At 42.8% G+C, this 144,179-nt stretch overlaps 1 protein-coding gene across 2 annotated transcripts; it reads right to left on the reverse strand.

Moving 5' to 3' along the window:
- Positions 1-22,809: 22,809 nt before the first annotated feature.
- On the reverse strand, positions 22,810-106,115 carry PRKG2 (protein kinase cGMP-dependent 2; the record flags this gene model as incomplete). 2 transcript variants are annotated; one of them, XM_080796999.1, is made up of 18 exons in its annotated part: positions 22,810-22,905; positions 25,018-25,084; positions 32,806-32,868; positions 33,811-33,933; positions 37,610-37,773; positions 51,541-51,682; positions 53,712-53,801; positions 56,105-56,241; positions 58,208-58,274; positions 59,775-59,873; positions 63,799-63,867; positions 66,921-67,015; positions 68,738-68,815; positions 76,018-76,081; positions 79,334-79,439; positions 80,855-80,968; positions 85,091-85,257; positions 105,655-106,115. In XM_080796999.1, the coding sequence occupies 18 exons, from the start codon at positions 106,113-106,115 to the stop codon at positions 22,810-22,812; spliced, it is 2,202 nt and encodes a 733-aa protein (XP_080653125.1). The 2 variants fall into 2 exon arrangements, with proteins under 2 accessions (XP_080653125.1, XP_080653124.1); XM_080796998.1 differs by having other exon boundaries at positions 58,121-58,274.
- Positions 106,116-144,179: the final 38,064 nt, after the last annotated feature.

Genomic DNA, 144,179 nt, shown 5'->3' on the forward strand with positions numbered 1-144,179 from the left:
TTTCCCCCTCTAAACGGTTCCAGTCCGTAGCAATTATGACAGAGGTCCCCGCATCGACCTTTGTATGATTGAGCTTGAGAATGATGGAGACATTTAAAAGACAAACTTGAGAAAATAATCAACTATTTAACTGGACAGTAGAGGGGTGCCGTATGTGTGAACTCCAAGACAGAAGAAACTTTCTGGTTATAACAAAAGACCCCTTGTATATTTTCAATGCTTTAGAAAACATATGTTATCACCTATTCCTGTAGGTGTGCTTCTCAGGTATACAGGTCAGGCTGAAAAAGAGTCTAACACCTTTATTCTTCCGTCTAGTTCTCGGATAAATACTAAGAGTCTCAGGCAAAAATGTACAATGACAGGTTGCAGCTTGATGTGAAAGTCAGATTGTTGCATAATATCGATGGTTTTGTATAAAAATGTAAAGTTGTCATCCACTGAATTTGCTGCAAATCATGACATTTCTAGAGAATTTATCTCCATCCCATTGTATTCATAAAAAATAGCATTTTGTGTATCTAAACACGACTTGATCTGACATGGTCTTCTATTTAACATGCTAATTTGAACATTCTAGGGTCTTTGTCAGGGTATAGCTCTGATTTAAAAGAAAAAACAGTCAAATTCTAAAAAGATAGTATTTGAGAATTGAAGAAATGCAAGCTATACTCTGAATTCTGTGGTTCTTGTGTTAGGAAAAAAAATTTATTCATTTGAAAATACTTAAAAGTAACAGGCGACCAAAATAAATGCAAATTCAAACTTACGATATGGATATTGTCGGGACAAAAGAGTGTGCTGGAAAAATACAGTGAATTAGACAATCTGGAGATGGAGGTCCCGATGAAGTCTTGCTAGCACAGGGCAGGTTATTTAACTATTTTGGGATCAGTTACTCCATCTGTAAATCATGCATTCATCCAAGAAATTCTTGTCAAGAGCTCACATCTGCTTAGCACTGTTCTAGACACTGGGCACCGAACATCCTGTCTTCCTCAAGGTTACAATGCGCTGGAGAAAGAAGGAAAGCGATGTATGTAAGTCAAAGGTATAAAATGTGTATTGTATTAGGGAGCAGAAAAGGCTATGGAATCAAGTAACAAGGGGAAGAGGGATAAAGAGAACCAAGGCACTTGCCATTCTAAGTAGGGTCATCAAGAAAAACCACACTGAAAAGGTGAAGTTTGAGTCAAAGTCTAAAGAAGGTAAATGTATTAGGAAAAGCATGCATCAGGAGTCAGTGCAAAGACCCTGAGGTGGGAATACAACCCTCCTATGTGAGGAAGGGTCAGGAAGCTAACGTGGTTGGAGGAGAGCGAGAGAAATAAGTGGGACAGGAAGTGAGAGAGGGAACGGAGGTGGAGGTGGGGTGGGGTGGGTATAGGGAAGGAATGATTTCAGCTTTTTCTCTGAAAGAGATGGGAAGTTATCCTAGGGTTTTGTAGAGAGACATAATATTTCCTAGCTTGTATTTAAGAGATCATGTGGGCTGCGGTATTGAGAAGAGATGAATGGGGCCAGAAACAGAAGCTGTGAGGCCAGCAAGGTAGGGATTTCAATACTTGAGGTGAAAAGATCAGGTGACTTGATCTAGAAAACAGCGTGTGGGTCCTATATACATTTCAAATCAAATTTAATAATTCACATGAGAATGACTTGAAAGTTGTACGTTCTTCACAAATATGAGATGGACATAATGTTCTTATTTATAAAATTTTTGACTTTTCTTCTGCATATGCTATTCCAGAGCAACTCTAGAAATAATTTGTGAGTTTCATTTGAAAAAATAAAAAGCTGTCAAATTCTAAAAAGAAGTTACTTGAGAAATGAACAGATTCAAGCTATACTCTAAATTCTGTGGTTCCTATTTTAGGAAACAAAAATTTCTATAAGGAGACTTTTCCCAAATGGATCTTAAATCTTATCTCTTAAAGATTACCTGTCAATATGATTATATATTTTTCCATTAATCCATTTATTTTATAGATTACATTAATATATTTCCAAATAGTTTAGAACTAAACTCTACCTGGTACAGTGAGTCTTGTAATGCTGTTTTTGGATCTGATTTGTGATATCTCATTTAAGACTTCACATTTATTTTTACAGATAAGATTGGTGCATATTTTTGTTGCTAAAAAAAACACAGCTGGATAGGTGGATGTCATGGTTATAGTAGCTATAGAGAATGAATTGGGAGGTACTTTTCTTTCTTTGTACAGAGTTTAACTACATAGGAATTTTCTATTGAACACTATAAAATTATCTGAGCTGATTGCCTTGTGGAGAGAAGTGGTTATCATTTCATTTTGGACTATACAGATACTCTACCTCTACATAAATTGACTTCTAGTGATTTACATGCTCTTGGAAATTACTTTTTTATCTACCTTTGTAATTTATTTTCTCATTTCCATTAACTCAGATCTGTTGTTCTTCCTTTTCTTAGTCCTGGCATCATTATTTATGCTTTCTCTCCTGGGTCAAACGTACATATTTTCTTCTCTGTTATGATGATCTTTTTTAAAATATCAGCTTTTGTCTGTAATAAAGATCTAAGGGTTTTTTTCTTTTGTCAAGTAATGCTTTAATCTATAAAATAGTTTCTTATAATTCCCTAGGATTAATTTTTTTTTTAATTTTTCTACTCTCTTGAGGCAACTACGGAGTTCCCTTATTTTCAATTCTTATAGTGTTTTAATAAGTTCATGGAAGAATAACCATTTTCCTCTGGGTACTATTTCACTATATCCCACAGGTGTTTGAAATGTATTGCTCATGTTCTTATTAATTTCTACCATGAAATCTTATATTTTAAAGTCATCTTTAAAACTCAGAGTCATTTTGAAAAACAAAATATCTCATTTCCTACTAAATAGTTGTTTGGGGGTTACCTGGCTTTTGGTTCCAGCTTTATTGCGTTGAGTGCTGGATTTTTTTTTTCTAATCTCTTTATGAACACAATCAGCACTACTTTGAAGAATCTCAAGACCCTTTACCCAGAATTTAATTTAACATAAAAGTTAGTTTTAATTTGGATGAAGTGCTTTTCTTTTTTTTTTTTAAGATTTTTATTATTTATTCACTTGATAGACAGAGATCATGAGTAGGCAGAGAGAGAGAGGAGGAAGCAGGCTCCCCGCAGAGCAGAGAGCCCGATGTGGGGCTCGATCCCAGGACCCCGAGATCACGACCTGAGCTGAAGGCAGAGGCTTAACCCACTGAGTCACCCAGGTGCCCCTTGGATGAAGTGCTTTTAAGCAAAATGAAATTAGACAAATTTAGACAAAACAGAAATGCACATGCTAACTTAGAGGAATCTAGGCTGAATGCAAGGAGAGAAATCCTAAAGAGTTCAAAGAATCCTGGCAAGAGATGGTGTTAGCCTGAACAGAAATGGAGATGCAGAGGGCAAGTTCAGTTTTGAACTGAGTTGGTAGTTTCTAGAAAATTTAGGTGAATACGATCAGGGGACTGCTGGTCGGCAGCTCGGCAGTCAGGTCGGTCTGAGGGTAGGGACTTGAAGTCCCAGTTACACAGGTGATATGAAAAATCGAGTAGGAGGCATGGCCGTCGGTAAGGAGTGGTGGGTCAAAGGCACGAGGAGAGTGGTGAGGGTCTGATCATACAGCAGCTGGGAAGGCGAAGAGAGGGAACACCGGAGTCCCGAGCAGAGTATTAACTTGGAAGTGTTGAATCTATAGTTGAATCTTTGCATCAGCTGGTTGGCCTGTGTTGCGTGGAGGTAGAATTTAACAGCTCTTCAGCTCCCTCCACCGAGAAATGACAAGAGAAGCAAGATCTGGAAGATGAGAGATGAGGACTGGTGTTGTAGACATGTTTAGCACAAGGTACCAGACCTTCTAATACAGGAGAAGCTGAAAATCTGAGTGCCCAGGAGTGCCTGGGTGGCTCAGCCAGTTCAGTGTCCGACATGACGCTTGATTCTGGCTCGGGTCATGATCTCAGGGTCCTGAAACTGAGCCCCTCTCCCCGCCTCAGACTTGACACTCAGCGGGGGGGGGGGGGGGGGGTCTGCTGGATACTCTTCCTTTCCCTCTGCTCTCCCCGCTACTCCCCTGTGCTTTTGGTCTCTCTCAATCTCTCCAAAATAAATAAGTAAATCTTAAAAAAATAAAAAAGAAAATATGAATGCCCAGAGTTTGATTCAAGAGTCGTGGTAGTACTGAGCTTTAATCAGGCAGTAAAAAAACAATAGATAAATAAAATCTGGCAAATAGAAGAAGATGGTGTGAGGGTAGTAGGAACCCATATCTAGCGAGCATACTAGAATTTACTCTCCTCTGTGCTGCCCTCAGTGCCTGAAGCAATTTCTGTGGGAGAATGTACACTTATTCTAAAATTTCTGGCATCCTACTCCCCTCCTCATTTATGAAAAAGTAAATTTCTTTTCTTGATAGCAGCACATTATTTTGGACAAAATGGTATTGCTTATCATTCCTTCTGGTCTGTATTTTCAGGATTGGCTTGTGCCTATTTCCAAGTTGTTTCCATACATCTGTAGGTTGCCCTTTCCATCAGGAGAGAGGTGGAGTAAAGGATGCACTGATTCGTTACTTGATTCTGTAGGCAACTTCCCTGAATGGTCAACAGTCTTCCAACTATAGCTTTGTATCATTTGAAAGTAACCTTGCTCGTTTATTTTCTTACTTGCACGCCGTGAATGCAAGGCATAGAAGCAAAGCAACAACAAACACAAGAACAAAAAAACACACAAAACCAAAAAAGAGCCAAAAAGTTCTACATGAAAATAAGAGATAAATTTGATGACCTAATCCTGCTGGGGATAATCAGAAGTAGGTTTAAGTTGGAAAAAAATGCAGTAAAGCGAACGGAGGAGCGCTATGGAAACTGCGTTGGCGTCAGTGGGTTGGGTCTACCCCATGGAAGGGAGGTGCTGTGGACTCCTGCAGAAGAAGGACATGACATACAAGCAACTGCCCAGGATTATTAGAGCAGCTGGATGGAAACCAGTGTCCCCACTGCTGTTTTGATATGGGGAAAACTACTAAGGTAGCAGAAGTTGAACCTGGCATGAAAAAAGATAAAAACAAACAAACAAACAAAAACAAGCAAAAAAACAACACAACTAAGTTTAAACACTCCCACCCTGGTCACACTCCACCACCTAAAACATAACAATATTGTTTTGTACAAGACATTATATATTTCAGCTGACACTCTGGTACGGTGCATGCTTAAGAATAGTTTGACCACAGGTGCTCTGTCTGGTTCAAGTTAGTGAGTGGAAGGCAAAGTCTTTTGTTTTAACTAATTTGGCCCAGAAAACACACCACCCAACAAGGATGATTTCAAACTTCTTTTCCCAGTGAATGGTCAGCGTGCCATCTATACGGTAATGAAGGCACCCATTCTTAGCCTCAACCATGAATAAAACACACACAGTAGGTCCTTTAAAAAGGTGGGTTGAATACATGTTTCAAGTCTGTTAGTCTGTTCTTTTCCCTCCAGGATAACGTTTCCTCGCCTATAAAATAGTAGAAAAAGTGATTTCATAAAGCTGAGGCATACATTTCAAGTGAGATGACATGTGTAAAGTACTTAGCAAATACCTTACCTTTCATGTAAGTGATTAAAATGTTAATCATTTTTTTTTCTACCTTGGACAGTGTGATCAGCAACATGTAGCAACCCTACTTAAAAAATAACTGAGACCACAGTCTGCAAACTGGTTTTAAAAGAAAGCATTTTTTTAAAAATGACGTTATGTATCTAGACACATACACAACCTTGCATTTACACGTACACACACGCACACGCACGTATACCTGCGTCCGTACACTTACTCACCTAGAACCGGGGAAACCCCGAGAATCATCCTGGCTTGCTTCCTCTCTTCCTCTTGTTCCTCTCTCCAGACACTGTCCCACCCCTGGCTCCTTGTACATGACCCATTCGACATTCTTGTCTGAGCTGGCTTCCATTAGTTTCCCCAAATTAAATAATTCAGCTGCCTGCTGTCTGGGTCTGCCTGCTTTCTTTATTCCCCAATCTACGCTTCATCATGGCGCGGCCACCATACTGATCTTTTGAAGACGTAAATCAGATCAAGTCACTCCCCTGCTCCAAAAGGAAGGAAAAAAAAATCAAATGGCTTCATATTTCTTTTGGGAGAAAAATCAAGCTCTTTCCTGTGGCCTTTGAGGCTCTCGCAGCCTGGTCCTGCCTACCTCCCTGAGTGCTCGCGCTACAGGAAACTTACAAGACCTCTTTCTTTTCTCCAACATGCCAAATTCATGAATAGCCCCACGGCTTTTGCGTTTGATTTTTCTGCCCGGAACACTTTTTCCTAGACGGTCTCAAGCCTGTTTCCATTCACCGTTCGAGTCTCAGCTCAAATATCACCGACTCAGGAAAGCATTTCCTTACCACTTACTCAAATCACTCTCTCCTCTTCTCAGACCCACTCTGTCACAGTAGCCTGTTTAATTATATTAATAGAGTTTATCACTGTGATGAAAGTTTACTGTTTACTTTCACAAAGTGAAAAGAATTCTCCTTTTAAATTATTAATGCGATTTTGTTTTGCCTTCCTGAGAATAAATCTTGTTTTTTTTTTCTAGAATCGTTTGCCTGCTGATTAAGATTAATTCCAGGAGGGTTGTACTGAGAAAGTCTTAGGTAACATCAAGCTGTTGAAATTCAAAAGCCATGCTTTGGTCCTGAAAAAGGATGATCTAAATTCCTCTATCTCCTTTAGCTTATAAAAGATCTTATAAAAGATGTGGAAGAGATCAGAGAATTTTATGTATATAAGGGAAATCCAGACAGAAAAGAAAGACCAGGAAGCCTGTTTCCTTTCTAACCCCAGGAACTGTGGAAGGAAGAGGGAGGAGAGGAAGCCCCTCCTTCCCACACTTGAGTCTCATCACAAGCTGCCCTTAAGCAAAGCACAGATAGTTAGCTTGGGGGCACGGCATAGCCCGCAGTATGAGGCCCGGAGCTAGAGTTACCCTGAGTTCCCTTGCCTTCTACAATGTAAAAACAGGACCTCGAACTCTGAAGGTACGGCTAGGGAAGCTTATCAGAGGGAGTTAGCTTCATAAGAAGCAGGTAGCTTCTTAATGAATTCTGAAAAGCAGGTCTCAGCTAGAACTAGAAGGAACCACAGTCAAAACCCCAAAGCCTTTAGGGCCAGCAGTAACCGAGAGGAACGCAAGACATCGAGGGACGCCTTGGGCCCTGTCTCAGCCCAGAGAAGACAGATGATGATCGTTCCCCACCATAAACTTCTGCTGCAAACATCAGACAGTTAGCAAGGAATTCCCTGGCCTAGAGCTTTGACTCATCCTCCGTTTTGGTCAGGGAAATTACTGGAAGAGAGGCCAGATGAGCACCTGGGCGCGTTGTCGAAGAGAAACTGGGCATTGTCCAGATAACGGCTCTCACAGTTCATGGCCGGGTTATCAGAACCACCTGGGGAGCTCGGAAAGCCCCTGGAGGCCTGGCTTCTAGAAGTGGGGTGGGCCTAGGCCTTGATACCCATTTCATTCCCAATCACAATTTGATACCCACCGAAATTTGAGAACCACTGCCTTGGAGGGACTGTTTCTCTTGATGTGTTTGGATTAACTTTAAACTGGAGGAGACTCGTCTCTCCCACTGACCAGTAGGTGCAAGCTCAAAGGAGATACGATGAACTACAGATGTTTTTAATTTACATTTTATAATATGAATAAGTTAAAATAATATTTATACACAAATATATATTTATATTTATACAAAAATAACAAAACTTTATAAAATATAAAATATATTTTATAATATTTACAGTTAATTTACAAAAAATGTTTAATTTCCATTTTTTCTCTGTACATCCAACTTTTACGTGGGGCTCAGTTACGTAATGCACTCCATTTTTTTTCTGATTTACCATTATCCTCTTGCAATTAGAGTAGATGCTTGATGATGGGAGGGATCCTGTCTCTGCTGTTTACTGCTGGCCGCCGGTGTCTGGCACAGAGGAGTCCTCAAATATTTGTGGAGGGAATCAATCAGTCAGTTGATTAACTAAATCATTCACACATAGGCACTTAGCACAGAGAATCTGGTGCCGGGAGACACTCTATCTACAGGTAAGGAAGAAGTAGAGAAACAAGGCGTTGAAATTCTGGCAGAAGTAGAGCCGACTATTTTTTTCAAAACAGCTAAGAAACCTTTAAAGAAGTAAATCACCTGTCCCTATCAAGTGAGAGGGTTGCTTTGCATTTCTGTATGTGGAAATACATCAGAATTGAGAGGTAAGGAATATAGTCTGTAAAAATTTGACTCAAAGGTTTAAGTAAGTTGGGGCTGAATACTGGAGAGGCAGCTGCTCTGGTCTGTCAGCTGCCTGGGGAGCGGTGTGACTGGATGACGTGTGTCGTTGGCTTTCGACAGTCCTTCGTGCATTGACCTTTCTGATACCCAGCTTATCTGATTCAACTTTTTTTTAAAGATTTTATTTATTTACTTGACAGATCACAAGTAGGCAGAGAGGCAGGCAGAGAGAGAGAGGAGGAAGCAGGCTGCCCGCTGAGCAGAGAGCCCGATGTGGGGCTTGATCCCAGGACCCTGAGATCATGACCTGAGCTGAAGGCAGAGGCTTTAACCCACTGAGCCACCCAGGTGCCCCCAATTTATTTTTTTTAAGTCTTGTTCCTTATTACGAGATATAAGTCTAATGTATAAATCTTATAAATATAGAAGAAAAATACCCACGATCATATTACCCAGCTATTATCATCACCGTTAACCAAGTGATCTCATAAAAAGGAGGGTTCATTAGGACTGTGATTTTTGTCCCTCTGCTGTGTCCTCAGACCTACACGTGCCCGGAGCAGTGCGTTCATTAAGACACGCATTAACTAGTTCTTTGCACCGTCGTTACCCACTAGAATAAGAGGATCCCCCCCTTTGATCTTTACGGGTCCTCAGAAAGAAAAATGTGTGTTTGTACGTTTTTATTAGCCCTTCTTCACTTCTTTGGCTTTGACTCATGGACTGAGTTTTTCAATATTTCTAGGCACACTTTAAAATCTTTGACTCTCCTTCCTAAATGCAAAGCTGAGCACAGACTTTACAAGAGACAGGCCAAGCAGAATATAGAAGAGGGCAACTTTCCAGATCTTGCATTTTATGATCCATTTAGCAATCTGAGCATCTTCCTGAATTTTAAATAGCAGGGTTGGACAGTTGACTCATAGTCAGCTTGTGTTCTGGTGTGACACCTGGCTTTCTCCCACCCCCCACCCCCCCGAGAGAAGTCCCATTCGCTCTACTCGGTTTCCGGGACTGATGCATTGCTGGTGTTTTTCCTTTATCACATCAGGTTTTCTTCTGCCTTTTTTTCCCCTTTCTCAAGGCACATCTCCTTCCTCATGAGAAAGTTTGTATGTATTGAAACAAATTTCATGTTACTTTTTATTATACCATTTTTAACGTAGTAACCGACAATTAAATAAACAAAAATATCTTGGTTTTGTATCTTTCAAAGTTGAAAAAGCTCCAGCTCTTACTCAGTTTATTATTATTATTATTATTATTATTTTTAAAGATTTTATTTATTTATTTGACAGACGGAGATCACAGAGAAGCAGACAGAGAGAGAAGGAAGCAGGCTCCCCCGCTGAGCAGAGAGCCTGATGTGGGGCTCGATCCTAGGACCCTGGGATCATGACCTGAGCCGAAGGCAGAGGCTTTAACCCACTGAGCCACCCAGGCACCCCCAGCTCTTACTCAGTTTAGAACTTGCCTATAAATCACCAGAGAAAAATCGTTATTGCTGGTTTTACCTGAGTTCTGTGGCTTGTCTCTATGTCCACTTTGATAACTACTGGGTAGAAAGAGAGGAAGAAAATCTCATTACTTAAAAATCCAAACTAAATAAATCATATAAAAATAATTATATATTACATTTATATATTTTACTAGTTTTGAGATTGAGTGACTTTACACTTTTGCGATTTAACTAAGCCAGAAATAGAATGTTTCCCAGGATTCCCTTCCCTGTATGGATCTGAGTTAGGCTTTGGACACAGAAGAAATCCGCATCTGATCTGAAATGCAGAAATGCGTAGCCGTCGTATTTCTACTCGGGAGGTCATGCAAGACCAAGCCACTGTGGCGGCTCACACGGTCTTTCCAGTCGCTGGTCACTCAGCAGCCGGGTCTGTGGTTCCTCCAGCTCCAGCCAGACTGGCCCATCAGCATCTGCAAATCCCAAGTGAGATGGACTCGAGGGGTACCAGCTTATCCCACAGGCCCCCCCATACGACCAAGCTGGCGACCGTGAAAGACAGAGGCCGGTTCCAGTTTGTCCTCCCACGTCCTGGGAGTCGTTTCTGTGGCTACTCTGGCTCATGCGCGGTCACTAGATACAATCAAAGTGTAGGCCACGGTTTCAGTCTCATCTGGAGGCTTATCTGGAGGAGCACCTGCTTCCAATCTCATCTCCGTGGTCACTGGCAGGACTCAGCTCATCACGGGTGTGGGACCGAGGGCCTCACTTTGCCCCCGGATGCTGGCCAGCGGCTCCTTCAGTTACTCTCCACATGGGCCTTTCCACAGAGATGCTCATATCACGGAGGCTGGTTTCCATCAGCGCAAGCAAACGAGAGGGCAAGGGGGTGACAGGGGAGAAGCAGAGTCACTTTGTAACCTACTCTTAGAACTGACATCCCATCATCTGGATTACAATGTTTGTTAGAAGGAAGTCACTAGGCTCAGTCCACACTCGGAGGAGAGGATTATAAAAGGGCATGAATGCCGTAAACAGGGATCACTGAAAGCCATCCTTGGAGCTATCATACCTTTTCAGATCAAAAGCCCTTCTGAGCATGTTAAGTATGTGTTGTGCACACCCACTCTTTAAAAAAAAAAAAAAACAGCTTAAAAAAAAAGATTTATTTGTTTATTTATTTGACAGACAGAGATCACAAGTCGGCAGAGAGGCAGGCAGAGAGAGAGGGGGAAGCAGTCTCCCTGCCGAGCAGAGAGCCCAATGTGGGGCTCAATCCCAGGACCCTGGGATCATGACCTGAGCTGAAGGCAGAGGCTTTAACCCACTGAGCCACCCAGCTGCCCCAAAACAACAACTCTTAAGAATCACTTTCTCTATAGCATCTTCACAGGAAGATGTGGGGTACAGCCTTTGTCTAATGGAGTGATCACAGATTTAAACATCAGAAACTCACAAAGTCTTTAAAGGAAACATGGCAGCTTAGAATGAAGAGCTAAAAACAGACAAATGGAAGAAGTTGTTTCAACCACCGAACAGCAGGAAACAGACTAGGAAGACTGTGCAGCTGCAAACAGCAGCCACATCTCACAGAAAGGGAAGGATGACTCGAAAGGCAGAACCAGGACTCTACACAATGAGGTCGAGTCATGGAGAACAACTTGTGGGGAGTGTGACTGAGCCCAAAGCAGAGGAAAGGTACTATGCGTCAGACCAGATTTCAGAATTCAATGGACTCATGACTGCTTCCTGCCTCCCATCTTTTCCCTCTCTGAATGCAAGTATCCGTTGTGGTTATCCTCTTTTTGTTTTTTTAATTTTTTTTAATTTTTTTAAATTTTTTAAAATTTCTTTGCAGCGTAACAGTATTCATTATTTTTGCACCACACCCAGTGCTCCATGCAATACGTGCCCTCCCTAATACCCACCACCTGGCTCCCCCAACCTCCCACTCCCCACCCCTTCAAAACCCTCAGGTTGTTTTTCAGAGTCCATAGTCTCTCATGGTTCATCTCCCCCACCAATTTCCCTCAACTCCCTTCTCCTCTCCATCTCCCCATGTCCTCCATGTTATTTGTTATGCTCCACAAATAAGTGAAACTATATGATAATTGACTCTCTCTGCTTGACTTATTTCACTCAGCATAATCTCCTCCAGTCCCGTCCATGTTGATACAAAAGTTGGGTGTTCATCCTTTCTGATGGAGGCATCATACTCCATAGTGTGTATGGACCACATCTTCCTTATCCATTCATCCATTGAAGGGCATCTTGGTTCTTTCCACAGTTTGGCGACTGTGGCCATTGGTGCTATAAACATTGGGATACAGATGGCCGTTATTTTTACTACATCTGTATCTTTGGGGTAAATACCCAGTCGTGCAATTGCAGGGTCATAGGGAAGCTCTATTTTTAATTTCTTGAGGAATCTCCACACTGTTCTCCAAAGTGGCTGCACAAACTTGCATTCCCACCAGCAGTGTAAGAGGGTTCCCCTTTCTCCACATCCTCTCCAACACATGTTGTTTCCTGTCTTGCTAATTTTGGCCATTTTAACTGGTGTAAGGTGGTATCTCAGTGTGGTTTTAATTTGAATCTCCCTGATGGCTAGTGATGATGAACATTTTTTCATGTGTCTGGTAGCCATTTGTATGTCTTCAGTGGAGAAGTGTCTGTTCATGTCTTTTGCCCATTTTTTGATATGATTATCTGTTTTGTGTGTGTTGAGTTTGAGAAGTTCTTTATAGATCCTGAATATAAAATTTTTGTCTGTACTGTCATTTGCAAATATCTTCTCCCATTCCGTGGGTTGCCTCTTTGTTTTGTTGACTGTTTCCTTTGCTGTGCAGAAGCTTTTGATCTTGATGAAGTCCCAAAAGTTCATTCTCGCTTTTGTTTCCTTTGCCTTTGGGGACATATCTTGAAAGAAGTTGCTGTGGCTGATATCAAAGAGGTTACTGCCTATGTTCTCCTCGAGGATTTTGATGGATTCCTGTCTCATGTTGAGGTCTTTTATCCATTTCAAGTTTATTTTTGTGTATGGTGTAAGAGAATGGTCGAGCTTCATTCTTCTACATATAGCTGTCCAATTTTCCCAGCACCATTTATTGAAGAGACTGTCTTTTTTCCACTGTATATTTTTAACTGCTTTGTCGAAGATTATTTGACCATAGAGTTGAGGGTCCATACCTGGGCTCTCTACTCTGTTCCACTGGTCTATGTGTCTGTTTTTGTGCCAGTACCACGCTGTCTTGGTGATCACAGCTTTGTAGTAAAGCTTGAAATCAGGTAACATGATGTCCCCAGCTTTGTTTTTCTTTTTCAACATTTCCTTAGCAATTTGGGGTCTCTTCTGATTCCATACAAATTTTAGGATTATTTGCTCCAGCTCTTTGAAAAATACTGGTGGAATTTTGATCAGAATGGCATTAAAAGTATAGATTGCTCTAGGCAGTATGGACATTTTAACAATGTTTATTCTACCGATCCAAGAGCATGGAATGGTCTTCCATCTTTTTGTGTCTTCTTCAATTTCATTCATGAGTGTTCGGTAGTTCCTCAAGTACAGATCCTTTACCTCTTTGGTTAGGTTTATTCCCAGGTATCTTATGGTTCTTGGTGCTATAGTAAATGGGATCGATTCTCTAATTTCCCTTTCTGTATTTTCATTGTTAGTGTATAAGAAAGCCACTGATTTCTGTACATTGACTTTGTATCCTGCCACGTTACTGAATTGCTGTATGAGTTCTAGTAGTTTGGAGGTGGAGTCTTTTGGGTTTTTCATATAAAATGTCACGTCATCTGCGAAGAGAGAGAGTTTGACTTCTTCATTGCCAATTTGGGTACCTTTTATTTCTCTTTGTTTTCTGATTGCTGTTGCTAGGACTTCTAATACTATGTTGAACAAGAGTGGTGAGAGTGGGCATCCTTGTCATGTTCCTGATCTTAGCGGGAAGGCTGTGAGCTTTTTCCCATTGAGGATGATATTTGCTGTGGGTTTTTCATAGATAGATTTTATGAAGTTTAGGAATGTTCTCTCCTCCCTATACTTTGAAGCGTTTTAATCAGGAACAGATGCTGAATTTTGTCAAATGCTTTTTCTGCATCAATTTAGAGGACCATGTGGTTCTTCTCTCTTCTTTTATTGATTTGTTCTATCACATTGATTGATTTGTGAATGTCGAATCATCCTTGTAACCCAGGGATGAATCCCACCTGGTCATGGTGGATAATCTTTTTAATGTGCTTTTGGATCATATTTGCTAAGATCTTGTTGAGAATCTTAGCATCCATATTCATCAGTGATATCGGTCTGAAATTCTCCTTTTTGGTGGGGTCTTTGCCTGGTTTGGAGATCAGGGTAATGCTGGCTTCATAAAAAGAGTCTGGAAGTTCTTCTATTTCAATTTTTGGAAACAGCTTCAGGAGAATAGGTGTTATTTCTTCTTTGAAAGTTTGGTAGAATTCCCCAGGGAATCCATCAGGTCCTAGGCTCTTGTGTTTTGGGAGGTTTTTGATCACTGCTTCAATCTCGTTACTAGATATCAGTCTATTCAGGTTGTCAGTTTCTTCCTGGTTCAATTTTGGGAGTTTATAGCTTTCCAGGAATGCATCCATTTCATCTAGGTTACTTAACTTATTGGCATATAAGTGTTGATAATAACTTCTGATAATTGTTTCTATTTCCTTGGTGTTAGTTGTGATCTCTCCCTTTTCATTCATAATTTCATTAATTTGAGCTCTCTCTCTTTTCTTTTGGATTATTGTGGCCAATGGTTTATCAATCTTATTGATTATTTCAAAAAACCAGCTTCTAGTTTCATTGATACATTCTACTGTATCTCTAGTTTCTATCTCATTGATCTCTGCTTTAATCTTGATTATTTCCCTTCTTGTGTGTGGAGTTGGCTTAATTTGTTGTTTATTCTCCAGTTCTTTAAGGTGTAGAGAAAGCTGGTGTATTCTGGATTTTTCAATTTTTTTGAGGGAGGCTTGGATGGCTATGTATTTCCCCCTTAGGACCACCTTAGCTGTATCCCATAGGTTTTGGGCCAAAGTGTCTTCATTCTCATTGGTTTCCATGAATTGTTTAAGTTCTTCTTTGATCTCCTGGTGGATCCAAGCATTCTTAAGCAAGGTGGTCTTTAGCTTCCAGGTGTTTGAGTTCCTTCCAAACTTTTCCTTGTGATTGAGCTTCAGTTTCAAAGCATTGTGATCTGAGAATATGCAGGGAATAATCTCAATCTTTTGGTATCAGTGGAGCCCTAATTTGTGACCCAGTATGTGGTCTATTCTGGAGAAGGTTCCATGTGTGCTCGAAGAATGAGTATTCTGTTGTTTTAGGGTGGAATGTTCTGTATATATCTATGAGGTCCATCTGGTCCAATGTGTCATTCATTTCTCTTGTTTCTTTATTGATTTTCTGCTTGGATGATCTATTACTGAGAGAGGCATGTTGAGATCTCCTACTACAAATGTATTCATATCGGTATACTCTTTATCTTGATTAATAGTTTTCTTATGTAATTGGCTGCTCCCATATTGGGGGCATAGATATTTGCAATTGTTAGATCACCTTGGTGGATAGTCCCTTTAAGAATTATGTAGTGTCCTTCTGTATCTCTGACTACAGTCTTTAGTTTAAAATCTAATTAATCTGATATGAGAATCGCTACCTCAGCCTTCTTTTGAGGCCCATTGGCATGAAAGATGTTTCTCCATCCCTTTACTTGCAGTCTGGGTGTATCCTTAGGTTCAAAATGGGTCTCTTGTAGACAACATATGGATGGGTCCTGTCGTTTTATCCAATCTGCAACCCTGTGTTGTTTTATGGGTGCATTTAGGCCATTCACATTGGGAGTGATTATTGATAGATATTTTTTTTTGACGTCGTGTTACCTTTGAAGTCTTTCTTTCTGTAGATTGTCTCTATATTTCTGTTCAATGATATTCTTAGGATTTTTCCTCTTTTATAGAACCCCCCCTTAATATTTCCCACAGTGTTGGCTTGGTGGTCGCATACTCTTTTAAGCCTTGCTAGTCTTGGAAACTCTCTATCTCTCCATCCATTTTGAATGTCAGTCTTGCTGGATAAAGTATTCTTGGCTGCATGTTCTTCTCATTTAGTGCCCTGAATATATCTTGCCAGCCCTTTCTGGCTTGCCAGGTCTCTGTGGACAGGTCTGATGTTATTCTGATGGGCTTTCCTCTGTACGTAGGGAGCTTCTTTGTCCTAGCTGCCTTCAAGAGGGCCTGCCTACAATTATAATTCTTCATTCTTACTATTAGGTGTCTCAAGGACTTTCGAGAATCTATAATCTTGGGGGGAGACCATTCTGCCTCTAGTACATGAACATTGGTTCCATTCGCGAGATTGGGAAAATTTTCATGGAGAACTTGTTCCACTATATCTTCTAGACTTCTTTCTTTCTCCTCCCCTTCAGGGATTCCATTAATTCTGACGTTGGAATGTTTCACGGCATCATTTATTTCCCTGATTCTGTTTTCATGGCTTCTAAGCTGTTTGTTCCAGGCTTCCTCCTGATCCTTTCACTCTATCTGCTTGTCCTCCAGATCACTAATTCTATCTTCTGTCTCAGTTACCCTAGCTTCTAGAGAATTTAGATTAAATTGGAACTCATTGAGAGCATTGTGAACATCATCCCTGGTGGCTTTCAGTTCTGCCCTAACATTATGAACATCATCCCTGGTGGCTTTCAGTTCTGCCCTAATCAATTCCGTTTGGTCATCCATGGCTTTCTCCAACCTAGCTATTGCCTGCATAATTGTTAGCCTGAATTCCCTTTCCGACATATTGTCTATGTCAATAGCTATTAGCTCTGTTGCAGAAGGCCCAGCCTCTGAATTTTTCTTCTGTTGGGCATTCCTCCTCCTAGTCATTTTGGTGAGAGATGACTGAACGGATGTAGCTGGATGTATCGACTGTGGTGCAGTCAAGGTGCACCCTGGAACGCTTCTGAACAATCTGGAGTCCCCACCCAAATGAGAGAAAAAAGAAAAGAAAAAGAAAAAAGAAAGAGAGAGACAGGAAAAAAGGGGAAGATAAAAGAGAAGGCTCAGCCCAAATGGGCCCCAAGGTAAGATTTATGAAGTATACAAACAAAAACAGACAAATAAAGAGACTGATAAAAGTACATGACAAGAGGAAAAAAAAAGTATATATATATACATATATATATATACATATATATATGTATATATATATACTTTTCCATATATATATATGGAAAAAAAAAAAGAACCTCGTCAAAAAGAACCCCAAGTATAAGATTTATATACTATCAGGACAAACACAAATACACAGAAACACTGGTGGAAGAAAAAGATGGGAGAGTGGTTATAAATTCTCAGTGTGGGCGAGGAAGGTTATTTTGATTCTTCCTGGATGTAGGAAGGACTCAACTTTCCTAAGATAAAGGGGGATTAAAAATTGGTTTACCTATAGGGGTAGCATTGATTGGGGAAAGGAGATTACCTTGAAGTTTAACTCTATATGAGGTTTAACTCTATATGAATATTAAAAATAAAAAATAAAAATAAAAAATATAAAAAATAAAAATACAAAAGAATAAACTAAACTAAACTAAAATTTAAAAAAAATTAAAAAATAGAAAAGCAAAAGAATAACAAGGGTATGTGTATCAAAAAGTTCAGGTTAAAAGGTTATTATGGAATTTGATGTACTGGACATCTCACTGTGATGGTAAATAGGTTAAAAAATTATCTATATAAAAAAAATGAACCAGAATAATGGGAACGAATTAAAAATAAAAGTTGTATCTATGAAGTAGTGGTGGTTGTTCTCCTGTCGTCTTCTTTTTTTTTCTTCCCTTTTCCCCCCCAGTTGGCTTTCTGGGGGAGGGGCCTGCCACATGGGTTTTCAAGCAATGTTCCCTGAGTTAAGTCCTCCCGCCCCCCTCAAGGGGGTGGGCTCTGAGGAAACCGTTTTTTCAGGCTTTTGTTCTCTGGAGGTTTTTATGTTTGTTTGTTCTTTTTTTTTTTTTTTTTTCTCTCGCCTTGACAGCTTTTGATGGTTTTTGGATGTTTAGAGGAAAGCAAACTGCACCCGACCTCCCTCTCAGAGAGAAGCCTCAGTCTGTTCCCCTCTGGGTGCTGCAAAGCACATAAGTTCCCCTTCGGCTGCTGGCAGAGTGGGTTCCGATTCGCGGTCCCTGGGGACACAGGAACTCCTGCTTGTACCCAAAACCAGGACAGCGGCTGCTGTCTGGGCAGCTCCGGACCGCCAGAGAGGTTCCAAATGGTGATCGCACACTGAGATTTTCCCGCTGGCCCGGGCTGGGAGTGCCTGGTCTTTCCGGGTCCGAGAGCGCTGGGCTGGCTCCAGCGCACACCTCTCTCAGGGGAGGGTGTGGGGTGCGCGCAGCTCAGGCTCTGATAGCGCGGCACGGCGCCTGTGTGGGGACTGCAAAAAGGCTGTGCTTCTGCCGGCTGGCGAGGCTCCCAGCCCCTCACAGGATCCGGATCCCACATGCTCTCAGGTGCGCTGGCAGCTCAGGGACCAAGACCTGGTTTCTCCACCACACTCCCTCTGGCTCAGTGCCAGGGGTGGCTGTCCTGGGTCCAGGGGCTTAAGCCCCTGTCCCTAACCGCCCCGATTCCCACAATTTCCCCCCAAGATCCTTTGCCCTTTTTGAGTGCTTTCAACCAGACTCCAAGTTAGTGCTGGTTCCCAGACGCAGGGCACTCTCGTACTGGGGTATTACTTTCCAATGGTTTGCCTCTGGTAGCTCCCTCCCCCTTTTGTTTCTCTTCCAATGTCAGTCCGATGTTCCCACTCCGCTTTACCTGCCCACTGGCGTCTTCTGCCCCCGTAGAGATCCAGACGTGTATAATTCTGATCTCAGCCTGATTTCATGGGTGATCGGAATTCCTTGGTAGGTAATCAGCTCTCTTTAGGGTACAGGTTGAAACAGCGCATCCTCCTACTTCCCCGCCATCTTGTCTCCTCCCCCGTTGTGGTTATCCTTTGATGATTTCACCACTTAAGATTGGAAGAGTGCTAATAGATAACTTAGTTACTCAGTTCACAGGCTTCCAGGACTAAAAGAATATATCTACAGTTATAACTGAGGATTCTTTTTTTTTTAAAGATTTTATTTTTATTTATTTGACAGATAGAGATCACAAGGAGGCAGAGAGGCAGGCAGAGAGAGGAGGAAGCAGGCTCCCCGCTGAACAGAGAGCCCGATGTGGGGCTCATTCCCAGGACCCTGAGATCATGACCTGAGCCGAAGGCAGAGGCTTAACCCACTGAGCCACCCAGGCACCCTTATAACTGAGGATTCTTATCCACACTCGAATGGATTTGGATGGACAAAATCTTAGGTCTTAAGCTTGAGCCTGATACTGTAATTAAATTGTATTTTTAGGGAGGCTCTTGGGAGGGAATGTTTTTGTTGCCTATGCAGTACTATGATTCATCTGTGACCAGAAAGTGGACTGTGGCAGTTTTAAAATTGCTTGCAAGCTCTATGAAACTCTCTTCATTAAGTCTATGTTCCCGTTCCTCAAAGCTGGGTGGGCTTCGCTTCCATCAGTGGAATATGGCGGAAGTGACGTCATGTGATTCAAGGCTGGTTTGTAAAGGATTAAAAGCTTCTCCCTTGTTTCCTAGAATACCTGTTCTTGGAATCCTAAGCTTCTATGAAAGGAGTCTGACTCGTTTAAGAACACCAGCATGTGAGGATTCCAAGCTGTGGCAGGCACCCTGGTCAGGCATCCTTGTCTTCGAGTGGTCTCAGCCTGGGCTGCAGAGAGTGGGTGACAAGGCTTTAGGTGACTCTAGCTCCCAGCTATGGATTCACCCCAGGCTCTGAGTCTTTTCACATGATATCCCCGATATTGTGGTATAGAGACCAGCCATCTTCACCACGTGTCTGAATTCCTGACCCATAGAATTTATGGTAATCCTAAAATGGTTTTTCAAAGCAACAAAGTTTCAGTTGCTTAGAGTTGGGACTAAGCCATGAAAAAACCACAATGGCAAAATCATGAAAGAAATGCATATTCGAAGCCAATGTTTAGCTTTGAGGGCAATTGACAGTGAGAATGTTTATAATTATTTTACAATCTTGTGTGAATGACATGATGGACATAAATACTCCTAGCACAATGCCTAGCAATAAAGAACAAGAGTTTATTATCATGCCGAAAGAAATATATGTATGTATTTATTTCCAAATGGTTATTGTCAATGGCTTACAAGTAATAATACTCTGGCCCAATGCCCCAAAGCTTTACATGTACATCTCCAGTTTACAGATGGATGAAGATGTGGTTTATCATTCACACAAATCTGGGCAGAGCTAGAATTCAAACCCAGGTCTCTTTAACTCCAAATCTCTTACTTTTCTTTTATATTCCTCTCCTTCCATTTTCATATTTAGAGAAAAGATTAAGAAACTAGAATTACAAAAAGTTGCCCCCACAGAGAAGAGACTCAAGACTGAAAACTTAACTTTGTACTTGGAAAAGAGAACAGAAATATTTGATGATTAGGAATATGATGTGTTTGTATATTGGGGGATTAGGAATATGATAGGTCCTGTATTTTTGAAAGATATATTTACATATATATCCTTATTTCATAAAAAAATTAGAATTTAGAAAAGTAGGTGAGCTCTTAATAAAGCACTTCATTTTGGTAAGTATTAACCCTTCATCATACATACTAAAGTTTAATCTTCATGATTTAAAAGAAAAAGATAAATACTAGATTTAAATGGAATAACTATACATATAGGTTCAGGGCTAAATGGTTATTAAGTCCCCTTTAATTCTAATAGAGACAGTAACAGTAGCTCCCCCCTTTGCAGCACTGATTATCTCACAGATGTCCACAAAGGACCAGGTATCTCTCTGAATCCCTGAAACAGGCCTCTAAAGCAGGTACTACCTTTACTACATCTTCTTCTGCAAGTGAGAAAGCAAGTTAATAGTCTACTCAAAGAAGTGAACTCAGTTTCCCAAGCTCACTCAGCTAGGAAAGAGTGGAATTGGAATTATAGGATGGTTCAATCTCTCAGTTCTTCATCTTTATGAAGTACTCTAAAGGAAACAAGATAAAATCACAAGTGGAGATGACATACTGATATGGCCAATCACAGGCAAAACAAAACTGTAGTACTCTAGGTTGGTTTTTATTTGTATATCTGTAAGTCTTTTTTGAATTACAATTCTTGATCTCCTTTGAGAATATCATTGCTGTTATAACTGTATAGTTCTAATATCCATCCAATGCATAAATTTTCTACATTTATATGTGGGTAATTTAAAAATATATACATGGAAAAACATACAATGCTTACAAACCAAATGCAAATAAAAATCTTTAAAAATCTTAGAAATTCATTAAGCAGGTTATGTTGATCCTATTAAAAATGGTTCATCTATGTACAGTACATAATCTTTTAAAAATACTACTCCAGGAAACAAAAATTCTTTGGTTCAGCAAAAGGATTCTCTAAATGTGGAAATTCAATTTGTTAAGGATGCACCCTCTTGGGTTGGGCCTCACTTAACTGCTTTGACTCTTCGGGAAGCATACAGCTGACTGTTTTGGAATGCTGAAAATATGGGTGGAGAGTGGGCAGAAGTTGCTTTTCCCATAGAACATTCGTATGTGAAAATATAACCAGAAGCTTGAATAATGCAGGAACTTCGATGTTATTTTTACTCTGCCAGATCAAAAAGATACAGAGAAAGTCTCCTTCCCATCCATTTGGTGGGTTCATGGTCAATGCCTGACAACATTCTCTAGTAAAGTTCTTTGGCGCTGGTATCCAGTGCCACTGAAACTAGTCTATTCATTATCTGGAAGATTGTGAGGAGACAGGAGGGCATGTGCTGGATGTCCCTTTTACCGAAGTCCCATCACTTCCCCGAAGCTTGCTTACCTTACATATCTAAAATTATAGACACATTTGTGACTCAAATCTCTTTAAAAATAGTTATTGATGCAACAGTGATTACAGGGCATCAACATGAGCCAATGAAATTTTCATTAAAAATTAACTGTGGTTATTCTGTATTCTTGATTTATTAATGGCAACAAACACAGAACTGGCCAAAATATCTCAGTTTTGAAGAGTCAGCAACCTTACCTATGAGAACTTATTCTCCTCCATATTTAATGGGAAAGACAAGCCTTCACAATTTTGTGCCTGCTTGTTTTCTACTTTGATTGTGAAAATGTTTAATATATAAGACAAAACCCTACCAAAGGCCCATCACTTGACCCCGCATTATAATTACCTTTAGCAAGGCTTTCAGAAAGTCTCTGATGTATCACAGCTGATCACAGGAGAACAAAAAATATTTTTGCTTTATTTTTTCAAAGTTCCCCATTGGAATATGATCACTGGCTGGGTGAGATAACTCATTTATTCTCAGAAGTGGCACCATTGACTAATACTTAAACTTACCTTTCCCCAGACTAGTATTAGATGCATGTTAATATGTTTCTAGGCTGAATGCAGGGGAAAATCAAGAGCTTATATAGACTACGCAAGTTTCTGCAGACCACGGCTTTAGATGCCATAATGCTTACATGGAATTGTTGAGAGCAGGAGAAGTCTTCCAAAGTTCACCCTTTTTCTTCCTTCCATTTGCGTGACTTAGTTGCTCAAAGGCAAGACACTTTTTAAACCTTATTAGGACTCAAAGGAGACAAGTATGATTGGGATGGAGCAATGGAACGCAGAGAAAATGATGCCCCATCAACAAAAATGGTTCTGACTGTTGAGAGGGGAAGAGAATGGCCTCCAACGTTTGAGAAGAGAAAAGAATAGAATACATGAATAATTCAGAGCATCAAAATGAGACATTATAGCTCGGAACCACCTTCATATCCACACTGTCCACCCAGCTCAGCGGCAGGGAATTCTCTTCCCTAATGGTCTCCCCAAAGACATCATAATACTCCAAGGAGAGAAGCGATCACTGCTGGATTATTGGTCCTTAGAGTCCTCTTCTGGATGTAGAGACAATAATCACCTTTTCTTCTGTCAAAAATCTTTATCCCAGCCTGACAGCTCATCCGGAGGCACTCCTTTTTCAGGGGGATACTTGTCGAAGTAGCTGTGGTCTGTGGGTCCACTGAGCTAACAGAGGAGGAATTAAGCCAAAGGTGAGGATAATGTTGTTATATACGGGTCATGATTTTTATATCTGAACACTGTTTTTATACAGTAACCACTGGTAAGTCACAGGTAAGGAGAAAAGATGACCACCTATCATTTTGAGTCACACTCTCAGCCTGAGGCTCCCCCTTTAGACCACATGGATCCAGTCACTGCATTACATTCCACAGAAGTTACCTGGCTTGAGGAGGTAAATCCAAAAGAAAAGGAGACAGAAATGGTATCTAGTTTTTGTTTTTGTTTTTCTCCCAGATTGAAAAACACTTTAAAAGCAAGTATTTTTTAAAAATTAAAATTTAGAGCACCTGGGTGGTTCAGTCAGTCAAGCATCTGCCTCCAGCTCAGGTCATGATCTCAGGATCCTGGGACCAAGCCCCCCACTGAGCTCTCTGCTCAGCGAGGAGTTTGCTTTTCCCTCTCTTTCTGCTCCTGTGCAAGCTCTGTGCTCTCTCTTTCTCAGATAAATAAAATCTTTGAAAAAAATCGGAATCTGCCACTTTCAAATCCTTTTTCCACTTTATAAAAGTTTCTCAATGACCTTGAATTTCTATATGGTTAATTGACCCATGTAAATTTTCCAGGATGCCCAAGGGTCAGTTCAAAATATTACTGACCCTGTTCAAAGAGTGAAATGATTCTGGAATTAAACTATTTTGCATATCAGGTGGTTTTCAATTCTTTGCTTTCAAACAAATTTTAAAAGTACCTGATTCAATTTTCATCCGATAGATCAGTGAAAATACTACTTAAGACAAATCATAATGTGTTTTTTGGGAGAGTGGGGAGATCACTCAGAAGGCATTCAAAGTGGCATTGCTTTTATAAAACCCTCCACTCCCAGTTACTTATTTATGTGAACACAACTTTTAGCACTAAATGGCCATATAACTTTAAGAAGGAATAGAATTGATGTGGAAGCTGATTACTTTTTTAAATAAGTAACATTTCTCTCCTGGTACACAAGTAATTTCTTTTCAAGAAATATTTGTTAAATACTTGCTTTAAAACTTTGCAACATATTTCTGTTGTTTGATATTCCGTGTTATAAAAATGTAATTACAACTGAATCCAGAAGAAATATGTGTGTTGTCACAGAAATTCCTGTTGTCAGAGGAATTTTAAAATTTAGAAAACAATAATTGAAACCCATTTAAAGAATAATCAAATACTAGCATCCATAAAAATATTTTTACATAAGATGAAGCTCTTTTGGGAAAATGGGATGGAAATACAAAAATATAAATTCAGAGAGGAAAAGGACTTATGTAATTTTACTGTCTGTAGATTTTAAGTGGCTAATAGGCCTCTGGTTTCACCAGTATTTAGATTACATTACATGGATTTAAAGGAGTAACGTTTTACTTTAAAATGTCAATACTTACAACGTACTAGAAATCACATCCTTCACAACAATTAAAACATACGACGTAAAATTGAGATGTCAACCTAAAAATGGTTTTTAAATTCCTCTAAGAGTCTGTAGGGTTCTGACTGAGATCACTGCTGAGTCATTCGTCGCCCGCCACCCCAAGTTAGCAGAGGTTCTGTTTTCTCTCGAGCTGTCCAACCAGCAACAGGTGGCGAGCACCCCGAAAGTGGCCACCCCAAATTGAGACTGCTGTGAAATGCACTTGGGATTTAGAAAACAGTATGGAAAAATGAATGTGACATCTCATTAATATTTTATGTTGATTGTATAACAAAATGACAATTTTTTGATATATTGTAATAATTAAAATTAATTTCACCTTTCAATTCACCTGTGGCTAACTAGAAAATTTCAAATCATGGCACGATTCATATTCTATTTCTAGATCCCTCTGTGAACCTGAACAACACGGACTACCTGCAGACTTAGATTTTCGTGTAATTGGTTCCTGAGAACTGAACTGATCTCCGTCAAATAAGAGATACTGTTTAGTCCCTATAATCACAATTGCTATGACATTTTCACTTAATTTTTAAAAAAAATTTTTTTAAATCTAAAATGTGGTACATAAAAACACACCCCTATTCTGTTTATGAAAATAAAAGCTAGAAAAAGTTAACAAAGTAATATAGCGGATACCATACCTCTCTCTGCAAAGGTGATGGAAGGTTCCGTGCTTTCAGCCCCTCCCAATTAAAACCATTTAACCACCTGAGAAGTAAAAACAGTACAGAAGAATATTACTTGCCTGATACACTGTTAGTGTGTCAACTTATCTGTTAGTCTGTTTTGTTGCCCTCTCCCTGACCTCAACAGTGCAGGTGCAATGGTGGGGGAGGGGAGGAGGGAGAGGGGAAATGCATAACGGTGCTAGCTGTCCGGTCTCACATTAAATCCATACCCACTAACCTCAAGGGGATAGTTCACGCTGCCCAGCAATAGGTCTAGATTTCCCTGTTGTCCCACTCACTGTCACACTCCCCTAGACTCCTATTCATACTTTGTCCTCTCTCCTTAGACTTCCAGAAACTTCCCCACATCCTCACTCCCAAATGATGACCTGACTTCTTATTTCACTGAGAAAACTGAGCTTGCACAATCTTCTACCAGCCTGTCCATCGGCCTGTCCACATCTGTGTGCTCCCTTCTCGGGGAGCAAAGAAGTCTTTGCTTCTAGGGAAGGTCGGCTCAGCTCTGCGCACTTGATCCCGTGGACTCCTCTGCTCAAGGGCACGCTCCTGCCATCCCCCTCTCTCTCGACTCCTCAATGTCTACCCGCTAGATCCTTCCCATCAGTATGAAGACATTTTATTTCTTCCAACCACAAAATCACCTCCCTTGACCTGAGCTCCCCTCCAACTTTCACTTTGTTTCTCTCCTCCCACAGGAGGAAAACTCCTTGGAGGTTATGCAATCACTCTACTTACCCGTTTCTCTAACCACACTACAATCAGCATCCACCCTCCACTCCCGTGAAGCTCCTCAATTCTCAGTTTTTGTCTTACTTCACCTAGGAGCATTGGCCACCGTTCATTATTCACAGTTCCTGAAACACTCTTCTCACTTGGCTTCCAGCCATGTTATTCTGCCTTCTTGGGTGCTTTCCCTCTATTTCCCACTGCCTTTTCCACGGGAAGCTGGTGTGCTCCAAGGCTCGGTCCTTGGATCTTCTTTTCTCAACTACTCTCACTTCCTGCATCATCTCAGTTTCGTGACTTTAGACAGCATTTATATATCTACTGGTTACTCTTTCTATTTCCAATAAAGACTTCCCCATTGCTTCCCAAGCTAATAGCTACCGCTGTTATCCCTCACCCCTGCATCTAGCACGTACCCGGCCCACACTGGAGTCCCAAGTGCTCCCCAAGGCACTGGCCTTCACTCTTGCAGTTTTTCAAACCAAGGACCTTGAAGTTAAACTTTCCCTCACTCCCCAACTCAGTCCATACCCAAATCTTGTCAATGTTACCTTCAAAATCTGAATTCAGGATCTGGAAAATTCTCATCACCCTCACTCTACCAGCACGGGCCAAGCCACTACTATTCCTCCCTCGAGTTATTGTAATAACCTCCTAATGGGTCCTCCTGCTTTTGTCCATGAGAAATAACCAAGCAGCAAGTGTGAACATTTAAAACACAAGTCAGGTCATATCAAGCCTTTGTTCGAAAACTCCCCAGTGCATTTTGCTCAGTATGAAAGGCAAAACCTTTACTAGAAACCCTAAGGCCTTGTACATCACCCTTCCACCACCAGAGCACCCTCAGCTCACCACTGTCCTACTTTCGTTCCTCCCTCCCTCCTCACCATTCCTCCAACAAGCTAGAGATGCTCTCACACTCCGAACTTGCACTCAAAGTTAGATGGCTCTTTCCCCAGATTGTCACAGGGTTTGTTCCCCCAACACCTTCAGGTCTTTTCTCAAAGGTCATTTTCTTAGTGAGACCTTGACCATCCAAAGTAATAGTTTACCCCTCACCACTTCCTAACCCCCTCCCTGTTCTAGTTTTCTCTTTAGCTTTTACTGCTCTCAGATGTGTTTTCCATATTCTGTACTTAGTTATCCTGTTGATTCTGTCTTCCCCACTAGAATGTTAGCTCCACGAGGGCAAGGGTCTTCATCTGTTTCCTTTCCTTCTGTGTCCCTCACACGTAGAGCAGGACTCATCATCAAACCAGGCTCTATCGACGTCTGCTGACTACCTGAATGACCCTGCAGGAATGACCCTGCAGGAGAACACCCTTGCGCAGAACCTCTCACTATCACATCCTAGGACATCACACTGCCTTGATGGTGATGTTCCTGGTGATCCATACGCAAAAAGCCCCAAGACAAAAAGGAGTCTTACAATACTCTGTAAGGAGGTTAAGCTGATAGTCAGATGAGGTTTCTTTCATTTATTTGCTTCTGCATCATTAAGCTAAAAGAAATGATCTGGTCTTTAGGACACACTTCAAAGTTGGTGGGCTGGAAGTCTAACAGCAGACGTGGACATAAAAAACGTATTCTGTCTCTCAGGATCTTATAAGGAATATAAGGAACTGATATTTTCTACTGGGACACTGAGGTCAAGTCTGCTAGCTAACAAAATTTACAGAAAGTCAGTTCGGTCCCAGGCACTGGAAAAAACAAAATCCTACTTTTAAGATATTCTTATTTTAGCAGAAGGTGGCAAACAAACAAAAACTAATGAACAAAATTAATTTCAGATACTAGTAAGTACTAGAAAGATAAGGGAGAATAAAGTGGTGGCTGATGACTGGGATGGGACAGGCTGAGAGTGGTTAGAATGAAAACAAAGGGATAGCCATGGGAAGACTTGTGAGATATCTATCTATCTATCTATCACCCTTAAGGCTAGATACAGGTGCAGATATATCTTACATATTCTTTATCCCGGGGCCTTTTAAATGGAAGGAAGTGATAGAAATGAGCTGAAGTGTGGTGAATGGGGCGGAAACTAGAAAAAAAAAATAATGATAAGGTATCTGAGAACTGGCCAGAGGCCAGTCCATGCAGTCCTTGTAGAACACAGTATGGAATTAGGATTTTACACTTAATGGGAAGCCATTAGAAAGTTCTAAGGAAATGGTGGGATCTAAGCACATTTCCAAAAGATGATTCTGGCTGCGATGTGGGGCATGACCTCAGGGGGCTGTGAGGGGCAGGGTAGTGGCAGAGGTGTGAGGCTGAGGTCCGGGGGACGTGGGTGGCTCTCCCACTCCTGTCTGTCAGCCATGCTGAAAACGTTGCCATCTTTTCTAATCTCTTCTCACCCCTGGAGCTGATTTTCATTCAGTCCTTAACTGGCTTCCCCGTTCCAGGTCAGAGCTTAGCAAGAGAAAAAGTACTATCAACAGAGGGAAGGCTCTAGTACAGTCCATCTCAGACGCCGTTCTTAACCCAAGGTGCCATTTTAGTATGAGCTGCTGAAACACTGATCAAAGACAGAAAGTCAGAAGCAGCTCTAGCTGTAAGGCCTCCCCTGTCCTCGCTACAAAACCACAGACTCCTCTCCTTGATCCACCCATCAGCTCCTTTGCATAGACTGAATCTCCATTTTTAGGGATTTCGAGGTGCACAGTCATGTGGATTCTTTTCTTTTGTCGCCAAATACTGCCGCAATTTCTTTTGACATATTTTACAGTGCTCTCTGCCCAGAAGTGACTCCATAAATATTAATAAAAATCATTACTGTTACCCTACTGAATCAAAGACCTTATACATTTCTTGCTGAGTACTTGTTACAATTTGACTTATGGCAATATTTACTTAACATGAGTGGCCATTCACTTAACACTTGGCCTTTTGACACTAACCACATTTTAAGTAACACAAGTGCCAGCACGCATTCATGTGTAAAAAATATTCACCAAAGAAATATTAGCAGCAATGGCACATAAATTGCTTCTTCATTTTTAGAAGACTGGTAGAAGCTATTCTTGAAAGTAATTCTAGGGCACCTGGGTGGCTCAAGTGGGTGAAGCCTCTGCCTTTGACTCAGGTCATGATCTCAGGGTCTTGGGATCGAGCCCCGCGTCGGGCTCTCTGCTCCTCCGGCAGCCTGCTTCCCCCCTCTTTCTGCCTGCCTCTCCACCTACTTGTGATCTCTCCCTCTCCCTCTGTCAAATAAATAAATAAAAACTTTTTAAAAAAAGGAAAGTAAATGCAGCGGCTAGAAATATTGAAGGTAACACTAAGGCACTTGAAACAACTTATCCCTCTACCTAGCAGGAAAGATTTAGTTGCACCCTACAAATATATTAACCCTCTGTTCAGACAGGTGTTGGGAGACATGACTGGTGCCTAGTTTATCCATCAGCTCAGAAATAGGGGAGGGGGGAGCTCTGCCTGATTACGTTTAGTTAGAATGATTTAACTCAGAATGTACAAACATAACAATATGCCATGTTAAATTGCATTGTTTTTAAATACAAAGTTCAAATGAATTGTTCTCTGAGAAAAAAGCATACATTTTACTTTAGAGAAGAGTGGGAAAATCTGATGGCAAATTTCAGAAAGATTTTCTTTTTACTTCCAACAGTATACAGAGTAGAGAAGCTGTAAGCCTTGAAGACTTACGGAAGGTTTTAGAGAACTCCTACTTAAAGACAGGGAGAAATCTATTTTTCAGGTCCCTCCCTGCCCACACACCCCCAACCCCCCTACCTCAGCTTTATATCTTAAGAAACACTAGGAAAATCAGATGAAATAATGTCTGAGCTCCCTGAGCTCGCTGAAAGGCACTGTGTAAATTCGGTCCACCCTACTACTGAACTCTACCCCATGCGCCGCACTCTGAATCTTCCCTCACTGTTAAGAAGAGTGGGCAACATGGGCAGTAACCTCTTTGACATCAGCCACAGCAACTTCTTTCAAGATATGTTTCCAAAGGCAGAGGAAACAAAAGTGAAAATGAACTTTTGGGACTTCATCAAGATCAAAAGCTTCTGCACAGCAAAGGAAACAGTCAACAAAACAAAGAGGCAACCCACGGAATGGGTTGTAGTGTCGCAAATGACACTACAGACAAAGGGCTGATATCCAAGATCTATAAAGAACTCCTCAAACTCAACACCCACAAAACTGATAATCACATCAAAAAATGGGCAGAAGACATGAACAGACACTTCTCCAATGAAGACATACAAATGGCTATCAGACACATGAAAAAATGGTCATCTTCACTAGCCATCAGGGAGATTCAAATCAAAGCCACAAAGAGATACCACCTTACACCAGTTAGAATGGCCAAAATTAGCAAGACAGGAAACAACGTGTGTTGGAGAGGACGTGGAGAAAGGGGAACCCTCTTACACTGCTGGTGGGAATGCAAGTTTGTGCAGCCACTTTGGAGAACAGTGTGGAGATTCCTTAAGAAATTAAAAATGGAGCTTCCCTATGACCCTGCAATTGCACGACTGGGTATTTACCCCAAAGATACAGAGGGAGTGAAAAGAGGGGACATCTGTATCCCAATGTTCATAGCAGCAATGTCCAAAGTCCCAAAACTGTGGAAAGAACCAAGATGCCTTTCAATGGACGAATGGATAAGGAAGATGTGGTCCATACACACTATGGAGTATGATGCCTCCATCAGAAAGGATGAATACCCAACTTTTATATCAACATGGACGAGACTGGAGCAGATTATGCTGAGTGAAATAAGTCAGGCAGAGAGACTCAATTATCATATGGCTTCACTTACTTGTGGAGCATAAGGAATAACACGGAGGACATGGGGAGATGGAGAGGAGAAGGGAGTTGGGGGAAATCGGAGGGGGAGACGAAGCATGAGAGACTGTGGACTCTGAGAAACAAACTGAGGGTTTTGGCAGGGAGGCGGGTGGGGGGTTGGATGAGCCTGGTGGTGGGTATCAAGGAGGGCACGGATTGCATGGAGCATTGAGTGTGGTGCATAAACAATGAATTCTGGAACACTGAAAAAAAAATAAAAGAAAATGGAGAGAAAAAAAGAAGAGTGGGCAAATTAATCCCTGCAGGGAAGGAAATTCAAAATTCTTCATTACCATGCTGAGGTGAGAAAATCCTTTAGCATCAATTCGCAGCACACCCAATCACAATTTGACAGCTACATTTAAATGAGTCTCAGGTAAATAAGAAAGAAAAGATAAAACCAGAGCGTGTTAATCCAACCACCGCAGAGCAAAATGTGCAGATGCTTCCTTAATGAGCGAGAGGAGGAAAATGCATTGGAGGAAGGACTTTAACAGACGGGACACTTGTTTGCTCAGTATCATTGTGAATAGTGTGTTTATGTGTCATTTTTATTAGAAGAAAAGAAATTGTGGTAACAACACGGAGAAAGAGAGATAAATTGGAATCGAAGACAAGTAATGAGCTTCACAGTGAAGGGGAACAGAAATACTCCCAGCATTTCGACGTCTACAAAATGCAGATGCGTCTGTCTCTGTCGTCCTCCCTCTCTCCTAACACACCCTAAGGCAAAGCCCAATATGAATTTACAATGTTGAATTCATGGTTTTATTTCAAGGAAGTTCATGAATAGATAGAGCAGGGCTGGCAGCCTGGGGATTTTTTTTTTTTTTTTTGAAGCTGTACCACTATGTGAAGCAAAATGAATAGCGTTTCTATTCAGAAGCTTCTCTCCCTTTATGTCCACACTGTGTCTCAGATTCTTCTGTAGAAAATATCCAGATAGGAGTGAAATACTGAAAGGTGTTTTCATTTCTGAACATAAATAATTCAGTGTGTTCACGGGTTGTCAAGGATGAAATTCTCCAATTTAGTTTTTCTATTACCAATAGTACTATCAGTCAGTGATATTTTTTGTATATCCTGAACAAAATTAAAACATTTTGAGGACTGCCGGATTTAGCTAGGCATCAGTCGTTTTAAAAATCTGAAAGGCTTGGGGGCGCCTGGGTGGTTCAGTCCATTAAGTGTCTGCCTCAGCTCAGGTCATGATCCCAGGGTCCTGGGATCCAGCCCCGCATCAAGCTCCTGCTCACTGGGGACCCTGCTTCCCCCTCTCCCTCTGCCTGCTGCTCCCTCCCCCTGCTTCTGCTCTTTCTGTTTCTCCCTCTCTCCATCTCTCCCTGAGTTAGATAAATAAATAAATAAATAGAAAATCTGAAAGGCTTGAAGTCCATGTATGTAAACCGAATCAAAGAGGATAATTCATGGAAGTTATCACTGGCTCTAAAGGCCAGCTTTAGAACCTCACAGAACTGCAAAGATGCATGTTAGATTATTGTATAAACCTAAACTTCATTTGAGGCTTTGTGGAAATCAATGTACTTTACCCCAAACATAAAATACAACACTAGGCTTTAAAATTGAGAAAGCTAGTCAAAAGAATATTACACTTAAAATAAATATGTATTATTAGCTAGAACTGAAACAGAATACTATGTAACAGTTAATTTCTCTTTAGCATTGACAACAGCAACTATATTGTACTTTAATCACCAAAAAAACGTCAAAATTAGAACTTAATTCCTCAAAGAATCCAAGTTGATATTTTTAAACAGAATAAGGAGTTCCTGGGTGGCTCAGTTGGTTGAACCTCCAACCCTTGATCTCAGTCAGGTCTTAATCTCAGGGTTGTGGATCTGAGCCCTGTGTTGAGCTCCACACCCAGTGTGGAAACTACTTAAAAAATAAACATAAAAATAAAAAATAAAAATAGCAAAATATAAAAAGCTAAGTCTCTATAACTTAAAAATGTGATTTTGTCACTTGTTTTAGAATTTCATCCATTCTTGATGGAATTTTCAGCATTAGAGAAATCACCTTGAGACTGATTATTGTAACCACACCCAGTAAAAACAAATTTAAAATAACACCAAAAAGGAAAAACTGAATATCTGTAAAGGGGCCCTTGTGACTTACAAGGTAAGTGTCAAGTACGTTTTTCTATAAATTTCTATTTTTTTCTGGGCTACGTACCTGTGTTTCTTAATGTCATTGATTCCATTCTTCAGATTTCCAAGTCTTTCTGTTGGATTTTGCCTAAAATAAAAATTTTTTGACAGGCAATTCATAATAATTATGCTTCAGTAAATTTTAAATTAAAATTTAACATTTTTTCTTTATGTATTCATTTATTCAACAATATTCATAGACTTAGAGGCTGAGGATAGAGAAATGAAAATCACATGGCTCTCTCCAGTGTGTGTGTGTGTGTGTGTGTGTACATACACACACACACACACACACACACACACCGGTGTTTTAAATGAGCTATGAAGAAGGATGCTATCTTATCAACTTTGCTGAGGAAAACAGAGAAAGCTTTAGAAAATCATTTACATCTAAGCTGGAATCTTAGAAACATGCAGAGATTTCTGCTGGCAACCCACAACTAGGTTTCATGTTCTAAATTTACTAAATGCTAATGCTTTCTTTAAAAAAAAAAAAAGTTCAAATGTGCAAAAAAAAAAAAAAGAAAGAAAGAAAGAAAACAGTGACAAAGTAAAGTTTAAACACAAATTTCAAAAGTCTTCCGTTCTCTAATATATTATTTTGAAGGGTAAATAGAAATTGGGAATAATTTAAAATAAGGCCAGAGATGTACTGTTTTTTAAAATGAAGACTGACAGAAGGCAGGTAGTGACACTTTATCACCACCATTGGTTTTCTCTCAAAATAACAAGGTTGTAAATTAATTACTCCTTTATTAAACTAATGTTCTTTTTGCCCTAATACACATAAAGATGATTCCCAAAGAGAAGTTGATAACTGTAGATCTCTTTTAAACTGTAAGTAGGTATTGTGGCTCTGTAACATCAAGTAAACTCAAACTCCTAATGAAGAAATGATTTTCTTTGAATATAATTTATTCGTATGAAAAGTACAAAAAGTAAATGCATGCCTAATTTTAAATTGTGTGGACAGAAATGAGAAGACTTCACACATTCCCCAAGAACTAGGGATTTTAATGGTCATTCTCACCTGCACAGCCTCCGAATCAAATCCTCAGGTCTTCTTGTGATCTTTCTGGGAAAATCCATTTTTTCTATTCCTTTGAGAATCAAATTGTAGGTCATCATCTGGTCGATCCCAGAAAAGGGAGGGCTGGAGGAAAGCCAAAACAAGACACTAGGACCGACGTGTCAGACACATTTACAAGTGACTTTCTTACCTTTCTTTCCCTTCCTCCCTCCTCCTTTCTCATTAGTCGTTGTATTAAAAAATCTGGATATACACTAGAAAATAGTGGCATTGATTTCATATCACCTAACAAATGACACACATACACATACAAGTAAGTTGTCAGTTGGTGATAATCACTAAAAAGAAAAACAAAGGAGCGGACGGAGTGACAGAGGGAGGTGTGGTTTTCTCAAACCCGGACGAGGGGAAAGGCCTCTGTCATAAGCTGATAACTGAGCAGTGACATCAATGAAGAGACGCGGAGAATGAGCCACGCGGTCGTCTACCAGCAAAAGACGCAAGGATAGCAAGGACCAAGGCCATGAGTCGGGAGTGACGCCGGCATTCTGGAAAAAGTGTGGAGGTCTGGGTTGCTGGGGGGAAAGGAAGGAAGGGGGAGAGGGTAGAAGCAATGAGGGCCATATCGTGTGAAGCTAGAGGTGATGCTCAGGGCCTAGGAACGTGCTCCGAGTCAGATGATGGCGTTGACAGCAGTCAGAGTAGGCGTTTTTTAAGAACGTGTCAAAAGTGACCCGTGACGGTGCTAGCAGCGGGGTAGGAAGTCCTGGTGGCCTGAACGAGGATGGTAGAAGGGAAGGTGGTGAATGGGGTTGGCTCCTGGGTCTGTTTAGGTGGTAAAGCTGATAGGACTTGTCAGTGGGGTGAAGGTGGTCTGTAGGAGAAAGAAAGGATTTGAGGACAATGCGCAAGTGTTTTGACTTCTGGAATGGAGCTACAGCTTTCCAAGAGAAGAAGGCTGGCGTGGGGCTGAACGTGGGAGTCCTGAGGGACAGAGCAGGTTATGACATGTCCACATAGAGTTGGGTTTTACGTGTCCGCGCAGACAGCTGAATTTGTGAATCTGGCATTCAGGAAAGACGTCAGAGCTGGAGGTATGATTGTGGGGCATCGTCAGACGGGATTTCTGACAAGGGACTTGATGATATCAGCCAAGGAGAGAGTAGAGGGAAAAGAGATCAAGGACTGAAGTGGCCCAATGTGGAGACGTCAGGAGGATAAGGAGGATCTGGCAATGAAAACAGACATGGAGCCGTTAGTGTGGGAAAAGAACTGAGACAAAGGGAGGTCCTAGAAGGCATGTGAAGAGAGGACTTCAGGGGAAGCGTTGCTAAGGTGAGTCAGAAAGCGTTGGGAGTCGACCACGGAATTTGGATAATGTTCTAACCCACACGCTTTGCTATTAAAAACACTTTATTCTATTGTGTCATTTAATTTTCCAAAGCTGAACATGACTTTCACGAACTACTCGGCCGTATCCTGGCCGTGCATGAGACGCTTTGCTACTGAGTTCCCACTCGGGAATAAACTTGAAATAAGGTCGGTGTGACAACTTTGCAATAATCTCTGCCTAGCTTGTAAAGAAAATAAGATACGGGGGAAAATAAGAAAATGAGGAATGAAACAAAAAACACTGCTATATTTTCCATACATCTATATTTACAGTTACGTTGTGTTGTGTTTTAGTTCTTTTTTCTCATTTGACTTTACCTCATGACTCTCTAGAGTTCAGGGCATTTAAAATGAACTTTTCTCATGCCCTACCCTGAAAACCTTTACAAAAACAATTCCTTAACTTCTTGACAGTTCAAAGCCACTTTAACAGACCCCAAGTTATTGGGGATCCCTCCTTCCTATTCCCTCACTTTATTTCCTTATTCCTTGTAGAAACTTATCCCAGCTGATAAGGACTGAGTTGTATATTCCCTAGCAACCTACATGAACCACCATATATTTCTTAGAAATGCAGCTGACAAATTTCGCAGGGATGAAGGAACAAGTTCTCGAAATAGAACTCCTTGTGTCCCAAGACTATAAGCAATTTTCTCTCTGAATGACACTCTGGAAAATTTTCTCTTCTTTCCTTCAAAATCTTAAGCAATGACTATTTGAAAATGAATACAGACAATATAAAATAATCTTTCATATCTGTTTGCTGAATGCATATGGACAAGGAAGTCCAATACAGCCACACGAAATCTCACATTAGAAATGTGTAGTGTAGGGGCGCCTGGGTGGCTCAGTGGGTTAAGCCTCTGCCTTCAGCTCAGGTCATGATCCCAGAGTCCTGGGATCGAGCCCCACATCGGGATCCCTGCTCAGTAGGGAGCCTGCTTCCCCCTCGCTCTCTCTCTCTGTGCTGCCCTGCCTACTTGTGATCCCTCTCTCTGTGTCAAATTAAAAAAAAAAAAAAAAGAAATTTGTAGTGTAGTGGTGGCTGGGTGGCCCAGTGGGTTAAGCCTCTGCCTTCGGCTCAGGTCATGATCTCAGGGTCCCGGGATCGAGCCCTGCATCGGGCTCTCTGCTCAGCGGGGAGCCTGCTTCCCCCTCTCTCTCTGCCTGCTGCTCTGCCTGCTTGTGATCTCTGTCTGTCAAATAAATAAATAAAGTCTTAAAAGAAAAGGAATTTGTACTGTAAGAGTTCAAGATTTTATGAAATTCTTTCTAAGTATGTGTTGAGACTTGAAGCCCATCGAAGGGCTCCTTCCAGTATTTGATATGCCATTCTATATGCAAATCCTCTCAAAATCTGAGAATATCTGCTTATAAAGGTTTGCGAGGATGATCAAATCAGCTGATGAGAAACGGAGGAGAAAACTGAACTGTATCCCACGGGGGTGTCCACGCATTATATTAAAAACGCACATCGTAAGGCATAAGCATACAATGGAAAGTGTGTCATATTTAGGGTTAGAAGATCTGGGATCAAATCCCTGATCTTAAGCAGGTAGCTCTCTGTCCTGACTGTCTAATCCATAACACTGAAGTCATAAAATAATAAAAATTCTTCTTTAACTTCCACACAGATCCGTGAAAACACAACTAGAGAATACACATGTGAGAGCTTTATAATGTGTAAAGCGCTTCACCGTCCGAGGTAAGATCACATAGGGCCTGTGTATGTGTGTGTGCATGTGTGGGTGTAAATGCTTGTGCGTGTGTGTGTAGGAGTGCACGCATGTTGAATATTTGGGGTCCTGGATTCATTAATACAGCCCTTTAATCCCTCCAGGAGCGACAATTCAATTTGGATCGCTAAGCCTCCTGCCATGTCTGGTCTCTGTTCATTAGCACCTCTGGAAAACAGCTGACAAGGAGATTAAAATTTAGACCCAGCAATGTTCCTTTTCTTAGCTTTTCTGGTTAATGATTTATTGGGAAGATGGAAGAACGGGGCTAAATTTAGTTTCATTGTTTAATGGATTTAATTGAAACATGATTACAATTTTCTCGATTACCAAAAATATATATGAGAGGAAATAAAAACAGCTTACAGCCTCAATTCCTCTCCTAATTCTCACAACAGAATTACCAAACCTTCACACAGTTAACAGGTCATCTATAGCAACAGGCCCTGACATTTTAGGTAAACCAGAGCAATTCTGTATGTCTTTCTTATACATTCCCAAATGTTTTTTCCATGTTACAAACCAGCAAGCGTGTTATATGCAGAATAGACAAAGGGGAAAAGGCATCACATGTAATCAAAAACATTCTAAAATGTTAAACTCTTAAATTATATATATTTTTATCATCAGTAAATGATTTTGGCACTTCTGTGAACTTGAAGGTGACTTACTTGCCAGTTAGGAGCTCGTACACTAGAATCCCCAGAGACCAAAAATCCACACTGAAGTCATGTCCTTTGTTGAGAATGACTTCGGGAGCTACATACTCTGGAGTCCCGCAGAATGTCCATGTCTTCTGTCCAGATCCTATTTTCTTAGCAAATCCAAAGTCAACCTGGAAGAGGATGTCAAAGACATTTTCAGAGACCATAAACTCACGTTCTTCTGTATGTCTCCCTGTAACTTCGACCTGCTGTCTACACCTCCGCCCTCCCCTGCACACACATGTACACACACACCACTGACCCTCTCATTTATTCTTTTGCAGGACCAGGTACAAATCTAGTTATACTGGAGCAAGTTCCACGTACACACTTCTGTGCCCATGAGCCCTAAAAGAGGAGAGGAACGGCGCGCAGGCGGAGGCCGTTACAACATAGGTAATGCTCAGGGCAAGCGGACAATTTTCTGATCAATGGTGGCACTCATGGCGAGAGGAGAGGAGGGGGAGAAGATCGACCCCGGTGCACTTTAAGCTCCGTCATAAAAGAAAAGCAACAGCAAACTTGAGAGTCTGGGAAAGAGGCCATTGTTGAGGAAAAAGGAGTCTTAAAAGTCGGATCCATCTTCAAAAACCACGATGCAGCACGTCTGCACCCTTGACATTCTGGCTTTCCAAAGCAGCAGCCAGGATCCCCTCTTCTCAACTTGGGCCAGACTGTGGACACTTGGAGTCCTTCTAGGGCAAGTCAGAGGCGAATAGCCCCTGCATGAACTTACTTGTCCCGAAAAGACAGTCAGCCTCCACCACCGGCCAGGCTCTGTGCTAGGCTTAGAGACAGAGCTGTCTGGGAGAAACCCAGAGTGCTGGGAATACTTACACATATGCGATTAATACCGCTTCAAGTGATACATGATAGAGTGGAAGACGATGCAGAGGGCCAAAAAACATACCCTTCTGGAACATGGGGGAGAAGACCACGGCAGAAGATGTCATTAGGAGGCGATACCTGAGCTCGGCCCTGACTCAGGATGAGGAACTCTCCCGGGGTACTGAATCGGCGCTACCCTCCCCCGTCTCTGCAGAGTAGGTCCCTCCGCTTCTCTGAGACTCTATTCAATGAACCAGCCTCCTGCGCAGAGTAGAACTGGGCAAGAAGACTGGAGCCAGGAAGACCGGCTCACTGGGTGGAGGCGGTGTGCGCGACCGACGTTCGCCCGCAAGACAGACAGCTGGATTCTGTCCGCTGACGGTGTTCAGCAGGTACTTTTCATCTCCAGCACATGCAGGAATCCTCACAGGACCACACTCGCTTCCCGGGATAAACACGCACAAATTATACCTGAGCCTCAACATGCACGTGTTAATGGTTTCATCACACACATGGACTGTCGCAGTAAAATGGCAATAATATTGAGCGAAAAAACAACAAATAAGGTTAACGTATCAGAATAGGCCCTCATCTGAAAGAGTATGTCAATGAACTATAAAATCCAGCCCTCCTTTATTTATTCAAACACTAATATTTAAAGTCTTTGTGTTACCTTAAACAAATCTCTTAGAAATTTAGCTTTTCACTAATACTTTTTAGTATTTATCATGTAACAGCAAGGATTTCCTTATTAGAAAAAGGAAATTTAAACAGCCTAATTTGAAGTGGGATTTTACCATTTTCTTTTATCTATACAAAATGACTCACAGAGATTTTATCTAAGGGATGGCTGGGGATACTATGAAATTAAAATTTGTAACCAGCTGAGATTAGCTTATCTACTTATTCCTCAGAGAAGGAACCAATATGAAAATCCTAGCTAATTTTATAAAGACTGAAATTTAAGAGACAAGAAAGCAATGTTTATAATTGCGTTTGTGTGTATGCACATATGGAGATATTATATTTTGTTGTTTTATAATGGCCTTTCAATACATTTTTTTCATAACATTTAAGTTTTCCTTTTAAAAATGACTGTGTGTTCATTAGATGTTTAAGAGTTTTTCTAGCTCTGAAAATGATGAATTTTAATTTGAATAGCTGGTTTTGCTTTTGTAGTATTTGAATACTGACCCACAGAGATGGCCATAATTATATTAAGATTTGAAGATTTATGGGAACTTACCACTTTTCTTTGATCTTTTCAACTTTAGTCTAACCCATCTGGTTGGAGGAAATTGACACTCAGACGGGTTTAAAGTCACATGCTTAATCGAGAAGGCCTCAGATCTTCGGATGTCAAGTTCTGTGTATTTTCTATAACCATTCCCACCACCTCCGTCTTATACCACCATGGATTCCACCACAAAGCTCAAGTCTTTTTAAACCTCTCTCTCTAGGCAACAGAGATGTAAGTTCCTTCCTTCCTTCCTTCCCTCGCCGAGTATCTACAGAAGACCAGTATGTACCGAGCACCAGGATACAGACAGAGCCCCCGTCCTCTAGAGATGGCATTTGAGAGAAAGAGGAGAACAAGCATGAAAACAGAAGATCATATATAGTAATGCCAGATAGTGACATACGTTACGAAGAAACATACGGAGGGGTGAGGTATGGAGATCAATAGGAATTTTACTTTAAATAGGGTGACCAGGAAAAGGCTCTCTGAGGAGGTAGCATTTGAGAAGATTTCAGCAGGAATCTGCCTGAAATGAGAAAAAGGCTCATAAAAGTCCGAGCAAGAATGATTCTGACAAAGAGCAGCGCAAAGGCCCTCGCCTTCGGGAACGTGTGTGGTAAGTTCAAGGACGGGCGCGAAGGCCAGTGTGGCTGGGCCGCTGCGTGTGCAGGGAGGACAGACAGGAAGTGGGGGCAGAGTTTGTAGTGGCCTGGTAAACCCCAGAAAGAACTGTAGGATTTTTTTTTTTTTTTTTTTTTTTTTGGTCTAAGAGGCCACTAGAGGATTGAGAGAAGGTTACACATGTCCTGACTAGTTTTAAAGGATCTTTCTGGAAGGCAAGAAAACTGACCCACCCTTTTTTTTTAAATTCTACTCACAAAACGGATCTTTCAAGAATATCCAGAGAAGCTATACACAGGCTTTCTCTTGCCTCTATCAAATTTCCATTATGAAAGTCAGCTTACATGATGCTGAGGGCTTAAAAACATTAAATCTCCAAAAATCTTAAAGAACTAGAAGGTTGTAAGATGCTTCTAAATCTGCAGTGGTGGTCGCATCATTCAGAAATAGAGAAATGGGCATTGTGGCTTGCTGGAGCCTGTGTCCGGTCAGTATTAGCTTTTTCCCAGAAGTTTCTCTCTGGGCCAGGAAATTTGTCAGCTATTGGTTCTCTTGGTCACATAAAAAATGGATACAAAATGACCAGTCTAATTAAGCCAAATGATTCATGGGGACATAACTTTCCAAAAAAATATTTATGTGGGATTTTCAGGGCACCTACTGTACCCAAGTCTAGACAAGGGTACAACGGGATCCGTGTATCCTGTCTGTAGCAACCAAAGGCGATTTCATGTCCTTGGGATACTGAAGTCCGTCCACCGAAACAGGCAGCGGTGGGTGGTTTCCACGGGGTGGGGGCGGAGGGAGGGAGGCCGAGGCACGCGTCTCTCACGGCAACAACCCACTCCGCATGGGGGAGTGGTGACTCACCGCGAACTCTCAGTGCGTTTACTAGAGAGGGAGAGGGAGCAGGCTGAAGAGGAGCTCGGACCCAAGAATCTCCGGAGGCTCATCTCCTAGGCCACCTCCTCTTTGAAGCCTTCCTTGAATTTACAGGACCAGTTCCTTTCTCCTCTGAGGTGCTTTAACACTGTTTCTATTCCACAGTTACGTCCTTGGGGCAAAATCCTGCAGTCGTGTGTGAGGAACTCTAGCTCCTTGAGGAGAAGCCGCAGTATATCCTACTCACTTTGTAACCCCGAGAGCACCTGTGACACAGCAGATGTTCAACACCTGTCTGGTGAAAAAATCTGAATGAAGAAATAACTGTTCACACCAGTTTCGATAAGATACGTAAATGCACATGTACATGTATATGTATGATCTTCACAACAGCTTGGGGAGCGAGGGACGGTTATCCCGATGTTAAAAAGCAGAAAATGAAACTCTAGGAAGGCCGTGGATACTTGAGGTGAGGCTCGAACCAGGCTCCGAAGGGAACCTTCCCGTTATAAATTGACGAGGAAGTAGAAGATTTTTAAGAGGAAAGAAGCAACGTATATTCAGCACATTGGTGGGAAAAGCTTAATCGCTACTTAATAAGTACAACTAATAAGGGTCTGGAAGAAAGGATATAGTGGGAGCTGATAATTTCATTGGTCAAGTGAGAAAAAGCTTGAAACGTATGTGACCCCTATGTAGGTTATAAAGCCTGAGCAGAAAAGCAGAACCCGTAGCCACCATCAGGCTAACGAGCAGTCGGTGCAGAAGCCCTGTGTGTTCCTACCCTGCGTCCCACTGCCCATTGCCAAGAGGTCATCACTACCCTGACGTTGGTGTTCGTTGGGTACTCGCATTCCTTTCTAATTTTACCACACACTTCAGATCCTTAAGTAAAATAAGTTCTTGTTTTTAAAAACTTTAGATACATCTTACATCTATTCTTGGGCAAACTGCCTATTTTTGTTTAAAGTTATCTTTGTGAATTTAATTGATATTGGAGCACATTTATTTTCACTGCTATATCATACAGCACTGAATTAACATGCAATGATTTTTTGGTCCATTCTGCTATTGATGGACATTCGCCTTGTATCTGATAGTGTGCTACCACAAAAATGCTTCTATTAATATTGTTTTCCATGTTACCTAGCAGAGGTCCATGTAAGATGGTAGAATTACAAGATCAAAGATGTGATGTCTTCAATTTTACTACACGTCGTCAAATTACTTTCATTAGGGATCATACTGCCTTACCGCCCACCCCACCCTTCCCCAGCAACAATGCAGTGTTCCGGTTGGTGGCCCTACGTCCTTACAATCCCCTAGGGAGAGCAACTTTTATTTTTGACATCTGTAAGCATTAAATCACTGCGGTTTTAATTTGCATTCCCTCTGCATTAGTCATTAGTTTGAACGGCAGCATTATAATTCCGATATCTAAGAGAAGTTCCTCCCACCCTCCTCTTGTTTGCCTTCAGAAACGTCTTGGCTATTCTTGGTCCTTGGTTAGTCTATACAAACTTTAGAATCGGTTTGCCAAACTTCATGAAAAGCTTTGCTGGAATTCCACTGAAGTGTATCTAATTGGTATGTGATTTTGGAGACTATTCATATCTTTGTGATGTTGTCTTGCTATTTTGAAATCTCGTACATCTTTCTGATTTAGGGTTATGCTAGAGCTACTGTTGAACAAACATATCTAAGAAAGTATAAATGCTTAAGTCCTACATTAATTTACTTCTCAAAATGAATTTTCTTGAGCAGTAGGGAGATCTCTAAGCAGTGGGTCAGGGACACAGGATCCTTCCATTTTCTTTTCTTAAAGATTTCAGAGATTGAGAGAGAGAAGGAGAAAGTGCATGAGTAGGGGGAGGGGAAGAGGAATAATGAGAACTAGAGATGAATCCCAAGCAGAGCGAGCTGGAAGTTGCCGCTCTGACCTTTGATTCATTCTTATGTGCAAAGCAAAGTTCCAAGTCAGGCAGTAAACACCATAGCATGGTTTCTGCCCTCATAGGGCTATTAGCAAAGAGGGGAAGGTAGGTCATAAAGAAGCAGGCAACAATATCAACTCTTAATATGTCCTACATTGTATTTTATTATATAATACCCACTATAGGGGTAAGTTCCTCTAGGACCACATGAGAAGATTACTCACGTGAGTTCATAGCACAACCATACAGAACATTTATTGATGAGTGATAAGTTAAGAGCATCACCATATAGAATGTTTATTGATTTCTTGGATTGCTACCAAGTTTTCTGCTGAGCAAATCCAAGATGGGAAACTACAACACAAATTCTGCTCTGGCTGAGAACAAGACGGATTTTTCTTTAAACTCCTTACTGTCTTACACCTTATTACCGTCCTTGATTCATTCATGATAGCCAACAGAAAGACTTTTAATCATCATTGCCTACATCAGCTTTTCTTGGCCTTGAAAGCAGAGAAAGATTCAGGAAATTATTGGATGGGCAGATGAGAGATGGCGATGTGACGTTCTTTTAGTAATATCTGCTAATCCTTGAACCCCTCTCAGTGATTTTACTGATAGAGACAGCTTGGACCAGCGAGGACTCACCTGGAAACAAATCTGGCTGGCCATCTCAGCTGTGAATTGGGGAAGAAGAGTTAGAATGAGGTCTTTGCTGCACACTACAAACTCATCCTGTCATTATCACAGAAAGGCACACCCTTACAGCCCCTAGAGGGACACTTCCAAAACCCAGACCTTTCTCTAACTTGGGTCTTCTCCCCCAAGCTTTCACCGGCCACGCTTTGCTGGTAAACAAACAAACAAACACTGTTCCTTTCTTTCTGTCCTTAGATATCTGATCCCTCACAGATACTCCAAGAAGTGATGTAGGAAGATGAAAAACACCATTTAATCAAAACTGGGGAAGGCGGCCAAGTTCAGCCTTACATGGAGCCTTTCATCCTTGAAGACTTAACGTCCGGGGCTGGACACCTGGACACCCAGGTGTGCATTCTCACTGTGCTGTCACCAGGCACGTCCGACACCCCCATGCTTACGCAGTCCCCTCAGGGACCGTGGGGGCCGCTCCGCCGGGCGCCAGCCTGCGGCCCGACCCGTTTCTCGCATTTGCTGAAACTTGCTTCATGGCCCTAATGGATGATCACACTTCGTTAATTTGTATTCTTCAACTCCTGGGAACAATATTCTATAAGCTCATTAGATCAAGTTTACTAATTGCGTTGTGCACATCTTCGAAAGCTGTTGTGCTTCTCAGTCGGAATGCGCCATCGGTTTCTGAGAGCGGAGTATTAAAATTCCCTATAGCGGTTCATTTCTCCTTATCACTTCTTTCAAATTCTGCTTATTTTTGAAACATTTTAGTAGGTAAATAAAAGATCAGGATTTTTACATCATCTTGGCAAAATGAATCTTTCGCCATCCAAGGATGGCCCTTGTTGATATCCAGCAACCCCCCTTCCCTCATAATGAAACCTGCATTTCAACTGGTTAACGATTTCCAGGCGTATTTTCTTCTGTCCTTTCCACTTCCACCTTTCTGCAGCCTCGTGCCTCAGGTCCGTCTCTTATAAACACCGTACAGCTGACTTCATTTTCTAAATCTGCTTGATAGTCTTTGGTTATGATCTGGAGAGTCTACGCACGTTCGATGTCTTTCTTTCTTTCTTTCTTTCTTTTTTAAGAGTTCATTTACTTATTTGACAGACAGAGATCACAAGTAGGCAGAGAGACAGGCGGGGGGTGGGGAAGCAGGCTCCCCGCCGAGCAGAGAGCCCGATGCGGGGCTCGATCCCAGGACCCTGAGATCATGACCTGAGCGGAAGGCAGAGGCTTGAACCCACGGAGCCCCCCAGGCGCCCCGTGTTAGACTGCTTTCTGCTCCTGGTGCGCGCTCTCTCTTGCACTGTTTCCTGGGTTATCTGTTTCTCTCTCGCGGCCTCCTCGGAGGATGACTGGCATTTTCTCCTACTTTAATTCCAATTGCACCAACTCCTGGTTTCCGTGCTGCTGTTACTTAGCGCTCCCTCGTTTTCCCTGCCTGACAGCAGACGGAGCTCGACTCCTCCACGCCGTCGTGCGAACACATCTGACCGGTTTTCCACCTTCCTAAGGTTGCGTCTCGCATCCGTCATCAGGGATCACTTTTCAACTCCCTGAAGCACGTCCTCCCTGTGAAGGTGGTAAACACCCTTCATCCTGGTTGGAAAACGCCCTTATTTCCACTCTGTTGAAAGACAGTTTCCCTGGACGTACAATTCAAGTTTGGTCGTTATTTTCTGTCAGAATTTTAAAAATCCTCTGCTGCGTTCTGGATTCTCCGGTTGCTACTGTGACACCAACCGAAAGCCTAAGTTTTCCTCCTTTCCACATAAACTGTCTTTTGTCCTTGATAGCTTTTAATACTCTCTTTTTGTGGTCCCCTCCCACCATAAATCTCACACTAAATCAGGACTGGCCCTACGGGACCAACAGAACATGGCGGAAGCCCTGAGACGCGACTCTGCGAGTAGGTCTCTCACGGCACCGTAGCGTCTTCTTGGATGACGCCTCCCGGGGGAAGCCAGCTGCCACGACACGACGACGTTCGACCTCTAAAGAGGCCCCCGGTGCCCCCAGATAACGCCAGCATCAACTTCCCAGCCTTACGAGTAAGGGACTTTGGATGTGGATGCCCTGGTTAAACCCCAGAGAAGCCCCAGCCGACCCCTGACCGAAAATTCGTGGGACACCTCAGGTCAGAACCACCCAGCTGAACCACTCCCCAAATTCTGACCCACAGAAACTGTGAGAGAGCACGAATGATTCTTGTTGTTTTAGATGTTACATTTCAGAGTGATTTGTTACCCAAAGATAGGAGCCACAGCGAATACAATTTGTCCCACATGGGATTTGTTTGGGTACCTTTACCTGATGGTTGCTGTTTCTTGTAATTCCCCCCAAAATTTCAGCCGCTGTTTCTTTAAATACTGCTTTTCCCTGATTTTCTGTTATTATTTTTATCTTGGACTCCAATGTATCATTTTAAGAACTTCTCACTCTGTTCTCTTATTTTTTCATCTTTTTTGTGTGTGTCTCTATGCGACATTCTGTGTAAATTAAATTTATCGCTCGGTGAACTGATTTTACTTGTGACTCCTCTGACATCAAACCTGTTACATTTTTCAGATCGATGTGCCATTTATACACAATGATATGCATCGATTTTGGCACAGACCTCACTGGGTTTTGATGCAGATTACACACGTGACCAAATTACCACAGAGTCAAGACAGAGACACACTCATTCTCTCAGCAAGTCCCCTCGTGCCCCTTTCCGGTGGAACGGCTCTCCACAAGCAACCGCTGTTTGGATTCTACCGTGGCTTCTAGAACGGCGACAAACATGACCATACAGCAGACACTCTTGTGTCTGGCTGCTTCTGCTCGACACAGTTTTTAAAGTTCATGCACACTTGCTCGGAGCGATCCATGCCTTCCTGCCGCGGAGCAGCGACCCGTTGCTGACGCACTGCTGCCGCGCTCAGACATTTGATGCTGACGGATATTTTGGCTGTTTCTGATTTGGGGACTTTTAGCAATAAAGCTGTGAGGAACATTCTTTTTTTTTTTTTTTTAAGATTTTTATTTGACAGGGAGAGAGCGAGAGAGCGCAAGCAGAGGAGGCAGCAGAGGCAGAGAGAGAAGCAGGCTCCCCGCTGAGCCCGGAGCCTGGTGCGGGACTCGATCCCAGGACTCTGGGATCATGACCCGAGCCGAAGGCAGACACTTAACTGACTGCCACCCAGGCATCCCCGTAATGAACATTCTTGCCCGAGATTTTGGAAGACAAGATTTCATTTTTCCTAAACAAATACTAAGGAGTGAAGTTTCTCCCTGGAAGTTGAATTTTTGTCACAGATTAGCCGTATGTTTGGCTCAATATAAAACGGACAGACTGTTCTTTAAACAGTTTTCTTTCTCCCCTAGGAATTTAGGAGAAAGTCCTCACCAATCCTGGATATTGCCAGTCTTTTAAATTGTTGTCATTTCAGTGGCTATAAAATGGTTCCCCTTTGTGGTTTTACTCTGCCTTTCCTTGATGATGTCTGGTATGACTTAATAATCATTCCTATGCCTTCTCTTGGGAAGTGATTTTTGAAGACCTTTGACCATTTTTTAAAATTGGGTTTTCTTTTTACTGAACTCTAGGAGTTATTTATGTATTTCCCAATACAGTCAAGTCTTTGGTCATATAAATGTGTATTGCAAATATTTTCTCCCAGTCTATGGCATGACAATTCATTTCCCTAATGTATTTTAATTACCAGAAGTTTTTAATTTTGATGAAGTCCAATTATTATGGACTGCATGTTTGTGTCTCCCCAAAATTTGTATGCTGAAGCCCTAACCCCCGATGTGATGGGATATGGAGGCGGGGCCTGTAGGAGGCAACCAAGCCATGAGGTCAAGCCCTCATAATGTGATTAGGAACTCGTAGAAGAAGAAAGCTCCCTCCAGGCTCTGCGTGCCCGTGCGTGTGTGTGTGTGTGTGTGTGTCTCTTTCTCTCTCACATGAAGGCATGAGAAGGCAGCCCTCTGCCAGCCCAGCAGCGGGTCCTGACCAGACAGGCACCAGATCTGCCAGGACCTTGACCTTGGACTTCCTCGGCTTGAAAATTGTGAGAAATAAGTGTTTATTGTTTAAGTCACCCGGTCTATGATATTTTTATTATAGTAACTGAAATTTTTATAACTAATATAATTACTACAAATTAATACTATTTGTATTCTAAGAAATCGCTGCCTATCCCATGTTGTGAAAATATTACCATATTACCTTCTTGAATTAATTTTTCTATCTTGTGTGAGGTGGGAGCAGGTTCATGTTTCCCACATATGCATGCCCAGCTGTTTCAGCATCGTCTATTCGGAAGACTGGCTTTTCGCTTTTTGCTAAAAATCGTTGATTCTATGTCTATCTCTGGACTTTATTCCATTAGATGAAGCTATTTTTCTACCCTGTGTTACGACACTGCCTGGATTACTATAGTTTACAGTATCAGATATTGTAAATTCCTCAATTCTGTTTTTCGTTTTTCAAAGTGGTTATTAACTCTTCTAAACTGTGTTTCTGTGTAAATCTTAGAGTAAATGTCTCAGTTTCTAAAAATGCACCTGCTCTAGTTTATATTACAATGACCTTAAATCTGTAATTAATCTGAGGAGAATGGACACTATCAAATATTGAGTTATACAATACATGACCATAGAATACCTTACCATTTAGTTGTATATTTTTTCTCAGTAATATTTTGTAGTTTTCAGTATGGAGGTCTTAAATATTTTACACATTAAACATATTCAAATTTATTTTATAATTTTTGATGTTATTATAAAGAGTATTTTTATTTCATTTATAAATGTTTCCTGCTAGTATAGAAAAATAGTTCTTATCTATATACTGACTTAATTTATATGTTGACTTAAGTGACCTATAATTTTATTTATACATTGACATTGTACTGATTATCATGCTCGTTCCTTCTAGTACTTCTTTGATAGGTGCTTTAGGCTCTTCTACGTAAACAATCATGTTGTCTGAAAATAAAGACACATAACTTCTCCCCTTCTCATCTCTGAACTTTCATTTCTTTTTCTTGGTTTATTTCATTGGCTAAGACCTCTATTAAAAGGTTGAAAAAAAGTGGAAAGAAAATATTCTTACCTTGTTCACAATCTAATGGAAAAATGTTTAATATTTCACTGCTAGGTATGATGTTAACTAAAGATTTATCCCAATGCCTCATACAGTAAGGTGTGTCCTGAAATGAATGGTTTAAACAGCTGTATCGATGTGGATTTGTCACAGCATGATTTCCTTTTTTCAAGGTTTAAATATCCACTTTTTGTTGCTCTCCACATATTTTCACATACATATTATAATTAATCTCATCAAGAATATTAGTCCAATGGAACCTGCTCCCACATTAATGAAATTTCCTTAAATCTGTAATTCTAATTATTATATTCTAAATTCCTTAATAGAAGTTTTATTTATTAGCTTTTTCTAAACCTATTAGATTTTTTCCTCTGTTCCCTACTCATTTGTCATTTCCTCTCTTATTTTTAAAAGGCATGTTATGTAGATTTATTTTACATTTTGTATCTGATTACTCCAACAATGAAGCACTTATTTGCCTGCCAAATAATGCTCATGGTACCTTTTCTCCCCCTCATATATATTTTTTGTCTTATGTTTCTAAATGTGAGCTCACGTTCTCTGGAACTTCATCCCTGGGAGTTCTTCGTATCCTGAGTTAAGAGTACATTCATCCAGAGAGATATACATTGATTCTTGAAAAGCTGGGCATCCTACCAACACGAACCCATTCTCAAATCCTTGCATGGGGTTTTCCATCGTGGAAGACTGAGCACTCAACCTCCATGAAGTCGAGCCTATGGCCAAGAATTCTTAAAGGAGACTCTTTTGTTTCCCTACCAAGAGCCCAATAATAAGAAAAGCATGTTTTCTTGCATGTACTCTGTCTTTATAAATTAGATCTTTTTTCTTGCTTTCCATTTTTCTGACAGTATAATCTGTATGATTCCTGGCTTTGGGAAATGTTCTCTGATTCAACTTTCCACATTGCCCAGGTCCAAAATTTGGTCTCCTGTTCTTACAAGGTGCAGCTACTAAAATGAGACCTCTGGGCCATCTCAGATCGCTGGGTGCCCACAAGACCGCAGCTTTGTGTTTGAGTTCTAGGCTATACTCCTGTCCAAGCGTGGTTCCCAACCTCGGGGGAACCCCAGTGCTGTCTTACAAAGTCAGCCACGTGTGTAATACTGCTTTTCATGTTTCATTCAGTATTTTTAGACACTTGGTAGTGAGAGGATTTCAGCCTATCTAGTTTGACATATAGCTAGAAATGGAAATATTCAACATTTACGTCTTAATCTCTAAAGGCTTTAGTTGTCATTCTTCGTTTAGCTAGTTGGCAAAGGAGTCAGCTGGATGGATAACACTGGCTGACGGGAGAGATATTTATGGACCCCCATGGCTATGTGTAATAAATATGCTATCCAATTTTTAAAAAACAGCTCTGAAAAAAAAAAGAAGAAATGAATCTAATGGCTAGTCTGCCTCCCTCGTGATGGTTTTGGTTCTAGAATATTCCAAAGCTACCCGTAAATAGCTGCAAGAAGCACAGCCAATGAAGGGATTGTGAAGACGAGGAACGGCTGAGGCCTTGTTAGTACCTCCCCAGTTCTCAAAGCTGCCTTTCACAGATAAAATAAAGCTTGAATGGATCAAAATGTTTCTTGGAAGTTCACCAGATTACACATGAAAGGACTCATTTTACTCCTTTCGGTGGAGAGAAATCGCTTAGCAATTATACATAATGAGTTTAATTCCTAAAGCTACATTACCCAGTGTAACATGTGGATGATAAAGTCTATCTCTACTGTTAACTGCATTACTTGCAAAATGCTTAGCCCAGGTCTTGACACATAACATACTACACGACTTACGAAGTGATAGCTAGTGTTATTTCCATGTGTGAAAGTCCTGATGTGAGGAACTTTTAGTATCTTTGTAAATGTTACATTCAGAGATGGTTTCATGTCCTTGACATACGACAAGACAAACTCAGGAAAACTCAGCTTGAGCTCCCTGTCTGCATGGGTTCCCTCTTGACATCCAAAGTGCCTGGGCTTCTCCCCCTTATGACTGCCCAGTTTCTCCTAGATTCACACTGAAAGCAGTTTGTGTGATGGGTAGTGTGACTGCCAGGGGATGCATGTTGGGCTTCAGAGGATTACAAAGACGGGTAACAAGGAAAGTGTCTGTCCTCAAGGAGCCTCTGGTCTAGTGTTGTGATTCTCAGCCCTGGATTCTCACCTAGAAAGATTAAAAAAAAAAAAAAAAAAGCATACTAACATTCATAAGTGTATCTTTCCTCCCTATACAGCCAGTGGCTATCTTGGGAGGCAGACTGTCATCTTCTTTCCTTATTCCTTAGATCCAGTCCCTATATGTAGTGAAAATGTATTAAAACCTATTTAAATATATTTTACAAAAATATTAACCAAATCCAATGTTAAAGGCATTCTGTTACATGCATCCTACAAGCAGTCACAAATATGGCTGAAATATTAAATTCCTAGGCCAAAAAGAATGTGCTTGTAACACTTCCCCCCGGATTAAGGTGCCAATGTCCCAGGCCATGTACCTTCCCCATGATGAAAATAACAGGTGTCCCAAAATTAAAAGTAACTTGCAACCGTGACACAACTTCACTACTTAGAAATGTCTCTTATGACACTGTAAGTGACAGAATTTGGCTTACCAACTTAAGATAACCCTCCGCATCTAGAATTAAGTTTTCTGGCTTCAGGTCTCTGTAGATGATACCTAGTCGGTGTAGGTAGTCAAATGCTTCAGTCACGCAAGCGACGCAGAACTTGGAGGTGGCTTCATCGAAGCTGCCCCTGCAATGAAATCATTTTCCCTCTTAACACTCGAGAGACACACATACTCATTGTCTACTCCAGGTGTCAGTTATCGCATTGGTAACTTTACACCACGTAAGTGTTTTGTAGGGCACCAACACTAAGAAGGATTCCGTGCCACCCATGAATGAGTCTGATGATGGTAAAGAGATTTAGGGGGATGCTTGAGGCAAACGAGAAGTACTTCATGACAATTAAAGCCTCCCCATCCCAACAATTGTTTCTCGTCATCATGTATGGATACGTAAAATAGAAACATAAGAAAACAAGACTTTTTAAGATATTTGTGGCAAACTCTAGAGAAAACGCAGCTATTTTAATGGCGAGCTTAAAGCAGATTTCTGTAATTTATCGCTTGACTCAACAATGACTCAAGTGATCGTTTTCATTTCCTGTTGGTATAGCATGTAACAAGAGCCCATGCAGAAATGGGGTCATAACTCTTTCCTGTTTGGTGCACCTTGATATTAGACTGGCCCTGTGTCAGCCCTGCATGTGGGTTTCCATACTGCAGCATGAAAACGTGGTGGTGATTTGTGGCAGGGAGTTGTGGAAGTGTATGGCTTTGGGGTGAGTTTCTACCGGCTCTGACTCCTGCTTCTTCCATCGCTGCGTCCTCAGCCAAGTGGTGTGGCTGTTCTGAGCCTCAGATCCCTATCTGTAAAATGGGTTTACTACTTCCTGAACAGTGTTGTTTCAAGAGTGAGACACAGTGCCCAACACACAGTACCGACTCCCGTTTCTACACAGACCTGCCTGTTGAAGCAAAGGTGGAGGAAGCAAATGTTTCTGTAGGTACCACGCAAGTCTCCGCACCCTGCCTGGTCTTCCCCACTGGGTCCACCCAGCAGCACATTACTAGCATGACACATCAATCTCTTCTCAGATGCTCAAAGGTCTCCCCTTCCCTGGGTCTGGGATTCTCCACCATGAATGCACATTACAACTGTTGGGGAGGTCATTCACTAGACCCCATCCAAGGTGAACCAAATCATAATTCTGGCATCAGGGCTCGGCACTGTTACTTTGCAGAGCTCTCCACATGATTGCGAGGAGAAGCCAAGGTTAAGAGACCCAGACCCAGGTAACACTCTCCAAATATTTGGCGTCGCATTCACCTCCATAACCTTGTGCAAACCCACCTTCCCACCCCCTCTTTTGCTGACCTTGTCTTCTACTCAAATTCTGCTGTGAAACACCCCCAAAGACACATAATCCTAATCTCAACTTTCCTGTTGCATATTACATCCGTCTCCCTTCCTCTCTGCCTTTCCAAAGTACTGGTCATCTCTAGAAGTTAGGTCCAGTCTTCCCTCTTTCATCACATTTTTATATGTCTCCTCTCCTCCGAACTTACCACCTGCAACACTCACTTGGCATTTAATTACAAATCGGCAACTTCTCTGTCATATTTAGCTCACACACCTAATAACACAATGTTTTAAAACTGCACATCGTCTTATCTCCCCAAATAAGATCTAAACTCACTGGAGGAAAATTTATACCTTTTACCCTTTTGCTTAGGAAAGTTCAGCCCGTCTGGAAAGCCCCCACACTGTCTACGAGGGAGCCGTGCACGCCGCTGGCGCTCAGTAAACACATGAGGCCGCGATTCGGCAGAAACCAGCCCTTCTGTAAACCTCAACCTTTGCGGGACGCTCCCTGCCTCGCCACGCCCCGCCCCTTCTTCATCTCCCCCGCAGAGATTCCGGGTTTCCGGCAACCCTGCCTCACACTAACCACAGGACTGTGGAGCGTTCACCATCTTTTGAGAGCTGCGATTCTTTGATCCCTAATATGGAAATGACCGACGACCTTTTACGGTGTCTCTTGCATAGGTACAATGTTAGAGAAGAAATACCACCATTGCTCTGTTATCAGATGATAATATTTTCTTAGGACAACTTCTTAATGACTTTCGTTATGTCTCTTTAAATGATCGTGAATAAAGCATCCTTGAGACCAAACGTGAGAACACGGCCTGATGTTTATAATGCTTTTCCGTTACCTGTCCCTTAATATACTCCACAGCTCCCCACCTAAGCAGGCCTCCAGAAGCATGTACACATACTTAGTGTCCTTGAAAGTGCGATACAATCTGCGAAGACACATAAAAACATGGTTGTTATTAAAAATCTCGTTTCAAAAGCTTTTTGAAGTTGCTTAAGAACATTATCGGTATCACTTGGAATACTCGTGCTCCTCTCGTTCCAGACACCCTCCAGCCACATGGGACCCCTCACCGAGCGCTCGTCCTGCCTGGCTTCTGCACACGGGAACCCCTTCCCTTACTGGCCTCCCTCTACACACAGACTGACCTTCTTTGTCTCAGTTTCACTGCAACAGTGTTATCCATTCCTCAACACCAAGCCCAGGAGCCTGCTACGGCGGCGCATCTGCTCCCTTGCCCAATATGGCTTCTCTTCCCACCACAAGCCCGGAGACCCCTGCCTGTGTCTCCTTTATGATGCGTCTCCTTTATGAGCTCCCTTCACACCCATGTCTTATATCCTCTGGTTGGTCTCAAAAATAAGACTATGAGACAGAGACCTAGAAGCAGTAAGTTCAGTAGGGAGTATATCTGGGAACAACCCCCGGCCCCTAGAGGAGGAGTAAGACGCAGACACACACGGGTGGCAGGAGAGTTCTTCTCTGATGGAGTTTCTAGTTTCAATGAAAGCCTCAGCCTCAAGGAGCTCCGCCCTCATGGGATGTGGGCTGTACTTGGAAGCAGAGTATGATCTTGGGCAAGGGGACTCGGATCCCCCGACGGCAACGACCAGGAAAGGACCCAGCTAGAGTCCTCAGCTGACAACACTCCCAGAAGCTACAGGAACCACAGCTTCAGTCCCGAGGTGGACCTGGGCCGGGTACCATATTGCACCACTGGGTGCCCGCCGAGCACCCGGATCGTGTGCCGACAGCAGAAGCAATCTAGCAGAGCAGCTCAGAGTGGGCTCTGAGTCCAGACTACTCACGCCTGAATCTCTGCCCGGCCGTTCGAGAGCTGGCAGCCTGGTTGTTACTACTGTTGTCGAGCTCAATCATAACATTCACCTCACTGTTATCTCATAAAGGTCAGATGCCTACATGCATTCACTCGGTTCTGTGTTAGTTACATGTTAATGCAATATATGTTACATATCTGCATATACAGTAGGTAGAATAAATATAAATATAATATAAATATTTTAAATATTTAAAATAAATATAAATATTTTAAATATATATTAAACATATATGATATATCACATATATTTTGCTTACAACAGTATCTGGCACTAATTTCTCAATAAATGTTGTCATTAATATTTATTATTATATTATTACATAATAATATTGTATATTATATATTATGTATAAGTATATAATATAAATAAATGTATTTATATATAATATACACATAACATAAATATATATTATATTTATTTATATATAATATGTAATATGCTATTATATAATATATAATATAATATTATATAATAATATTATTATTATATTATCATTTCCTTCCATGCCAGGCACTTTGCAGAGAGCTGGAAATGAGAATAGGAATAAAAGCTAAGCCATGTCCTGAAGCTGCTTATGACAGTTTGTTAAGGAATTATTGATGAAAGGGGAGGCATTCTGGGAACACGTTAATATAAAAATAATTAGATAACTCTATCGCCAGCATTGCCTGGGTTCAACTCCTTTAATGTTGAAAAAAAATGGGTGTGGGGCTATGGATAGGCAGGAAGGTTCTCAAGGCATTTGATCCAAAACACAAATTCCATCCGCCATAAGGACACTCTGCCTCGCCTGGAAACCACCGAAACTGTACTCTAGGGCTAAGACCTGCATGAAAATATACGTCTCCACTGGCCTACACCACAGACTCACGAATTCACAAGTGAGGAGGACTGGGGCCTCGAACAACTGAATTCTCCTCCCGACCCTGGGGAAGGAGGAGTAGTGACCACGGGGAGCCGGACCTCCCAGCATCTCGGCTCCGCTCGGACCATGCCCTGGGGCCCCCGGAAGACTACATGAACCCAAAGGCCTCTTCTTGCAGAAGCTTTACAGCCGTGTGTCCCTTGACAGTTTCAAATGAATTCTTTTCTTCCCAAATTCCACGGTAGGTATGGATTAAATAATCAGTTCGTTATTCCACAACAATTTCATATTCTCTCCCCCACACACACCTACACACACACACAGAGTCTCCTGAGATATACTCAAGGATAAAAAACCTGGACTTTTGACTCCAGACTTCAAACTTCTCATATTTTATGTACAGTTGCTGTGACAGGGGTGGGGGGGGGACTCAGAGTGGGGCCTCCTCTTAGTCTTCTGTGCTCTTGCATGGAAACATTCGAAAGGGTCTATAGTCCTAAACTGTGGAGCCAGATGCTCACTTACTTCACGATGAAGGGAGAACACAATTCTTCTAGAATCCTCTTTTCTGAGTAGACGTGCTCCTGCTGCTTCGTGTCCACGATGTGCTTCTTCCTTATACACTTCATAGCAAAAGCCACATTCTCGTTTTTCACCTTAACCTACGCAAGAAGAGAAAATCCCTCAAAATTAACTTGTTAAAAAGATTCACAATATCTATATAAAACATGTTAACCAACGAGGAGTTGAATTTCTTTCACATTAAACAGTATGTACCCTTTTAACAACGTATCCCTCTGGGAACTAACTTTTATTCAAGTGTACATCCTTCCCTTGCATTGTAATTTCCAAAAAAGTTCACATATCTGGAACATGGTCTTAAAACGTTTGCATTAGAACAAGAAAAACAAACTCGAGTTAGGTTTAATGTTTAGAAATCTATTCACTTTTGAGTGTATGATATGAAGAACTTCGACCAGAATTGCCAAAAATGGTTCTTTCCTAATATGTACTTCTTTGATTTTTAAAACAAAACATATTAAATCAAAATCCATAGCTGCACTATCCAATATAACAGCAACTAGTCACATGAGGTTATTTAATTTTAAGTTAATTAAAATAAGAAATTCAGCTGCATTAGTCACATTTCAAAAGCTCGCCAGTCATATCTAGCCTAGCTACCCTTCTGGATAGCAGACAGATAGGAGGTTTCCCGAAGTACAGAAAGTTCTTTCGGAACCTGCTGCTTTAGATGGACAAATAAAATTTTCCCTTGAAAAGAAATAAAACATTTTAATAGATACGTACTCGGATAGGCTTACAACTCCATAAGCACACGATATATGGCAAATAATGAACCTGTAGATTTGGCTGCACCCCACATTTTCTCACATTTGCCATTAGTACTATGCAGGATTTTTAAATTAATGGTGCAATTATTGTTTCAATTATTATCTAAGTATACAAAAAAACCCCACATCTCAGCATTGCTAACTCAATCATTTTGCCAGGATCTTTGGTGAAAAAAACCACTGCAGATAGGTATTGCCCTTGTCTCTCTATATGGCATAAAAAAGGTGACAAATACTCTTTGGCTTATGAAGAAATTGTTTCTTCCCCTCCCCCCTCCCCCATCAGAGAGGGAGTATTGACTGGGGTGAAGTGTGTTATCCAGAGTCTCCTGGCAGCACTTCCGACCTGCTCATGTCCGAGGCCATCCAGCAGACGAAGGTGTCAGCGTGCTTCCCCGAGGTTAATGTACGGTGAGTCATTAAAAATCTGCTGGGTGGAGGAGGGCTCGGGAACAGCCAAAGGTTCAGAGTCACCTGTTCCCAGTAAGGTCACAGATCTCCACCCCCCGTTTTCCCGGAGCACTGGATCTGACAGGACCGCTCTGTTACTCCCTGGAAGCTGGTGGTAAAGCTCAGAGAGGTGGTGATGTGGAAAAGACAGCCAAAATCAGGCCGTAAGTTCCCAGCTGTCCTGATCCACACTACAGAAGGCTGCTCTTCAAATATTCCCTTATAGTCATCTTCTCTTTTTTTCCAGATAGAAAATCTTGAGCAACTCAAGACAGGATAATGGCAGCCAAATACAGACATGGCAGTGGAGTTGTGTCAACTATAATAAGATTTTATTTCCAGGACACTTCCACTGGACACACTCTTTTCTTTAGTAATAGTTCACGTGCCATGAGTGTATGTGTACACACATTGTCCTATTAAAAAATACAGTTTTAGTGAGTTAGAGTCTCTGGGAACGCTTACTTGGTACGTCTCTGATAATTATAACCAAGACGAGAATTCACAAAAGGATGTGACACAGAAGCTGAAATAGCAGCTCCGTTACTACGAGTGACTTATTATCACAGACCTGCTACCATACAACACGCACAGTGAAAAACGTGCTTTCTTAACTTCAGCTCAAAGCAACACTTAAGATAGCAAGAACAATTCACATGTTCGTCCAAGATACACTGGAATATAAAACAAGAAAAAGTCAAAAGGCTTCTCTCAGATGCTTGAAACGTAAACCCCTTACAAGCTCAACTCTTCCGAACCCACCAACGCCCAGTGTTGCAATAATCTCAAGGTTCTGGAATGGGGATGAGGAGGAGAATCTGGCCACCTTCTCCTTCAGCTGAATCATCTCCAGCGAGAGCACTTTGGACAGCTTCCAGGTAGACATGGATCTCCTGTGGGAGAAAAGCGAAACTTGGCACACACCCCCTTAGTCAAGCCAGGGTCGTGGCACACGAAAATTCCACTCACGCCACAGTCTTATTTCCGCCAGGGCTGCTGCCCGTAGGGGCTACGAAGGCCGCCTCAACGGCTAGAGGATCAGCTTCACTTACATCTGGGAGGGAGGACGGTAGAATACACAAAGAAACTGACACACACAATAATGAATAAATATCAAACTGAATCAATGCGAGGTAAAAAGAGCTGAACTGTGTAGTGTTTAAAGCACACTCCAATAAATATGTGCGTGGTTTTTTTTTTAAGAGTCAATGAGAGGAAGTAAAACCGGTGAGTCATTCCCTTGGCTGTACATACAGGGAATGCCACACTGAGAATCTTTGCTGTGTTTTGCTATTTTTGTCAGATTTTGAAGTTTTCCATGGCTGAACCGGAATGACTGCTTAGTGAAACATGAAAGAGACATTTCTTACTTTATGTCTAAGTATCATTGTTTGGAAATACTCATTTTTCTCTTTTAATTAAGGTTCACTGCTCTGACTTCCATATTATACATATATTCATGAATTGTTCTTACTACAAAAGGCCTTTAAAGACATAAAAACTGCAAATATATTCCTTGCATAAAAAGACAAAAGCAAAAAACTTAGGAGGTCCTCACTGAATGTTCTAGTTTAACTCAAATGTCAGTTTTCTAGAACTTTTGACTCCAGCTTCATTAGTCCTACCTGGTGAATATATGCTGAAGTATTTACTCCACAAACTGTAGAGGATTTTCAAATATTTTTAATTTTACAATGTAGCTTTTCTTTTTTTTTTCCCTTTCCTCCTTTATCTTTCTAAAAATATTTTAAATTTTTTTATAAACATATAATGTATTTTTATCCCCAGGGGTACAGGTCTGTGAATCGCCAGGTTTACACACTTCACAGCACAATGTAGTTTTTCTATTAAGCACAAAATTATTCATAAATATCACTATATTTAGCCCAACCCAACTCCTTCCTACACACACGCATGCGTGCGCGCACGCACGCACGCACGCGCACACACACACACACACAGAGCCCTGGGTAAGAGCTCCCTTATATCCTGAAATACTTCTGCCTCTCCCCATAGCTCTTTACCTAGAATCAGGATGAATGGGTTACTCTACTGCCTCAGCATTCTTGCTTGATTTCCATGGGCAAGATAGGCTTCATTTCTGAATAACGTCCTTTTGACATTGAAAGACAATGTCAAGCATCCCCTTCCCAAGGCCCCCTCTCAGGAAATGTCTCCCTCACATTACTACTTGTCAACCCAAAATAAGAAGCTGACCACTTACGGGCTAAAATAGCATCCATACTACCGGTAAGTGGCGTCTCTTTGTGGAAGAACAATTTAAAAGAACTGCCCCCGGTTTTCTAGAGGCGGCACAGCAGCAGTCACCACCGAGCGAACCACACACCCTTGCCAGAAGGCATGCGCCGCTGAGAAGATCCCCCCGCACTTACTTCGCATGTCTTTTCTCATCATCCCGGGTCAGGTTGGCCACATACCCTTCAAGGTATTTCTGGAGTTCTTCAAAAGTCCCGACCGTCTGGTTGAATGTCCTAAGTGAACAAAATACATAGGTGCCTTTGTAATTTGACGTTTCCTCAAGCTCTCAGAAAACTTAGTTATGATTATTGATGGCTATGTAAACGGGTTTTCAATAATTTAGGTGACAGTAAAGTTGTCACAAAATGTAGAATAGCTATTAGAAGTTATAGAATGAATTCTTCACGTTCATGAAAACAAAGAAGAGAAAACCTTTCAGTAGTTTTCTGCCTTGCGGTTCAGGTTTACTAACAATTTTTTTCAAGAAGCTATTGGAAAGAAAATAGTCTATATAATCTGTTTACTGAATCAACAGGTTAGACGGGTTGCAGATTTTCCTAACTTTGCTTCATCAAGTTAAGCTATTTATTTTAAAAATCAAGGATAAAGTGTTTCTTTTCTTTTCCCTTGATAATGCCCCTCATTCTACATGGCTTCATGATTAAATCCAACTTTTTTTTTCACTTTATCGCAGTAGTTCCCAGAGGCTCAGCCAACGTCTTCCCTTGACCACGCTCACCCTCCACAAATCGGACGTGGGTGGTGACATGGTTCGCGGGAATTCTTATACACGGCCTTGCCCACAAGAAATAAGGTATCCCCTTCCTCACCAAGTGAAATACATTTTCTGGATTTCTTTTCAATGCTCCCCCACCCTACACGGGACAATCTACCTCAACTGGTGATTTTTAGAGTGGTTCTCTTCCCTACCGCAAACAGCATCCTTCTAGAAACGGTGCTTTAATCTTCCTGCTGAAACTGAAGCACCTGAGCAGCGCAAAATGAAAGGAATGAAAACTGACCTCCAGACACCTCCGGCTGATAAACCAGACCCGTCTCATTACTGTACAGTGGCCATCTGCGGCCTGCCTAGCCCGGAAGACCTCTACCCACACTGAACCGGCCACCAATCTACATCCCCATTATTAAGCAGATCTTACATACTCTGCTGGGTATCTTCCGTTCTCCCTTCAAACCGACCCTCCCCTCTTTTGCACCCTCCTCTGTCGACTCCTTCGTCGACTACAGAACAGGGAGGAACAGGAGGACTGCCGTGAAATTTCAAATCTCCCGTGGTTGGACTTTCCAAGTGAAAGGGGGACACTTGCACTTCATTCTACTCTTCCGTATTCTACGTGTCACCAGACCGGCCTGCTGTTAAACCAATTAAAGCGTTGTAAACAGATCTCACGTTTAGGATGTAGGCTCACGCTGCCGTCCCCGTTCCCTAGAAAGTCTTCGCAAACTCGAGTTAGTGCAGATTTAAACAGCTACAACCTTCTCGCTGTCGGAAACGGCCTGTAACCACCCTGGTGGTGTAACATGAGGCGGAATCACTTCCTCTGAGATCTAGCCCAACAACCAGTGACGGAGATGTCACAAATCCCACTTCCCACGCACGTAGAGCTACTGCCATTTTGCACATTTTATTACGTTCTAAAAATAGGGAAACTTTAACTCTCCTCCTTGCAGTGGATTCATTCTACGCATTTTGAAAACAATGCGTTAGGAAGGAGGAAACGAATTCGTCCCGCTTCTCTGCAAGGACGGTGTCCTTTATTCAGCCAGCACGTGGAGCCCTTCCCTTCGGCCGAGAACTAGGACGTTTGCTGGCCTTGCCACAGCAGAGAACAAGAAAATGTTTCTGCCCCCATGAAGCTTACAGAAGAGAGGGAAGACAGATGTTACACGAAGCAATTAAGTAAAATGTAAATAATGATATAAGGGAATATAGGGTAAAGTGGGAGAATTATCACGGGATCTTAACCTAGTCTATTAGTCATTACTATGATGACAATGTAATTTATCACCCAAACTGAATACTTTTCAGAGTGAAAGGTGGTGCCAATAACAAACATGCTGGGACAACCAGAACTATCCAGAAATCCAGGATGTAGGTCAGTCTGGTCACACCAGATATCCAGCTCCTCTCATCCACAGAATAAATTCATGTAATGTTTTGAGTCTCATTGAGCCTAACACAATACTCCGTACACTACAGAATCTCGTCTGTACACATGTAAATGTAACATTTTAAAATTATAAACTTCCAAATAATATATAAACTCTACAAAATCCTTGCATCCTTTTCAGGGATTATGAGTGCATGAGATATTGTATAAATTCTTGCCTGTGTGATTACAATGAAGAAAAAGGAAAGGAGTTCTTCCTTTGTGTCATATTTTTAGTCCCAGCATTTCAGAGCAATTTATAAGATTCTACCGAACAGCTAATGCTATTCAGGCATGCATTTATTTTTAATGAACTCATACACAAAACAAGGCACTATCAGGACAACACTGTACCAATACATTTTCCCTTTGTGAGCTGAGATTACCTTTATCTGAACGTATTTTGCACTTTCTAGCCCCCATGCCTTTGTTTTTAAGTTCTACTTCACCTCGAGTGACTTCTACATTTCCTATCGGCCTGAAAAATTCCTATTAATTTTTAAGCCCCATTTCCACACCTAAAAAAAAATAAAACCTTGCCCACTTTATTGCATTGTAATTGCTCCCCTTTCTGAACACACGCTATGGGAGCCAAATGGCACAGCGGAAAGAACTCTGAAAGAAATCTGGGCTCCAACACAGATGGCTTTGCTGGGACAACTCGACTGATCTGGGAGTTCCATTTCTTATCAAGAGAGAGACTGAAATAATTTGAAGTGATATGAAAAATTATTGTTCTCTGTGTGGTGATGGATGATAACTAGACTGATTGCCATGGTCCTTCTGTGATATGTACGTATTTCAAATCGTTATGTTGTATACCTGAAAGTAATTTAAAGTTATGTGTCAATCATCTCTTAATCACAAATAATAAATAAAAAAGAATTCGTGCTGTTTGTGTATGTTAATGTTATTGTGGTCATGTATTTTAAGTAACATTTATCTTCTAGAGATGCTACTAAAATTTATAGATGAAATAATTTTATGTTTGGAATTTGCTTGAAAGTAGTATGGAGAAGATGGGGAGGGGGTGGCAAAGTGATAGAGATAAGGCATTAATTGATCATTTTTGAACTCGCATTATGGGGTCCATAATAGTATCCTGTCTGCCTTTTACTATGTGTGAAATTTTCCAAAATAAAAAGACTTTTGAATGTTCTACAGTTCTTTCCAGTTCTAAATCTCTATAATTTGATGTTCAGTATGAATGTTATGTTCAGCTGCAACCCACTACATACTCCCCTGAGATACTTCTTGCCATTTTACTGTTTTTTGCTAATATTTCATGTGTGTATGCCCTATGTTTTTGACTACACTAAGACATTTCCTAGGCAATGGCCTAGATTTGTATATTTGAATTTCCTTTATTATAGAAAATCAGTAAACAAACCACTCACTAATGAGAGACCCAAGGGGCCAGATTCAATACAATTTGAAATGAGTGAAGGGCACAAGGTAAGACTTTTTCCTGAGATACTTGGAGATTAATATTAACACACATCACTTGCAAATTATTATGAATGTTAAATCAAACCTTCTCTGGAAATACATATAACTAAGGGGTATTGTATATTACGTCCAAGAGAGATAGGATTTATTCAAAATTTTTTGACTGCTTAGAGGATTTTAGAAATAAATTATGGAATTGTTCACTTTATTATGCAGGGGAGAAAAATCCAAAAGGGCACGAATAAGCTTATTTCTCTGGAAGATGAAGAATTTAAATCAGTCTATCGCTGATGTTTATGTACAAACTTTGCACACACAGTATCTAGCCCGCCGGCGTCTGCCGCTGCCACAGGCCAATTCAGACCCGAAGGCCCAGTTCCTCCCCATGAATTTTAATGGAATGTACTCGCAGCTGAGGGTTGCCCAGCATTTCTGAGTGGTGATGAATGAGAAGACAGATGGGCCCTTGGAGTAACAGAAGGCCAAGTCTTCAAAGGTGGCCGCAGCCCGCCTTCTCCGACAACATCGGCATACTCACTCTCGATCTATAACCAGGCACGCCACATCATTTTCTTCAGCAATAATGTTAGCTGATCTGACGTCCTCACTGCAGACAAAAACAGGGAAGAAATGAAACATCCATTTTTATTAAAGAATCTGCTTTTTTATGAAACACCATCACTTAAACCTTCCAAAGGCTGCTGTTTTTAAAATACCATAACTTACACTCCACCCCTTTCCAAAAAGGAATTTGAAATGCGCCCCAATGAAGGTCATGTACGTAAGGAATTCGGACAAGAAGACAACTGCGCCAGGAGCAGAGAGAGATCAGTGACTGTGACTTTCTATAGAATCACCTTCTGGGCTTTGTGTCAGCCAGAATAAAATACCTCTCCGGTGACCAAGTGGGAATTGCTCCTTAATAAGCAGCCCAAACTGAAATTAATGGATCAAAAAAAAAAAATCACTGGGAAAACATTCAAGTAGTTAACATAGAATAAAAAAACAATCAAGAATAAAGCCCAAAGAAAGTGTTTTGAGTACTATTTCACCCAACGATTTAAATAAACACTAAAATACTTTAATTTCATTAAGTCTAAGATGTGTGTTTTCCACTAAAATCTCTGAAATCAGAACATGTCCTACAATTGGTGATGAATCATAGTGTAATTAATAGCACTGTCTTTCTTTCTCAAGGGCTCATAATGTAATCGGTGCATCTCACCGCTGAGAACCTAGATACAATGAATTACGGCATACGATCTAATGATGGCAAATTTAATGACCAAAGAGTACCAATGGGCCAAGCATTGGGTGAAGTATTTATTTGTACTAGTTTCCTCCCTCCATTAGTTACAAACTAAAGACACTGAAAAATGGTACACCCAGATGGTACCCAGTGCTGTGAGATTCATTTAAGGTAACCGGGAGAACCAAGTATGTCGAGACAGCTCTAAGCAACTTCATCCAAAATGGTATCACACAAAGTATATATAGTTCCTTCTTCTTCCCTCAGTGTTGAGATAGGAAAAACTTGGTGACCCATTTCTTATTCCAAAGAAGTCCCTTATCCGCGCAGCTAACATTCAGAGTCCTTCTGATATAACCCATAGTTCCTCCCAAACTTACAGGGTCCCTGCTGGAAGACAACGAAACCATTACAGCTTGATGAGCTTTTGAGCTGGGAGCTGGGTAGTCTGTACTCAACATGTATGTGTGTAGACATCAATATATATATATATGTCCGGATGGATGTCCGTACACACACGCATGCGCACAGACATATAATCTTAGATGGGAGCCAATCTGATTTGCGAGTTCAGAAAAACAAAGGTATGGCATCCCTTGCACTTGTCAATGTCAAGACTGACTAGGAATATTCTCCGCAAACACTTCATAAATATTAGGGTTTATAAGTACACGTACACTTCTTTTATAATAACTGTGTAAGTGCCGTGAGTCAATCTTTGCACATAAAATGTTGTAAGAACTGGGACTAATTAATGTCAAGTCCCAGAAATACACAGACTGTAAGGAATACCGAGTCCCCATCAGTGGCCCTAAAACGCAACAGCAAAGAAGTGCACAAAAATCTACAAGTATTTGTATCCAGGGCTCCTTTTCCTTCATTTTAGCTTTGTGCTTCCAAATGCCTGGGGAGTTGGGTATATATATTAAATATAAACTTCCATGTTTCTCATGGGAAAACACTGTGATTGGCTAGCTATGACACAGAGCATAAATTATTTCAGATCCAGCAAAATCAGACAGCGTATTTCCTTTCAAGAGCTATTTTGACTCTCCGGTGCATTTATAAAGTTCTCTGCACGTTCAAACTATAGTTGTTTTGTTTGCAGGTATGAGAAAAATAACCTAGTAATGTTAAGAACAAATACACTGAAGTTTTGAATAACAATATTACATAATTACACTACATGAATCTATTCACACTGCCACAACCAAAAAAATTAAAAAGGACAATTTCCCTGTTATTGAAACAAGTTAATTACGAGCTAGAAAATGAGAAAGAACAGTTTAGCTTGTTTTTATATAACATTTTTAAACTGTTTACAAAATAACCACAATCTAACTTCCTAAGTTTAGTTTTTCCTTTAAAAATAAGAACTTTCTAATTTTTAAGTAATCAGATTTGTCTCCAGTAATTTATGAACACCCTTTCTTTGCTCTACACTTAATATTATCATCACATACAAATCAGCAGAACTGGAACTTCACGACAAAAATTAAAAAGGAAGAAAATGAACAGAAATAATACTCGTTTCTATAAGCACAGATTTGAAATAAAAACCATTTAGTAATAACTATAAAACTTTAAGTGATGTCTTAACTAATTTCAAAATTTAAAAACATATGTAACTCCAAAAAAAGTATTGCTCGAAACTCCTACACTTGATCTGACCCAAAAGGCTGAGAGGCGATTCAAAACTCTAATTTCATCTTTTATAAAGTTATTTATAGTTAAGAAAATGTGGTTTTTTTTAGACTTGAGGTTGTTTTCTGAGTCCCAGGAAGTACACAGTGTCTCCTGAGACATTTGATTGATCTTTATAAACATTTCTTCCATAAGTTGGATCAAGAGTAGATAAATTCATCCCTCAAAAGACCTAAGGTTCAGGGATCTTAGCTTCTACCTAAGGTTCAGGTAGAAGTTTCATACACACTGTTTTGAGTTGTTTCTTAAAACTTGCAAAATGAAGCAATAAAAATTCTTAATATTGCTTTTGGCATAATGATTTTAAAGCACATGAAATATGTAAAGTCATTATTTGATCGTTTTTTAAGAAGGGGAAAAAGACAATATTTCAAACTTTGGAAATATAAAAACTTGTTCTCAAAGGGAAATTGTAATTCCCACGTCTTTCATCTCCTTCTCTCACACTCTTTTCAACTAAAGAGTCTAATAGAACACCGATTTTATTTTCACTAGCAAATTTAAGCCTTCCCCATTTCTTTTCTGTCCAAAATTAGTCCACTTATTTTGTGCATAACAATGAAATTTCTAGCATCCAGTTTAAACTTTTGGTTTAATCCCTGAATATTTGCTGACATTAATCTGGTAGCTCAATTTGACATCTCTAACGGAGTAGCTGCACATGTAAAGTGACCAAAGAATTGTTTAAGTGCAGTTCATGGATTTACCTGATAAGAGCTTTTTCCCCAAAGTATTCTCCTTTCTGCAGTGTTTTTATCAGTTGTGGCTGATCATGGCCCTCTGTGCTCTGGGTGACTTTCACCTAAATGATGTAAAACAATTAAAAAGAGAGAAAAAGAAAAAAAATGAGAATCTGGACACATATCCATTCAATCAGACCCTTTGGATCTATGAACCTTTGACTGAAATAAGGAACTAGACAAGCCTTTGCTTTGACTTCGCAGTAGTTAGAACCGTCTTGCTACAGGCAACTCGTCTGGAGGGACCAAGAGAACCTGTGACTGACGACCAAATGACTCCCAGCCCGTAAGAGGAAGACCCTCCACTCAAACCCCACCTCTCAAAGCTGGAATCTTTTATGTGAATCCGGCGCTTCCTTCTGAGGGATACTCAAGGAAAGGAATTTCAAACCCTAAGAGTCTCTTAATCTCAGGAAACAAACGGAGGGTTGCAGGTGCTGGGGAGGGGATGGGCTACGGGGAGTGCTGTGAATTGTGTAAGACTGATGAATCACAGACCTGTACCCCTGAAACAAATAACACATTATATGTTAGGAAAAAAATAATAAAAATTTCAAAAATCCGAAGAGAGTGGACAAAGTAATCAAGAATAAGGCTAAGTATCAGAAGTTTTGAACCTCGTGGCCATGACTGACTTACTGAATCCTGCGTACCCTCTAAAACCGGTTGCAAAATGTGGATCTGGAGAAGGGTCGTAACGCTCATGGGTGTCTTAGTGTGATCCAGTCCCACGGCAGAACCAAACAAAAACTTCAATATTCCTTGTTTGTGGCTAGAATTATGCCAAATCGACAGGATAACAAGGGTTGCTTCATGTTGACTAGAGATTCTGATTAGCATTTATGAAAGTCACAATGAATTTTTAATTCATTTTTAAAAAACAATAAATTTAGAAATTTTTAAAAAAACAATAGATGTTATTTGTTTATTAGTCAGAATGCTTTCAAAGCATGGGGTCCAGGTTTGGGAGAAATGATAAAAATTGTTTCTGAGTGTTGAAGAGCTCCTGAGGTTTGAAATTATTTTGTTAATCTTGTTTCCTTCACTGGGTGCCCAGGTTAAGTTCAACCACAAGTCGGTTTGCAAAGGGCAGCGGCTGACTCTGATGACAAACCCTTCCGTGGAAGAAAGGACGTCTGTATACACATGGGTGCTCAAGCTTCTCTCTACCATTCAGTACTTCGCTAACACCCTGTATCTCAGGAACATTGTCGAGAGTCAGCATGGGAACAATTGGTAACATGCTATCACTCAATATCTAAGGAAAGGAAAAGGAAAAGGCCTCCTGCCTTCTGCCTTGGAGCATAAATTTCCATCGGCATCTGAACCAATGGTCTATGAACTGAAGTCTGGAGCCATATCCATCTACAGCTTCATGGCTGGCCACTGATGTCCTCAACTGCCGAGTTCATTTTCCTCACACCTGCCACTTGTCACATCCGTTGGATGAAAAAATTTCCAGCCCTAATCTTGGACTCTTGGGCAGATTGAGAAGGAGAGATAAAAGGGATCTTAGGAAGAAACCAGTTATTTATGCACTATGAAAAGTGGTCCGAAGAAAATCAAGGGACGCGCCCAGGATCACTAAGAAGTGACCACTCAGCTAGAACCATCACAGGTCTCCTGCACCCCCCAGCCCAGTGCTCAGACCAAACCTCACGGAACTCTCCCGAACAGAAGCTCCTTCACCTGTGCGGTGCGGAGGCTTTCCACAGCAGTAGCTCCCAGACTGCCGGGAACCGACTTTTTAAATTTGCTTTAAGTAAGCTTTAATTAATATTTACCTTTCCTTTTGCTAAGATGAAGAAGGTACTTCCTTCCTCGCCCTCTCTGATAATGTAATCTCCTTTGTCATAGTATTCCTATTGGAACGAGAGAGAAAGAAAATGTTCAATCCAGTGGAGATACAGAGATGATGGCATAAATGAAACCGAACTCCTCGTGTCTGGCAACGAGCATTCCACGCCCGTTTCTTTTATTTGTTGTTTACTGTCACTGCAATCTTCTTGAACATTGCAGTCATAAGCTGTAGAAAAAGTAAGGAGACTTTTCCTTTATTATGTGCATTTATGATTATCTTTTCCAGAGAAAATTCACCTAAAAGACCGACTTTCAGGCATGAAGACTAAAGAGCATGAAGAGAAATGAGAGAAAAGCAATGATCACTGGTATACAGGGGGGCATCCACCAAAGTAATCTAAATGCAAGTGGTCCGGTGATCAGCCCCAGTCCGAGACGGGGACTGGAGCTTAGAAAAAGATGACGGAAAACGTTGAAAGTATTAGCCTCAGTGGACTGTAGGACTATCAGCCTCACTTTCTAATTCCTTGAAGAGCAAAGGCTGCGAAGATTCGACCTACAGAATAAGTAGCCCTTTAATATGGATTCGCCAAAAAATTATCATCATAGAAGATCAACATGAGAACTTTTCACACGTAAATTCTGTTCTTCTGTGTAGGTTTATCCTCATGAAATCTCAATTTGTCACTTATTTCTTTGTTTCCCTCGTACATGTGTCTGTAAGCAGAGAATTCTTGGGAAGGGAAAAGTAATTAATCCATTTGTCATGAAAGAGCAACTCAGTCTCAGTAAACAAAAGATTTTGGGGCGCCTGGGGGTGCTCAGTGGGTTAAGCCTCTGCCTTTGGCTCGGGTCATGATCTCAGGGTCCTGGGATCCAGCCCTGCCTTGGGCTCTCTGCTCAGCAGGGGGCCTGCTTCCCTTCCTCCTCTCTCTCTGCGGGCCTCTCTGCCTACTGTGATCTTTGTCTGTCCAATAAATAAATAAATCTTAAAAAAAAAAAAAAGATGGTTAAAACCGTCTACCTCTACTTCATTTTAACATTGTCTCAAAGTCAGAGAACCAAAATGGATCTCTTAATTATTAATACAAATAAAAATGAGCCTGTTTAATTTCTTTAAAAAGACGTAATTAACAACAAAATAGCTCTCTCTTATTTTTCTTTTAGATTTGAAAATAAAATCCAAACATAACTACTTCTGTGTCTGCTGTATTTCAATATTCTTTTTGGTCATTTACGCTTAAAACCTACTTACATTTTTGAAATAAATATGACTCCTAATACGAATAAATATACCCTTTATTTACAGGCACTATGTACATTTTATAAGACACTTCAACATCTCATGGAAAGGAGCATAGCATCTCGGGGAGGAAGTACTTTGAAGCCAAACACATGTAGAGTCGAATCCTAGTTCTGCTTTGAATTTCACATCCATCAACCCATAAAGTTCAAATAAGAATATTTACCTTCAAAGATTTAGAGAAGCACATTAGATCTCTACTGCTGCTGTACCAAATAACCACACACTTCTTAGTGGCTTTGAACAACCCCCATTTACTATCTCACAGTTTCTGGGTGTCAAAGAGTCCAGGGTGACCTGGATATTTCTGTCAAGGTCTCCCAAGACGGAACTCAAAACGTCAAGCAGACTGTTTCCTTCTGGAGGTTCTGGGGGAAAAGCCACTTTCAAGCTTCATCAGATTCTGGCAGAATTCAGTTTCTAGGACAAGGCCTCATTTCCATGCTGGCTGTCAGCCCCTTAGTCCTTAGAGGCCGCTCTGAGGTCCTTGCCCAGAGCCCCTGTGCTTTATGACCAACAATGGCTCATCAACTTCTGCTCAGACTTGAAAGATCCCTGACTTCCACTCCCGCTACCTCTCTCTGACTCCAGCCAGAGAAAATTCTCAGCTTTTAAGGGATCATGAAATTATATTCATCCCACCTAGATAATCCAGAATTACCTCCTTATTTTAAGGTCCTGAATCTTAATTACATCTGCTCATTCTCTTTGGCCATGTAACATAACATATTCACACCTCCCGGGGATTAGGGTCTGGGACATCTTGGGGGGAGGTCCGTTCTGCCTACCACAATAAACCAATTAAAGACCATGTTTTGGTGCATTAAAAGCATCTGAAACATAGTAAATAATTAATGATTGTCATACTGAGGAGGAAGATGTTTATGGTTTGCTTAACTGTTCCTTAAATTTTCTAGGCCTCAGTTTGCTTTTCTGTAGAATTAAAATTAAAATGGCATGACCTGCCACACCTAGCGTTGAGATATTACATCTAAAGCATCTGATAGCGCATTCGATAAACACTAGGAACCGGGTGACTGAATTCCTAGGAAAGAGCCTGTGAGCTGGTCGTCAAAGCCTTCCTCTATATATGTGGCTGCCCAGACTGACTGTCCTCCCCAAGCCCCCTGTTAGCTGTAGCGTGTGATTAAATTCTAGATAAAAGAACCTGAGCTGGGGTGATGGGAGCCACTCTGGGCGAGGTCCGTGAGCTGTTCCAGGCATGTGTCTTCACTGAGAGATCTTGGGAGAGGGGTCCTCTAGCCCTCAGCTCGAGTGCCTGAATGACTCCTTGTATCCTCCCTGGGCTGTTACGCAAGCAAGAGACAAACCTCCACTTTATTTGGAAAATGATATTGGGGTCTCTTATATCCCAGTTTACTTACTCCAACTCTCTATTCTCTCTTATTCTAGCTTTATCACAAACCTTCGCCACATATAAGCTCAACTGTACAGCTGAGAGGACTATGAGCCTCGGTGTTTAATGAGTGACCCCACTACACAGTTCAGCATTTTCATTATGCAGCTACTGTTCAATTCTCTTTCACCGGACTGCTGGCGTCCTGTTAGATGTCCCTGTTACAGACAGTCTGCTCTCTAGTCTCTCCAATGCCCACCCCACTCTCAGGTTCCACTACCCACATGGGACAGAAAGAACATGGAGAATTTCCAAAGCGCTGGTAGGCCGTCCTTCGGCTATTATAAAGCCTTTGGTGTGTGCAGATGTGCACCTTTGATTCCTGTCAGTCAGGGAGGCTAAAAGGAAGCTTGAAAGGGAACACTGAGAAAGAGCTTTATTGTTTCTTAAGGGGCAAACTTCCTAGCGGTATTTTTCCTAGGGATGGTTCTTTGTCACCCAAAACCATGGGAGGAAGATAAATAATACCTCCCAGTGTGTTGACAGTAACTTCACAGATCAGAAAAGGCTGTGGATGTAGGTCAGACCAAAAATATATAGTGGTAAGTACAGGCTATGATGCTAGACTGGCCGGTGTTTGTCTACCGGGGAGTGCAGCCAGTCCAGCCAGGGTGGTCACCAAGACCAAAAAGAGAAATGCAAACAGTGTGGTTATTGTCCTGTGGTTACATTGCAAAGGGGTCCCTTATAGGACCAAAAAGCCATGGACCCCCTCCTCTGAAGCAATGATTTTCAAGCATTTTCACTCTGACTCAGAGCAAAAAATACATTTTACATGTACACCCAAATACACCTATGCAAGCATACACACATACAGACATTTTATAAAATTGAAGTATATTTTAAAAATACTTATACTTACTACTCTGATATTTTTAAAAATGTTCCTCCAAATTAATTTCCTGATCTACTAATGACTTGTGATCCTGAGTCTGAAAAAGATATTTTAAAAGAAGTTGTAATGGAAACCCTGAGAGTAGTTACTTGGTGTACAACAAGAGGGAGAACTCAGGGAATCAATCCCAGGGCAGACTAAGAGGTAGAGGTCAGAAGAAAACTATACAAACAGCAGTAGTTAAAGATAAAAAGAGTTTTTTGCTGTAAAGAAAATGCTCCTCGTGTGATATCTAGAAAATGCTAGAGACTAAATGCCTATAAATAATATATATAAAGCAGAAGAAAGCCTCAAGGTGATGGAGGAAAAAGACTAAGAAGCAAGCCCATAGCTTCCTTAAAGTCTTTAGTGTGTGGCTAGAAATCTTCATTACAAAGTACTGATGTTACACAATCAGACGTATGATACACACACACACACACACACACACACACTCCTGGAATCATGTGACTCTGTACCCACGCTGGTTGTTTAAAAAACTGTATACAGTTATTTGGGTTGTTACCAACAATTCTTTTGTTTGTGCAAGCAGGATGGTTAAAACACCTCAGAAATCTCAAAGCAAACACATCTGGATCAGGCTGCTCCTACCAACCAGTCCGGTAAAATTTAGTACCGGATCGCTCATTTCCAAGGAACGAGAGCTTGCAAAATGAAAACCAACAGGAATTCCTCTATCTTGGGTGAGCCAGCCGTCTAGAAGCCTGTAACTGAAATGGCGTTGAAGGAGCCTTAGCGATCTGGCCAACACGCCCTTATTTTGTAGGTGAGGAAACCCTAGTGCCCACCATAACTGACCGACAGCTGTTAGTGACAGAAGCTTGACCCTAAGCACTAATCTCCACACTTTGGACTACTGAACTTTCTATGACACCCAGCGGCCCCACCTGTAGCTAATCAGTCCATGAACAGGCAAAATGCACAATTATCTCAACTGTCTTATGACTCTGGATGTAATCATTAAAATGAGAAAAAACCCTGGTTTATGCAGGTGTTATGCAGGAACTATAAGAAAGTAAACTAGACTTTTTAAAAAAATTATGAAAAATGGAAAATTCCTGAATAAAGAGATAGACTGTGGTAGACTCTAAATATATGTGTTCTATTCATAACTTTAAACTAGTGCCTCCCAAACTCTAATATGTGTAAGAATTGCATATCAAGTGTTGAAGTGTGAATTTCTGGGCCGATACCCCAGAGTTTCTAATTCAGCAGGTACAAGGTGGTACCTGGGAATCTGCCTTTCGAGCGGCACCACAGGTGATGTAGGTCAAGGGCAATGACCCTCCACAGGACCCCCCCGCCCCACTCCTACTACACCTCCAGCTTCATGAAAGGTGGCATGTCAGAGTCCTAGTGCAGAGGGTCCCTGGGTCAAGTAGCAAAGCTCTGTAACAAAGCATGAGGTGACATTTGGGTCCACCACTGTCAAATCCCACGCCTCTGCATGCGGGAACAGAAACTCCTTCCACTTCTGTGCTGCACACAGCACAACTGCAGAATTCACGCGATCATTTTCATGACCATTAACACTTACACCGCATTAGGAATCTGCGTCATGCTGCGTGATGTTCACTAGTTAACCCTTGCAGGTGTTGGTACTGTTTTCCCATCAGAACACAAAAAGAGTGTTAAAGGTGATGCCTCCCTCTGGGGCTGACTGTGCAGGGGGATGTAAGCCAAAGCAAGAAACGCTACCGGATGACCAGATAATCGGAGCCGTTGGTCCAGATGCTCAGGAGGCAAAGTCTTCACAACATCCCAGATCAACGGCTTGGTGATGAGGAATTCCGATATCCCTTCCCTGCCCCCACAGAAAAATTAAACACCTCCCAAATCAATTCCTGAACAGCATGCCAGATTCGGCCTGTTCCGTCTCAAAGATTACGGAGCCGGTGTGTGGGGCAGCTGGTCCCGGAACTCAGCAGGCGCTCCCTTAGAACTCCAGCGCGTTAGTGATCGGCCGCTGTCAGGACCCTGCTGATGGGTCATTAGTCCAAGCTATGCTGGTAAATTATGTGCTTTTCTTAGTGCTAAACAGACCCCATTACTCCCTTGCTAATCACGTTTGCACTTGAGACTTTTCACACGCTATACAGACTCATTTGTTTGCCAGGTATGAATAAAGGGCCCTTTATAAACTGTGCTGCTGTCTGCAAATGCTGAGATACAGTAAAGCCTTTCTGGGGTGTTTTAAAAGATGAGAACTTTCAAACTCAAACTGTGTGTTAATTAATACTGGATTTGCACTCCCATCTATATATTCTTTAGCTAGTGCCTGTGGCTGCAATAAATATGTCCAGTTTACCATTTATTTTTAATGATAGTAAATTTTAATATTTGCTGTCAGCACGGAAGTCCCCTCTGGTGAATATACTCTATTAGTATTATATTAAAAACAGATTTCCTCAGTTAACAAAAAATATATAGGGCTACTCCAGCTTTAAAACACATACACACACACTCTCAGAAATTAGGATGAATTATTAATTTGTAACATCTGTGACTGGGTTATGTTACATTGGGGAAATCCCAAGAGAGGCAGGGTAAGCCGTCCTCTTGAAAATGACTTCATATCTGAACACTCTGGGGACACCAGGCCAGGCACTGTGTCATCATGGCCTGTCCTTGATAAACTGCTGGACAGGCTCCATGAATTGTGAATGGAAACATCACTGGTGTCACTTACACTTAAGGATCAACCGTCATGCTCCTTCTCAACAGACATTAGTTTACACTGTATATCGTGACTGACAGAGGCATGAATCTGTCAACAATCAGTCTTGTTGGGATTTTTATATCTCCCACTGAGAACAGCTTTATAAAAGCTTAAAGTCGGCATGTGACTTCTTTACTATTCCTCACTTCCTTTAAATTCTGTAAAAGCCATTTTGGTTCCAGTGAAATTGACCCCCCCCACAAAAATCAGAGAGAAATGACTTGCATTGCATTTTAATCTCTGACATCTGAAGGGCTTCTCATCTAATGCGTGTCATTAGAATCTAAGGTACATGTTATAAATGCTTTATTCACAAAAAGACTTGACTAGTCTTGGACTAAAACCAACCATCTGGGCGATGCCTCGTATGAGTTTTTGAACACATTCCAATATGCTGTTTTCCCCTAGATGTTAAAATACGTAAAGTGCTCCTTAAATGCAAGGGTTTTTAAATGTCTTTTCATGGTGTCGAGTTTTCAAGTACGGAGTTGTTTCATAGCCTGACTCAGAAGGCTGTTCCCGAAAGCTCCAATATATCCTTCTCTACTTCATTACCTAATTAAGCTTCTCTGACTGCTTTATATTGGGAAAACTCTACATGGGATTGTGATGTTAACTGCAGAAAATCAAATGCCTCTTGGGTAAGGCAGATGGGTTCTGTAAAATATACAAAAAGATTACAGTATGTGAATCAAATGTCACCTCACACATGCAAATCCAATTTTACACAATCCCGAAGAGTCACCTAAACCATCCCAGCCCCTCAACTCCCTGTGAGGTGGTCTAAGGTTTTTCACAACAGAAAAAGGCTCCTGGTCTCTGTAAACTGACAACTTACCATCTTTTCCTTGTTATGCCTTTACAGTGCTAATAACAGCTATATTCCATAGTTTTTTAATGAAATGTATTTTTTCCTTTATAATTTCTTACCACTTCCAAGCAGTCAATGATCTTGGTTAGTTTATCTTCAGGTAAATTCTTCAGCAAGGATACACTTCAAAATGAAAAAGAAACCTTCAGTTATCTTCCTGAATTAAACCATAAATATGCACCTACATGTAGTTCAAAAAAATCTTACCTGCATCTAAAAAAATTTAATGCACTTAATTTTTCCAAAGTAAACCTCCAAAATATATCACACATAAATAACTGAATTTCAAAGAAACTGAAATTATAAGACCACATTCAGTTATAGATATTTATCATAGGCAAATACATAAAGATAGTTAAGATGCCATAAAGAGAAAAAAATCAAATTTTTCTGTTTGGGGAAAAAACAACACTTTATATTTGTTGTTGGTTTTCAGAGTGAATCACATCCAGAAATGTGCTTCCCTCCACATCTCAGGATCTCTTTTTTTAGCACAAGTAAGGAGCTCGGCTTCCAGAAGAGGATCCGATTTTCATCTAAATTCTTGTAATTAAGTAAAGGCTGAATCCAGAGGGGAATGCAGGAATTAGCATGGAAATGACCTTTGATTATTAGTCATACTGTACTGTCTTTTAAAATTAATGGTAGCCAGGGACAAGGAATTGGAACATTTTTACAAATAATAATGATATGCAGAGGATGAAATGGGATACTGGAAATTATTATTTGAAAAAACAAAATCAGGGGTGCCTCGGTGGCTCAGTCTGTTAAGTGTCTGGCTTCAGTTTAGGTCATGATCCCAGGGTCCTGGCGTTGAGCCCTAAGTCGTCGCCAGGCTCGCTCCTCGGTGGGGAGTCTGCTTCTCCCTCGCCCTCTGCTCTCACCCCTAGTTATGTTCATGCTCTCTCAAATAAATAAAATCTTTAAAAAAATCAGAAATTCCACACAGTATGATTAACCAGTCAAATGATTAAATTATCCTTGTAGGGAAATTTCTCTTCTACCTTACCTTACCCACTTTTACTCAGGACTGTTGATATACGATAAATTCTTCTTTCGTACCATCTAAAATTTGACATCTCTCGGGAAAAAAATGATGCTACTCCAAAAATGCATGATTGGATTTATTTTTTAAAAGATAGCTCGCTCTAGATTGACCCTTGCATGTGCGCACAGGGAGGCACATCGTCAACAGATGAAGATACGAGTGTTTGCAACAGAATCCTTTGTAGTTGGAAAACACTAGAGCGTGCCCCCGCTGGACCACAGCAGACCACACTGCGGTAGAGTCAGGTAACCGCACACTACCACAGGAGGAACGGCCGAACTAACCGGGTGACATAGAAAAAAATACTGAATAAAAAACTGAGTCACAAAAGTAAGACCTTTTTTTTCCTTAAGTTCAAAACTAGGTTAAATCAAGCTATAGGCAAAGTAATAAAGAATACCAAGGGATGATTACTGAGCTTCGGAATACAGACCACTCCCACGAAGAGGCAGGTGGGAGGCTGGGAAATGAATGGGGAGCACGTGAGGACAACGAACGAAGTTGTCCATGTTCCAGTTCTTGGGCTGGGCTGTGAGGAGCTCGATGACGCTCATTTTGTTGTGTTTCATAACTTACATAAGTACTATATACCTTTTACACATATATTACACACTTCATAATAAAAAGATGTAAATGGAAAAAGAGCTTACTGTGTGTTATGAAACCAAGTGAAACATCTTTCTCTAATCTCCCCTCCTATGAATGAAAAGGTAAAGAAAGGGTAACCAGACTCTTCACTGGCTGTCATACGCTCATCGTGAACGCTCTGCCTCTGGTCCAGACTGGGATCTATCATGCTGGTGAAAATTCTCTCCTGTAAACCTGCCACCCTTGGGGATTAGTGAGGAGACTGGTATGAGGAAAAATCTCTAGTCTGTTTTCCTTCTATAAAGAAAGAGATAAGGTTTATCTGGGCCCCCACTGAACCACAGTGTTTAGGGCCTGGCAGTAAGGCTGTGTTAAGTGAGTGCATGAACAAGACAGCAAAAGGAAGAAGGAAAGAAGGTTTATGTACTAGTAAATTCCCTGAGCTCCTTCCACTAAGACAGAAGACTCTAGACTCCAAGGGTACGACACGCAGTACCCAGTGGCTCAAGCTTCATCTCACGTGTTCAAAGGCAATTCACAAGCACTGGTTGATTTATTTACCCCCTTCTTGGCCCTTGTGTGACTGTAGTTCATTCGCTTTTAGTGCTGGCCTGTGTTGCTCCGTTGTTGGATTTTTAGATCCCCTGCACTCGGGCAGACCCCGCTACACGTCAGCCGGGATGTTGGCTGGCAATTCAGTAAGGTGCCTGCTTACTGCTGCTGAAGCTCTTTGCCAGGAGTCAGTGTGACCGCGGGAGGATAAATCAGCAAGATTCTATAGGAAAACCCTTAACACCTACAATGTTCCATTGATTAACAATGCATTTATCCACAATTTATTGAATCCTTACTATATACTAGGCACTATGCCAGTTCTAAAATCATTGGCTTTGCAGGCTAGTTATGCAAGATAAAATCACTATAATTAAAAAAAGCTCACAATTATTATTATTATAATTATTATCACCATCACTTATCATAGGTAACATTTCATTATAGTATGTACTACAGCTGTAGAGACTGTCAAATCTCCCACAAAGAAACACAGAAATAGTTTAAATAAAGAACTTATATTCTCCAAAAAATATCTGTTTATAGTCATAACTGGCTTTTACAGTGAGATAGGCATTTGTTTCTCTATGAATTAATGCATCCGAGTTTTTGGGGGAGGGTACAGAATAGCTCACAAAATATGTTCCAAGGATCTGTGTCATTATGACAAACATAGTAACATTTCTGGCAAGTTAATTTGCTACAAATAATAATAATTTGGAAGATGGCGTGGTTATACAAATGAGAAAAAAATGTCTCGGGGAAAGCAATTAAAGACCGTAAAATAAGCTAATTTTAATATTATTCTAACCAAGGCATTACTAGGAAAACTGTCTTTTGCTATCCACTTCCAAATTATAGAATGTCTTTCAAAGTCAACTGAGCAACCGGGGTGAATATTTTGGAGTTTTCTGCACATTCTTCTACACTGTATACAACGACTCTGTCAACACAAGGGCAAATTCAGTGAAAGGAAAAAAATCAGCGTGCAGGGCCAACTGGAATTCAATATAATTTTTTTACCTAGTGGCATCTACTGCAAGGGAATACGTTTGCTCCAGTGGTTTAGTCATGTAGAAAATGCTTAAACGAGAAAAGCTACAGTAAAATGATTATTATGGTAAACCAACATGTCCACAGTAAGGCCACCCCACCTTCTCCTCGCTGCACCCATGTGTTGTTCTTACCTCCTGAGGAAGTTTCTGTACTGTTCGTCTCTAGCTTGAGCCGTCCTTCTCATTATGTTCTGGAACACCTCTCGATCTAGTGCCCATGTTTTAACATTGGTAGTAGCTTTAGAAAAATCAAGAAAATAATAAAATATTGTTTAGCCCCACATTAAGAAAACATTCCAAAATGTTAATCAATACATTTTCATGTATTCTCATAAAATGATACTTCTTGGAAAATGCATTATTTAACATGCAAACGGAAGGAAGTAGTGACATAAATCATGGGCAATTTCATAAAATCATCTTTGGCTTTGAAATGAACCATGATTTGGAAGTGAGTAGCAAAAGATTTCCTCTCTAATTATGTTTTGCTTAGGATGATATCAAAATTAGTTTGCAATTCCTAATTACATACTACATCATCAGGATGTAGTTCAGATTTGTGCTGTGATACAAGAGAAAACCAGCCAGCTTGTAGCTAGATCAGAGAGCAAAGAATTCACAAGTCGATAATTGGAAGTTTAAGATCTCTCAGTGTATGAGTATGTTTTTATGTCTTTTTATGTTGTTCAGACACTGTAGCTAATGAGAGCCAATATATTTTAAGGATCTCTATGGTTACTTTTGTATAAAGTGCATACAAATCATTTTCATAGAGATTATGCAAGACAGTTTTTGAGACCATTTTTTTTATAGGAAAGACATGGAAAGCAAGAATAAAATCTAAAAAGGAAGAAGAGCAGAAGCTGCAGCTCTAAAAGATCTAGATTAAATTATATTTGTACTTTTTTTTACAAAAGAAGTAATGAGAGCCTATAAAACAAATCAAGACCCAACGCTTTGGTTTCCCAAGCTTTGGAGCGACTTAGATTTATCTTGGCATTCTTGTTAAAAATACAGATGCCTAGGCTCCATTGCCAAAGATCCTGACTGAGGTTTGGAGTAAAGTCCCAGAATCTGCATTTTTATCAAATCCTGCAGCAAATCTGAGATGTTCCAGCCAGTCCTAAACACTGAGGAACACACCTAATTAATTCTGCCCGAGATTATCATGAATAAAATCAATAAAAACAGGAACCCTTAAATTAATCCCAGAAGTCACTCATGAAACTCTCACCAATTAATTCACATCCCTTTTGATATTTATATATTTTCCTCGGTTTCATTAATTTTTCTGGTTTATAATATGATCAGAACATCATGGAGAATGAAAAGCAAATATTCTGGATGAACCAAAGGCAGATGTTTACACAGTTTAAAAAAAAAAGTGAAGTGGCAATTAAAGCAAATATTGGAATAATTCAATAATATGAAGCCGTTTTCATATTTTATATTCAGGCACCTGATGGAAAGGCTCTCTTAATTTGAATTGTTTAGACGAGTGCTTTCAATATAAATCCTGTAAGCACTGCATTTCTATTAACAAGAGCACGTGAGGCACCGTGAAAGACGAAAATATTCAGCAGGCCATAGTGACTCAGATTGTCATAAGCATCGGCTAACGACTCAAAAATACAACATTTCATCCCCTGTTACCTTTCACGGAGGCAGTTCTCGTACAGTTGTATAAAATGGCTAGTTCCCCAAACGTGGTCCACAGAGGGATGGATGATAGAAATTTCTCCCCTTGGAACACCTCTAGTCGGCCCTCTGTCAGAATTAAAAAAAAACACTAATGATCAAAACCCACCTGGATTCCATAAATTGCAAAAGTAAGACAATCAGAAAGTACACAAAGTACACCAGCAAGATATCTTCTGATTCTCGTTACAATATTGTGGTCGAGAGTGTAGACTGATAGCAACTTGGCCATGTTAGCTGACCACCCTGAAAGAAAGAGTTATCTACTTTGTCTGAGGTTTTTTGTCAGTAATGGGAATACTAGAACTAGCATTTACTTCACACAATGGTTGTGAAAATTAAATACGTTAATATAGGTGGGGAACTTAGAATAATGGCTAACACATAGTAAATGCTGTATTAGTGTTAGCTGTTGTTGATATTATTATCATTGTTACAAAGTTCTTTCTCTGAAGCAGTGGATGGTAAGTGTTGTATTTAAAATACTTTCTACCCCATGAAAACGTAGCACATAAAACTATTTCTCTCGTGCAAGGAACACAACAATCCCTGTATGTCTTGAAAACACAGCAGAGCTGCTCACACTAACAGAAGGACTAACTTGTCCTCCCTGAGCAATGCACCGGCCCTGGAGACTGACCGCCTGGCACTGACTGATCACTGGCTTGTAACCCTGGGGAAGTTACTTCGCTAGGCCGCCACTGTGCTCTTCCCCTCAGTCATTGAAATGAATTAATAAATGGAAGTTGCTAAGAAAAATGCTTGAGAAAAACAATATCAGGGGAATTAGAAGACAAGCCACAGACTGGGAGAAAATATTTTTGCAAAAGACACATCTGATAAAAGAATGTTTTGCAAAATATACAAAGAGTTCTTACAACTCCACAGAAAGAAAACAAACAATCTCATTCGAAAATGGGCCAAAGAGTTTAATAGACATTCTCAAAGGAAGATATACAGATGGCAAATCAACATATGAAATGATCCTCCACATCCTACGTCATCAGAGAAATGCAAATTAAAACAACAGTAAAATGCTACCACACGCCCGGTAGAATGACAAGAATCTGGAACACTGAGGACACCAAATGTTAGCGCAGGTGTGGAGCAAGACGAACGCTCCTGCACCGCGGATGGAGACGCAAAGTGGGACAGTCACTTTGGAAGACAGTGTGGTAATTTCTCACAAAATTAAACATAAGAGTTTACCATACAATGCAGCAGCTGCCCTCTTTAGTATTTACCCGAAGGAGTTCAAAACTCAGGCCCACATAAAGGCCTGAACGCGGATGTTTATAGCAGCTTTATTTGTAACTACCAGCACTGAGAAATGACTGAGATGTCCTTCAGCGGATGAACAGACAAACTGTGCTCCGTCCAGACAGTGGGTTATTACTCAGTGCTTAAAACAAAAGGAGCTATCAAGCCCGGAAAAGACCAGGAGGAAACTCAAGTGCACACGACTACGTGAAAGAAGTGAATCCGAAAGGGCTACACACTCCATGATTCCAGCAATGTGACATTCTGGAAAAGGGAAATGATGCAGAAAAACAAAGAGATTAGTGGTTGCCAGGCATGGGGTCGGCTGAGATGAACAGGTGGAGAACAGAGAATTTCTAGGGCAGTGAGAAACGCTCTGCATGGTATAATGTTGGGTTCCGTGTCACCAGACATTGGCCTAAACCCACAGAAGGTGCAACACCAAGAGAGAACCCTATGACGACTCTGATGATATATCAATATAGGTTCATCCTTGCTTAAAAAAAAAAAAAAAAGGACCATTCTGGTGAGTGATGTCGATAACGGTGTAAGCTATGGTCAGTGAAGTCGATAACGGTGTAAGCTATGCATGTGTGGGAACATGTGGGGACAGAGAGTAAAGAAAATCTCTGTATCTCCCTCTCAGTTTTGTTGCAAACCTAAAATAGCTCTAAAAGAAAGTTTTGTCTTATAAAAATGAGAAAGGGTGTCTGACACTAATCTTTACCTAGGCAACAGTTGGGGGGAGGGGAAGACAGCAAACTCCTCACAGTTCCTTTGCCTGGCGACTGTCTCCTCCTTCCCCTTTGAACAAGTGCGAATAAACCCTTGCCTAACAAACAGTCATGTGCTCAAAAGACCTACATTCTTAAAGGAAGAAAAATGGTGGGATCATTCTCTTTCCCTTGAGGAATTATTCTTTCCTTCTCCTAATTCACCACGAAGCAGCTCTGGGTCTCCTCCCTCCAACCATCCATTCACCAAATCGGATTTGAGTCCCTGTGTTGTACCAGGAATGGGTCCAACAGCCTTCGAGACAGTGTGGACAAAACACAAAAGATACTTACTCCGATAGAACTTAAATTGTAGTAAGAAATAAACTCTGTTTTGACTCCAAATCCTACAGACATGATACAAAATTTAATAATTTTCTCATTACAACTAAACCCCACTCCATTGAAGGCACTCAGTGGTACCGTTGAGTTGATGCCATGGACTGTCCTGCATTTCAAGTTTTTTTTCCTAATTGATGATGACTCATGGTACTTGAGCAATATTGAAGAATTATATGGAATATCAAAAGTTTAAGCCAAATATGCTTTTATTATGGACTATTCATGCCGTATGTTATAAAGGGGAGATTTTTAATTAATTTGCTCAATTACATCAGGCAAGTCAGTCCTTAGAAAACACCGTAATCAATTCAAGTAAGAAACTGTCCAATTTTCATTGTTATGTGTGCTCAAGCCCTGATATCTATAATTGTATTGAAACCGGTTTCTGTCCTAACTCTTCTCTGCCCTAGCCTTTCACTGGAGTCACTGGCAAGGAACCTGATGGGCTGACATGAGTTTCTCACCTTTCCCTAGCAGGTTCCATAAAAATTTGTTGAGTTAATGATCTATCTCTTCTTGTCAGAATTTCTGGTGTTGCTAAAGTAGAAGTGAAATGGCCAAGAAAAAAGCTGAAAGAAGGGGAAATTCCTCTGGATCATCTGTCCCTAAAAACTTGAAGGCTAGCTAAATTCAGACCGTAATTCACTTTCTGGGTAGAATAATTACTTGAGAAAGACTGTATAATTTTAAGGGTGTCTACAAAGATGTTTACAGCAAATAAACACCAATATTTATGGAACTAGAGTGTCTGAAGAATCAAAGTATATGAAAACAATCTTTCATACGGTTATAAATAGAATATTACATGTTTATTAACTTGTTTGGATAGGCAACTTCTGCCCCATACCTAAGGCCCTAAGGAAACAAGGATCATAAAAGCATTCTTAGATTGCCAGGAACTAGCAGTAGAAAATAAAAGGCCGCAGGAAATCTCAGTTTACCACTCTATTTGGTTAAGCTGCTTTAACTTTCTCCCTAAAACTCAAAAAGTGGGTGATTCAGAATTTGATAAGGTGTTCAATAAGCCTATACAGATCATGTCTTGCTTTTGTATCTAAAATAACTTTAAGTACCATATAAGGCATGCATTTGATATGCATTTAAGAAATCCTTTGCTTATCTGATTTTTAAAATCTATCCAGCATATACACATGTTCCTATAAGATATATGTACAAGACCATTTAAATTGTTCTTAGAACACCAGTGTTGATCTTAAGGCATTCCGTTTGAGTCACGTGTGCTTACATGTACCTAAATCATCTTTTAAAGTCACTCGTATATAACCAAAGTACTTCACAGGACCACAAAAATAACTGTTTTCCTCATCCTGTTGCAACAACCTAAAAATGTCCGCATGAGCAGCAATATTTTGAACAGAAGCGCCTTTTTGTAGCTATTGAGCAAGTGGCGCTGTGACTGAGAGTCCCGGCTCAAGGCAGACTGCCTGTATCTGCACTGCACCTCCACCACGTGGGAGCTCTGTGGCCTTTCTGAAGTCACTTAACTTCTCTGTGACAGAGTCCATGTTCGGAATATGGAGATAGCAGCACGTGCCTAACAGAGTTGGTGAGACGGTGAAATGGGATCCCTCTATTAAGTGCTCAACAGGTGCCTGACATACAAAAAGCATTCAGTAAACATCACCATCACCAGAATGATTAGATCAACCATATTACTATTTCATGAACTCAGATCTGTGATGTTTCGTATACAAAGAGCAACCGGTTTTGCACTTTGATAAATGTTTGTAAAAAATCATAAGACAGTAGGCAAAGTATTTGTTGTATGATACCTGGAAAAACCCGTGACACCCACCTGCTAGCACAAAGATGTGGTTTCCTGGTTCTCCTTGCTTAATAATGTAACTCCCTTGCTGGTAGTTTCTCCCATACATGCATTCCACCATGTCTTTGATCTGCTGAGGATCCAATCTCTTTAGAAACTGATTTTTATTAAGGGCATCTGTAATGAGCTTCTTCTCACTGGTGAACGGGAGAGAGATGAAAAGTGACATTGATGAAAACCATGTTTTGTTGTTTAGATTTACTTTATTTAGATTTCTAATATTACCACGTATGTACTTACCACTTTTCCGGGAGGGACAAATTTTCTTCTGGCCCCACCCACACGGACCCTTATAACTACCATACTTCACATATAAAACCTTTAAAAATATTTTCAGTAGTTTTCTGTAATTGGCATTACATCAGTTTTATCACTCCTAGCTGTCATCATCACAAATGCAGCATCTCTCAAGATCTCTAGGTTAACATAAATAATAATATTAGTAATAGTAATGGGTACGTGATTTTTTAGACAGAGAGAAAATCTGGCTGCTCGAAGGTCATTAAGAAACTACCACACATTGTGCATTTATTCATGTACACTTGCATGCATAGTGCCTATAGTAGAAGTTATTTTATATTTTATTTAATCTTCCTGTGAGATAATTACTGTTCCTATTTTCTGGAAAAATGGACTAAAATTAAGAAGCAACTAACTTAATACCCCTAGGATTTCAATCTAAGCCGTGAGTCGGACGACTGTACATCTATTGCCTCTTCTGAGCTAAAGAAGTCAGCCCCCTTGGGACTTGCTAGGCTTGATCAGAAACAGAGGGAGATGGTGGCAGGCTGGGTTCACCCAGGTTTTGACCCTCAGTATGTCTAGACTAGACAGAACATACATTTCCAATCTCATATTCAAGGCATTTCCCAAATCCAAGGCCCTCTTGCTGAGAGTCCGTGAACATTCTGTTTTCTTTTGGAAAAGAAGTAGCTCAAAATAATTACCCGATCTTCATTACCGTAAATTTAAAAAGTTTTAATTAACATACTTTTTCTGTAGCTATCATAGAACTATCGAGCTGGCAGGAAAGCGTCCTCGTGGGCTAAGTCAGAATCCCTGCACAACACACTTGCTTTCAGTCAAACTCAGTGTGATTTCCAAAAATAGGGGTTTCTTTTCTGTATCTTTCCTTCGAACTCTTTCCTGTCACTAGCTTTCCTGTTTCAAAACTTGTCATATTTTTCTACACAGAAAGTTCTCAAACATAAGTAAAATTTCATGGATTGGATCCTTCCTGGATGACCCCACCCATCAGATCATGAGGTTATGGGAAGGAAACAGAATGAAGAAATTCCTTCTGCCCTCCAGTGACTCCATCACCCTTGGAGCTGCACAAACTCGTTGAGTACCCCGAGAACTTACCTCCTCCTGCAACTAACCTATCACCAAACCTGTCACGTCTCTTTACAAAAATATCAGTTACTCATTTCAGTTTCCGTTTTCAAGGATGTCACCACAGTCCAAGAAAAAAACTTGGGTCTGTACAATGTTATTGGCTTCTTTTTAAAAGGAGTTTCAGCTTCTAGCCTCTTTCCCTGTAGTCGATTCTATACTTTATTATCAGATTATTCTTGCTAAAAACTGGCTTCATCCTGATCTCATTTTCCCCTCATCTGCTGAAGCCAATAATTCATTCAGCTGATATATATCGAGAAAATACATTGACAACATGTTCTTCTCAGAGCAAGCATCTGAACAATGCCAAAAAAGCCCCAGCTTTCACGGGCCTTTAATGCTCTCCTAACATTCCAGCCAGTGTTTCATCAATGCCCACACAGCCTAATTTCCCAAAATATGTTCCAAGAAGTGCTCTTCCTTTATGAGCCAAAGTGTGCTGCGTTGAACAATTTTGGAAATTCACAATGCATACTTTCAGAGTTCAAAGAAATCTTCCAGTAAACGAATCTCTTAAACCAATGTTTCCAAACCTCAGTGTCTTTTTTATTTATTTCTTCTTTTGGCTTAACTTCTATGAACATTCCATGGAAGCAGTATGAAAACCCTTTTGCCCATAGAAGAAAAGCAACATTCCACAATCTGGTATTCACCATTTCATACCACATGACTCCACTCCATCCATCCAGTATTTACTTGCAAAAACAAAACCTTTGCTTCAATAGGCTGGTATCCTCGTGGCCTCATATGCCAGCCAGCTTTATTGTTAGGCTGAGTCTCTGTTTTCTCCTCTAACTTAATTTCTTCTTCCCTCAATCAGCTCAAGCTTTATAATTCTCCCTTTATGATCTAGCCGACCTGCCCAGGTGCTGTAACTCACACAATCCTTTAAGTCTATTCTAAACTCCTAGAGTATTGTATCCATGTGTATTCAATTCAACAAACTTTATCAAACATTTACTTGGGGTGTAAAAATTAACTAAGCATGGCCCATGATCTCAAAGAGTTTCCAAATCCTTTTAACTTAATTGAGTGTATAACCCTATTATAACATCCTACTATTAGAAAAGGGTTCTCTCTATAACTTTTTCTCCAAACAAGATTAAAATTCCTTTTTATTTTAATTTTTAGAAAGATTTTATTTATTTATTTGACATAGAGATGGGGAGGAGAGCAAACACAAGCAGGGGGAGCAGCAGGCAGAGGGAGAAGCAGGTTCCCCATTGAGAAAGGAGCCCAATGTGGGACTCGATCACAGGACCCTCGGATTATGACCTGAGCCAAAGACAGCAGCTTAACCAAATGAGTCACTCAGGTGCCCCAAATTATAAATTCTCGAAGGACTGGGTCTTCTCTTGAAATGTCTAAGAGGCAGCATACAGCAGTGACTAAGAGTATGAACTTGGCCACTCCTTCTCCAACAATGATAGACCAGCTGTTACCAAAACAACTGTCCCTGCTCACACAGTACAACTTCAAAAGCTGAAGTAGATATTTACAAATTTGTTTGAAAGCACTGGAGACCTATCAACACAACCACAGCTTGAAAAGCTGTCATCGACAAGAAAATATGAGCTTGACATTCACCTCTGTTTTTCCCTTCAAGGCATTTGTTGATTTGTACCCAGCACTGAGCAGAGTTTTGGCAGTCTCAAAGGACTAGGAAGACCAAAGTTAATGTTCAAAGTACACCGTGAAGGAAGAATCCTGGTAAACACCCAGGATTTCAGAGGGGACATCCATAGGGCTGTACCTAGAGTAAGCACCAGCCCAAACGAAGCTAGCTCTGGAAAAGACTGAACACTAACTTCAAAGTGACAAATCCCATTTTGGTTAAAATGATTTGCTCCTAGCCTGACTGCCTGCCACAAGCAAAGGTAAGTGTTTTCTCCAGGATATTCACAAAATCTAGAGACTCAAATTTTCTCTAGAGCTTTTCCCTAAAGAGTACGTGGTAAAACATCAGGCATACCAAGAGAAAAGACCAAATGAGTGAAGACCAAGAGAAAAAAAAAAAAAAAAAGAACAATAGAAAGAGACCTAACAGATCAACATATTGTAGGCATCAGATATAGAATTTCAAATAATCTTATCCAAAGGAAACCATATCTAAGACCATCATAGTCAAATTAATGAAAACCAAACAGAAAGGGGAAACCTGGGATGCAACTGGAGAAGAGACAATTACCTCAAACGACTAGTAAATAAGTTAAGGAGTTAGGTGACTTACTCCTCGACTGAAATAAAAGAAGCCAGAAGACAATGGGATATCTCCAAAGAGCTTCACGACACCTATTTCCACTATCTTAACCCAGTGAAAATAGCCTTCAAACATAAAAGCAAAATGAATACATTTCAAAATGGCATTCCAATGGCAACAGATTCATAATGTTGGAGAGCCCCAGACAAACAGAAACGACCCCAGATGGAAACTACTAGATGCTAGAAGGAAGAAAGAGCAACGGACAAAGGAGGCATCAGTGACCAAAGGAAGCTCGTCTTTACAAAAGTAACAGCAACACCTCGAGGATTTTAAAATGTTTGAGAACAACAGTGAGGCTGTGTTGGGGGGTGGGTGAGATGGCAGTAAACATAATTTAAGGTCCAGGAAGTGATAAAAGCACTACTCTGTTATTAGAAATTTACTAAATTAAGGAAGCATGTTCTACTTTAGGGTAACCCTTATAAGATGAGCCAAATAATGTTTAACTAGAAAACTAACAGAAAAGAAAATGGAATAATAATATGCATCTAATCAATCCTAGAAAATGTCAAGAAAGTAAAGAAAAAGAAACCAAAGAAGTGTAACAAATAAGAAACAAATAATACTATGGTAATAAGAAAATATTTGTATTTACATTAAAGATACACATACTAAATACTGTAATTTAAAGAAAAGACTGTCAGATTGAAAAATAAAATAAAAAGGAAATACGAAATGTGTGTTACTTATAAGAAGCATTCCTTAAAGATAAGGATACAGAAATGTTGGAAGTAAGAAGGCAGAAAGAGATATTTATATTATATAAACACCAATTATAAAAAAAATGTTTCTTAATATAGGTAACTAGAAAAACACATTTCTAGAAATAAAGATGGATATTTCATATTGATATAATCAGGAAATACAGGTATTCTAAATGTGTATGCAATTAATTAGACAGCATCACAATACAAAAAACAAAATTGGAAAAAATAAAAGAATAAACTAATCCACAATTGTTTTGGGAGATTTTAATACATCCCTCTAAGTAACCAACAGGACAAGAGACAAAAATCAGTCAGAACACGGTTTTAAACAGGTGACTATCAAACTTAATTTCTTGACCTCATTGATATTTCACGTATAAGATTGCATTTGGGGCACTGGGTGGCTCAGCTGGTTAAGGGTCCACTCTTGCTTTTGGCTCAGGTCATGATCTCAGGACTGTGAGACCAAGCCCGGCATCAGGCTCTGCACTGGGCATGGAGCCTGCTTGAGATTCTCTCTCCCTCTCCCTCTGCCCCTCCCCAGATTCCTCTCCAAAAATAAAATAAAGTAAAATAAAGTAAATGATTGCATTCAAAAAATTCAGAATACACACTCTTCTCAATACATGAAAACCTTAACGAATATTGACGATATGGTGAGCCATAACGCATGTCTCAGCAATAGAGTATGTTCTTTGAACAGCAGAATGAAGCTAGAAATCAGCAACAAAAAATAGTCAAAAAATTCTCAAATGTTTGAGAATTGAGCAACACATTTTTTGAGCAATATATTTCTTTTTTAATTTAATTTTATTTTTTTTAAGAGACAGAGTGCATGCTTGAGTGGAGGCGCGGGGCAAGGTAGTGAGCAGAGGGAGAGGGAAAGAGAATCTCAAGCAGGTTCCACGCTCAGCATGGAGCAGAACGCAAGGCTTGATCTCACAACCCTCGATCATGACCTGAGCTGAAACAAGAGTTAGAGGTTTAACCAACTCAGCCACCCAGGTGCCCCAAGCAATACATTTCTAAATTGCCCACCGATCAGTGATCAAATCATAAAGAAAACCAAAGAGTATTTTGAAATAAATGATAAAAGTGTGACATACCAAAACTTGTGAGATGTACATAAGTCATGCTAAGAAGGAAACTTACAGTATTAAATAGATATATTAGGAAAGAAGAAGATAAAATCAAATAAGTGCTAGAAAAAGAAAAGCAGAGTGAGCTCAAAAAAAGGGAGAAGGAAATAAATAATAAAATGAAAGCAGAAAATTATAAAATAGAAAAGAAAAGTACAATGAAGCGAATCAACACAGCCTTCAATGGTTTCTTCAGAAAGACACAAAACTGAGGAATTCATGGCAAGGCAAGGAGACAGAGAGAATAATTATCAATCTTAAAAATAAGGGATGCATCACTACAGATATTACAGGTATAAAAAGAAATGATTGGATATATAGTATAATCAACTCCTGAAAATTAAGTGAAATGAAAAACCTCGAGAAAAATAAAATAAACCATGTATGACAAAAGAAGAAGCAAAAAAGTGTTTAGCAATTAGAAAAATTGAACCAAAAATAAAAACGGTCTCACAAAAGGAATTCTAAATCCTACCACTAAGTTTTTCAGACACTGAAGGAAAAAATAACATTTTTACATAATCTTTTTCAGAAAATAAAAAAGAAGAATTCTTCCCACCTTACTTTAGAGTATGAGAATAGGCTGATAACAAAATTCACATCACAAGAAAGGAAAACTAATGTGATTAATGACATAGAAAGAATAAAGATAAAAAAAATTAGTAAAGGGGTGCCTGGGTGGCTCAGTGGGTTAAGCCATTGCCTTCGGCTCAGGTCATGATCTCAGGGTCCTGGGAGCGGGCTCTCTTCTCTGCAGGGAGCCTGCTTCCCTTCTTCTCTCTCTGCCTACCTCTCTGCCTGCTTGTGATCTCTGTCTGTCAAATAAATAAATAAAATCTTTTAAAAAATTAGTGAAATCTCATTGGATGTAGAAAAAGCATTTGATAAAATTAAATACCTGTATATTATTTCTAAATTTTAAAAAAGCTCTTAGCAAATTAGGAATAGAGTGGAATGGAATTTCATTAATCTGATAAAAGATTATGTGTAGAACAAAACAAAAACAGAAAGCATTATATCACACGGTAAAATATTGAAAGACTTCCTCCAGGTATCAGAAATGAGACATTTCAATTTGACCCTGAACCAGGAGTCTGAGCAAATGTAATAACGTGAGAAACACACACACACACACACACACACACACACAAAGAGAAAAAAAGAAAAAATACCAAAGATGTAAATGTAGGAAAAGAAAAAATAAATCTATCCTTCTTTCTAAAGACACGTTGTGTCTTTAGAAATAGTCAAAGGAATGTATAGGTGAACTATCAAAATTAACAAGTGATTCCAACAACTGGATACAAGGTCCCCAAACAAATTCAATCTTATTTCTATATCCCAGCATCAAATAATTAAAAAAGAAAAATTTTAAATTACATCACTTTAAAAAGATAACAAACATCCAATATACAGGATTATATCTAACAAAAATGTGGAAGACCTCTACAGAGAGAAGTACAGGATTTTAAGAGAAATGAAAGAAATGGAAACATAACCATAGTTGTGGATGAGAAGACTAAATTTTTTAATGATGTCAGTGCTACTCAGGTTGATCAGGTTTGATGAAACCTCAGTCAATGTTTTGAAAAATTTTATGAAAATTAACAAGCTGATTCTAAAATTCTCGGTCATAAAAAGGCCCCAGAAAAGCCATCACAACACGGGAGAGCAGTAACACAGTTGGGAGACGTAAAGTAAAGGATGTCAAGATTCACTAGACATCAAAGTAATCAAAAGAATAAATTCGTGGCACAAGAACAAACAAGAAGACCTTTGGGACAGAGGAGAAAGTTCAAAAATCCACCTACACGCACGAAGAGCCTTCACTTAGGACAGTAGTTGTACTACAGAGCTATAGGGGAGACCAGACATCAATGGAAAGTGCATATTCCTAAAACAGCTCACCCTTGTTAATGATCAAGGAAGAGATAACCAAAGCCGTAACCAGATACCACAACGTACACACCAGAATGGCTAAAACGGAAAAAACAAACAAACAAAAAACCAAAACTGACAATGCCAAAGGCGCTGAGCGTGCAGAGTAACTTCGTGCTCACAGGTTACTGGATGGAGTATGTGTGTGTTCAACTACTTTGGAAAATTATGTGACAATCTGTATTACATGTGAACTTAGATAAAATATACTACTCAGCAATTCCTCTCCTAGGTACATAACCATCATAAATCACAAGCCTACGACATAGTGCATATGTAGAGACAGATACGGATACAGATAAATGCACAGAGGGAGAGAGAGAGACACGCAGAAATGTCCGTGGCGGCCTCACTCAAAACTGCTAAATCAGTCAAATGCCCGACGATAGTAGCATTGACAAGCTGTGGCATAAACAACCAATAAACACTACATAGCGCTGATAATTAATAAGTCATTATTATTAATAATTAATTAATAAATTACTGCCACACACAATAACATAAGTGACTCTCACTATATAATACAAACAAGCTAGTCTTTTTTTTTTTTTTTAAAGATTTTTTATTTATTTATTTATTTTTTTTTGGCAGAGAGAGATTACAAATAGGCAGAGAAGCAGGCAGAGAGAGGGGGAAGCAGGCTCCCAGCTGAGCAGAGGGCCCGATGTGGGGCTCGATCCCAGGACCCTGGGATTACGACCTGAGCCGAAGGCAGCAGCTTAACCCACTGAGCCACCCAGGCGCCCCACAAACAAGCTAGTCTTATGTAGAGTAGATAGTCTATAAATCCATTAAGATAAAATTCAGAAATAAACTGAGGTCCTGGGTGGTTCAATTAAGCATGTGCCTTGGACTCAGGTCATGATCTCGGGGTCCTGGGATCAGGCCCCACGTTGGGCTCCCTGCTCAGTGGGGAGCCTGCTTCTCCCTCTGCCTCTGCCCCTCGCCCCACTCATGCATGCTCTCTCAAGTAAGTAAATCAAATCTTCAAAGAATACAAAGATAGGCACAAAGTAATCTGTGATAATCCTAGCACTGACACTGGCTACCTCTGAGGTGGATAACGGTAGACGTTAGAAGAGAGGAAGAGGGACTGAGCTACGGGGAATGTGCTGTTGTCTGGTCTGTCTGGGGTAACATGGGCTTGTTCCCTTTATGATTTGCGTACTTCAGTGGAAAGTTAATTTAAAAAAATAAAATGTGGGGAAAAAAAAGTGTAAACGAGTTTGGAGTCAGAAAATCCTTCGTTCGAATCTCAGTTCTGCCCCTTCCTCGAGGTGCCCCCTTGGACGGGTCCCTGAACTTTCCGAATCTCAGACTCCTCTGCAAACAAAGCGTAGGAATCATTTCTGCTTCACGGGAGCATCACGCGCGCCAGTAAGAGAATGACAGTCGCAGTAGTTGGCAACGGCATGTTTTTTGGGGGGTGGGAGAGGGGGTGGAACGGGATGGGGGTGGGGGTGGAACGGGAAAAGTTCTAGAAACCCGGGATAAACAAAGAGGCGCTGCCGAGACCCTCAGCTCACTTCCAAGTTCCTCCCACCGGGGTGGATCTCAAATTCACGCCCAGGGGCGGCAGCATCCGTGATCCTCCTATAATCCTTTTACATCCTCTGCCTATGTAATCAACATTCTTGGAAGCAATAAATTTCTGTCCTCTAATTTGCTTCAGGAAGTTTAGTTGGTCAAAGTCCACCAACAGTTCCTGTTACGTTACGGTCCCCCATCTTTTCTCCGGTTCTGACGTTAGAGGCCTGTGTCCTCACTGTTTGCTTCTGTTGGGTAACAGCGTATCCCGCAACCTTCTTTGCATAAGCTCAGGGCAAAGTAGGGGCCAGTGGCCTCTGCCTGCTTCCTTCTTTCTTATCTGCCAAGGGTTTCTTGTGAGCAGAGAGGTTGCGGCCCTGCAACTCTCACGGCACGTCGTAGCTCAATTCCACATACAGCGAGAAAGCACACTGTAAAGCATATTTGTCAAGGGTACAAGATCTGCAGCCACAGTGCCAGGGTTTGAGTCCTAATTCTGCCCCCATGAACTGTGGAACGCTGGGCAAGTCACTTAATCTCGAGTTTCCTCAGCTGTAAAATTACAATAAACACAGTGCACAGGTCATAGGATTTCTGTGACAATTTAATGAGTTCGCAGTATAAACCTCTAAGAACAGTGCCCTGCACGTAAAATACGTTGCCTAAGGGATGGCTGTTATTCTTATAAGCCAGCAAGTTACCAGCTACTTAAAAACCTCAAACAGCTCTAAAAACTATACTTAAGACCTACCTCGATTTTATTTAGGGAGTCCCCCTCCCAGTGGTGGTAAAACTCTTGACAATCCAGCCTCGCCGCCTGTTCAGCCTCCCGGTGCTCAGAGCACCCACGGGCCACTGAACCGCTTACAAGTCCCCAAATGTGCCAGACGCCTTGTCTCTCTGCCAGCCCTTCCTCCTTCAAAACCCAGCTCGGATTCATCTCTTCCATGGAGCCCTCCCCGATCCCAGCAAGCAAAGTGTGCTCCCTCCTTCCTCTGCACACCTACCTCTTAGAATACAAACTACACAAGACTGCAAACATGTTAGCTTCCCCAAGGAGGCTGTGATCTCCAACTGCGTGGCCAAGCCTTCTTCACCCTCTTAGGGGCCAAAACCTACGAGTGCACCTGGAGCCCAGCGGAACTCAAAAGATTAAGAATGCTAACGGGCTACGAATATTCCTACTCTTTCCCCAAGTTTACAAATTATGGGTACAGAGACAAGAATGGAGACGAGAGGTGTCGCTATTTCGTAAACAAGCTGCAGATGATGAGCAAAATAAGTATCTCTTCACTTCCTTCCCCCAAATATCTTTCGAGCAATAAACCAACGAGGAAAAAAACCTAATAAAGGCACTAGTTTAGGATTTGGAGAAACCAGCCTGAGAATGATGAGATCACTCCGTGCGTAATCAGAAAATGAGCATGACTTTCTCCTGTCAGCTCGCTCACTCTATTGCCATGTAATTGAATACGGTTGTGATTTAATCACGTTTACTGTTCCTTCATGCTCACGGCAAAGACTTCTCTGACTCTCTCTTAAATGTGTGCCCAGGATCCTATTCCCACGAGCACCCAAGAACAGAGTTTAATAATGAAACGTTAAAAACAACCAAAATTTACAAGGGAGTTAACCTGACACACTCAACGATGAGCACGGTCATCGTTCTGCTGCATGGTAATTAGGCAGAAATGGTGAGCAGTTCCCTGACAAGTCCGCAATGAGCACCGCTCTTCAGTCGTCGCACGGAACATCTCTGGAGTCCGCAGCAGGGAAGCTTGTTCCTGTAACAAAACACTGACTCCCAATCGTCGCTGCACATTACGACCCTCTGGGGAGGCTGTATAAATCCTGGTGCCCAGGATGCTCACCTCGAACCAATTTAATAAGACCCCCCTGGCGGTTAAACCTCAAGGATCAGTGTTTTTAAATCCTCCCCAGGTGATTACAATGCATGCCTAAGGCTAAGAATGACGGCTGTAAACAAGAAAAGACAAGGGACCCTGAAGTCCTTTTCCTCTTTATTCCCGCTGCACTGGAAACAAACCTCCACTGAAGGCTGGTGACGCGATCAATTACTATCAAGTAATTAACAATGGCTGATTAATTAACAATGACAAATTAACGTCTGTTGCAGGAGTTTTCCATATCTTATTCTCCTCTGCAATATTACAAATAAACACAGAAATAAGAAAATCGTTACTCCTCTCTCCCTCTTCCCAGGAAACCATATAGAACCTGCAATGTGGGTTAGCACATTGGGGCCAATGCTGTCAAGTCAGCCCCAGGACTCTGGAATTATTTTTTAATTGTGGTAAAACACACATTTGCAAACTATACCATTTTAGCCATTTTTAAGAGTACAGTGTAGGGGCGCCTGGGTGGCTCAGTGGGTTAAAGCCTCTGCTCTGCGCTCAGGTCATGATCCCAGGGTCCTGGGATCGAGCCCCGAGTCGGGCTCTCTGCTCAGTGGGGAGCCTGCTTCCCTTCCTCTCTCTCTGCCTGCCTCTCTGCCTACTTGTGATCTCTGTCTGTCAAATAAACAAATAAAACCTTTAAAAAAAAAAAAAAGAGTACAGTGTAGTCACATTAAGGATATTCTCATTGCTTTTCAACCATTACCACCATTCATCTGCAGATCTTTTTTCATCTTCCCAAACTAAAACTCTACCCATTAAACAATAACTCCCATTCTCTGCTCCCAGCCCCTGGCAACCTTCAATTCTGCTTTATGTCTCTACAAATGTGATTAGGTGTGCCATATAAGTGGACTAATACAATATTTGTCCTTCTGGGTCTGACCTACTCACTTGGCATGATGTCCTCAAGGTTCGTTCATGTCGTAGCATGAAAAGAGGAAGGAGTTTCCTTTCCTTCTTAAGGCTGAATAATATCTCATTATACGTATTTACTGTATTTCATTTACCCATTGATCCCACCATCAGTGGACATCTGGGTTGTTTTCACGTCTGGGCTATGATACATAGCTCACAGCATGCTGCCATAGACACACGTCTACAAGCCTCTGGATTTTTATGTACGGTGTTGCATCTCCAGCATGGCCAGCATTCTTACCCAGGGAATCTCACAACAGAAAAACAAAAGGGCCTGGTGTAGTGTCCCGAATTCTAAGATGGCTCCATGATCTCCAATGCCTTGTGTCAAACTCTTGTATAATCCCCAACCCTTGAGAGAGGTAGAACCTGTGATCTGCTCCTTGCCAGCAGTGAAGGGAGAGTCACCCCATGTGTGTAATATAAGATTTCATCTTAATCAACTATAAAGAGATTCTCCAACTGGCCTTGAAGAAGTAAGCTGCCATGTTGTGAACGGGTCTGGGAGCAAGAATGCAGCTAGGAACTCCGGGCAGCCACCAAGAGCGGAGAGCTGCCTCTGCCGACAGCCAGCAAGAAAATGAAGACGTCAGTCCTACAACCACAAGCAACTGAATTCTGCCAACAAGCATGTGAGCTTGGAGGAGGGCTTCTTCCACTAGAAAGCTCGAGGAAGGGACACAGCCAGCTGACTCTTTGACAACAGTCAGAGTGAAACAGTCAAAAGTTTCACAATGTGAAACCCTGAGCAGATGACCTAGCTGTTGTGCCTCAACTCCTGACCCACGGAAACTCTAGATAACAAATACGTGTTGCTAAGCTGCTAGTTTCCTGTTGGCTCATCACTCAGCAAGGGAAACTAATACACATGGCTTTCCCAGTGTTTCTATTCCAAGAAATTTCAGGCGATATCTTTCCCGCCTTTTACCTCCCTCTTCCTCATCTGACCTGGAAAGAAGGGACTGGAAGCTACAGATCTTCCTTTCCTTCATATTTCCAAGAGCTTGATCTGTCATCCCCAAAGAGATGCTCAAACCCCTGCGGCTTGAAAGTTACCAGTTAAAATTAATGGACATGATAAACATACATTCTGGGAAGCAGAAAGGAAGGACGGAAGGAGACCTTGGCCATTACGCAGCCGTGAGCCACGGCTGCTGGCGTTCGTGGGGTCTGAGGACGGCAGGGCCCGTGCCAGGACCCGGGGGCGCATAGACCACCAGCGCGGGCCCCGCTCCGAGGCAGCTGGGCGCGCCCACCTGCGCTTGGACTCTGGACTGTTCCCAGCAGTGAGGCCTCGGGTGTCGAGTGTTTTCTGAGGCTTAATGAGACATTTTCCCCAACACCTGGCAACTGGCAGACCAGAAGATTTGAGGATAACGCGAGCAGGAGCAAAGGGCGGCCATACACCAAGCAGAGAGGCCACCCGGCTGCGGGTGCGCGGTGGGGGGGGGGGGGGGGGCATGGCCTTCGGCTGTTGGAGAGAAAGAAGACGGGTCAGAGGCCGGAAGTGAGAGGGACTGGGGCCAGGAATCAGAATGTCTGCCTAAGCCTCCTTAAAGTCACCAAGATGTCCAGGTAGCCGCTACCTAATTCTAGGAGGTTCCTCAACTTGTCTGTGCTCCTTACCTCTCCCCTACCTTTTTTTTTTTTTTTTAAGCAGCACCACCCTTTCCTCTCCTCCCCTCCTCGCACACCTCCAGGGCGCGCCATTCCCACGGCAGGCGGTGCCTCCTATAGGAGCCTCCTGTAGGAGCTCTCTCACCGTGGTGGAGAGCTCGCACTTGACATCAGGCCGACATAGACGTGAATCCTGGTTCAGGGAACTACCGATCCCACGACCTTGAGCAAATTCAGAAAACTGTCGAACTACTCTGAGCTTTCACTTCTCTTTCTCTGGTGCCACGGAAAAGCAACTCCCACCTCATCAGGCAAGTCTCCTGTCTCCACGAGAAAGGAACAGACTCCCAGCAGTTAACCAGTAACAGTTTTCTCACGCATTCCTGCGTAGCTGGGTCTGATCGGGGTGTCTCAATGCACGCCATCGCTGGAAAGCGCCACTGCCGTTCTCAAACATTCGGACCACTCACGCCGGACACAACACCCTCTGCCTTCACCCGTAGCCTCTGGCTGTCAGATCACGGCACAACTGGACTTTCTCTTCTTTCTTTCCTTATATAGAGAGTTTCGTTTTCTGCTTTTTGGAAGATGCAAGTCAAGACAATTAAGCACAAATTTTTAACTATCCAACTGATTAGCAAAAGTCTGTACATACACTCTTTCAAATCTTTAATAATTGATTACGTGAAATCTGGGTATAGAACCTCTCAAGCAGCAACATCTAAGTCATGATTTCATGGAAATAAAAAAAAAAGTTTCCCTCCCATCCCAGCACATGCTCCTCTCTGCAAACTGACCGCAGGGCAGCACTTTCTGGAAGCATCATTTTCCGGAAGCTGTTTGTAATCATACAAAACCAAAGCACTAGAAACGCATCCATTTCTAATTACATATTTAATTTTTTACAAGGTTTCCCAACTAAAATGTAATTTTCATCTTGGAAAAGTGTTACATTGGAGTTGTTAGAAGAGACTTGAGACAGCAGAGTTTCTGGTGTTGAATCCTGGTTCTGATCTTAAGAGCCGTGTAATCTTGGACAAGATATTTAATTTTGCATGCCTCAGTTTCCTCATCTGTAGAATGGGGGTTTAATAATACTATCTGTAGTATAGGTTTGTTGTGAGAATTAAATAATTCAGTATTTGTGAAGCACTCAGAATGGTGCCCGGCACGTAGTTTGTGACATATAAGTGCTATTATTATTACTACTACTGGTTATTCCATACGAACCCTTCTGTCCAGTAAAGAAGCCACATTTCCGTAACGCACACTCAAATGCTCGGCCCCGCATCAGGAAGGAAACCCGGATGATAACAACTACACTCCTTCTCGATCCCTTGATGTAGATCTTATTTCCATGGATGACTCACCAACATTTTCCACTTTTACCTATTCTGCTCCTGCGGTGGGAGTGACAAAGGAAACTAATTGTCCTTCCTAGAACTAGAGTCAACATCTGAAGTCAGATGGCAAGTCTTTGTTTTATCCTTCCTTTTCAGGGAAGAACAATAGTTTCAAATGATGGTTTTTGCGTTCCTAGCGAAAGGCAGTCATACTAGCAACTTGCCAGATGTCTCTGATTAATGTGCCTGTGTTCCGCCGGACACGCGGCATGAGCTTGTAATTTTGCTCTGCCGATGCTGAAGTTTGCTAAACAATGTCTACATAAACGGAGAATTTAATTTCAGTGAAAGGTTTGACCTCTGAGTCCATGGTTGTCTTGGTGCTCAAGGCAGGTCAGACATGACCAGAAACGCTGTCTGAACGCTCCCTTGCCCTCCTCTGCCACTAATAATCAGTTCTCAGCCCTGAAGAGCACTGTGCTCATTTGGGAACCCATTTGTGCCCCTCCAGAGATATCGGAGTGCACTACCAGGGAAATCTAACCCGTTCCTGTGTCACACAGGCCTGAGCCCTGAGGATCCAGCACTTGGTAAACACTGATAGAGTGAGTCAGCGCTGCTCAACTCTGCTTGGAAGGAGCCAGGAAGCACCCATGCTCTTCCTACCCATCAATAAAGCAGGTGAAAATAAAGCAGGCCGGTGTCCACACTGACGTGAGGACTTTGATTTTTGTGGGGAGTTCTAAGAAAATCCAGATTGTAGAGGAAACGAACTGATTTCAAGGTCAAGAATCTTGGGTCCTAAACTTAGCCCTGCCGCTTACCGTGACGTACTCTGCAACTCCCCTGCCTGTTTCCCCACTTCTGCAGTAAAGGTTCTCCCAGCTCTAAATCCCCGGCTGTTTGCCACAATGAATTTAAGTCAGAAATCAGAGCACTTGATACACCGTAGTGCTCTGACTCATCATGATTTATGATACTTCAGTAAGGCTAAGTACCTATAATAGAAACGGGCTCTGTGCCCATAGTTGTATGCCTCTGAAGATCAAAAATGGTCAGTGGATACAAAGCCAAGTCGCTACAAAAGGCTATGATACACCGCAGGTTCAGTGCCGTTTAAGAGTGATTGACATTGTGCTCACCTCAGTCTGACAAGCCCATTCTCATTTGCTGTGGCTTTGTCCTGGAACCAAATACAAGTCCTATGTTGTCTACATACTTTTGCCAAACTTCTCTAGGTCATAATTCCCATCTCAGGAAATAGCAGTTCCAGTCAAAAACACACAATCCATTTCTAAAGAACACTTGCAAATGGAGAACAGACGCAAGAGAAGATGTTCAAAATCACCAATCATCAGAGAAATGCAAATCAAAGCCACAATGAGGGATCATACCTTACACCTGTCAGAATGGCTAGTATCAAAAAGACAGGAAATGACAAATGTGTGCCAGGATGCGGAGAAAAAGGAACTCTCGTGCACTGTTGGTGGGAATGTAAGTTGGTGCAACCATTATGGAAAACGGTGTGGAGATTCCTCAAATCGTTAAAACAGAAACAGCACACAATACAGTCATCGCACTCCTGAGTAGTTACCCAAAGAAAATGAAAACACTGATTTTAAGAGATACGTACACCCCTATGTTTACTGCGGCCTTATTTACAACAGCCAATGTATGGAAGCAACCCAAGTGTCCATCAATAGATGAATGGATCAAGAAGCTGTGGTGTGTCTGTGTGCAGCAGAATATTACTCAACCATAGAAAGAATGAGATTTTGTCATTTGTGACAACATGGATGGAACTAGAGGGTATTGTGCTAAGTAAAGCAAGTTAACAGAGAAAGACAAATACCATATAATTCCACTTATATGTAGACTCTAAAAAACAAAGCAGAACAAACCAACAGAAACACACCCATAAAGACAAAGAACAATTGGTAATTGCTGAAAAGGAGGACGATGGGGGCTGGATGAAGGGGGGTGTGGAGTGCAGGCTTCCAGTTCTGGAAACAGTAAGTCACAGGGATGAAAGGCACAGCGTTGGGACATAGTCACTGGTATTGTAAAGTCCTGCAGACCCAACGGATGCCTACGCTTCAGGCGAGCACGGCATTCCTTAGAGTGGTCGGATCACGACGTTGCACGCCTAAAACTAGCATAACATTGTGCGTCAGCTCTACTTCAGTTACAGCATAACGTGTAATCCAGAACCGCAACATCCAATACACTTGCCACCAGACACGTGACTATTCCATTTTAAAGTTAATTAAAACCGGGGCGCCTGGGTGGCTCAGTGGTTAAGACTCTCTACCTGTGGCCCAGGTCACGATCAGGGTCCTGGGATCGAGCCCCGCATCTGGCTCCCTGCTTATGGGGAAGCCTGCTTCTCCCCCTCCCACTCGCCCCGCTTGTATGACTGCTCTCGCCCTCTCGCTCTCTCTCTGCAAATAAATAAATGAAATCTTTTTTAAAAAAATAAAATAAAGTTAATTAAAATAAATATTCCATTCCTCTGTGGCACTAGCCATCGTTCCAGTGCTCACAGCCCCATCTTGCTCTTGGCTACTACACAGCACAGATTACAGAACACATGACCACTGCAGAAGGTCCCAGAGAACAGCACTGAGTTCAGAGTTTCCCAGCACCACTACAGTACATACTTTGTTCCGTAGAAACCAGGGAGGTCCCTCTATACAGTCAAGCTCCCCCTTCAAACCCTGCGGGAACACTCGATGGGTACAGGACAGCGAAGCCGGCACGGGTGGGCTGACTGGCAGTTGGTGAAGTTCACTTGCCATTTACAGTAACCTTGAGCACGAGGCCCAGCAAGCTCGCAGGGTACCGGGGACGGGTTTCACGGTTTCTCATGAATTACTGAATCTGAATCTTCAGGTCACAAATCTGTCGTCCCCCAATGTTATTTCACGGTTTCTGTTGGTACATCCCATACGCCTCTTGCTATTGACGGCAAGAGGGCTGGGAATCCCCCCTCGCTTTCCTGCTCTCTGTTAAGTCCAGTACTCATCGCAGACATCCTTTTTGACAAAAAGACTGAAGAGCCGTTCGATGGCTTTCTGACTCAGGGTGGCAGCAGGGACCCCAAAATGTTGTTTCCACATATCAGTAGGAACAAATTCAGTCATAAATTCAGCCAAGAAACTTTATGGAGCTCAACAAATAAGTCATGAGAACCTCAAAATACATGAGAAACATGTTGGCGGATGCCTTACATTCTCTAATGTCTCCAGGAACTGCTTGGAAAAGTAGCTAAACCAGCGAGTGCGATACACCATCCTTTCATCAATTAAAGACGCTCCCCTCTTTCCTAATGCTCTCACTCCCAGAAAATTGTTTCTCGCAAGATTTTTGGTAGACTCTACAAAAGATACATAATAATATCCAAAGTTTACTTGAGGCTTTTCTCTAAAACTAGAACTACTTGAAACTGGAAAATGATTTGTAATGCTGACTAATTTTTAAAAAACCGGAAAATTTAAAGTCTCTGACTTGATGATGTTAGCCGTCTATATTTAGGCAGTTATTCCAAACTTAAGAAGAAAGACATCTGCGAGGGAGATTGCAAGAAAACTTGAGGCAAAAACTGCTGCAAGGGAACCTGAGGCATAAACCAATCCATGAAAAAAGAACGGATGGTCCCCGAGTCTAATTAATTTTTTCAATTTAGAGTCACAATGTTTTAGGGAAGAATATGACGGAACACTAGGACAGTGATGATCTAGTTTGGTCTCTTCAGGACTTACTCATTAAAAAAAAACAAAAACAAAAAAAGCCATTAGCCTACTTCTTTATCATGGCCTCAACGTAGACTTGTACCCATGGCTGGCCTTTATGATGAGGGGAGTCATTTTTAGTCCTCATTCAAGAGCTCTAATGTTTTCCCTCCTGTGTCCCACTCACTATAGACAGGTGGTTTGGCTCAGAAATTAACTGCAGCTAACTACTGATTTTCTTTTCCTGATGACAAAAAGTTAATAAAGAAATACAAAGAAAGAAATTTTATACAAAGGAATATGTTTATCTTGAATGGCCCAGTTCCCTAACACCAGGATGATGTTGTGCCTCAAGATGGACAAGTCTTTGGAACAAAAGAATTGAACACAACTTCTGCTCAAGAGAAATCTGGTAGAATATGTAGGGACAGGGTCAAAGAAGAGGAATTGCTATTAAATTCTCTGATGCTTCTCTTAGATATACAAGAACATTCCTATTTGAAAGATTTTTGGTGGGGCAAATAATAGACTGTGTTTACATACATATAAAAATATACTATGTAATATGTAGTATTACTATATATGCAAATATCTCTGTTATATCAAAAGAGAAGATTAGATGATTTCCAGCACAAATCCACAAATCCACACCATTAAAAATAAATATTAGTTTTGCAAAGGGAGTAGATACGACCTTCCTAAACCACCTAATAATAAAAGTCTTGGCTTACAACAAACTCTTCCTTTTTTTATTTTTAACAGCAAAGTGTTCTGAACTCTAATATTAATCAGATTTCTTTCAGCCACAGATTATTATGATTAATAACCCAGTATGACTTGTTTCCTTAGCAAATATTTATTGATCACGCACTATGTGACTGTCAACAAATTGATGAATTAAACCTCCCTTTGTAATTCTGTTGTCAAAATTAATCATTTATTTGTTTAAGTCAGATGTTTTACGTTGATTTATATGACGTGTGTTTATGAATAAGTTAAAATTTGTTTTAGATTCACAAATCTTGCATTTTGCTCAAGAGTTCCAGGCTCAGCCAAGATGTTATCAAGGTGAAAGATCTAATTTCAACTAATAAATGTTCATTCACTTAAAAATAATATAGAAAAGAGACCCTAACTTGGGTTGCTTCTAGTCAATCTTCCCAGGTTGGGAAACCCTACCTTCAGTTGGAAAAGAAATGTAGACACACGTGCACATGCACGCACGTACAAGAACGCTATCATCAACATTTATAATTCCTTGTAAACATCTTTATTTTCAAAATTCATTCTTGTGATTGTTCCCTCCACCCGAAATGCCCTTTCCACCCATCCAGGCTTTTTTTCCTCCTTCGGGCCTCAGGTGAAGGTCACCTGCTCAGCCAGGCCTCCAGGACAACCCCAGTCGTGCTCTTCCTTGCCTTTCTCTCCCCGGACTGCAGACACCAGCACGATACTGATGCCGATGGTCCCATCGTACCGTTTATCCCAGTTAGTAATTACCCCGCGTCTGCTGGTCTTTGTGTAGACTGTGGTCCACCCCAGGAGGGCTCCGCGCGTGTCTATGCGCTAACACCCGCCGGGCATCTAACACAGCGGCGGGCTGTGGTGCTCCGCCCGCGCCGTGGGGTGAGCGCGCATCCGCCCCGCTCTGAGGATCCCACTTCTTCCTTTCCCCGACGCTTGCCGTGGGCGCGGGCAGCAGGGTTGAGCCCGCACACTGACCACGCACGGTGATCCGTGCTGCATCCAAGCCTACTCCTGCGGGCAGACCTCCTGGGACCCCCTCCGCGCGCAGCCCTGGGGCGCTCAGGATGACCGGCGTGACCTTCGCGAGCTCAGCTCCCGGGTACACGCATCCCAAGGGCCGGCTGAGCGCCTTCCCCGTGGAAAGGGGAGCTCTGCTTCGAGGGGCCCTTCTCCAGGACCCACCCACGCTGGAGGTCCCCTGCGTCCGCATCCGAGAGGGGTCGCGTCCCCTTTCCACGAAGCGGCCGCAGGAACCCCCCGCCCTGCCCGGCCGGAGCGCGCGCCCCTCACCTGGAGTCCTTCCTGACTCTGGCCTTCTCGAAGGAGAACTCCGGGGGCTTGTTGAGGTCGTAGGTCCGGCTCGTGGGCTCCGCAGACACCCCGGCCTTTGCCCCCCGCCTGCTGTGCAGGGAGACCAAGCCCGAGGCCTCGCGGTGGACGTCCAGCGGCGCCTTCCCGGGCGAGGCCTGCGGCGCGCCGCCGCCCTGCGAGCGCACCACGTCCTGCAGCTGGTTGAGCTGGACGCACTTGGCCTGCAGCTGCTCCGTGAGCTCCGCCACGGCCGCCGTCTGCTTGGCCAGCTGCTCCCGCAGCTCCTTCAGCTGGTACTCGCGCTCCTGGACGTCGGCCTCCCTCCGCCGCAGCTCGCGCTCCAGCTCGGCCACCCTGGCCCGCAGCGCCTGCACCCCTGGGGGCCCCGCGCGGCCGTCGGGGTGCTTGGCGTGCTTGGGTTTCACCGACCCATTGCCCATCTTGCTCCAGGACCTGCGAGAAGGCAGAGAGTCGGGGTGACCCAGTGCGGGAGGGACCCAAGTCCCGGCCCCCCGCCCCGCCTCATCCGGATCTGGGTCATTAAGCGCGAACCCGCGGGTCAGCACTGCTGACAGTGATGCCCCTGCTTCCGGAGGCGAGCGAGCCACTGATGTCCTTCCCCTCCCCCGAGCTGGCGCTTGGTTCCGCTGTTCCCCGTCCCTTTCACGACGGCACAGGCGTCACACCGAAGCACCGTGCGCCGGCGGCCCGAGTTCCCTGCTCTTCTGGTCGCTCGTTCTCCCCGGACAGCCAGCCGTCCAGGGCCCCACCGCAAAACTGCGATCCGGACGTCAGCGCGGCCAAGAGGCCACACGAAGGAGCCGCTGCCGAAGCAGAGGCTCGGACTTGGCCCCGCTGCCCCAGCTCCCTGTGCAGCCACGGCGAGAAACTACTCCCTGATCTAGAAACCGCGTCTGCTTTCCTCCTGCGGACCGGACAGAGCCGTGCTGCTGCCCTGCTAACGCGTTCCTCCTGCTGCGTGCACCCCTGTGTTCTGTATTTCACTGTTAAAAAGTTCTGGGCAACAGTTCCTAGAACGTAAAACAGAGGGATAAGGAGTCTTTGACATCCTTTAGGTAATATCCTAAAGCCAAGGTGTATCCCAAAATGAAGATGTGCCGTGCAAGGCTCCACTAGTTCCCTGTTCAGAATATGTTCAACGTAGGCCCCAAAGTGCGTCCCTAACCAGCAGATCTCAGGCTGGGGTAACATAAACGAGGATTATCAGGGTGGTTTTAATTCTGTCGGAATCCTTTCGTCGTTGTTCAAAGCTCTGTGTTTATTGTACCATTCCTTATAAATACAAATAACTGGCCCCACAAACTTGTGATTTTGTTGATATTATTGCTTAAGTGGGAGATAAATTAGGTATCAGGCTTACTGAATCAATTCAACGAAAATTTTTTAAAAATCGCCTGCAGATCATAAGCGCATATGAGCAAAACCAGTAAGGAAAACTTGAAAAGGTGAGTTTGGAAAAATACTGCTTTGATTAATTCCCATTAGGTGTAAGTCTTTTTAGGCTACCTATTTAAACATCATACTTCCACATGTGTACTTTTTGACAGCCATAGCTCAAGACGCATTGTAACACTTGTAAACTAAGTTTAAATTCTCTCTCATGATATAACACCCGAAGATCTAGATGACACTTTGTAGTTACATAAGCCACACATTTTTGCCCTCTCTCCCTCTAAATTTCAAACTCAAGGAGAAATGAAATGCCCAGACTGATTTCGCTAGCTCCCCCAGAATAATCGTGACCTCTACAGCAATAAAGGCAAAGACGGACAGATGTAAAACAGCCTCTAAGCCTCAAGCAGGTGCAACCAAATAGCCAATGCGCATCGCCTGAGACGGACGGCACACACAGCAAATAAACGTACTTACAGTTGTAATCTCGCAATGCCCGGATATTCCTCATAGAATTCAGGCTCAGAGTAGGCGTTAATAAACATTAGCCTCCAGAAAACTGCCTTGCTATGTTTCAGAGATGTGGCAGGTTTAACCTTTAAGTTTCTCTTGACTTGGCGGCATTTACTATTCTTACATATTAAGAATATATAAAAAGGTTGAGGAGACTAGAATTCAAAGAAGTGGACACCCTTGTATCCAAATAAGCAATTCAGAAGACATTAGACTGGGACCTAGGAATAAACCTGAATGTGATTCTGCACCGCAGGCGTGAGATGGGGCTTCTAGAGGTGTCTTAAATTAATGAGTGCTTCAGTTTTTAACATCCAGCAGTAAGCCATTTCCTAGACATGCTTTTTAGGTCCATGGACAAGCATGGTTATCAAGGCAGGTTGGAGGAAGGGGCGAGTTGGAGGAAAAGGGATTGCCTTACAAAGAAAAGTGAGCAGAAAAACTTTGAAATGTAACATTAAACTAATTTACTCTTTATTCATAGAACAACTGTTTACTAAGACCTAAGGCAGTGTCATGTACTATATCAGGGGCATAACTCCATGAATTTGGAATCAAATTGGACAGAGAAAAGAGTTCCAACATTCTTAATATGAAAAGGCTTAGAAGCATTTTTGCTTTCTATGTATGGTATTCAAAACACCCTATTCCAATCCAATAATTTTACAAACTTGAAACACAATGAGACAGGTGTTAAGTTCTCCCAAAACACCAGCTCTTCCCTGGTTTTAATGCAGATGCTTTAGAAGCTGTATAAATCCTTCAAGCCAAGAATTCTTAAGAGGGGTGAAATTAACTGATCTTTCAAGTAACTAACTTAAGATATGTAAGTAAGTTACTGAATGGCTCAATACTGAGTCTGATTTCTTAGCTCACTCATTTAAATTTTGTTGTCCCTCAAGCCAAGGCTTCAAGTGCCTGGTTTCACAAAATCTAATTAGATTCACTGTTTCCTATATCAGTCACTAAGATAGATAAGCTATTTCTCAAAAATGTATTGCTAGCCACAAGGAGAACATATTGCTAGAAACACAGGATGTTGCCCCATCAAACTAGCAACTACATGTTATTAGAGTCATTCTTAGAATCAGAGGGCAAGACTTGATGTAATAAGAAATGAACTTGGAGATGAAGATGAGAATTTAAGGTGAGCAGCGGAGTCAGGCCAGCCAGGGCTTGGAAGACAACCTGCCCTTTCCGGTTGTGTGACCTTCTACAAATGACTTAGAATCCTGTTTTCCAATCTAGGAAGCGGGTATAATTATATTCAGCTCATAAGGTCAGTATGAATATTATGTTTATTAGGTATCCTGTACAATGTTTGACACACAACAGGCACCAAGTAGCTCCTACAGTGTGTGGCTGGAGACAGGCACTGAGTGTCTTGGTGGGAGGAAACTCCCAGAAGAGATCATTGCTGGTTGGGACAAAGTCTAGCATGTTGGATGTCTTCCAGATAAGAGGTCTCTAAAGATGCCAGTTACTCCCTGGGGGTGAGGGGAACCTTAATCTGCCTGGCTTATCTCTCCCATGAAAGAAAGAAATGATTCTGGAACAGCCTGGGCAACCTTCCCTGAGAAGGGAAGCTCCACCTAAGAATGGAGACCAGAAAGCTTCATGAATGACCCAGCTCAGGATCCAGGACTGCAAGGACTCCACAAGCTTTGTCATTCCCTCGCACTGCCTCTACCTGTTTGCAGCAGGATTCTTCCATCTCCATAAACAGGCAAGAGGAATGGAATGAGTTGTGGCATTGAGCAAGAAAAGAAGAAAATACATGCAATTTTAAATTATTATTACATTAATTTAATCACCACTTAGGAAATATCCCATACAAGAAGTACCTGGAAAAGACGCAGGAGAAGCCACACTGCCCGTGAAGGCTCTTGCCTGTGGACGAACACCTGCCAGCCAGTGTGGGGGGAGGTGGGCTTTGTTGTCTGTGTTTTCCTCCAGCCCTAAACTAGTTTGAAACCACAATCTTGGCTCTGATCTAGATGATATCTATTTCTCTCTCTCCCCATATGGAGTCTGACATAAATACATTTATCTGTAAATATGGGAGACGGTATAGTGCTGACTAAGGTGACAGAGCCAGACTCTCAAACCAAGCAGTTTCCTTAGTATGTATCTGTCCTTGGGCATGACTTTGGGCTTGGGTGTCAGGAATAGAATAGATGGACAGACCCACGGACAGAGCCACGGGCAGATAAAATCACTATGCACATCATGTAAAGTTGTTAGAGGGTCAAATGAGATGAGCCGTATTAAACGTTATTACTATTACTGTTACCATTATTTAACATTATTATTAGTACTGTTACCATTACTGACCCAACAAAATAACTCATCTTAGTAGAAAAGCATACTGATCAAAAAACATGCACTAAACGAACACAATATTATCAGAGAATAAAGTCAGTGGTGATACAAGCAGACTTCAAAACTTACTATAAAAAAATTTACTATAAAGCTGCAATAATCAAGACAGTGGTATTAGTGAAAGAAAGATGAATAGATCAATGATACATAATAGAGCTCAGAAACAGACTCACACAAATATAGTTAACTGACCTTTGACAAAGGAACAAAAAGAGTTCAGTGGGGAAAGGATAGTTTTTTAACAAACTGGACACACACACATACACACACACATTAATCTTGATATAGATCTCATATCTTTCACAAAAATTATCCTCAAATGTATCGAAGACCTAAACATAAAACACAAAACTATAAAATTGCTAGTAAGACAATACAGGCAAAATTCTAAGTGATCCTGAGTTTGGTGATGACTTTTTAGATAAAACATCAAAGGCACAATCCATGAAAGGAAAAAAGTTGGTAAGGTAGACTTCATTAACATTTAAAACATCTGCTCTGCAAAGACACGGTTGACAGAATGCAACAACAAGCCATAGACAGGGAGAAAGCATTTGCAAAGCACATATCTAATAAAGGACTAGTATCCAAAATATACAAAGAATACTTAACATTCAACAATAGGAAAACAAACAACACAGTTGAAAAATGGGCAAAAATAAGGGGTGCATGTGAGGCTCAATCAGTTAAACATCTGACTTCAGCTCAGATCATGATCCCAGGGTGCTGGAATCGAGCCCCACCTCTGGGCTCTCTGCTCAGTGGGGAGTCCACTTCTCCCTCTCCCTCTACCTGCTGCTCTGCCTGCTGTGCTCTCTCACTCTCTCCCTGTCAAATAAATTAATAAAATATTTTTTAAAATGGGCAAAAATCTAAACAGATACGTCACCACAGAAGATACACATGTGGAGAATAAGGATGTGAAAATATGCTCAACATTGTATGTCATTAGAGAATCTCCAAATAAATCAGTCGTGAGATACCTATCAGTCTGATATACCTATCAGAATGACCAAAACCCAAACACTGACAACACCAAATGCTGGAAAGAATGTGGAGGGCAAGAACTCCCATTCATTGCTAATGGGAGTGTGAAGTGATACAGTCACTCTGGAAGACAGTTTGGGAGTTGCTTATAAAGCTACATAATCATAGAATCCATCGGTCGTGTTCCTTGGTATTAATTTGACTGATATGAACATGTATGTCCACACCAAAACCTGCACATGGAGATCTGCAGTAGCTTTATTCATAACTGCTGCAACCTCGAAGCAATCGGGATGTCCTTCATTGGACAGACAGATAAACTGTGGTAAACCTAGACAATGAAACATTATTCAGGGTTGAAAAGTTATAATGATCGAGCCATGACAAGACATGGAGGCATTTTAAATACATATTGCTAAGTGAAAGAAGTCAGTCCGGAAAAATCTATGTACAGCATGATTCCAACAACATGACACGCTGGAAAAGACAAAATTTAGAAACATTGAAAAGATCAGTGGTTGCAGAGACTTGGGGGGATGGAAAGAGGAAAGAATAGGAGGGCCACCGGGGGGTTTTAGGGCTGTGAAACTACTGTGCGATGCGCACCTTGGTGGATGGTGGATACGCATCTTGCACATTTGTCCAAACCCACAGAATGTACAATACAAAGATTGAACCCTACTGTTAACTAGGTACTTGAGTTAATAATCATGGGCCAATCCTGGTTCTATTACAACAAATGTAACACTTATTATCATACTATATATATAGTGTATATAACAATATATAATATAATAATAGTATATAATAATATATTTATAAATAATATATAATATACATAATAATATATATATTATTATACAATTGTATCAATGTGTCATATTGATACAAGATGTTAAGAAAAGGGGATAGGAGGAGGTGGCAGGGAAGCTCTCTGTAATTTTTGCTTAATTTTTCTATAAACCTAAAATTGCTCTAAAAACGAAAGTCTATTAATTAAAAAAAAAACACATATTAAAGAGTGAAGGTAAAAAAGCTGACAGCATATCCAGGAAACAGGCTGAGATACATGATGGGAGAAAGAGAGTGACGAGTGATGAAAAGTCTACAGCAGGAATAAGATGCTGAAGAATTCATATACCATGTTGTGGTATCTGCATTTCAGTGTAGGTCAAGTTTTTTTCAAGTTATATGGTCAGATTTGTCCTTGAGAAAAGATTATTTTCTTGGCCATAAATATGGAATGGAGTGAAAGGAGCTTAGAGGGAGAGGAACAAAGTAAGAGGTTATTGCACCAATCCAAGTAAAAGGTGATGGATGGGCACCTGGTAAGGCCAAAGTCCCAACCCCATTCTCATGTCTTGAACTTCTGGAACTCAAGATAACTCTGCTTACATGGACCAACTCCATGGTAGCCAGAAGAGAAAACCGTGATCATCAGGGATTTGGTAAAAGCTATGACTACAGGTAACTCTGCAATTTCCTTGCCTTCTATAGACCATGAAAAGTAGAATCAATTCTTTTTTTTATGCTATGGAGAGTTTGCCCTGAAATCAGAGAAGTGAATTACACAAGTTTTTATAAATAGTCTTCTAAGTCTATGTGAAACTGATGTATTTGGTGGTATCCTTGATTTGTTTCACCAAACTCCTTTTATAAAATAATTAACCATCACTAAATATATAACCCCCTGCTTCTTCTCCCTGAAGAGAAGCACACAGAGCTGCCATTGTGAGGACAGCTCAATTCCCTGTCGATGCCACAGTTAAAACCGTCCGCCGCCTTGTGACTGATGACCTGGGACTCAGTTTTGAATCTACTGTGTGTTTTCTCTAGCCACAGCGTATCAGTTCGAGAGAAATCTTCTTTCCTCAGGCAGTCATAGGAGCTCAGTTTCAGCTCCCGCAGAGGTTGGCTCTCTCGTTGAAGGGCCTCTCCACCCAACAGAATGTTCATAGTGAATTTTACAAATGACACATATCCTGTGTTTTCACTGTCAAATGTGGTGGCATTCCATTCAGCTATTTTTGGGTGCTGCAGTATCAGGCAGACAGGCCAAGACAGAGAAATGTAATTTTATAGGTGCAGGTCAGGATATGATAGCTGATGGAATTTGAGTGGTGATAAGAAGAAAGAGAACAAAGATTTGGAAATTTCCATTGTGGCAAACTGGGTAATTAACCAAAAGGAGGAGCAGACTGGAGGGATGAGACAGGGAGTTTAATTCTGGACATGCTCAGTTTGAAGGACCTGTGGAAACTAATATGGAGGAGTTCAGTAGGCAGTAAGACACGAGGACTGGAAAATCAGGAGCAGGGAGTTGCAAATGTGTCTGATAGCCTCGGTACAGGCTGAAGCTGAGGTAGTAGATTAACGTGCCCAGGAGACTGGCAATAAGGAGAGGAAAAGTATCCAGGCATATATCCCACGTGAAAGAAAAACTAGAGATAGGGTAAGAAGAAGCTACTGCTTTGGTAAAAGCGAGAGAGAGTACGAATGGGTTCATAGTCAGAATGAGATTGGTGGAAGGAATCCTGCAGGGACTAAATCCCTCAATGTGGTGAGTAAATGGGTGTACACAGAGGGAAGTAAAAAAAAAAAAAAAGAAGAAGAAGGAAAGAAAGAAAGAAAGAAAGAAAGAAAGAAAGAAAGAAAGAAAGAAAATGATCCCAATATTTTGATCTTAGAAGGCTTAGAGGAAGGTAGTACTATTAACTGATTCATTCATTCAAAAATGAAGAGAGCACCATCTACGGGCTGGGCACCGTGACCTTGACTCAAGTCAAGGCAATGAATGTGCTTTATGGAGACAGGAATAAAGCTGAACTTATCTGTGTTGAGCATGAGGTGTCTGAGTGTCATCACGGGAGAAATGTCTCGCAGATAGTAGCAAAAAAGAAAGGTCGAGGCAAGGGACTGCTTTACAGAGGGAAGACTGTGGAGTCCCATGAGTAGACGAGGTCGCTCCGAGAAAGGGAAGGAAAGCCTCTGCCATTACATCTGCACATCTAGATAACACCTACAGAACTTACTGATAGGAGAAGAGGCAGAGAAGCAAATAAGGAAGACGGGGAGGGCGTGGCTGTACGAGTAAGAGAGCTAGCAGACGTATCCCAGAGGCCAGGAAGGAAAGACTTCCAAGAAGTGAGCAGGCTGCCGCGTACATCCCACAGATACACCAAAGCAAATTAAATCAGAGGGGGAAGCACGGAATTTAGCCTTCCACACAAGAGTTGGGATTGAAATCTGATTCCAAAGGACCGTGGGAAGAGCTGACGTTGAGAGCAGGGGCTCGAGATGATAACTTGGTTCATGAAATGGATTTTTACAACAGTGGGAACTTGAGTGTGTTTGTAAGCCCGGAATCATGAACCAGCGAAGATGCAGAAAAATGAAAACATAGAAGAGGGAATAACTGGTAGGGAAATGGCCTAGAGGAAGCAAGACAATGTGGGATCAGAAGATTTGGGCAACATCCAAGCAGCACCTGCCTTCGCCGGGCGGTGAGTTAGCCGCACCTGTAAGGACCGCACAGGACTGTAGTGCAGTGCCGCACACGGAACACAGAGATCTCTGCCACATCGTTTGAGGCCGTTTCTTTTCAGTTGCACAGTGTCTCAGCGCAGGCACAACGGCCTCTCATTCTCCAAAGAGGATTCTCCACCATAGTAGGTCCTGCTCTCCGGTGCACTACACAGGAGCGCAGCAACAGACACTGTGCTCGTCCGGGAGTCAAACAGAAACTTGCCAAGAAAAGAGACAATGATTTCTAAAGAACTGGGGACGGGGGTCGTAGCTCCCTTCCCTTATTTAAAAAAACATAAAAATAAAAAATAAAAGCCCCTCTGAACGTCTGGAACAAGGTCGAGATCAGACTTTTCTACCTGTTAATTCTGCCTCCGTTGTTTCTATCCTCACCTCCGGCCTCGACCGCCGTCCATCCGCACCCTAGTCCTTCCCCACGCTGACCCCCGCTTTCCCCCCCATCCTCTAAGTGGACGATCTGCGGGGTCCGCTCGCTCCTGTTTCTGCATCACTTAGAAACGCAGGAACGCGAAAGCGCCTCCGGGTGCTGGGAGCGCCCCCGAGCACCCGCCCAAGTTTGCGCGGACTCCCAAGTCCTCGCGCCCGGGCCCGCCTTGTCGCCGCCCCGCAGGGCTGGAGGAGCCGGAGCGCACGCGGCCACCCCGCCGAGCCCCAGCCCGGAGCGCCGCCGCCACGGTGGTGACAGCCCCGAGGACCCCCGCCCCCAGAGCCGAGCCGCCCCCGCCCGCCCCCGCCCGCCCCCGCCCGCATCTTGGGATCACGCAGCCCGTCCGCGTCCGCGTCCGCGGCGCCGGGGAGCACGGCCACAGCCCGAGAGCAGCGCGCGCCCGCGCCCACACAGCACACGCACGGGAGCGGCGGGTGTGCAACGGCGCCCCGCGCCCCGCGCGCCCCGCATGCACCGGCGCACGCCGGCCCCGTGCCTCCCCGCGCGGCCCCCGCGCCCCAGCCCGCCGCCCGCCGAGCTCACCGCACCGCCGGGAACTTTCCAGGTGCGCAGCTCGTCACCTTGGCGCCGCCGCCCCCGCGCCTCCGCGTCCTCTCCCGCGCCGCCCTCCCCGGCCGCCCGCGGCGCCCGAGCCTGGAGCGCGGGGCCCTCGGCGAGCCCGGCCGTGCGCGGGGCTCCGGCTGCGTGGGATCTGGGGGCGCGGGCGAGGCGCTGCGGGCAGGAGCTGCGGCGGCTCGGGTGCTGCCGCCTGGCTCCTCCGCGGGGGCCGGTGCGGAGCAGACGCGCCGGGAGGGAGGGAGGGAGGGAGGAGGGAGGGGAGGAGGCGGAGGAGGGGGAGGGTCAGCGGGGCGACCGCGGGCCGGAGCGCGGAGCCGGCCTCCCGGAAGGTGGGGTCCCCGCGCGCATCCTCCGCGGCCGAACCTTGGCTCCGCGACGGGCCCCGGCCGGAGCCCGGTCCGCACTTTACGCCGCTTCGCTCCGGAGCGAGGCCGCTGGGGAGAGAACGTCGGGTGTAAAGCGTTTTTTATGTTATTATTATTCCCACTTCGAGCGTGTGGGACGAGGGGACAGGAAAGTTCGGGGACGTGCCCCCCCCAGTCTGCCCTGCGGCCCCCCCGCTCGCCTTCCCTCGCGGAGCGCACCCGGGGCGCACGGCCGGACGCGCTCTCGCGGTCACTCGCTGCCCTCCTAGCCGACGGGTGACCCCGGGAGCCCGGAGCCGCGCTCGCCCCGGACTCTGGAGCCACAACTTGCGCCCAGTTTGCCGCTCACGGGATCCCGGGGCAGGGGTTTGCACCGAGTTTTAAGGGGCGGAGATGAGACCTTCGGAACCGGTGGGTCCCTGAGCAGGGACCCTCCCTGGTCGCCCAGGCTGTTGCTCGCCCAGGCGCCTTCTGATTCCGTGGTTTTTTGTCTTGTTTTGTTTTCCCCCTGAGGCTTGCATTATGGTTTTCTAAATATATACGTGCCCCGCCGCGTTGTTTGCTGTGCTCTGGCGTCCTGAGATCCCGTGTGGCTCCCCCCTTCCTGCTGACACCAGAGGGATTTCACTGGCAAATCCACGAGGACAAGGGCAGTGTCTGTGTGGAGGAACGGCAAGTACAGTGGGGTTTTATTCTTCTCGGAGCCTCTAGAGAAGGTCGGAACCCACCTCCCCTGGGGGTTAAACCTCCTGGTGGCAGTGGCTCCCGGAGCACTGGTCAGCGCTGGTACCTACGGAGACTTATATAGAAGCGAGCCCAGGGAGGGTCTGTTGAATGGGGCCGTTACGTTTCAGAGGAGGAAGAATGCAGTCCTGTTTGTGCCAACTGAAAAAAAAAAATAATAAGCAAAAGTACAAAGTACTTTTTCATGAACATATGCTACAGTCTTCCCATTTTATGCAGGCCTTCAAAACAGAAGATGGTCTGGGGAAAGATTCCACAGGAAAAGGAGAAAGAATTAAGTCATTGTTAAGTCACTGTCATCATGGACTTCTCAGTCAACAGAATGGATTTTTATGAACAGCTTAACGACAACAAGGAAATCAGATTTTCCAAGTCCTTTCATTCATTTAGTCCACGGTGGTGGGGGGGGGGTAGTGGATTGCTAATTAATGGGTCCAAATTTTTTAATGAAGTTGAATAAAAATATCAGAGACATCATGCATAGTAAGAATAAATATGCTCTGTATATCTTTCGTTTCAGTTAAATATGTGTATGTAGGGTCAACCATGTAATACATATTTTCTTACTATTCCTTGAGGCAAAAGCTTCTGTACTCCTGCTGCCTGAGGTCACCCATCTAGTCATTTTGAGGGGAACATAAGCTCCTTCCCAGAGATCCTGTCCTCTGGCAACAATGCCATGCTGAGCTGTTAAAAAACAAGGAGGATGGTGAGGAGGAGGAGAAAAGTGACCTTTTTTTGAGCCTTTATTCATTCTTTCAACAAATGTCTTTAAGCAGCTCCTGTGTCTCAGGGACAGTGCTGCAATCCGGAAATTCGGTGGTGAGCGAAATCACATACGATCTTGGCAAATTAGACTCTACAATCTGGAGGGGGAGACAGACATCAAACCAATAAACACAGAAGTAACATGTGTGTCAAAAGTGCCGTGAAGAGAATACGACACGGGAGGGGGAAAGAATGGGGTTATGATCTAGATGCAGAAGGCTGCAATTAATAATTAACCTAGTTTAAAATGTCTTAAATGATAAGGAAATCTACGGTTTCCTGTGGCTTGAAGTCCCAAGGTTGAGAGGCTCTTGCTGGTAAATTCAGCACGTCAGGGATGTCCGGGTAGGCTGGGGCCCGGCTAGCTCTGCAGGCCAGCTCTGCACCTGGGTCTGCCCCCACGCCCCGTGGTCCCGGGACAGCTGGAGCAGCTGCGGTTACCACAGAGAGTCCTGGCAATGCCCAAGAGCAGGGGAGGGTGTCTCTCCTCCAGAGTTCATGGAAGTTCCTCGCGGACCTCCTCTCACCTGTCGTTAGTCCAGACCGAGTCCCGTGCCCACACCTAAGTGCTGGGTGTGGAAGGAGGATTACCAAAATTGGCTTAAGCTCTTCAGAATTTGCCCTGGAACTTTCCAGAATCGCATTCTTTGAGGAGCTGATACTCGAGCAGAAAGGAGTAAGTGGCCATGGATGTTGGGTAGGCAACGTAGAGTCTGCCAGAGGGGCTCGGGGATGACTCCTCTGAGAAAAATAACATCTCAGTGTAGGATGAGTAAGAGTCAGCAAGGAGGAGAGCCTTCCGGCAGAAGGAACCGCGGGTGCAGTCGACTCGCCAAGTGTTGAAAGACACACGTGCGACTTCTCATTTACTACGTGGAAGAAGTAAGCCAAGCTCGGGAGGTCGGCTCGGAGAGTTAGATAACGGGATCAAGGTCACAGAACCACTAGATTGCGGAGCCTAAACCTTGACTCCTCCTCCTGCGAGAGGAGGAAGCCCAAGTCCCCTGGCCTTCCTGGTCACCCACTGAGCAGCACAGCCTCCTCCGGGACGCCCATGCGAGGCGTCCCCGGGCCTACCGGTGGCGAAGGGCCTGATTCGGGAACAGCCCCTCCCCCACTGGGTCGGCCTTTGCTCCACCGGCTGGCCTGGTCTCTGCCGAACACTGTCGCCAGAGCACGAGGGGTGTCCCGGTGTCAACGCCCCGAGGGAGCCCGCCGAGATGTGGAGGGTAAAATGCAGGTCTCGCGCTATGGGCAGCTCGGGGAAGTATCCAAACAGCCCTGAATTTTCCAAACATCCCCCGATTTTTCCTACTTTCTCTTTCTCACTGCATCCGAGGGACTGCGCTGGAGACAGCCCCCCAGCACTGCCTCCGTGCCGGACGCAGGCTCCCAGGCCCCTACACGACCGAGCTCCGGTTCCAGCTCATCCAGCCGGAATGCCATTTTCTTGGGATCCGTGACCTCATGGGAGGCTCCGTAGCTGTCCTGGCACGGGGACGTCCTGTCGCGCCGCCCGGTCCGAGCAGCTGTGCTCACTGTGTAAGCCGCAGCTCGCAGCCGCCCCGGGCTCCAGCGGAGCTCTCGGCTGTGAACCATCAGAAGATCTCCCAAGGACGTGAGAGGGTCAAACCCCATCCAGGTTCTCACCATCTCTTTGGCTGTGCCCCCCTCCCTTCTTTCCTCTGTCATTTGTCTACTGGCTTGTTTCTCTTACTGCGCTGACCTCCTGGGCAGCCGTTTCTGTTGCTAAGGCTGGAACCTTAGGTCCCCGCCCTTTGATCTTATCAGCTTTGCCAAACCCTGACCCTGGACCGAACTGCCATTTGCCTTTGGTGCTCCGGCCCTCCAGGCGCCAGCATCCCTAGGTATGGTAATGGAATGGGGCCGACTGAGTCCACTGCCCTTTCTCTGTCTCCAACCTCCCTGCAGCCAATAACCCCTCTCTTCACCTCAGAGCCATTTATTTCTTCCATGACATCTCACGGGTGCTGCAGGACAGTGGCTCTCTCCTCCGGGATCCCACAGCAGCCCGCTGCCCCGCGTCACCAGTACCTGTTAGCTCCTGGTCTCTCTTACTGGACTTCAGGGCAGGGGCTTTGCGGGATCACTTCACACGTCCTTAGAACATACGTCGCTCAAATCTTTAATACGTAGAAAACTTTCAATCTACTGCCTCAATTTTCTAAATCAATCGATCTATCTATCTTTTTTTTTTTTTTTTAACTGCTTCCCAAGACGCTGGAGACTTGAGCCGGCACCCTGTACTCGTGTCTCTCCTTCCTCGGCGGAAGCTCACTGCTAACATCACAGTCTTCCAGGCCCAGCTCTGGGAGCAGCGTTCTCCAGTCCACTCTCGTGTGTTCAACGGGACAGTGACCTCTCATTTGCCAAATGCCTCCCTGATGATTCCTGACGGAGAGGAGAGTGAAGCCTGTGGGTGTGAACCCAGAGCATACTCGGGTGGTTTCCCAGCTCACCAGGCAGCGGCCAGAACCTACATGTGTCCCGCACTTGGAACGGACCTCTTACCCGTGCTCTCCTTGAAAGTCCTCCCTCCTCCACACCACTTTCACTCATTCTCAATATTCCCAGGATTCTGACTCTACTTCCCGCCTCCCTCTCTCCCCGCGCCCTTTCTCCTCATAGCCTCCCTCATTACTTAGGGGTACGCCGTCAGCACCCCCACAAGACCGTACTTTATCTCAGCTCTTCTTGTGCTGTTTGTGAGTCTCTACTTTGTATTATCGTTGTCTCTCGGCAGTCCTCATCGCCCCAGAGTCCCCGTGAATATCTGGAGGGCATAGTTCATCTGATCTGTCTTTGCCGAATCTCTTAAAGCACCCGCAGCAGGTCCAGACCCGAGGGATAGAGTGAGCTGTGACGTACTACCCAGGAGAATTATACCTGTGTTTCCACCATTCTTTAGAAAGAATCTGAAATATGTTCTTGGTTTTCCTTCTGAAATAAAAGCAATTGTTTGGAAAATGACACAATTAATTAACAAATTCATAATCTGCCTCATTATCAGGTAATAGAAAGTTTTACTCTAAAAAACTAACCTGTAAATACATTTCATTTTGCTTTTCTCTGCACATATTGAATTTCAGTCCATAGCGTGTTGACGTTCCTAAATAGTGATTTTTTTTCTAGTTACGGGTGCTCATTAAATAATACAGCCAATGTATATCAACTATGCACTAAACTCTCGGTGTTTGGAATCCCACCATCCTGTGCTATTTCAAAGTCAATGTAGACCATCCGTCCGTGCTTTGACCTTGAAGCTCCCTAGTCCTCATATCCAGCATCCTGCTTGGCTTCAGACTCCCACAGTCACATCTGGACTCTGCTCTAAGATCGCCGGCTCAGGTGATATATGTGCTCCCCGGATCTGCCCAGCCCTGCCTGCCCCCGAGGCGTCAGCCCTCCGCCTTGCTTCTCAGACACGATGGTCATCACAGTGCCTCCTGCTGCCGCCAGAGTAGCAAAGCCGAGGCTAACACTGCCCCGACCTCGGCCTCCTCCACAGTGAGGAACGCAGCAGCACGGCTGTGCCCGTCCACATCGAGGCAGACTAAGCTATCCCAGCGCCCGGGTCTGACCTGTCTGGACCCACAGAACCTCCGGCTTCCCTAGCTTCTACCTGGAGGGGCCCAAGACATAGCCTGGAAATACAGTAGAATTAATTCCCTATGGAGTCAACTTCGGCCGTTGAGAGACAGGAGCCGAGAAGAAGCCGGCAAATACTTGCTCGTCCTTCCTGCCCGGCAGGAGGTGGTTCTGCACTTCCGGCTGCTCTGTGTGCCTCAGCAGCCAGCTTCGTTTCCTGAAGAACCTGTGGGCAGACGAGTCATGTACCACCTCGAGTCTGTTTTTTCTCCTTCTCTCCCTCGTTCCCTTCTCCCGTTACTCCTGTCTCCTTAGGATGGCGCCCCCAACTGAGAATTAGCATGTGAGCTTTGCCTCAGGCTCCGTTTTCTTTTTCTTTTCTTTTCTTGTTTTAATTCAAATTCCATTAGCCAACTTATAGTACATCATTAGCTTCAAATGCAGTGTTTGGGCTAAGATGAGGCGGTCCTCTCGGTGACCACGGCCTCTGCCCTTCAAGTTTATTTCCCCAATTACTTCTCTTCAGTTTTGACTTTAAAGTGACCTCTAATTCCTTGATGGTTTCCTTTCTCTCTCTCTTTACCCAACTTCTTACTCTGTTTAGTATGCAGTGCTATATACTGAATATGTGCTAAATATTACTAAATATAGTATTTCAAACTATGTCATAAAGTTCTAGTAATTATAACAGTATTAACATAAAACAGATACATAGATCAGTGAAATGAACAGAGAGCACAGAGATAAGCCCGTGCTTATAGGATTAGTTAATTTACAACAGAGAAGCCAAGAATGTACAATGGGGAAAGGATAATCTCTTCAGTAAATGATGCTGGGGAAAACGGGAGGACAACATGCGAAAGAATGAAACTCAAACACTATTTTATACCACACACAAAAATTAACTCAAAATGAACTAAAGGCTTGAATATTAGTCCCAAAACATAAAACTCCTAGAAGAAAACATAGGCAATAAGGTCTTTGATATAGGTCTTGGCAATGGTTTTTGAATCAGACACCAAAAACAAAAGTAACAAAAGCAAAAATAAATAAGTGGAACTAGATCATATTAAAAACCTTCTGCACAAGGAAGGAAAACCATCAATAAAATGAAAAAGCCGCTTACCTAATGGGAGGAAATGTTTGCAAATCATATATATGGTAAGTGGCTAATATTCAAAATATATAAAGACCTCATACAAGTCAAAAGCAAAAAAAAAAAAAAATCACATTACAAAATGGTCAGCTTACATGGGGTCCCATAGGCAATAATGAAGAGTTGGGTTTATGTCTATACACACACACACACACACATATATATACACACACATTTATACTTATATTTAAGTTTCTCCCACCTTAAGCAAGGGCTTCTTCCATTATATCTTATACAGAAACTTCTCAAATTTCCCAACATCTACACTTCCTGTCTTTATTTTCTCTGTCATTTCTTTGATTTTCAGTGTATCCGCTTCTTAATGCTGCTATAACAACTTACCACAAACTGAGGGGTTAAAGTAACTAACAATACACACTTACTTTCTTAGCGTTCTTGAGATCAGAACTCAAAGACCAGCCTTGCTGAACTAAAAGCAAAGTGTCCTCAGGGCTGTGTTCCCTCCGGAGGCTCTACGGGGGGAATCTATGGCCTTGTCGTTTCCGAGTTCATGAGGTTGTCCACATTTCTTGGCTCCTGGTCCCCCTCCGACTTCAAACCTAACAGCTTAGTATCTTCAAAACTCTTTGACTCTGACCGTCCTGCTTCCCTCTCTTGCTTGTAAGGACTCTTGTGACTACACTTGGCTCACCCAGATGTGCCTGGATATCTTGTCTCCTCAGAACCCTTACCTTCATCCATCTACACAGCCCTTTTGCCATGTAGGTAACAACGTCACAGGTCCTGGAATTTAGGACACAGCCATTTGGGGAGGCTGTTTTTCTGTCTACCACAGTCCGTAATCTGATCTCCCACCACTCTACTAAAAACACTTTCCCCGAGGTCACCGACGACCTCCATTTTTCTAGTTTCCTTAGAATCTGTCTGGTTGGGTTGGCCTCTCCAGCTGTACCGCACGCAGCCTCTTCACGCCTTCCCAGGGCCGCGGCCTCCACGGGCACATGGGCCGCAGCGCTTCTCTGCGTCGCCATAGCTGCTCCTTCTCAAGCTCCTTTGCCGCCGGGTCCGCCTCTAACCGTAAGTGGCCAAAGTCCTTGCTGCGTAAGGCACGGTTGTTCTTCCTCCCTGAGAGTGATGATCCTCTTGAAAGTAGCGCCCCTTTTGGTCCCACAATAAAGAAGGCGGCGCATGGAGACATCCTTGTTTCAACAGCCATCTGCGTGATGGTGGCTCCCAACTTGACATTTCCGAGTCTGCCTTCTCTTCCGGGGTTCCAGAACAGACGGCTCATCTGCCTTTTCAGTATTTCCACTCGGGGACCAAGACGCCATCCAATCAGTAACAACACGGCCAAAAGTAAAGGAACGTCTTTTTCCCAAGAACAAACTGTTCCTTCAGTGTCACTCGTGTGCATAAGGCGTTTTTCAGTTAGATTTCCGGTTGGAATTCTAGGAGTCACCCTCATCTCCTTCTCTCCCTCACTGTCCACTAAGACTTCCTCCCAAAGTCCTGCCGGTTCTGTCACACATGTGTCTCTGACACCCATGAGACCCCCTCCATCACCACCACCGGCCTCATCTCTTGCCTGAGCTGCTCTGTCCCCTCACTGTGTCCTTTTGCTTCTGTCCAGTCCCAACGTGTTCTCCACACTGCTGTCTGAGCGATCTTGTCAGAACAGAAAGCTGACTCTGTCGCTTCTCTGCTCAAAGGCCGTTAATCTGACAAGCATATAGCCACAGTGCTTTGCGCCATCGTTACCAAGGACCTATGAAATTACATGAGACCTGGAAAAAAATGATTGCCTCCATGCTACAAAAGAAAAAGTCAAAAAATGTTTAACTGAATATCTATAAAGCATGATATTCCAACTAGCAATTCAAGTGTATGTGTGTATTTCGTATACATGTATATACACACATATATATACACATATATATGAAATATATATACATATATATACACATCTATATACATATATATGTATATATGTATACATATATGTATATATGTATGTATACATATATACACATTTACATATATATGTATATACACATATATATCTGTATATATGTGTATATATATGTACATATATATGTATATATACATATATACACACACACACACACACTTTTTAAATCAGAAAACAAAAGGAATAATTTCATCACATAAAAACTCAATTTTTGGATTATAAAAAATATTGATTCTTTAAAAAAATTACATCTGCATGTTGAATGGGATGCCCATACATTTGAATGATCTTACTGTGTTGTGGGGGCGAAGCCTCTGACAGTCAGAGTGTGTAGGGCCTATAAAAATCCTTAACCAGTTTGGCCTCCAAGACCTTCTTGCTGCTTTTACAATAAAGTCCCAAATCTTTAATGGGGCTTTCTAGCAGGTCGGGGCTACATTTTATAGCTTGCCTTGGGATGTATCCATGTTAGAAGAATACACTGGCCTCCTAGGAGGCCCCAGACCAGTACTTTTCAAATTGCAGTGTGCGCCTGGACACCTGGGAAGCTTGTTACAGTGCAGGTTCTGATTCAGCAGGCCTGGGAGGGGACTGAGAGGCTGCAGTGTGCTTGTCACAAGCTCCCAGGTGCCGGTGCTGCTGCTGGTCCACAGATTTGGTGGCAAGACCCCAGAGGGCAGTCCTGCCTCTTTCCATTGGCTCTTGAGTAATGCTAAGAGCTCCATGGGTCTAGGTTGGCTTAGAGGTTCAAGGGCTAGGAGGTACTTGTAGTCTGACGGGAAATCTTTATGAGAGAAGAAGATGATTTTGAGGATTAGAAGACGAGAGACTTAATATGTGCAGTATCAAGACTGAGTGCACGGGATAGGAGAGCAGGAGAGGCAAATGAATATGCTCACCTTTACACGTGCTTGCACTCGGGGCGTATGCTCACACAGCCTCGGACTGACCCCAGGCCTCTTTCCCCGATGTCGGAATCTGGCTGAGCCTTTCCCTGTAACACAGCTTTCATTGGGCAGTTTTGTAATCATGGGCTCATATACCTTTTTACGATTAAACTATAAACTCCTAGGTGGCCAAGATGAGCTCTTCTTCTCCTTGGTAATCACTCAGGGGATAACAACGAATAAGAGAGTGATGTTAATACCTATTCAGGTGTAACTTCCAGCCAGAAGGCAACGTTGTTCTGGAATTCCAGGGAATAATTCCACCCCACAGGACAACCTGTGTACAGTAGCCAGAGTTGGGTTAGCTGCTTTGACACTCAGATGCCGTATACCCAACAGATGGAAATGGCAACAGCTCTGTAAATGGCAGCCCTGGCTGTAAGTTTTCAAAGAACACCCGTGCCTAGGTAGCAACAGCTGAGGTAACTCAAGCTGTTTGCTAATGGTGGCTGGTGTTTGCATATTGATTGGTTTTGCCTGTTGTTTATAGTGTTGTCATGTGATCATTTGTATTATAAGCAGTGACAACTTTGCCTCCAAAGTAGTGAAAGATAAATGAAAGTAAATTGAGTGCTATTTTTTGTTCACTTGATGCTTTGCAAATACCATGCCACGTAGACGTGAGCTGTTAGGTGTCCGTCCTGGCATTTAAACAGCAGAAACCTGGCTTGACCTGTGGTACGTGTGTCCATCGCGTAAGCATTCGAGGGAAACCAAATCTATTAGGACCTCTCTGGAGACGTGAGCTTGTCTATTTCCCAGACCCAGACTGTCTACAACGGATTTTTTCTCCCAGAAAGTCCTCCAGATACTAAAGATTTCATTTAATCAGTCAGCGATGATATTTCCCAGAAATAAGAGTAGTTGAAAATCCGGTTTCCTTTCAGTACTTCGGTGGGGCCAAATTGTTTTTCGGGCTTTGCTCAGTCTGCGTAAACAGTGTACCACTGACCGGGCCCATTTAATGGCACAATGCCCGCAGAGCCATCTGCTCAAAGACACCGATAATAATAAACCAAATCTGGGCCTGTATCTAGCCAGAATATCACACGACGAAGCCAAACAAAACTGCATGCTCTTGCATCTTAGTGCATGGCCGGACATCCCTCTTGGTTTCTCTAGCATGATCTTTTCAGGGGGGATAACCATTCATTAACCTAAACTATATGTCCTCCCTTTTCTCTGACCACTCTGTTACTGACTTTGCAATTTCCACGTCCAGCTTCCCTTGGAAGATCTAATTGGGGATAGGCTGCTAATTTAATTGTCAGGTGGTCCATTTAAAACAGGTACCTATGTTAACGAAGTGTAATAAAAATGTTATGCACAGTTTGTTCTGATCTCGAGTCAGTTCATGTTATAAAAGCCAAGGTTCAAGGATTGCTCACCAGAGCTGGCCACAAGATATGCAACATTTTCTAGGCTGGGTATTTACAAACATTCACAGAGTGTAGCTAATACAGAGTGGGTGATCGATAAATATTTCTTGAATAGATGTACAAATGTTGCTGGCTACTTAGCCAGAAGAAGAGAGGTGAATATCACACTGTTTTTGAAAATTTAATTAAAGTGAAAATGTATGAGGATCAATTTTTTATTGATAAAAATATAAAATTTAATAAAAATATATTAGAGGTTCTGCAACAGTAATTGAGTTATTGTATTTTTCCCCATCAGTGAATGACTTCTGTATTGAGAGAACATTTCAGTAACTACATAATTAACACACTCTCCAGTAGCTGATTGTAATTAGTTTTCCTTAACAGATTTTATGTAGGAGTTGAGGCTTCACAGTGTTGGGAGAAGAATGTTTTGAGAGCTTTGCAGTAGGAAGAATGGACACCAGAGTTTGGGCTCAGGCCAGAAATATCCAGTTCCAATTGCAAATTCCCAGAGAAGCAGACTAGAGTTGGCCTGGTGGAGGGTGTGTGTTCACAGGAATAAGGTAAGGAGGAGGGGGGAGGTCCTAAACTATGTAAGTGGTGCCCTTCCTGCCTCTACACCCAACTTACACACCAGCTGAGAGGGCCGTGGGTTTTGAAGCTGCTTGTTAGCCCATGTTTGGCTAATTTAGTGGTTCTTGCTTTTTTTTTTTTTTTTTTTTTTTGTCTCAGAAGACTTTTACAGCCTTAAAATTCTTGAGGACCCCAACATACTTTTGTTTATGTGGGTTATATCTATCAGGATCTTATTCAAAATTAAAACTGAGAAATTTATAAGTATTTATTTATTTGAAAATAACTATTATAAAACCATTAGATATTAACACAAAAGATATCATCTTTATCAAAAATAACTCTTTCCCCAAAAATGTAGAAGAGAAGCATTATTTTATGTTTTAGCAAATCTTTGTAATGTTCAGCTTCATTGAAGATAGCTGGATTTGCATATTGACCTTTGCATTCTGTCTGTTATTGTGTTACATCTCACATAACGCCTGGGGAAGCCCACTGAGTGAGAAAAAAAAGGCAGATAAGGTTTCAGTACTGTCATAATAACTGTTTCCATCTGTGACTCTCTGGAAAGATCTTGGGGACCCCCATGCGTCCCTGAACCACACGTTGAGAACCATTACTTTAGTTCATGAGCCCTGTACTACTTTATATGTCATTGGTGATCCCATCTACCACAGTGGTTGTCTTTGACATTTAGCTCAGTGGCTGGCCTAATTGGCTACCCCGACCCTAGGCTTCCAAAGATGGTGGCAGAAAAAAAAGAAGAAAAAAAAAAAGAGGATTGCAAATTATTCAGCTCTAGTGTGCTTTCTCAACTTCCAAGGTAAGTAAGTACGTGAATGAATATACAAATGAATGAAAAAAGTTTAACACTCCTCAATTTTAATATTTTCATTTACTTGATCTTGAAATTAGATTATAGTCCCACCATGAAGCTCGATTAGCTACATTCAATCTGAGGTTAACAGAGATTAGATAAAATTTTGGTTTTTGATCCCTTATCACTCTCCCAAACCTTATAAAATATGGAGGGAAAACCACCACATGCAGGGCTTCTGGTCAGCCATAATCCGCTCCAGTATTCACTCACCGACCATTTGTTCCTTCAACCGACAGACTCTTATTCAGCTCTGGGGACTCAAAATTTCAAAAGACAAGGTCTCTGTCTTCTACAAATTCAAAGCCAAATAGAATATGCTGTAATTCTCTGGTCTGGGCACTTACTCAGCATGCACTAATCCGTTCAATAAATAGGTATTGGGCACCTACCATGTGCCACCATTCAAGCAGGTGGAAAGAAGAACAGTTTTCTTGCCTTTTGGAATTCAACCCACTGGGGCCACACACCCACATAAGTAGTTAAAATACGCTAAGTCCCAGTAAGAGTAGGTGCAAAACGCTACAGGAACCTGGAGAGGAAAAACATAAATATTTGGCTAGGGAAGTGAGGGGAGGTTTCTAGCTTGAGAAGAGGCCAGAATCGGATCACATTCTGTGATCTGAAAGAGCCAGTTTCTGATACCATCTCTACCCCTTTCTGACCTTTGAAGCCTAAATCACTGGGCCGAGAATACAAGTGTGATCCTGTCTGTGCAGTGCCCAGGACAGTGCCGGGACTATCGTCATTAGAGAAGCGAAGGCATCCTTCAGGAGGAAGTGAATCAGGCAAACGTCCTAGGTGAGGAAACCCACACATGCAAAAGCCAGGAGACACAGAAGAGTGTGTGTTATCCTAGAAATGAATGAAGTTAAACCAGATTGATAAAGTTGGAAGAGTAAAATACCACAAGATCCTTACTGAGGTTAAAATTGGAATTTTACTGCATTTTTCAAATATCACTCCCGGCAACACCAGCAGAGAAAAAAAGTAAGATATAAAGACGTTGATAAAGTGCATCACAATGCTGAAGAAAGACAAAGAGGCGCCCTTTTCCGAGAATAAGCCTCGGTAATTTTTCACAGTTGTCATCAACAAGTGAGTCTGCGTGGAGATGGGCGTCTCAGGGAGCTGGGCGCCAAGATGCGCTTCAGAGATGCCTGACCCGCTGTCGTTCCTCCCCTTGGATGAAGATGTGGCTTTGTCAGTTTGAATGGAATTAGGATCAAGAACCCGAAAAGCACGTTTGTAAACATCCTCTTGAGCAGAAGGCCCTGGATGGTAAATTCTTCAGGGAGGACTTGCAAGTTTGGTCATCACAGGGCAGTGGTGGCCCCTTCCCCAGATCTGCGGCGCCTCTGCCACGCAGGCGCATGCTCTCAGAGCAGCTGCACCCGCCAGAAACGCGGGAGGCTTCGGGAAGCCAGGCTCCGTGGCCACTCTGAGTCTCACGAAGTACGGGATCTATTGGAGCTTCGAGGGCTGCCATGACAAACTCCCACAAACCCAGTGCTTGAAACAGCAGAAACAGGTTGTCTCACCCTCCCGGAGGCTAGAGGCCTGGAGTCAGAATGTCCGCGGTTCCGTGCTCCCTCTGAAACCTGAAAGGAAGAATCCTTCTTTGCCCCTTCTGGGGGTGGCCATCGATCCTTGGCGTTCCTTGTCTCGTAGCTACAGCTCTTCGATCTCTGCCCCCATTACCACACATCCTTCTTCCTGTGCCACTGTTGTCCAAATGTCCCTCTTCATAAGGACGCCAGTCACGGGAGTAGAGCCCACGCTAACGACCTCATCTTGACTTAATCCCATCTGCAAAGACCAATTTGCAAATAAGGCCACACCCATAGGTCCCAGGGGTTAGGACTTGAACATATTTTTTGGTGAAACACAATTCAACTCATAGCAGTATCCTTGGTTTTTTATTTTGGAACTGAGTCTCAAGATGGGTGTGTGCTGGCAGTGGTGGGGTACAGCCCCTCTTCCCACCTGTCCAAAACCTACCTGAGATTACCCAAGGTCATAAAACCAAGATATCAGAGTGGTTTTGAATCACAATTTAGGTATCATTTGTGAAGGAAGAAGTGACTTTCTATGTCTGGAGAATAAGTGTGAGCCAAATTATGAGTCATGAAGGTATTTGTACATGACTATTTAAGCAATGAGGTGTTATTGCTTAAATGAGAGGTTTCTAACTCAAAAAGCAGTAAGACTCAGCCTGTGTTATAGAAAAGTTGATCTGTGAATAGTATGAGTGACAAATGGTCCAGGAAATGTCAAGGCAGAAAGAGCAGTTAGGGTCTAGAGAAAGAAGCTGGCCAGCACGGGCTGGGGGTAGGTGTGAACACGGCAGTAGAAGGGTTTGCTGGACAAGACAGTGACCCTGAAGAGGAGGGGAAGAGAGTGGCTCGGAACATTCTGAGTGACCTGTGGTATCTGACTAGTAAGAAAGACAGAGGAATTGATAGTAAGTCTGGTGTGATGAGCTTGGTTAAGTGGGTGGGATGTGTCACCATTCAATGGGACAGACGGCTCAGGAAAAAAAAATGCAGATTTTCCTAAGGGGTGACGAAATGACAATATAGAAGATGCTATGCAGAGATAACAGAGGCGTAAGTTTTATTAAAAGCCTTTAGGTAAAAATGTGTTTGTCTGTTATGTAAGGACACCAAGACACAGCCTCCTCCATGGTAAAGGCTGGCAGTGACCCCACGCTCAAAGTGTCCCAAAGGACTGATTTTTCCTTCTTACTGTCAGTTTGCACCACTCCCCCACAGCCAGTCTTGTCTTCTCTGCTTTGGTGGGTGACATCATGATTTACCTGTCTTTTGAGTCATAAATCTGGCATCTTTCCAATGCCTCCTTCTTCCCAAACTCTCATTATCTAGTCATCAAGTCTTGTCCATTCTGTCTTGTAAATCTCTTGAATCGATCCTGCTTCTCCATTTCCACGGTCTCTTCTTTATCGAAGGTTGCAGCCCTCCCTCCTCTGTTTTACTGCGCCGCCAGCACCTTGCCAGGCCGGTCCCAGTGCACTTGGACTCATTCCAGCTATGCAAACTGCTCTTTGCACAACGCCAGTCTGACCATACTGCTGCGAGACGCTTATCCAAGCTAAGACCTGTCCCTGCCCCTACCTCACTGCCTGTTAAAGTCCAAACTCCATAACCTGACCTGCAGAGTCAGGCGTGTTTCTCCCCCGCTTACCTCCTTCTCAGCAAATTTCAGCACCTTTAAGGATTTTGGAACTTCGTAACTTCCGAATACATCTTGTATCTTCTTTGTGTGACGTTTCCTCCACCTGCTCCCCTGCACTTGGCCCCTTTCATGTTCTCTCTGACACAAGGAGGAAATCATCCTCCTTTCTCTCTCGGATCTCCCTATCATGACACTCTTCCCCTGCTACACTTCCTAACACTATGTGTCATTTTTACACAGCTGACCCCCCCAAGTCACCAGCAACCTCCTTGAGGACAGAACACCCAAATTACATCCCATAAACAGACAGATCATCTATTTTTTATGCACAATTTTTTTGCTCAATATTCAAAGATGAATGGGTTACCCTTCCCAAGTTTATGAAAACTGTGGACCAAAGAATTGGATTATTCTGGGGCGCCTGGGTGGCTCAGTGGGTTAAAGCCTCTGCCTTCAGCTCAGGTCATGATCCCAGGGTCCTGGGATCAAGCCCCGCATCGGGCTCTCTGCTCAGCGGGGAGCCTACCCCCCCCCACCTGCCTCTGCCTACGTGTGATCTCTGTCTGTCAAATAAATAAAGTCTTAAAAAAAAAAAGAATTGGATTATTCAGACATTGAAAAGAAGCTTACAGCCTAATAGAAGAGTCAAGGTAAATGAAAATGTAAAAAGAAAAAATAAGTTGGTACAGTCAAAAATGAATTATTACAGGTCAGAATTTTAATGTGTTTGGTTAAAAGCTACTGCAAGACACACAGGCCGGAGGAGCTACAGTATTATCTTGAAAGCAAACCATACAGATCAAAACAGAACAAAGTGAGAGTGAATTTCCAAATATAAAAATGATGACATTTTTTAGTTCTTTTGAAGAGGTCGGTAGACCGATACATTGCTTTTGACATTTTATTTGCACCAACTAAAGTAGCTTTCAATTCTGCTTCTCTCCAGTCAAAATAGAGAAGTGGTATCAAAATAAATGTATTTTGAAAAAATAGTCGAGTGAGTATCCATTTTCTGATCAGAACTGACCTCTAGGAACGTCTGACCCGGCTGTGACTGACGGCAAAGCTCTTTCCCCTGCCGCCACCCCGGCAGTGCGCCCGCACTCGTTTCCACTGGCGTTAGTGCGGTCAGGTCCAAAGTGGACTCGCCTACCCCCCGCTTGCTCTCCAGGAAAGTATAATCTTCTTACTCTGTTCTCCACACAGCGGTAGGCGATTCTTAGAACAGATGCTTTACCTTCTGCTCAAAACCCGTCAATGGCTTCCCACTTCAGTTGAATAAACTCCAGACTTCTCTCCTGACCGTGATGGCCTGCGTGACCTGGCTCCTGTCTCGTGGGGCTTATACCCTGCAGCGGCACTGGTCCCCGGACTTCCATGAAGATGTCTGCCTGGTCGCGTCAAATCTTTCAACCCCAGGGCTTTGGCGGTCCTGTTTCCTCTGCCTGGAAATTTTCTACGTCTTCTCGAAATGACGCTTCTTTCATCTTGAGATCTCAGCTTAAATAGAACCTTTGCTTGGCTCTCAGTCTCTAAAGATGGCCCTACTGTTGTCTTCTCCTCTGTTCATTTGTTTTTATAGCATTAATTTTGTCTAATCTTTAATTAGTCTTTGTTTATTTTTAATGAATTAGTTCATTGGTATTTTGGATTCTCTCTCATGCTAGAAAGGGAGCTCCACAAAGAAAGGGACATCTCTGACTCATTCACTTTGCCATTTAGTGTTCTTTTTATGTTATAATCGTAGAAATGTTTACCATCGTAATTATATTTATATTGTTATAATTATATTAACTAATTTAATTATATTTTACGGGTGCTTTTTATTGACTTTTTATCTTCTTTACTGAAGTTTTAGGAAAGTAAAGATCAAGTCCTTTTTGTTTGTTCGTGTTTTACTAGAACCTTGTAAGTAATAAGTCCTTAATATCTGTTCATTCAATAAGTGAATTATTAAATCATTATGAACCAATAGCAGACACTTAAAAGGGTAATATGAAAGTATCTGAAAAAAATTGTCAGCAGCTACATGTAGAAGAATGAAACTCGACCATTCTCTTACACCACACACAAAGATAAACTCGAAATGGATAAAAGACCTCAACGTGAGACAGGAATCCATCAGAATCCTAGAGGAGAACATAGGCAGTAACCTCTTTGATATCAGCCACAGCAACTTCTTTCAAGATATGTCCCCAAAGGCGAAGGAAACAAAAGCGAAAATGAAATTTTGGGACTTCATCAAGATCAAAAGCTTCTGCACAGCGAAGGAAACAGTCAACAAAACAAAGAGGCAACCCACGGAATGGGAGAAGATATTTGCAAATGACAGTACAGACAAAAATTTGATATCCAGGATCTATAAAGAACTCCTCAAACTCAACACACACAAAACAGACAATCATATTAAAAAATGGGCAGAAGACATGAACAGACACTTCTCCACTGAAGACATACAAATGGCTATCAGACACATGAAAAAATTTTCATCATCACTAGCCACCAGGGAGATTCAAATTAAAACCACATTGAGATACCACCTTACACCAGTTAGAATGGCCAAAATTAGCAAGACAGGAAACAACGTGTGTTGGAGAGGATGTGGAGAAAGGGGACCCCTCTTACACTGTTGTTGAGAATGCAAGTTGGTGCAGCCACTTTGGAGAACAGTGTGGAGATTCCTCAAGAAATTAAAAATAGAGCTTCCCTATGACCCTGCAATTGCACTACTGGGTATTTAACCCAAAGATACAGATGTAGTGAAAAGAAGGGCCATCTGTATCCCAATGTTTATAACAGCAATGGCCATGGTCGCCAAACTGTGGCAAGAACTAAGATGCCCTTCAACGGATGAATGGATAAGGAAGATGTGGTCCATATACACTATGGAGTATGATGCCTCCATCAGAAAGGATGAATCCCCAACTTTTGTATCAACATGGACGGTCCTGGAGGAGATTATGCTGAGTGAAATAAATCAATCAGAGAGAGTCAATTATCATATGGTTTCACTTATTTGTGGAGCATAACAAATAACATGGAGGACATGGGGAGATGGAGAGGAGAAGGGAGTTGAGGGAAATTGGAAGGGGAAGTGAACCATGAGAGACTATGGACTCTGAAAAACAGCCTGAGGGTTTTGAAGGGGCGGGAGTGGGAGGTTGGGGGAACCAGGTGGTGGGTATTAAGGAGGGCACGGATTGCATGGAGCATTGGGTGTGGTGCAAAAACAACGAATACTGTTATGCTGAAAAGAAATAAAAAGTTAAAAAAAAATTGTCCAGACAATCCATTGTGTTAAAACAATGCAAATGAAGTCTGCTGTCAATGATAACCTCAGAAATAAAAATCTGATAACCAGCCTGTCGGATAGGGATTTCACTTTCTTTTTAAAATCAATCATCCAGTCTTGTATGTTAGCATCTGCTTGAAACAAACTATTTGTTTAGGGGATAGAATGTACTCAAATGCATCTATGATGTGTAACAACCTAGTCCTTATTATTTGGTGTTGGCCTCAGTGTAACTTTGATAGAAAGTTCCAGTGAAGAGGTTTCCAGAGTTGATATTGAAGCATAATCTTTTTTTAAAGATTTTATTTTTTTTATTTGACAGACAGAGATCACAAGTAGGCAGAGAGGCAGACAGGGGGAGGGGGGAAGCAGGCTCCCTACCGAGCAGAGAGCCCGATGGGGGACTCGATCCCAGGACCCTGAGATCATGACCTGAGCCGAAGGCAGAGGCTTTAACCCACTGAGCCACTCAGGCATCCCTATATTGAAGCATAATCTTGACCCATACTCGTCCTCTGTGGAAAGTTTTGTGTCATAGTGTCAGATGGCTGTTGTGGTCTGCAGGTGACAGAAATGGCCACAATACCCTGTATGTCCTTCCACAAAGAGGAGGAGTCACTTTCTTAACTGTTGGGTCTCTGCCAGCCCTGGGTCTTGTTTTGATCAATAGAAAATAGCAAAAGTGATACTGTGGCCGTTCTAAGTCTCAGCCTCAAAGAGCCTCTTACACCTTCTGCTCTTGCTTCTTAGAAATCTGCGAATGCCATGCGAATTAGCTTGGCCAGCCTGTTGGAGGTCGAGAGAACACACGGGGAGAGACCCCAGTTCTTTAAGATGGCCCTGCTGAATCCATCATAATCAGCCAGGCTGGCCACACCGCACATTGCCAACAGATGCATAAGACAACCCAGCTGTATGAGTTGGCCAGGGCTGCTGTAACAAAACACCGCAGACTGGCCGGCTGAAACAACACAAATTTGTGTTCAAAGTTCTGGAGGCTCAAAGTCTGAGATCAAAGTGTTAGCGGGGTTAGCGCCTTCTGAGGGCTGTAAGGGAAGGGTCTGTCGTCCCAGGCTTCCCTCCTTGGCCGACAGTCAGCTGTCTTCATGTTCACATGATGTTCTCCCTGTACCTCTGCACGTGGCTTTGTCCAAATTTCCTCTTATAAGGATGGACGCTGATCACATTAGATCAGGGCCCAGCCTAATGACTTCACTTTACCTTAATTACATCTGCAAAGATCCTATCTCCAGATATAGTAACATTCTGAGGTGCTGGGGGGGTTGCACTTCAACATATGAATTGGAGGGCACGAGGTCGGGGGCAGGGGTATGGTGACACACTTCAGCTCATAATACCAACCCAAATCAACAAAGACAAGGAGAACTGCCTGGCCCAAACTGCTGACCCACAAAACAGAGAGCTACATAAATAGCGTTGTTTTAAGTTACTGAGTTCTGAAGCAGCTTGTTACGCAGCAAAGGTTAACTGATGGAGCCAGATTTAATTGAATTTTAGTGTGTTTACTACTGGGTTTTATGACTGTAGACTACTGTCGTCCATTTGGGCCGCTCTAATAAAATACCATAGATGGGTGGCTTAAAAGCAAACATTTATTTCTTCATATATGGCTGGCAGTTTTTTTTTTAAAGACTTTATTTATATGACAGAGAGAGACACAGCGAGAGAGGGAATACAAGCAGGGGGAGCGGGAGAGGGAGAAGCAGGCTTCCCGCCAAGCGAGCAGAGAGCCTGATATGGGGCTCGATCCCAGGACCCCGGGATCATGACCTGAGCCGAAGGCAGGGGCTTAACCCACTGAGCCACGCAGGCGCCCCTGGCTGGCAGTTTTGATGTCTCATGAGAGCCTGTCTTCTCCCTGTGCCCTCATGTGACAGAAAGATGAGAGAGCTCTCTGTGGTGTGCTTTATAAGGAAAACAATTCCACTCATGAGGTCTCTCTCTCTAATCTAGTCATGCTCCAAAGAGCCCGTCTCCTAATAACATCACTTGGAGATTAGGTTTCAACATGTAGATTTGGGGAAGGACACAAACTTTCGGTCTATAGCAGCGGATTTTCCAGGTATTACTAAGTGAATTACAAGAGCTCTGCTGGGGGGCCTGAGTGGTTCAGTGGGTTGAGCCTCTGCCTTCGGCTCAGGTCATGATCTCGGGGTCCTGGGATCGAGCCCCGAGTCTGGCTGTCTGCTCGGCGGGGTGCCTGCTTCCTCCTCTCTCTCTGCCTACTTGGGATCTTTCTGTCAAATAAATAAATAAAATCTTCAAAAAACAAAAACAAAAACAAGAGCTGTGCTGTTTCCATGTTTGTTGTGACAAACGTTTACTGGAAATGTCCGTAATCTCTCTAGCACTCCAACGGTGAGCTAGATGTCATTTACCATGACTATTTAATTCTTTTCTTTTGGTTGATCCTCTGGGAAGTCCAACAGCAGTGATCACACTAACACCTCAAACTCAGATTAAGTACTTTCCAGTCAACATCTCTTCCACAGGTATGTTCTTCAAAATATGTGCTTGTCCAAGTTTAACCTAATCTATTTTCTGAAAAGTCTAATCCAGCACACCTCAGAGCACCCTCACCTAGGTAGAAGTCATGGTTTACTTACTTTTATGGGTAATGTTACATCTCTAAATACCAATATTTTCACCAGAATAAACTTAGTCTTGCAAAGTTAAATTTCATGCATGTCAGAAACATTTCCCCAGTGGAATAAATACTAAAATGAGAAAATTCTTAAAAAGAGCAATTCTGCTTTTTGGCAGAGGGTGTTAAATGTGTTTGGTCATCAAATCGACTTCGTATTCCGAAGAATATCCCAATGTTTCGACAATGTCTCAGAGCTCTTGTGAGTCTCCCAGCCAGCTGTTGCTGAGGAAGGCAGTTTCTTCACCTAGCAGGAAGGTTTTCTGATAGAATCCCATATTGACCTCTGTGAATTTTTTTCTACATATTTAAGCACAACTAAAATTGTTACCAAGGGATGTTCTAAAAGCCCTACCTGGTTAAGTAGCCTCATCACTCTCATGTTGGGAAACTGATAATTGATTATTCTAATTTTAACTATGTTAAAATCCTACGTTAAAATCCTAAAATTTCAACTACGTTAAAATCCTACCATGCATTTTACACATCTTATTGAGCAACTTTATTAAGAATTTGACAACAGTATGTGGAAAATGCTGAGAACTGAGATGTTTTGCTTTTGAAGGACCATTACTTGTGTTCTAAAATGCAGTTTAAACCCAAGTCAGTTTCATTTTCATTTTGAAAAAATTTTTTAGGAAACTTAGTTTCTTTGGGATTTTTCACCAGAAACCACGGGCCATCTTCGTCTCGGAAATACCACTGTGGGGCACGTGGGTGGCTCAGTTCGTCAAGCATCGGCTCTGGACCTCAGCTCAGGTTTTGATCTCAGCGTTGTGAATTCACGCACCGCGCTGGGCTCCAAACTGGGGTGTGGAACCTACTGAAGCCATCAAGGACAACAACAAAAAAGTGCCACTGTGCTCCCACAACCACGGGTTCTTACTGTACTGAGGGCTAGTTACTGTTTTGCTTCAAAGTGTCAACATTTTCCCTGTGGTTGTCTGGGGAGACGCTTGGGTTTTGCCGCTCCTTGAAACTCACACTGCGCTCCTTTCTGCACTGCTTGTGGCTGGGCATCTGCCATTTCCTATGTTCCAGGAAGCCGGCTGCTTTTCTGGTCTCTGCTTCGGTTTGTTAATATGCAAAGTTTATCTGGTTTAGGGCATAGATGAAGTCCTAGACAATTTCATCTCTTTTCGCAAATTGGCTGAAGCAAACAAGAGACTAACGTTCGTAGTGGGCTGCCCAGAACCCTTGGTGCTCTGACGGTTCGTTTCCAGAGTCTGTAGCTAGGGAAGGTTGGTTTGGCATCAATCATCCCTTCCTCGGTTCAGGGCCTCTTTCCATCTTGCCTCTCTAACAGTATAACAACCTCTCTACCGTGTGCTTCCTCCCTCCCTCCCTCCCTCCCTCCCTCCTTCCTTCTTTCCTTCCTTCCTTCCTTCTTCCTAATTGTCTTTTAATCTTCACAAGTTGGAGGGCACGGGAGTTCTTCAGTTTCACTTTGCTTTGTCCCCCACTCCGGATATGTTCTAGTTCCCTCAGGGGTCTCTTTCATAATCTAATTTCCTTGACTTTGCCAAGTATTTCCTAAACAGAAAGTCTATGTGCCAGACCATATTAGATCATTTTTTTTCTCCAGATTTTTCTAACTTGAGGAGACATTGATGTCTCTATTCTTGCAAACATTACCATTGGAATCCCTCTTTTCAAGGCTTCTGACAACCTCTCATGTTCATACAATACTTCTTCACACTCAACGCATTTTCCAGAGATCTGCAGAGGAATGGTTCTCTGTCCAGGAGTATCAGCTTGTTAAAAAACAAATAAAAGGCATGTCCAGAAACAGCAACCGGAATTGTCCCTTTACACTCGTCTGCTTGGCTATTTCAAAAACAGCCTTCTGAGTCTGCGATCGCCGTGACTTCAGGGGCCAGAACAGAGAATGTTAATCCAAACAAACGGTTGTGACAGTTTCCTAACGATACATGTAACTCATGTCAGCTAAACGAATCGGTCACCAAGATGGGCAGAACAAACTTAAAGCAGGCTTTGTTAGGGGGCCGTCCTGGGGTATCAGATATCACCCATGACGGCCTATATTGTTAAGTCTGTGACAAGTGCTAAGTATTTGACTATACTAAAAACCTTTTTAGGTATCAGATATTCTGAGAAATTCAGACAAATCGGTGGTTTTAGGGTTTTTTAACATTTTATTTTATTTTGTCAGTGTTCCGAGATTCATTGTTTATGCCCCACACCCAGTGCTCCATGCAACACACGCCCTCCTTGATACCCACCACCGGGCTCCCCCGACCCCCAGCCCCCTCCCCTCCAAAACCCTCCGTTTGCTTCTCGGAGGGTTTTTAACAAGCAGAAAGTAAAAATACTTCTATGACTGGGATGTATTCCTCGAACCAAAAATGGAAGGAATCAATATTTATTAAGCGTTTACTTTAGGGGAGGCACTTTACAAAATGCTCTCTTTGTCCCTCACGTAACCTTTAAAGGAAGCGTGACATGTCTGTTTTCTCGATGGGGAAACCAAGGCCTCACGATGTCCAGCCACCTGCTGAAGGTCCCATTGCGCCTGGCCGGGCTGCGGGTGTGCGGGGCCAGGGCCGGAGCCCGCGTACACCCCGTGCTCACACGGCGTCCGAGGCGGCGAAGTAAAGGGAAAGGCGGGGCGGCGGGACTGGTCGGTCCCCCCTGTGCTGCCGCGACCGCTGTCCCGCGGGGACCGGGAGACAACGCAGGTCGTGCAGGGTGGCCCGCAGGACTGGGCAGACACGGCATGGATGCATCCCCACACGTGTGGTGTGGACTGAGGAGAATAACATCGGAGTCCGAGTCTGTGGCTCGGGATGCGGCGACATGGATGGAGAGCGCTGGGCCCCCGCTTGTGGCCACAGAGACGGTGTGGGACACGGCGGAGCGGTACGGACACGGGTACAGACACGGGTAAGGACACAGGTGAGGACACGGGTACAGACACAGGTACAGACACGGGTAAGGACACGGGTACAGAAATGGGTAAGGACATGGGTGAGGACACGGGTACGGACACGGGTACGGACACGGGTGAAGACACGGGTACAGACACGGGTAAGGACACAGGTGAGGACACAGGTACGGACACGGGTGAAGACACGGGTACAGACACGGGTAAGGACACAGGTGAGGACACGGGTACGGACACGGGTATGGACACGGGTGAAGACACGGGTACAGACACGGGTAAGGACACAGGTGAGGACACGGGTACAGACACAGGTACAGACACGGGTAAGGACACAGGTGAGGACACGGGTGAAGACACGGGTACAGACACAGGTAAGGACACAGGTGAGGACACGGGTACGGACACGGGTATGGACACGGGTGAAGACACAGGTACGGAGACGGGCAAGGACACGGGTGCGGACACGGGTACGGACACGGGTAAGGACACAGGTGAGGACCGGGTACAGACACAGGTACAGACACGGGTAAGGACACAGGTGAGGACACGGGTACGGACACGGGTATGGACACGGGTGAAGACACGGGTACAGACACGGGTAAGGACACAGGTGAGGACACGGGTACGGACACGGGTAAGGACACAGGTGAGGACACGGGTACAGACACAGGTACAGACACGGGTAAGGACACGGGTACAGAAATGGGTAAGGACCTGGGTGAGGACACGGGTACGGACACGGGTACGGACACGGGTGAAGACACGGGTACAGACACGGGTAAGGACACGGGTACGGACACGGGTGAAGACACGGGTACAGACACGGGTAAGGACACAGGTGAGGACACGGGTACGGACACGGGTAAGGACACAGGTGAGGACACGGGTACAGACACAGGTACAGACACGGGTAAGGACACGGGTACAGAAATGGGTAAGGACCTGGGTGAGGACACGGGTACGGACACGGGTACGGACACGGGTGAAGACACGGGTACAGACACCGGTAAGGACACAGGTGAGGACACGGGTACGGACACGGGTATGGACACGGGTGAAGACACGGGTACGGAGACAGGCGAGGACACGGGTACGGACACGGGTGAGGACATCGTAGGACACGGGCCTCCCGGCCACACGGTCCCCGTCTTGCTCTCAGTCAAGGCGCCGCCGCCGGCCGGTCCCTCAGCTTCCCCGCGAGGGTTTCCTCCTCCGTGAAGCGGTTCCAAGAGCAGCTTGTGTCGCGGGTTTGAGGAGCTCCAGGAGCTGCACACGACAGTGAGCCCGACGCCCAGCGCGTCCCCCTTCCTTGTGCTTCGGATCTCCAAAACCCTGTGAGTCCTCGTCCCGCGGGAGCCTCCGAGTGCACGGCAGCGCGACGGGCCGTCCTCGGGGTCGGGACATGTCACAGGCTTCCCAGGAGCACAGTCTGTCCGCGACAGTGACGGGGAAGTGGCGCGGAGCAGGCGCGGACACAGCCGTTGCGGCGACGGTTGTTCCCACGGACCAGGTCGGCCCCAACTGCACCGCCCGATCAGGACGCAGCCGGGCGACCCCGGTGGGCGCTTTCCCGTGTTTTTGTCACGGGAGACACCGACCTCCTCACGGAGCGAGGACTCCTCTGCTTGTGTCCTTTGAGTTCTCCTCCTCAGATCTCGTACGATGATGTCCTAAATCTGCAGGGGTGTCTCAGTCGACTCAGCACCTCACATCCGCTCCGGCCCTAAGACAACTCTGCAAGACAGAATCACGGTCGTCAGACCCAGAGATGAGCTCAGAGGGACCCAGCGAAGGAACTGAGCCAGAGCTCGCGTTCGGTTCTCCTCCTCGGTGAGATCTTCTGTGCTAGTTCCTCGTCTCCCTGCGTCCTTTGGGGTGTCCTCAGGGGGACTTTCCAAGATCTGCAGGCCGGAGTCACACATGCTTCTGCCAGATACGTTACATCGATCAAAGTGAAGCAAAGAGATAAAGTCTTTCCTAAAAGCAAGTAGATCGTTTCAGAGTAAAGAAGAAAGAAACACGATGATATGCTTCATCTTTTTTTTTTAAGATTTTATTTATTTATTTGACAGACAGAGATCACAAGTAGGCAGAGAGGCAGGCAGAGAGAGAGAGAGGAGGAAGCAGGCTCCCCGCTGAGCAGAGAGCCCGACTCGGGGCTCGATCCCAGGACCCTGAGATCATGACCTGAGCCGAAGGCAGAGGCTTTAACCCACTGAGCCCCCCAGGCGCCCCGTGCTTCATCTTTTGTAAATATCTTTCACTTGCTGTTCTCCAGACAGAATCGTAGGACAGGTTAGGCTACCGGTTAGGTTCCCATTGAGACCTGGGAACCCAAAAAAGGCGGACAGGAAAATCAAATGAGCAGACAATCAAAGTTTTATATTTTCTGTTTTCATGTATTTTAAAGTATATTGTTTTCATACACATACCAATATGAACATTGAGAAATGTTTTAAAACCCAGTAGAAAGGGGTGCCTGGGTGGCTCCGTGGGTTAAGCCTCTGCCTTTGGCTCAGGTCATGATCTCAGGGTCCTGGGATCGAGCCCCGAGTCGGGCTCTCTGCTCAGCGGGGAGCCTGCTTCCCTTCCTCTCTCTCTGCCTGCCTCTCTGCCTACTTGTGATCTCTGTCTGTCAAATAAATAAATAAAATCTTTAAAAAAAAACCCAGTAGAAATATTATTAAATTACCAAAGGGACAGTTGATAGGGATGGGTAGATAATTACTATGATTTTTTTTTCTTTTTTGCCCTAATCCACTGTCAATAACTTACTCCAGTGGTAGAAGCTGACATTTACTTTCTTACCTTTTTTAAACCCCTGGGTTTCGGCTGAAGTTCAGTTTCCAGGAAACGTCTCCCCATGCGGGGTCACTATCCACCACAGCCTCAAATTCCGCCCGAGGCCTTTGCCCATGTACACAGTCGGACAACTCATCGTCTGTTCGGGCTGGTTTACAGGACAGTGCCCATGTGACCAAATTATATCCCTTGGAAAAGAGCTGGAATGAAAGAGAACAGATATTACCCACTCAGGGATGGGGTTTAGCGTAGGAAACCAAGGACGTCCGTGGGCCGTGCTCACCAGCTTTGCCAGCGGGCTCGGATTTTTGCATCTTGGTCCCTTGTGCCTGTCATGCTCCTTTTTAAAGACTGCCGAGGTACAGAAAGCAGAAAACCAAGTCCTTTTATCAGGAGGGCTGTCCTACCGATGTTCACATGAAGGAGTTTAAACAGAAAGGTAGAAGATCAGGATATTATAGGAGCACTTAGCCCTTGATGGAGAACAAATAAGGGGGACGTACAGGTCAAATAGAAATTCCTTAACAAGCCAAAAAGACCAAATAAATAAAATTGTGTATCAAAGATACAGAGATTGATTTTTCTGGTTAGTGAAACTAAGGGACTGACCAAATGTCTTTCCCCAAATGATGCAGCTAAATGCTCGGATGTTTGTTATTTCATCCAAGATCACACACTCCCCCTCCCACACCGAGAGACCCCTGTCGCTTAGAAAGTCGGGACTTTCTCTGCTGTTTACTGTGACTGTTTTGTGAGCTTGTTTATCAGCTACGCAGATGCGCTGTGAGGCCTCTCGTTGGTTTGGGACCACAAGTGAATGTGTGGTGCGAAAAAGACCTCACCATGCAATTTAACAGATTCCCAAAAAAGGAACAAAAATCCTGAGAGAAGGCATTCATAACAGTAAAAATTATGGTTGGTGAAACTTGGCCGAATTGGCTGAGGAATTCTTCATCTTTCTAAAAAGATTTGCCTCGTGTATTGGGGTTAAGTTCGGCCCTGAAAGGGCCTATTTGAAATCATGCTGTTCTGGCATCTGGCTGAGGACATTCTACCCCAAATTAACCACACACAAATGCCATTTTTAGTCTCCCAACATTTGATGCAGACGAGGGTTCATATCCTTTGAAGCATAAGTCTTTATAGTTGCGATGGAGTCAATAAGCATTGGAACCTGCTTAAATAAAATGTTACCCACAACCAATTTTTTCGGTGCTTGTTTCTTCAAAACCATGCTAATATGCGTTAGATTAGATTAGCTATCTCTGCTTTAGAAATCAGAATATACTGAATGTAATTTAACGATTTCTTCTAAAAAAGAAATAATAACCTGAAAGCAGAGTAATATATTAAATATCTTTAAAAATTTTCTTCTGAATCCGTAATCACTAGGAACTCCAGGGCCCGGGAAATAGAATATAAACAAAAAAATATCTGACTAAGTAAT

The sequence above is a fragment of the Martes martes genome (assembly GCF_963455335.1).
Source record: "Martes martes genome assembly, chromosome: 2".
NCBI classification, from domain to species: Eukaryota; Metazoa; Chordata; class Mammalia; order Carnivora; family Mustelidae; genus Martes; species Martes martes.